The sequence below is a fragment of the Dama dama genome, chromosome 11 (genome assembly GCF_033118175.1).
Source record: "Dama dama isolate Ldn47 chromosome 11, ASM3311817v1, whole genome shotgun sequence".
NCBI lineage: Eukaryota > Metazoa > Chordata > Mammalia > Artiodactyla > Cervidae > Dama > Dama dama.
The window spans coordinates 44,846,821-44,990,999 of record NC_083691.1 but is presented as its reverse complement, the minus strand read 5'-3'; the positions used below and the strand labels follow the sequence as shown (position 1 = coordinate 44,990,999).

The 144,179-nt window shown below is 39.6% G+C and overlaps 3 protein-coding genes and 1 pseudogene across 6 annotated transcripts; 2 read left to right on the top strand and 2 right to left on the bottom strand.

Annotated features, from left to right (window-relative positions):
- The first annotated feature begins 61,063 nt into the window (after positions 1-61,063).
- Positions 61,064-61,426, top strand: LOC133065305 (multifunctional methyltransferase subunit TRM112-like protein). The gene has a single exon (XM_061156107.1). The coding sequence runs from the start codon at positions 61,064-61,066 to the stop codon at positions 61,424-61,426; it is 363 nt and encodes a 120-aa protein (XP_061012090.1).
- Positions 61,427-99,134: 37,708 nt separating this feature from the next.
- Positions 99,135-100,646, bottom strand: LOC133065304 (protein O-linked-mannose beta-1,2-N-acetylglucosaminyltransferase 1-like; annotated as a pseudogene).
- A 16,861-nt stretch (positions 100,647-117,507) lies between these two features.
- FAM161A (FAM161 centrosomal protein A) lies at positions 117,508-143,906 on the bottom strand. Of its 4 annotated transcripts, none has more exons than XM_061155219.1 (7): positions 143,654-143,906; positions 130,150-130,388; positions 127,757-128,923; positions 127,178-127,345; positions 125,429-125,528; positions 118,552-118,706; positions 117,508-118,122 (listed from the first exon to the last, which is right to left on the bottom strand). In XM_061155219.1, exons 1-7 carry the CDS (start codon positions 143,837-143,839, stop codon positions 117,984-117,986), a joined length of 2,154 nt encoding a protein of 717 aa, XP_061011202.1. In that variant the 5' UTR covers positions 143,840-143,906; the 3' UTR covers positions 117,508-117,983. The 4 variants fall into 4 exon arrangements, with proteins under 4 accessions (XP_061011202.1, XP_061011205.1, XP_061011203.1 ...); XM_061155222.1 differs by having other exon boundaries at positions 130,150-131,070; positions 143,654-143,790; XM_061155220.1 differs by lacking the exon at positions 143,654-143,906 and adding an exon at positions 143,532-143,596.
- Positions 138,078-143,513, top strand: LOC133064766 (cytochrome b-c1 complex subunit 7-like). The gene has a single exon (XM_061155223.1). The coding sequence runs from the start codon at positions 140,268-140,270 to the stop codon at positions 140,640-140,642; it is 375 nt and encodes a 124-aa protein (XP_061011206.1). The 5' UTR covers positions 138,078-140,267; the 3' UTR covers positions 140,643-143,513.
- Positions 143,907-144,179: the final 273 nt, after the last annotated feature.

Here is a 144,179-nt window from a genome sequence, read left to right as displayed (position 1 = left end):
CATCAATAGTGTATACATGGCAATCCCAATCTCCCAATTCATCCCACCTCATCCTTTTCCCCCTTGGTATTCGTATGTTTGTTCTCTACAAATTTCTTGTGTTTTAAATGATATTTACTTGAGTTGTAAAATTTAAATTTAGTCATTATTAATTATTTAAACACAAATCTCAAATTCATTTACAAATCTGTCAATTTCATGTTAAAATAAAACTAACTGTTCTTTGATTAATGCCCAGTGAGCATATTAATTTGATGTGTTAAATTTCCCATTTAAATGCATTTATCAATGGGATAGAATTTTCTTAGGCATTACATATTAACATCACAAAAGCATGCAAATCTAACAAATCAAATTCTCTTGCACATTTACACAGTTTATAAATCTCATTTATTAAGTTCCCTTAAATATGTCAAATTCACACTTTGCTGTACCTTATTGTCTCAGGTACTTCACACTCCTAACAAGGCAGATTTACACTCTCTAAATCGTCTCAACCCATTCTCTGCCCAGTTCTGAGCACTTACAGAGTATCTCTGTGAGTCTTCCTGAGCACTGAGGAAGGGCAATGGTTAGATTGCTGTGCTAATAACTGGCTGTGTGATCTTTGTTAAGCCACATAACTCTTTGTGCCTCTGTTTTATCATTTGAAAGTGGGAGTAGCAATAATAAAAAACTCATAGGGTTGTTATGAGCTTTACCTGAGTTAGTGCGTGCAAGGCACTTAATACAGTCCTGCTAAGTAATAAGCACTCAACAAATGTGTTATTATAAATCTAGCAAGTCATATTCTCTCAGGCATCTATACAGCATAAAAATCAAACCTATATATTTAATCAAATTCACAAGTGTTAAAATATTCACTGTATCCTTAGTTGGTCAAATCCTAAGTATTTCAATGAAAAATCACTTTAAAATGTCAGATTTTTAATACAAATTGCAAGATTCTTTAAAACATCTCAAATAACTTAAAAACAAAGAACACATACACAAACAGCACAGTGAGTTAAAAATCTGTTAATATATCTTGTAAATATATAATTCGAACTATATTATCAGTTCAGTTCAGTTCAGTCACTCAGTCTTGTCCAACTGTCTTCGACCCCATGGACTGCAGCATGCCAGGCTTTCCTGTCCATCACCAATTCCCGGAGCTTGCTCAAACTCACCTCCATTGAGTCAGTGATGCCATCCAACCATCTCATCCTCTGTTGTCCCCTTCTCCTCCCACTTTCAATCTTTCCCAGCATCAGAGTCTTTTCCAGTGAATCAGTTCTTTGCATCAGGTGGCCAAAGTATTGGAGTTTTAGCTTCAGCATCAGTCCTTCCAATGAATATTCAGGACTGATTTCCTTTAGGATGGCCTGGTTGGATCTCCTTGCAGTCCAAGGGACTCTCAAGAGTCTTCTCTAACACCATAGTTCAAAAGCATCAGCTCGTCGATGCTCAGCTTTATTTATGGTCCAGCTCTCACTTCCATACACAACTACTAGAAAAACCAAAGCTTTACTAGACAGACCTTTGTTGGCAGAGTAATGTCTCTACTTTTTAATATGCTGTCTATATTGGTCATAGTTTTTCTTCCAAGGAGCAAGCATCTTTTAATTTCATGGCTGCAGTCACAATCTGCAGTGATTTTGGAGCCCAAAAAGATAAAATCTGTCACTGTTTTCCCATTTATTTGCCATGAAGTGATGGGACCCGATGCCATGATCTTAGTTTTCTGAAGGTTGAGTTTTAAGCCAGCTTTTTCACTCTTCCCTTTCATCAAGAGGCTCTTTAGTTCTTCGCTTTCTGCCATAAGGGTGGTGTCATCTGCATACCTGAGCTTATTGATATTTCTCCCAGCAATCTTGATTCCAGCTTGCTTGCTTCATCCAGCCTGGCATTTTGCATGATGTACTCTGCATATAAGTTAAATAAGCAGGGTGACAATATACAGCCTTGACGAATTCCTTTCCCAATTTGGAACCAGTCTGTTGTTCCATGTCCAGTTCTAACTCTTGCCTCCTGACATGAATACAAATTTTTCAGGAGGCAGGTCAGGTGGTCTGGTATTCCCATCTCTTTCAGAATTTTCCACAGTTTGTTGTGATCCACACAGTCAAAGGCTTTGGCATAGTCAATACAGCAGATGTTTTTCTGGAACTCTATTGCTTTTTCGATGATCCAGTGGATGTTGACAATTTGATCTCTGATTCCTCTGCCTTTTCTAAATCCAGCTTGAACACCTGAAAGTTCACGATTCATATACTGTTGAAGCCTGGCTTGGAGAATTTTGAGCATTACTTTACTAGCATGTGAGATGAGTGCAGTTGTGAGGTATTTTGAGCATTCTTTGGCATTGCCTTTCTTTGGAATTGGAATGAAAACTGACCTTTTCCAGACCTGTGGCCACTGCTGGGTTTTCCAAATTTGCTGACATATTGAGACTTTCACAGCATCATCTTTTAGGATTTGAAAGAGCTCAACTGGAGTTGCATCACCTCCACTAGCTTTGTTCATAGTCATGCTTCCTAAGGCCCGCTTGACTTCACATTCCAGGATGTCTGGCTCTAGGTGAGTGATCACACCATCATGATTATCTGGGTCATGAAGATCTTTTTTGTATTGTTCTTCTGTGTATTCTTGCCACTTCTTAATATCTTCTGCTTCTGTTAGGTCCATACCATTTCTGTTCTTTACTGTGCCCATCTTTGCATGAAATATTCCCTTGGTATCTCTAATTTTCTTGAAGAGATCTCTAGTCTTTCCCATTCTATTGTTTACCTCTATTTCTTTGCATTGATCATTGAGGAAGGCTTTTTTATCTCTCCTGGCTATTCTTTGGAACTCTGAATTCAAATGGGTATATCCTTCCTTTTCTTCTTTGCCTTTAGCTTCATCATGTGTATATTATGTGGGACTGCAGTTATTATCCAATGACATTTTTATGGAGGGGAACAGATGTAGTTTGGGACTGGTAATATGATGTCAGGTATTCAGTCAAAGAAAAGATTGGGGTTATGAATTCAAAATTCATTTTTGCCTAATTTTTATAGTACATGCGTGTGCTAAATTGCTTCAGTGGTGTCTTTGACTCTTTGAGACCCTATGGATTACAGCCCACCAGGCTCGTCTGTCCATGGGATTCTCCAGGCAAGAATACCGGGGTGGGTTGCCATGCCCTCCTCTAGGGGATCTTCCTGACCAGGGATTCAACTCGCATCTCCTGCAGCTCCTGCATTGCAAGCGGACTCTTTACTGCTGAGCCAATGGGGAACCAGCTTTTACAGGAACTACCTTCAACTTTTCCCTGCTTGACTTGAGAGAATGGTATTCTACACCTCACCACAGGAGAGTTCAGCTAATTTCTTTGCTTATTAAATTCTTCACCTTTTTAATATTTGCTTTGTTAGCTAATAAATAGATTATAGTTCTACATCATAGCTTTGAATGAAATTATGTAAATCACAACATCTGGTATATAGTAAGTGCTCAATTGATGTTAACTATTACTATTATTATGTGGTTACTTTTTCAGATCTTTTTTCTTTTAAATATTTCACATTCTTTAAATACTTGATTAAAATGCAAAAAAAACAACAAACAACTGTCCTTCAGCCAAAACTCAAACTTACACTGCCTTCTGGTAAGACACTGTTAGCTTCCTATTGCTGTTATAACAAATTACCATAAATTTAGTGACTTACAAATTTATTATCTTACAGTTCTGGAGAAAATTCTAAAATTGTCTCTCTGGACTATGATCAAAGTGTCAGCAGTGGGCTGCTTTCCGTTCTGAAGACTCTAAGGCAGAATCTGTTTCCTGGCCTTTTCCAGCCTCTAGAGGCTACATACATTCTTTGGCTCATGCTTGTTCCTCAAACAATTGAATCACTCTGACCTCTGCTCTTGTCATATCTCCTTCTCTGACTCTCCTGCCTCCCTTTTTTACTTTTAAGGAGTTTTGTAATTACACTGGGCCCACCTGGATGAGCCAGGCTAATCTCACTATCATATCTGCAAAGTCCCTTTTGCCATGTAAGGTAACACACTCACAGATTTCAGGAATTATGATGTGGACATCTTTGGGCAGCGGTTACTCTGCCTGCCCCAGAAACTTCCTGAAATTACTTATGATAGACCAAAGTTGGCATTATATATCAGCAAAGGGAGGGAGAAAGGATTCTTATTTCTCTGTCCTTTAAATGGACCTCGGCCAAATGTTGATAGCAAATCAAAGACAAACCCTTCGACTATTTGTTTCCTTAGAATTGGGCAAATTTTTTAATCTAATAGGTTCTGGATACCTTCCTTAAGATTTCAGTCTTAGCAATATTTTATATACAGTTGACCTTTGAAAAATAGGGATTGAATTGTGCAGGTCCACCTATACACTGATTATTTTCAATAAATACTACTACAAAACTATATAATCTGAGGTTGGTAGTATCTGAAGATGCAGAACCACAGATTCCAAGGGCAGACTGTAAACTTATCCTCAGATTTTTGACTGTGAGGAGAGTCGATCAATGCCCCTAACTTCCGTGTTGTTCAAAGATCAACTGCATATGTGTGTGTGTATATATATACACACACACATATCTGTTTATTTACATATATAGAACCATCTCATCTATCCACAACATGGCAATATGTTCCTAAGCTAAAGCTTAGGAAATGCATATGTACACACACATACACATACATATAGTCACATACAAGCTGTCCTGAGTAGCCAAAATACTGACAAAAAATTATTAAGACTATTGTGTTTCACTCATAGGAAAATCTTAGACTCATTCTGAGATCCTATCACTTGATGTATAGTTCTAATAAACTTGGCTATCTTGTTTTCAAACCTTGGCCAACTTCAAGTAGAAAATTAGAAGAGCAAGAAGGAAAGCTCTAGGCAGGTAAATTGACAGAACTAAGAAGACCTGAAGAAATATATCTCAGTCAAGAATGTGCCTTGTTTATATTATATAGTCAAATGAAACAAAATATTAACAAATCTGTGCATTCAAGTCAAGAAAGGAAAGTGAGAAATATGAGGTGTTTTCAGGAGAATCTATTAATTCTCAAACCTTTGGGTAATCACTAATTTTCTGGGCTTTCACTTCTTCATATAAAAAAAAATGCAGACTATTTGATGTCTAAGTTCTTGTCTACTCTAGAATTCTATGATTTCAAATGATGATAATATCTTGTCACAGAGGAGAAAATCAGAAGTGCTATGTATTATGGTATATATTATTATTTTTTAGTGTATTTACAATATGAACCTATTTATGTTACCACACTTAAATACCTCAGTTGTCTGGGATGATTAACAGTGAGGCAGGCAGGGCAATGAACTTCAGTAGTGTCACAACCAGAACAATAAGTAATATTTATGATGCTTTAATCTAACTAGCAATTAACAGTTACTATGTGCCAGGCACTGTGCTTGCTGCTAAGTTTTCATGAGAAATTAATTTATTTTCATGTTTCCAGGAAACAGGTGGAGAGCAATTTGGTAATAACCAAATTAAAACTTTAGGGAATTCCTTGGCAGTCCAGTGGTTAGGACTTTTACTGCCAAAGCCACACTGTGCAGCCAAAAAACAAAGCAAAACAAAACAAAAATCTTCAAAAATATGTAAATGTTTTGATCCAGAAATTCTTCCCAGATACTGTTCAACAGAAACTTTCATGCAAGTGCTCAACATATCTGTTCAAAGATGCTTACTTATGCATTGTTTGTAATAGTAAAACAAAGGAAATGACCTAAATGTCCATCAATAGAATGAGACAGACCTATATATACCAACATGAAAACATGCTACAGACACAATATGAAATGACAAATAAATTTATGACAGTATGTTTTTCTGTTGTTGATATATAGATATAAGAGTATGCATTAAAAAAAGAATATGCATAAAAATAGCTGAAGGATACACAGCAAACAAGGGACAGGATTATGGAGATTTTTTCTTTCTACATTTTTTATAATATTCACTTAAAAATAATAAACACATTACATAGGAAAAACAATACAGATAAAACAAATGTAATAATACAAAATGAGAGGTAAGACAATAAATAAAATATTTTAGCAATATTTTCATGAGGGATTACTGAAACTTCATTTAAAACATGTTTTCCAAGAATTTGAAATAGATAAGTTGTTTCACCTGCAGTTCTCTAACCCAGTAGCTAGAAGCTGTGAACTTTGACTCAGTTTACCCCTTTCTTCATCCTGGTTGGTTCCAGCTTTAAGTAAAGCTTTTCACCTGAACTTGCTCTTTAAGAGCCCTGGATTCAGAACAGGGGAAAATAGTGAGCCTGTGCATGCCAATTTGTTTAAGGCGAGTCTCTCAGAGGAAATCATGTGCATGTCTGTTTACTTTTCCTTGGAACCTAGAAGGTCACCTCTAAAAATAACCTCGCTCAGTGTCAGAGCTTCCGTGACACAGAGGTACATGCCTCACATGCTCTCTGCAGTTAGCGCTCCATGCCAGGCCTATCAAGTTCCCCAAAGGACTCAGACTAGAGAGGAGGGGAAAACAGATGCCAGCTAAACCGTCCAGCTACCATTAACAATGGATAAGCTCTCCTAAAAAAATGGCCCATACTTATTCTCATGGCTGACATTCTAACTAATGACATTGAACTTTTAAATGTTTATTGGCTGTTTGCATTTATTCTTTTGTGAACTTCCAAAGGAAATATTAGGAGAATTTCTGAACCAGAGCACCTGGCTTTGCAATAGACACATCTGAGATGGTTAACCAGCCTTTACTTTTCCAGGGTCGCAAAGACTTGGACATGACTTAGCCACTGAACAACAACAACCTCTTCCAGAAGGGTTCTGAAGCTCATGTTAAATTGGTGGGCCTGAGAAACTATGCCTTACTTGGGAATATGTTCCATTTGCCTCCGACCTCCACTTCACTCCTAACTGATTGAATATTCCCTTAACTCATGTTGGGCGGAGATCACCTTGTGGAAGACTTTGAAAGCCAGACTATGCATTCTGAACAAGGGAGCAAGATGATGAGAGCTCTGCTTTAAGATTAATTGGCATTAATTAATGCCAACAGACTTGCAAGGGAAAAGTGAAGAGAAAGAGATCGGTTAGAGGTCTATTGTTTAAGTCAGAAATAATGAAAGTCTGAACTAAAGTCATGTGCAGGAGAGAAAAGGATAAAAAGATGGTAACTGAAGAAGCAGAATCTATGGAATTTTATGGCTGACTGGATCCGGGGTGCAAAGGAATTCCACATGTTCTAGAAGACTCCAAGGCTTCTATTAGGAAACTGGTGGTGCCATTACAGAGATGTCCCACACTGGGCTCTGAACTCATCTTCTCACACCAACAACTGTTTTGTTATCTATCTTCAATTGTTCACATTCATTTAAGCCTACTCAAGAGTCTCCTATATTTTAAAAACAAAATAAAGCAAACAGAAACAGACCTTTCCCCTTGAGAGGCGGAGAGAAAAGTAGGCTATTGACATCCTCACCTTAAATGTAAGGAGCCAACACAAGCTATCTATGATTAAAGGAATGAAAAATAGAGCATAAGTAGGTTGCGAAGGTTGCGAAGGCCAGCAGAGAAATAGAATGGTGATACAACCACTTTGGATGAGAGAGGTATAAGAGAAATAAATTTTTATTTAGCATAACAGGAAATTAATAGATAAGGTCTAAAGTAAATCAAGAAATAGTCATATTATGAGGTTAATTAGCAATATGGAGGTTACCACAACACAGAAGTAGTTCAAAGTAGTTGTCTCTGGGCTGGGGAGGGTAACTCAGAGGATTGTTGCTTTTTTGAACCAACTGCATGTAATTTTTTGATGTGGTTTTCTCTCTTTTCTTGAAATTTTTTGACCACACCATATGGCATGTGGGATCTTAGGTCCCTGACCAGGGATTGAAACTGCACCCCCTGTATTGGAAAGAGGAGTCTTAACCACTGGACTTGTGGGGATGACCTTGACATGGTTTTTGAAGTTTTTTTCTTTTTTTCTTCAATATGACAAAGATAGAAGTCTTTTAAAAATCCTCCATAAATTCACATTTTTTTGTAGTTACCATTAGTTCTTTTTGTCCTTAAAATATATTCCTTAATATGTAGTAATAAAAGCCAACATTTATTGAATCATTGTTATGTGCCATCATTGTTAGCACTGCTTTATTTTCATCATCTCATTTAATCTTCACAGGCAACTTGCTGTAACTAGACATCTTGAAAAAGTTGTCTGTGTTCACTATCCACATTTGCTTACCATCCAATCTCTCTTCAACCCACTCCAAACTGATTTTTGCCACCCAAACTCAGCTGAGACTGCTCTGGGTAAGTTCAGTTCAGTTGATCGGTCATGTCCGACTCTTTGCGACCCCATGGACTGCAGCACACCAGGCTTCCTCCCAGAGCTTGCTCAAACTCATGCCCATTGAGTCAGTGATGCCATCCAACCATCTCATCCTCTGTCGTCCCCTTCTCCTCCTGCCTTCCGTCCTTCCTAGCATCAAGGTCTTTTCCAGTGAGTCAGTTCTTCACATCAGGTAGTCAAAGTATTGGAGTTTCAGCTTCAGCATCATTCCTTCCAATGAACACTCAGGACTGATCTCCTCTAGGATGGACTGGTTGGATCTCCTTGCAGTCCAAGGGACTCTCAAGAGACTTCTCCAACACCACAGTTCAAAAACATCAATTCTTCGGCTTTCAGCTTTCTTTATAGTCCAGCTCTCACATCCATACATGACTACTGGAAAAGCCATAGCTTTGACTAGACGGACCTTTGTTGGTAAAGTAATGTCTCTGCTTTTTAATATGCTGTTCAGGTTGGTGATAGCTTTTCTTCATAGGATAGGAGCAAGTGTCTATTAATTTTATGGCTGCAGTCACCATCCGCAGCGATTTTGGAGTCCAAGAAAATAAAGTCTGTAACTATTTCCGTTGCTTCCCCATGTGTTTGCCATGAAGTAATAGGACTGGATGCCATGATCTTAGTTTTTTGAACGTTGAATTTTCAACCAGCTTTTTCACTCTCCTCTTTCACCTTTATCAAGAGGCTCTTAAGTTCCTCTTTGCTTTCTGCCATAAGGGTAGTATTGTCTGCATATCTGAGGTTATTGATATTTCTCCCGGCAATCTTGAATTCCAGCTTGGGCTTCATCCAATCCAGCATTTTGCATGATGTACTCTGCATATAAGTTAAATAAGCAAGGTGACAATATACAGCCTGATGTACTCTTTTCCCAATTTGGAAACAGTCCATTGTTCCATGTCTGGTTCCAACTGTTGCTTCTTGACCTGTATACAGATTTTTCAGGAGGCAGTTTAAGGTGGTCTGGTATTCCCACCTCTTTGAGAGTTCTCCAGTTTGTTGTGATCCACAGTCAAAGTTCTCAGTAAGGACACCCATGATTTCCCTATTGCTGAAACTGGTTACACTTTCAGTGTCTTAAATGCCACTCCTTTCCTCCTTTGCATCCACAAGATCACACTGTTTTGGTTTTCTTCCTGCTTCTCTGGTTTCTTGTCAGCCTCCTTTAAGGTACTTTCTTCTACTTAGCTCTTAAATGTTGGGTATGCCTCAGAGTTCTTTCTTCAGTCTGCTTTTCCTCTCACTTTACATTCCTTTGGAGTATTCATAGATTCATACTGCTTAAGTTACCACTGATGACACTCAAACCTCCATTTCTATCCCAACAGTTCTTTCTCCTGAACTACAAACCCACAGACCACTGTCTACCTGACATCCTGATTTGTGTGTCCCCCTAGGATTTCAACTCAACGTGTCCCAGGTGAAATACATCAACATTCCTCCATCTTGCCCCTTATTCTACCACTATCCACACAGTTGCCCACTTCTAAATGTGAACATCATCCTTGATTCCTTAGCTGCCCTCCACATCTAACAACATATAAGTATCCATTAAGTTCTATACAGTCTCCATTATGGATTTCTATTTATCCTCTTCTAGGGGGCCACTACCTTAGTTTGCTCCATGACATCTTTTATTTGGACTATGGCAATGGCCTGCTAATTGGTCTCTCTGCCCTCCAGAGGGATTCTTTTTCATATGCAAATCGGAACCAGCCTCTTCTCTGCTAAAAATGTTCAATGCACCCTCAACCTGGATTCTTGCTGGCTGCTCACCTCTATCTCAAGTCATTTCTCTCTGGCTCCTGCCACACTGAACGGCTCACAGACTCCCAACTCTTTCTCCCCTGTTTTCAGGCATTTGCAGCCACTGACCCCTCTGCCTGAGATCACCCCTCTTACCCGCTTCTCTTCTTTGTAGTTCCCATTAATACTTCTTGATTCAGCATACCTCCTTGATTCAGTTTCCTCCTTGGTAGAGGTGTTTTCTGACCACAAAGGCTGTGTTGGGTGCTCATTCTGTGTGTTTGCACAGGGCCCTATCATAGCACTTACCACACCACCACATCTACCTATATCTTCCCTGTTTCTCTCACTAAAATTGCAAACCTGTAGGGGGTAGATAATAGATTATTTTTCCTGGCTGACAGCATCCACCCATTGAATGAATTATGGGGGTGGTACTACTCATTAGAAAGAACATGGGGTCTGGATTCAGACAGACCTAGATTTTGGTTTCTTCCTCTTGTTTTTTCAGTTATAAGATGCAGATCACAGTTCTTTCCTCATAGAACTGTTGCGGAGATGAAATGAGGTGCCTAGCACATGATGTGGCACGTTGGAGCTTGGAGTCAAGTGTGTGTTCCTTACCCAATTCAGAGCAACCTGAGAACCTGGTGTGAGGGCAACAGGATGAATTCAGGGTAGGTCATGCAGGAGGAGAAGCCAGTGGGGAGCAGTGAGTTGCGCCTGAAGCTGAAGTGGGAGCTGGAGGTACAGGTTTAGGAGTCATCAGTGCTCAGTCCTGAGGCCTAGGAGTAAATGAGACTGTACACTGGGGAAGGCTTGGGCCTAGGTTTGCCTTCCCAAAAGAAGGAAGAAGAAATGTTTTGAGGAATGTTAGAGGAGAACAGGAATAATCAGAGAGAAGCAACAGTGTGACACATTGCAGAGAGGTTGAGGAGAATGTGTCTGTGGGCTTAAACTTAATGAGGTCACTGATGTCCTTGGAAAGACTGTCAGTGTCTGTTTTGTGTGGTTAATCATTTGTTCTAGTTCACAGCAGAATGAGGGGGGCCATGTGGGACTTGGAGTTCCATAGCAAAAGCCATCAAACTGATAAGCAGGGAAAAAAGAGCTGAAGACAGCAATAGCGCAAAAACTGTTCATAAAGGCTGAGTTGGGGCACAAGCCAATCCCCAGATACCAGGGATCTTCCCCACCTGTCTTACTCAATAGTCCTTTAAAATATCATCAGTCCATTAATATGAAAAACAAGGCTTAAAGAAGTTAATTAACTTTTTGGAAGTAAGTGATGAAATGACTCCACAGCCCTTGGCCTGCTGGGGGTGAGGCAGCTTGGGGGAGGGGACCTGGAGAAATCAGTCTGGGAGTCAATGGAGAGGTGTCGCAAGGCTTCTGGATAGTTAGGGGATGTTTTATGTACATAACATACTTCCCTGACACTGCTGGCCAAGTCGTGAGTGAAGTTTGCATGCATGCATGCTTGCCAAGTTGCTTACTGTACACCAAAGGCTACATCTAGAGCTGCACAGCCCCACAACATTTCTGCACTCAGAGAATGTTCACCATCTGTGCTGTTGAATACAGTAGCCATTAACCACATGTGGCTACTGAGCACTTGAAATGAGGCTACTGTGACCAAGGAATCGAACTTTTAATTGTATTTAGCTTATTAGCTAATTTTAATTAGTTTATTTTTTTAAATTTTTATTTATTTTCTATTTTTTAGCCACACCACGTGGCACGCAGGATCTTAGTTCCCTGACCAGGGATGGAACTGGCACCCCCTGCATAGGAAGTGCAGCTCCTAAACCACTGGACCACCATGGTAGCCCCTAATTTTAATTAAATTTAAATTTTAAAACTGATTCAGTTATTGAAAAATTTTAAGTATATTTTGAACAATAGTATTTGTTGCTGTTCAGTCACTAAGCTGTGTCCGACTCTTTGCAACCCCATGAACTGCAGCATGCCAGACTCCTTTCTCCTTCAATATCTCCCGGAGTTTGCTCAAATTCATGTCCATTGGGTTGATGATGCTATCTAACCAGCTCATCCTCTGCTGCCTTCTCCTTTTGCCTTCAATCTTTCCCAACATGAGGGTCTTTTTCACTGGGTTGGCTCTTCACATCAGGTGGCTAAAATACTGGAGCTTCAGCTTCAGCTTCAGTTTTCCCAATGAATATCCAGGGTTGACTTTCTTTAGAATGGACTGGTTTGATCTCTCTGCAGTCCAAGGGACTCTCAAGAGTCTTCTCCAGCACCACAGTTCAAAAACATCAATTCTTTGGATAAAACTACCTTTTCAATTAAAAATTTTGTTAGCATTCAAACTGATATTTGTTGTACATGTAATATACACTAGATTTCTAAGACATATGAAAGAAATGAATGTGAAATAGTTCATTCATAAATTTTAATTGGCTACATGTTGAAATGATAATATTCTCAATTGTGCTGTGCTTAGTCACTCAGTTGGGTCTGACTCTTTTCAACCCTTTGGACTGTAGCCCACCAGGCTCCTCTGTCCATGGGATTTTTCAGGCAAGAATACTGGAGTGGATTGCCATTTTCCTCCTCCAGAGGATCTTCCTGACCCAGGGATCAAACCTGCATCTCCTATATTTCCTGCATTGGCAGGTGGATTCTTCACCTGCTGAGCCATCAGGGAAGCCCCAATATTTTTGATATGTTTATTTAAATAAGTACAATATTAAAATTAATTTCACCTCATTATAGAAAAAAATTTAATGTGGCTACTAGAAAAATGTTAATTGAACCTGTGGTATGTATTATATTTCCATTGGACAGCTTTGCTCTGAAGGTGTAGGGTCCTGGTACTAACAGAAGCTTCAGTCAAGTGGTGGGGTTGGAAGGCCTTTCCCCACCTTTTACTACTCTAGTTGTCTCCATTCGTTTTTTCTCTCCATCCTTCTTACTTCTCACACCCTTGAGGTAGGGAAGGGATTAGGTACCTAATCATACCTCTACAGAGTATTTAATTTTAAAAGACAGCAGAGGTCATGTAGCTGCTTCACATAAAGAAGTGGCTCACTGTAACTGGATTTAAGGCCTCTGATAGGGGGTATTTGGCCTTCTACAAGTCTCTGTTGATAGGTGTTGGTGGCATCCTTCTTGGATTTCCAAGATTGTCCTGATTTACAGGTTCTGACCACATAAGTATTCACACTTGTCAAACTTTGAATCCCAGTTTAAAATTCCAAAATGCATATCTATGGGAAATTATATGTTCTGCTTATCTATAATACCACTTTATTATTTAAAATGAGCTTTTCTGAGGAGTTGGAGGATACATGTACTTGCAAACCTGTTTTGTTAAAGCCCCAAATCATAGCTGGCATTTCTGGGTGACAGAATAAAACACTGACAACTGTACATCTCCAAAGTTGGCTCTTTGGAGCCTCTATTAAAAGGACATGTAGTAAAAAAAAAAAAAAAAAGGACATGTAGTAGAATCTCTTATTTATTTTTGATTTTAAAACAATGTAGCCTTGGGGAAAACAATAGAGAGAGGGCATTTGGGTAGACTCACATTGTTGCTGAGAGGACTAAATGAATTCATATATGCAAGGTGCTTGGACCAGCGTTTGAAATATAATAAACCCTCAACTCAAAGTTAACTATTAATATAAAATAGGCACAGGATTCTTCTAGCACACACATACTGTGTGCTGGAACTTACGTGGTCATATGTGATCACATCTGATTCCAATTAGTTATTATTGCAAGCACACTAGACTATCTTACCCAACAGAAGGAAAAGGTTAGAACAGTCAGACCCCAGGGAGCTGCATACAGCTGGACCTCAAGAACTTTGAATGCTGCAGGCACTCTCTGTCTCTTGTCTGTGCCTCTGTATGTTCTGATTTCATTCTTGCTAACTGTAGATGAGCTTCCTCACACGGCCAGAAACCAACAACTCCCAAAACTATCTCTTACAATTTCTTCCACTGGAGAGAGCTTCTTCTGAGTTATAGTTGAAAAAAAATAATCCAAGGAAAGGGCTATAGGTGACTTAGCTTAGGTCAGGTCCCCATCCTTAGACCAGCCTACGTTGGTGCTGGGAGCGAGGACTTACAAGAGCCTGGTTGCTCTCATGGAAAACCAATGGTTGGAGTTTGGGTACAGAAATTCCCCAAAATAAAGGAGACTGTTGAGCACACCCTTGCCAGACTCAGACGTGTGCTGGGGACTTCCAGAGAAAAGCCTAGCCCCAGCTCAAAAACTGCAGCAAATTGAGCCTTTCATTTAACTGCTTCCATTGCAGCTCATCACTAAGTTTTCTTGAAGGGACATTCAAACAGCCTATCTATCCATGGTTGCCAAAGTTTACCCCTTGTGCCATGGATTTACCTCTATACACAACAGGGAGTAGCTCCTCCATGTTCCTCCATCCTGTAGGGTCTGAGCTTTTGTTAACCATACCCTTCTCGGGGTGGGATTACTTCACTTGTGCTGACCTTGGAACACCGGGTCGGGGTTAGATATGAATACTGCCTACACACTTGCTGATTGCTCCCGAGACTATCCCAGAAGGGAACGGCCTGGGGTGAAAACAAGGAGATCTGGCCTATGTCAATGTAGTGTCTTGGGAAAGATAGATCAAAGAAAGTTTTGTAGTCTGCAATAGAAATAAAAGCTGGACTCAGAGTGGACTCTGCACCTCAGCCCAATAGAGGCTGCAGGTGCCCTGACCCACTGCACCAGATTTCGTGTTCTGTTTCCATTCTTGTTGCTTGCTCCCAGACCTTTGAGGCAACAGTGGGCGCCCAACGTGGGGCTGGAGCGAAAGTGAAAATATAGCGACTCAAAGGAGAGGCCTCCGAAAATTCTGGCTGATAAGTCTTCAGCATTTAATCAGGGTTAAAATGGGAAAATGTTGAGAGTGCAGAACAACATTGCCCATATATTTGTTTATTAAGACAGCTCTTGAAAGCCGGAGGAGCTTCTTTTAGTGAAGGGCGATTATTAGAATTGTTACAAGCAGTGGATAAATATTGCTGCTGGTTCCTGTCAATAGGGATGTTAGATTCTAAAGTCTGCGAAAAAAATAAAATAAAATAAAGTCTGCGAAAAGATTGGAGCCCAGTTAAAGAAAGAACATACAAAAGGAACTCCGCTCCCTGTTTATATTTGGAGTACATGGGCATTAATTAAGTCAGTACTGGAACCTTCGCAGACTTCTGATTCTTTTGATGAAAGTGATGATGACTCTTTTGAAAAACCTCAAAATCAATATAGCGAGGCCAATCACCAAATTATGTTCAATCAAGGTTATATACCAAGATTGGGACTGGGCAAAAATCAACAAGCAAGAATTTATCCTTTGAATACTCAAGATCTCAAATCTCCCCACCCCCTTTTTAATTGGTGGCTCAGATGGTAAAGCGTCTGCCTGCAATGCAGGAGACCTAGGTTTGATCCCTGGGTGGGGAAGATCCCCTGGAGAAGGAAATAGCAATCCACTCCAGCATTCTTGCCTGGAAAATCCCATGGTCGGAGGAGCCTGATAGGTTACAGTCCATGGGGTCGCAAAGAATCCTACATGACTAAGGGACTTCGCTTTCACTTTCTTTCACTTTTCCTTTTCACTAGTGGCCACTGCTCCTATTAATCTTCCTCCACCCACACTTATACCTCTTAATTGTAAAACTGATCAACCTGTGTAGATAGAGCAGTGGCCTCTAAAACAAGAAAAATTGGAGGCTTTACATAAATTAATTAATGAACAGCTTAGCAAGGGACATATTATTGAGTCCTTTAGCCCTTGTAATTCTCCAGTGTTTGTTATATGAAAGAAATCTGGTAAATAGAAAATGCTTACTGATTTGAGAGCTGTTAATGCTGTTATTGTTCCAATGGGTGCTTTACAACCTGGTCTACCTAATCTTAGTATGATTCCAAGAAATTGGCATTTGTTTGTTATTGATCCCAAAGATTGTTTTTTTATTATTTCTTTATGCCCTGATGATCAACCTATATTTGCCTTTTCAATTCCTTCTATTAATTTAGAGGAGCCACATAAAAGATTTCAATAGACTGTGTTACCTCAAGGTATGCTTAACAGTCCCATTATTTGTCAAAATTTTGTAGCCAAGGCTTTACACCCAGTGTGACAGCAATTCCCTCATGCATATATCATTAATGATATACTGTGACTAAAAAAAAGAGAAATGACATTTTTGACACTGAATAGCCATGGTATTCTTTAGACTCTGGAGAAAACTGGTTAAAATAAAATCTTTTTTCGAAATTGCAAAACCAGTTCTTTTTACACGTGCAGTTAGGAAAAAGCTGACTTGTTAAAATACTTTTTTGGAGCTCCAATTATGCCTGGGAAACAAAAACAGGCCTGGGAAAAAACCTGAAGTTAACTCTTATCATGTCCTTGGGATGCACAGCCCACTCTATCTGGGACTCCAGCCATAAACAAATTGGTAGAACTCAAACCAAAAAAAGAAGATGGGGCAAAAAGATATTTTAAATTTCAAGCGGAAAACTATGTCTGTCTATCTAAATTTATCTGTGTCTTAGTGTGTGTCTTTGTTTTTGGATAATATGAAGTTAATTTATAAATGAGCTCTATTTAAATTCAGGTTCACATGAACTGAAAAATATTCAATATTAAATATCTAACATTGTTTATTTGCTAATCTAATTAAGACATGTCTTAAGTCATCAACATTGTGTAATACTTTTATTGTGCCTAGGTTTAAGGTAAACTAAATTAGTCAACAAAAAAGTAACTCTTTATATATGTAAACATATATAAATAAGATCAAAACATCTATATAAACTCTATTAAAAATAATTATATTTTAGAAATGTCTATCTAAAATAATCTCTTAGGATTGGGGTAACTTAAATTTCTAGAGTTGTACTAAACTAAATGATAAAAGTTTACTGAATAGCTAGGTCATTTCCAAATAAAGTAAGATTTTAAAACATTAATTACTGAACACTAACTTCCTCTTACAGAAGTTTTTCTTACAGAGAAACTAAAGAGATTTTGGACTATTTATAAATATGTTTGGTGCCTCCTGAGATGTTCTCTATTAAAAAAAAAAACAATAAAAAAGCAAATTTTTAAAAAAATTTAAACTGGTATTTATGTTCACCAATCTATAAAATGCTAATATATAAGACAGTTCATGGTTGCTAAAGAAAAGTAAGATGTGTGTTTTTAATAAAAAGGTATAAGGAATGGAATTACATTCTATTAAGGAAAAAGGAAGTACATCTAAACTTACAAGCTGTTCTCTGAATGGGCAAATAGAGTGATGAATACAAAAATGTAAAAAAGGTTTGTGGCAAGTGGAAGAGAGTTTTATGCATGATACAAGTTTCCTAAGACATTAAACTGCCTTTGAAATCTTTTACTGTTACTTTGATTAAGTTAATAGCTATTGTTTCACAATGAATATAACCTGGTACCAATCTGAAATTTGATTTTTCCTTCCTGTTAAAAAAAACAAAGTCTTCTTGGACTATGGCTTTTGATAATAGACTATATAAATTTCTTTGTCTTTAAGTGATTCCTACTTGCTTTTAAAATCTTTTGTTACTTTGATAAAATGAATGAGTTTTATTTCACGGTGCTCTTTGGAGACTATGACACACATAGACAAAACTCATACTGCTTCTGCAAAATTAGCTCCTCATCAGGAAATTTAAAATGGATAAATAATGGCTATAAACAAAACAGTCAGGGCTATGGAAAGTCTAAGATGGCCCCTTGGCTTTTCCTGGCTCCCTGACAACCCTCAGTTTTATTTGATAAGATAAAGCCTTTCCTGGCTGTAGGGTTAATATCTCACAATGAAAAAAACTGGTTAAAATACATTCTCCGTGATCTCCAGTGATTGGGACACCCACTTTGCTGGACAGGTCGTACAGACATTGACAAAAACTTCACAAACTTCTTGGAGACTATCGTTTTTACCTACATCCTCGGTCGTCAGGCAAGGACCTCAAAACAAAGGGATTGGTTACATGAGACTGAATAGATTGCTAAATATGACTACAATTTTCATGACTTTTTGTCTGACATATTACTGGCATATAATCTTTGTTTTCAGATATAAAAAAGCTCTTCTCCTCAAGTCACTGATGGTTTAAAACAAATTAGTGATTTACACCTGTGGATAAAATTAAAACATTTTTCTTTTCTCTCTGCCTCGTCCCTCCAGAAATTGGAAACAGCTGGGTTCTGAACAGCCTCATCAAAGTAAAAAAAAGAAAAAAAAAATATACATCCAAACATATACAAAAATCTCAAGAGTATACATCCAAATATATTACAAAAATCTCAAGAGTATACTGGGAAGCCCTAAAAGAAATATCCACCTAACTGATGTCAGGCCTATGACATCTAATGTTTCACTGAATCTTAAGTTCTAGTTTTGTTAATTAAGATCTGTATTTACTAAGACTCACTTCTTAGGTAATTCCTTATGGTTATGTTACATTGCTAAGAGGCCTCATTAAGTTAAATTAAAAAGGACATTCATTAAGTTAAATTTAAAAGGTCCTTCATTAAAAAAGACACTCTAAGTTTGTTTCTAAAACTTATCTCAGTAACCAGTCTTTAAATAAAGATCAGATGCTCCAGGATCTACAAGAAGGAAATTAACAACAAGCTATAGTCATTTAGAAAAGGCAGAGGAGTCTACGGCCATACCACCCTGAACGCGCCCGATCTCATCTGATCTCGGAAGCTAAGCAGGTCGGGCCTGGTTAGTGCTTGGATGGGAGAAAAGGCAGAGGAACAGAGATCAAATTGCCAATATCTGCTGGATCATCGAAAAAGCAAGAGAGTTCCAGAAAAACATCAATTTCTGCTTTATTGACTATGCCAAAGCCTTCGACTGTGTGAATCACAATAAACTGTGGAAAATTCTGAAAGAGATGGGAATACCAGACCACCTGACCTGCCTCTTGAGAAACCTGTATGCAGGTCAGGAAGCAACAGTTAGAACTGGACATGGAACAACAGACTGGTTCCAAATAGGAAAAGGAGTACATCAAGGCTATATATTGTCACCCTGCTTATTTAACTTATATGCAGAGTACATCATGAGAAATGCTGGGCTGGAAGAAGCACAAGTTGGAATCAAGATTGCTGGAGAAATATCAATAACTTCAGATATGCAGATGACACCACCCTTATATCAGAAAGTGAAGAGGAACTAAAAAGTCTCTTGATGAAAGTGAAAGAGGAGAGTGAAAAAGTTGGCTTAAAGCTTAACATTCAGAAAACTAAGATCATGGCATCTGGTCCCATCACCTCATGGGCAACAGATGGGGAAACAGCGGAAACAGTGTCAGACTTTATTTTTGGGGGCTCCAAAATCACTGGGGATGGTGACTGCAGCCATGAAATTAAAAGACGCTTACTCCTTGGAAGGAGAGTTATGACCAAACTAGACAGCATATTAAAAAACAGAGACATTACTTTGCCAACAAAGGTCCGTCCGGTCAAGGCTATGGTTTTTCCAGTGGTCATGTATGGATGTGAAAGTTGGACTGTGAAGAAAGCTGAGCACCGAAAAATTCATGCTTTTGAACTGTGGTGTTGGAGAAGACTCTTGAGAGTCCCTTAGACTGCAAGGAGATCCAGCCAGTCCATCCTAAAGGAGATCAGTCCTGGGTGTTCATAGGAAGGACTGATGTTGAAGCTGAAACTCCAATACTTCGGCCACCTGATGCAAAGAGTTGACTCATTGGAAAAGACCCTGATGCTGGGAGGGGTTGGGGGCAGGAGGAGAAGGGGATGACAGAGGATGAGATGGCTGGATGGCATCACCGATTCGATAGGCATGAGTTTGAGTAAACTCTGGGAGTTGGTGATGGACAGGGAGGCCTGGCATGCTGCAATTCATGGGGTCGCAAAGAGTCGGACATGACTGAGCGACTGAACTGAACTGAACTGATAGTCATTTAACAGACTAAGTCAGATGACTTAAAGATGTCACTGGGCTATAACAAATAAAAGTTCTTGACTTAAATTCTTACTTATAATTTTATTATTACTGTTAACTATATTGTTTTCTATATTGCCTGTTTCAAGAAATGTCCCTTACATTGTCAAATGTGTGATTGAGCCACTGATATAATGGTGGTATATAGTTCCATATAAAATCCATAGTTACAATGGATGTAACTCATATATCTTCCTTTGGTAAACTCTCTTATGTACATATGACTATTGATACATTTTCTCAATTAATATGGGCCACTGCTCACTCCAGCGAGACTACAAAACATATACAAAGACATTTATATGCTTGTCTTGCTGTTATAAAACAACCAAAAACTATAAAAACTGATAACGGCCCTGTTTATACCAGTAGAACATTCCAACAATTTCTTAAAATTTGATCTATAAAACATTCTACTGACATTCCCCATAACCCACAAAGACAGGCCATAATGGAGAGGGCTAATTAATCACTTAAACATATAATACAAAAACAAAAAGGGGGAAATGACATAGGACAATAAACAATATTGAATAAAGCTTTATTTACTCTCAATTTTTGAATATTTCAACACAAACTATGGAAACTGCAACTGAGCGACATTTTCAGTCTACATCCACAAATCCAATTAAGACTGTGATTTGATGGCAAGATCCACTAACAAATGCTTGGTCACCAGGAAAGTTAATTACATGGGAAAGAGGGTTTGCTTGTATCTTCCCAGGAGAAGGTCTAGAACCTGTGTGGATTCCAGCTCGTAGAGTAAAACTGAGCAGAAACAATCAGTGACTCCAGACAACCTCATCATGGTTGTTTGCCCTGATAACCATCGCAGTGAGTATACCCCTGGTTTCGGCAAAAGCAAAGAATTATACTTATTGGACATATATAATTAACCCCCATTACTAAAACCCATTGATTGGGGGCATTTTATGATCCCCATTTATGTTAATGATTCTATGATCCCCGTGTATGTTAATGATTCTTCCTGGATACCAGGACCTGAAGATACATGCCTTCCTCTTGTTTAAAAAGAGGAAGGGGTTCCCTTCAGTGTTACTTATGGGTATGAATCCTGGCTAATTTGTGTAGGACCAGCTACAGGATGTGTTAAATTATCTATGCAAGCCTGGCTGTCCACTAATTCTTTAAATCATAACTACAGTAAGGTTCAACTACATCTTCTCTCTGGTCTGAGTTTTGCTTACAACGACTTAGAACCCAATAATGACAGCAAATGAGACAGACCTTTATGTGAGCATCGCAAGCTGTGGACTGAAAAACAAGATCGTATTCAGTGGGATAATTGCCGTGGGACTGAGGGAGTAATTTTGATTATGGTTCCTATGGAATTGTATGGGACTGGTCCTCTAAGGGGTATGCAGTCTCTGATTGCTCTCATCAAAATCAGTCCTGCAATCCTCACAAAAGGCTGCATTAGCAGGTGCATAAACTCTTTGACCATATTACCATACTACCACTCATTCAGATCATCCAATTATATGGCATGGTAATGACATGTCACCCGACTTTTCCACAACTGGATCAAGGAAGAGGGCAAAGGGAGATTTGGAAACTGACTTTAAGTCTTAAGAAATTCCAAATTTGGGATGGACATTATTCCAATAAAACTAATTATTCATTGACATTTAATACCAGTACAAATTGGACATTTTCTATTCAGGCTTGTGTGAGAGATCCTTATGTGCTCTTGAAAGGAACAGTTTCTATCAATGAATGTGTACAAGAACTTTCTTACCAGGATTGCAAATTATATACTTGCTTAAATTCTTCACTTTATAATTCTAATCACTCATTAGTTATATTAAGAAGGAGATTGGGAATATGGCTTCCAGGAAATCAAACCAGACCTTGGGAAGGCTCCCCTGAAATACATGCTCTTTTAAAGGTTATAAAGAAAGTACTGCAACATTCCAAAAGGTTTATTGAACTCCTTATAGCAGCCACGGTGGGAATTATTGCTATAGCCACGACTGCAGCAGAGCCAGGGTGGCCCTGCATCAAACTGTACAAACGACTACATTTGTACAGCAGTGGCACCAACATGCAAGTTCTGCCTGCGGAAGTCAAACCCACAGAGACTAAAAAATTAACGGATGACTGATTGATTTAGAAATTACAGTTCTCCTACTAGGGGACAAAATGCAAAATTTAAAATTACAGATTCATCTTAAGTGTGATTGAAATATCTCATTTTGTGTCACACATAAGCAAAATCAAAGTACACATACTTGGGATCAATTATCTAAATATTTGAGAGGAAACATTTGTAATAATCTATCCTTAGATATTACAAGGCTACTATTTCTAATATGCAAAATGTTCACTTACAATTACTCCCAGAAACTGCTTTATTTAAGGAAATTGGGGAAAGCTTACATAAACTTAAGCCCATGATGTGGATTAAAACTTTAGGGGGAGGATTACTTGGTACTATAATATCAGGATGTATATTTTTAACTGTTTTGTGGTTAGTCCTCAGATGCACAAGAAAAACCATCCAAGAACTGATGAAGAAAAACGTTGCTCAGATAGCGTAAATACTCCTGTAAAAACAAGAAGGGGAAGATGTAGTGGGAATTCCTAATAATGTACTTTCATAGCCTTGAGAAATTTCACAGAAATAGCACCTAGAAAAACAGCATATGTTAATACTGTGTTGATGATTATTTTTCATGTTTTTCTTAGAATAATAGCCTTGTTACAAACCCAAAGGCCAGACCCAGAAGGAGTATGACTGGGATCATGAAAGCATGGACCTTGGAACACCGGGTCGGCATTAGGTATGAACACTGCCTACACACTTGCTGATTGTTCCTGAGACTATCCCAGAAGGGAAGAGCCTGGGGTAAAAACAAGGAGATCTGGACTATGTCAATGTAGTATCTTGGGAAAGATAGATCAAAGAAAGTTTTGTAGTCTGCAATCAGGAATAAAATTTGGACTTAGAGTGGACTCTGCACCTCAGTCCAATAGAGGCTGCAGAGACCCATCGCATCAGATTTGGTGTTCTGTTTCCATTCTTGTTGCTCGCTCCCGGACCTTAAGGGCAACACTTAAGGTTGCAGTTCAATGACAGATTGCCAAGAGGCACCCATGTGTGTCCCCTGATTTCCACACATAGTCCTCCTTTCTCCCATTGTATAGTGGCAGCCCTGCCTCCACCTGCTGATCAGGGACAATGACCACTCCCAAGATGGTGACTCTTCTTCCTGTCTGTTGCTCCTCAGACACAGGAATCCAAAGTGCCCAGGCAGCATCCATAGTCTGTCATTCGCTATGTTCAATGGCAATAGTACACTCCCTGACCAGGCCCTACAACACTGCAGAGTCCGGAGTTGCTGAAACGGGAAACAGAAAATCCTCCAGTGAGGTGAAGGTAAGTGGGGCTACTTCTGCTTCCACTTCTTGGTTCCTAGGCACAGATTTCCTTCCTACTGGGGACACAGCACTATACAGAGACCTCTGATTCAGTGCATATACTGCATCCAGGAGCAATGCCCAGTTCTTAAGAGTCTTGCCTCCAACATAGCATTTCAGCTATGTTTTCAGCAGGTCATTCCTTCACTCTACCAGTTCAGCAGCTTCTGATGCTGCCATGAATCACAAGGTCCTGGCCGAAACACCCACACCTCCTTTATTCAGAACAGGGTCCCCTGGTCATATCTTAGGTTGTGTGGGATTCTATGCTTGTGGATCAAATACTCTGTAAGCCCCTGGATACCTAAGCAGTGGTAATGGCTGCAATTCTGATGTTAGGAAAAGCAAATTCATATTCAAATAAATGTCCATATACATGAGAATGAACTTGTCTTCTGGGATGCAATGGGCCCGATCATCCTACTTATAACTGGTCAGCCTCCTTAAAGAAGAAAGCCATATGAGAGGCTGGGCTTTGGTCTCTGATGGGTTGGATATTCAGAGGCAGTAACTATGAGGCCGTCCTACGTGTGCGTGCTAAGTCACTTCAGTTGTGTCCAACTCTTTATGACCCCGTGGAATGTAGCCCACTAGGCCATCGGGTCCATATGTAGCTTCTGTCTCTGCCACCGTGGCCACTCTGTTCATGTGCCCATTGTGCCAATTCCAATGACAAAGCTTGCACCTATAATCGAGCTGACCCATCTGTAACAAGATTGGCCTTTTTCCTCCTCCTTTAGCTGATCATACTGGATGTTCCCTTGGCCGCAGAGGTGAGCTAAGGGAGGGACACTATTGCTCTTAGTAGGTCCAGGATGTCCCAGTCAAGTTACTTAACCACGACTATCAATTTGGCAGCCAGAAGAGGAGGTGGCACAGCACCAGAGGAGGTATCGGTTGCCTGTGCCATCCTGCACAGGGAAGTGCGGGCCACAGGAGGGGGCTCAGGAGACTCTGCAGAGCCACTGTCTTTGAGGGTATCCACTGAGATGTTATCATTCCATGTTTCAGGACTGCAGGTTTTTCTCAACCAGAGTATAATGGACCTGCGATGTCTGAGCATTCAACTGTTTGGGGGGCTCCGAACTATTGGATCCTGAGTTTACTCCTCAGTGTGCTGACTCTTCTACTTTCTAAGCTACCAAAGAGATCTTCTGGCTCTTGTATTTAGCTGTAACTGTTTGTTAATTGCCCTCCATTTCCAATTATTCCTCTGTAAGTTGTCAATGCAACTTGTTAATGCCCGACCAATTCCATTACCCTTATGCTTGATCACATGCATTTAAAAAGGCTTGAATCATCTCACAAGCCAGGGCATTCTGCACTGGGATGGCACTCTCTCAAGTCACTACTGGTGATATTTTTAGCAACTGGGCTACCACTTGTGGCTGAGACTATCCATGACCACATACCACTTGGACAGGGGAATCCTCCTTGACAGCAGGGAGGTATGTGATCTAGCCCTCAAACTGAGTTTGTCATTTTAGTCCGCTTCCAGAATCACTTGTGTTGGTGGGTCCTCTGGGCAGCAGATATCAAGGCAGGGTTAGAAACTCAAGAGGTTTATTGCTGATAACATCTATTAAAGGACAAAAGGGAAAAGGAGCAGTAGTCAGGATAAAAGTTTAAAGCGTGATACAGGTCTGACACCTGGAAAGGAGAAGGGAAAGGAAGAAGGACAGAATAGTAAGAGCCTTAAACTGAAGTATGGCTTTGACAAAATCTTGGCCAGCACACAGAGGGGGCCAACATCGGGCAGAAATGTCCAGGCACTCGTAGCTAAGCCATGCTTAGTCACCTATCTGAAATAGACTGGGAGCTTCCTGGAGATAGTGGCTCTGGTGCGTAGTAACTGGAGGACAGAAGAGGACTTCTGAGGTTTTGGTAATGATCTGTTTCTTAGTCTGGATTTCATGTGTGTGGTCATTTTATAAAATTTTATCAAGCCCAGCTTTTATTTGTGAACTTTCATGAATATATGCTGTATTCATATTTTTTAAAAGTATTTTTTCTTAGGAAACTTAAGTTTCCATCGGTGCAGGACCTGCTACATAAATTATAGGACAGTCATACAATGGAATAATAAAATGGTTTTAAAATGATGATGAAAATCTATATTTACTGGTACTAAAGTATGTTTGTGATATAGCATTTTTTAATTTAAAAAAGTGACACAAAAATATGTTCAATATGATGCCTTTTACCAAAAATGTAATAAGGCATGTTTTTATACTTAGAGAAAGGATTATGGGTATTTTATACCCATAATGGGAAGACAATGGGAAGACAAAAAATACCCATAATATTTTATTAACATAAAATATTAATAGTGGTTATCTTTGGACAGTATATTAATGATTATCATTTTATCTTTTTAATGTAGTTTCTAAATTTTTATAATGAAAATTTAATACTTTTCTAGTCAGATCACTTCCCCAAAAAGTATTTAAAAATAAATGAATTGGTCTATGTTTTAAAATAAGTAATGAATCTATCTTTCAAGGCTCACACTGAGCATCTACAATGAACAGAACTTTGTGCTAGGTTTTTACAGAGATTTAAAAAAAATTTTTTTTTAATTGTTTTATGAGGATAAACTTTGGGAGTTTATCCTCTTCTTAGAGACATGACAGACACACACATAATTAGAGAGTTAGTTTATAGTTGACAGCCAGGTTATGAGATCCTATCCTTTAGGGTAGGGAATCAAAACTTTTTTTTTATTGGGACTTCCCTAGTGGTCCAGTGGCTAAGAGCCCATGCTCTCAGTGCAGGGGGCTGGGTTTGATCCCTGGTCAGGGAACTAGATCCTACATGCCACAACTAAGACCCGATGCAGCCAAATAGATATGCTATTTTTTTTTTAAAGCTTATTTATCTATATGCACCCAGGGTCTTTTGCATCACCTGGAATATGATATAGAAGTTCCATATGTATTGAAGAAATTAGTTAATGAATAATAGATCAATTAAAAAAAAAGAATGTCAGATGAGTAAAAGGCATTTGGAACTAGGGAATTGTATGGGATGTCTACAGAACTGGCAATGTCATCCATGATCATGTTTCAGCCAGTCTATAATGTGATGACTCCTGAATCCTTACCTCCTACACTTACTTCTTTCATGAGTTTTAGACAAATATTTATAACAGCAAACCTGATGCTGACACCTGGCTATTCCAAAGGCACCTGCAATGTTCAAGGTTGAATTCATTTTTCCACTACTCCTGTTCTTCCTTCTCCTGCTGCTAATGCCACTCAGACCAGAATCATAGAAGTCATCTTGGACTTCATCTTCTCCCTCAGTTTTCACATTCAGTTTGTTATTAAAATGTTATTTCTACTTCTAGATCATTTTGGAATTTGGACTTTGCTCCCCTCTGGTTTCTTCCCTCTGGTCATTCTACCTTATTATCCGTTGTCTCTGTCATTGCTTAGTTGATTTTTCTATAATAAAATGCAAATTTAATCACAATTCTCTTCCTTAGGGTTGTCTAATAGCTCTTTGCTGTTGTCATAAAACCCACAGTCTTTGATTAGCTTGGCTTACATTGTCTTCCACAATTGGTCCTTTCTACCTTGTCCACCTCCCCGCAAGGCTGGGAGCTCCTGGTGTTGGGGATTATATTCTCTTCATCTTCATCATTCCAGTGCCTAACACAGTTTTAAGAACCCAATAAAGCTTTCCTAAATGAGTGGATAAAGAGGTAAGCCCTGAAGTAGGCTTTGAAGTTTGGGTTAAGTGGATAAAATATAGATAGAGGATCTAATCTGGATCCTTTACACAATTATTGAGTTCCTAAGGTGAGTTTATTGATGAAAGACATTCCTTGTCATTAATTTTTGTATCTCCATAACGTTGCAATGTTTAGCATATAATAGATGTTCAATACATATTTGATTAATTAATCAATAAGTTGATTAATGTTATTATGTATTAAGCCAATTGAGTATTTCTTTTGGGAAATGTAATGCTTAATTAGCTACAGAGCAACTTATTTGGGGAACAGATGAAAACTCCATTAATACTTTGTGACAAGGCTACTATGCTCGCCAGATACCTGAGCAAACAGAACAGCCCTGAAGGCAATTAAATAGGGCATATTTTCTATTGACCAGAATAGGGACCTGCTGTTGAAGAGGACATCTGTCTTCCTGAGGTCAGCAGCTCCAGCATTAGGTTTAATAACTGTAACCAGATCTGGCTACAGGTGCTGCCAGAACAGGGCTATCCCAAGGTGTCATTCAGTTCAGTTCAGTTCAGTTCAGTTGCTCAGTCGTGTCCGACTCTTTGCGACCCCGTGGACTGCAGCATGCCAGCCCTCCCTGTCCATCGTCAACTCTCAGAGTTTACTCAAACTCATGTCCATTGAGTTGGTGATGCCATCCAACCATCTCATCCTCTGTCATCCCCTTCTTCTCCTGCCTTCAATCTTTCCCAGCATCAGGGTCTTTTCAAATGGGTCAGTTCTTCGCATAAGGAGGCTAATTTTGGATAAATACCTCCTGGAGGCTTTTAGTATTTCAAAATGAAGACTGTATGCTCTAAGAAGTCATAAAAATTACTGGAGTTTCCATTTTCAGTAGAGAGTTAAACTCACATCTTTTATAGTTGGGACATGTAATGGACATGCTGACATTTTAATACTTATATTGAGGTTTAGAAGTAAAATATTTTACTAGGAACTTGTTAAGATCCTAGGAACTTGTTTGCAAAATAGCAGTGTTATAAAAAGTCACCCTGGTGCAATACGATCACTCCTTTCGGAGAACTTGCAAGTAAATTTAGTTAGTTAAAGCTTCTGCCAGCATGATTCTAGCCCAGGGAATAACAAGGATATCTTCAGTTGCCAGTTGATCTTATCTGCTGCTTCTCCTGCTGCCTAATTTGGAGAAACTCCGTTTTGCTGCAGGTTCAAGTCTCTGGATTATTGTACCCTTGGACTTTTTTTCTCCATCTATTTGTTTCTCTGGAGCTTTTGAGGAAACTTTGTTGTCTGTGATGTAGTGCCTTTTACTCAAAATACAACAGGGTAAGCTGGTTAAAATATCAACAGTCAAGACTTTGTAAAGCTTTTTTTTTTTTTCTCTTTGTAAAGCTTTTTGACAGGAAGGGTATTAACCAACTTATTAGTTAAATGAAGAGATTAAAACTTAATAACAACCTTGGCTAGTCTTCCATCATTAAGTTGGAATGTGGCTAAAGGCTTTCTACTGTCATGCCAAAACAAAATGCTTTTCTTGCTTCCGGTTTAACTAGCTAGTAACTTCAACAAATAAAGCTTAAATCTTAAATTGAGATGGTTTCCTTTTGACCCTCTAGAGCAGAAAATGCAGAAACAAAAAGGAAGAAGACCAATTTATTCATCCTGGTCACCAAGAGGCTTGGAGCTTTACGGAAATATTTCCCCAGAGATGAAACGATGTCATTTACAGTTCTCTAGAAAATTAATAAGGCAATTTGATATTTAATGCTTCTGCAGTCTTAGCATAGTGTCTTTTTTTTAATTTATTTTTTTTTATTGAAGGAAAACTGCTTTACAGAATTTTGCTGTTTTCTGTCAAACCTCAGCATGCATCAGCCATAAAGTGAGTGAAGTCTCTCAGTCGTGTCCGACTCTTTGCAACCCCATGGACTGTAGGCCACCAGGCTCCTCTGTCCATGGGATTTCCCAGGCAAGAATACTGGAGTGGGTTGCCATTCCTTCTCCAAGCATGGTGTCTTCTTATAGCCCTGAGCTATGTGTTTAAGTGCACATCAAAATGTCAAAGTGATGACTGTGGCTTTGTAGTAGAGTCTGAAGTCAGGAAGGTTGATTCCTCCAGTTCCATTCTTCTTTCTCAAGATTACTTTGGCTATTCGAGGTTTTTTGTATTTCCATACAAATTGTGAAATTCTTTGGTCTAGTTCTGTGAAAAATACCGTTGGTAGCTTGATAGGGATTGCATTGAATCTATAGACTGCTTTGGGTAGAATAGCCATTTTGACAATATTAATTCTTCCAATCCATGAACACGGTATGTTTCTCCATCTGTTTGTGTCCTCTTTGATTTCTTTCATCAGTGTTTTATAGTTTTCTATGTATAGGTCCTTTGTTTCTTTAGGTAGATATACTCCTAAGTATTTTATTCTTTTTGTTGCAATGGTGAATGGTATTGTTTCCTTAATTTCTCTGTCTGTTTTTTCATTGTTAGTATATAGGAATGCAAGGGATTTCTGTGTGTTAATTTTATATCCTGCAACTTTACTATATTCATTGATTAGCTCTAGTAATTTTCTGGTAGAATCTTTAGGGTTTTCTATGTAGAGGATCATGTCATCTGCAAACAGTGAGAGTTTCACTTCTTCTTTTCCTATCTGGATTCCTTTTACTTCTTTTTCTGCTCTGATTGCTGTGGCCAGCACTTCCAACACTATGTTGAATAGTAGTGGTGAGAGTGGGCACCCTTGTCTTGTTCCTGATTTCAGGGGAAATGCCTTCAATTTTTCACCATTGAGGGTGATGCTTGCTGTGGGTTTGTCATATATAGCTTTTATTATGTTGAGGTATGTTCCTTCTATTCCTGCTTTTTGGAGAGTTTTAATCGTAAATGAGTGTTGAATTTTGTCAAAGGCTTTCTCTGCATCTATTGAGATAATCATATGGTTTTTATCTTTCAATTTGTTAATGTGGTGTATTACATTGATTGATTTGCGGATATTAAAGAATCCTTGCATTCCTGGGATAAAGCCCACTTGGTCATGGTGTATGATTTTTTTAATATGTTGTTGGATTCTGTTTGCTAGAATTTTGTTAAGGATTTTTGCATCTATGTTCATCAGTGATATTGGCCTGTAGTTTTCTTTTTTTGTGGCATCTTTGTCTGGTTTTGGAATTAGGGTGATGGTGGCCTCATAGAATGAGTTTGGAAGCTTACCTTCTTCTGGAATTTTCTGGAAGAGTTTGAGTAAGATAGGTGTTAGCTCTTCTCTAAATTTTTGGTAGAATTCAGCTGTGAAGCCATCTGGTCCTGGGCTTTTGTTTGCTGGAAGATTTTTTATTACAGTTTCGATTTCCTTGCTTGTGATGGGTCTGTTAAGATCTTCTATTTCTTCCTGGTTCAGTTTTGGAAGGTTATACTTTTCTAAGAATTTGTCCATTTCATCCAAGTTGTCCATTTTATTGGCATAGAGCTGCTGGTAGTAGTCTCTTATGATCCTTTGTATTTCAGTGTTGTCTGTTGTGATCTCTCCATTTTCATTTCTAATTTTGTTAATTTGGTTTTTCTCTCTTTGTTTCTTAATGAGTCTTGCTAATGGTTTGTCAATTTTGTTTATTTTTTCAAAAAACCAGCTTTTAGCTTTGTTGATTTTTGCTATGGTCTCTTTAGTTTCTTTTGCATTTATTTCTGCCCTGATTTTTAAGATTTCTTTCCTTCTGCTAACTCTGGGGTTCTTCATTTCTTCCTTCTCTAATTGCTTTAGGTGTAGAGTTAGGTTATTTAATTGGTTTTTTTCCTGTTTCTTGATGTAAGCCTGTAATGCTATGAACCTTCCCCTTAGCACTGCTTTTACAGTGTCCCATAGGTTTTGGGTTGTTGTGTTTTCATTTTCATTCATTTCTATACATATTTTGATTTCTTTTTCAAGACAGTATGGTACTGGCACAAAGACAGAAATATAGATCAATGGAACAGAATAGAAAGCCCAGAGATAAATCCACGAACCTATGGACACCTTATCTTTGACAAAGGAGGCAAGGATATACAATGGAAAAAAGACAACCTCTTTAACAAGTGGTGCTGGGAAAACTGGTCAACCACTTGTAAAAGAATGAAACTAGAACACTTTCTAACACCATACACAAAAATAAACTCAAAATGGATTAAAGATCTAAATGTAAGACCAGAAACTATAAAACTCCTAGAGGAGAACATAGGCAAAACACTCTCTGACATAAATCAAAGCAAGATCCTCTATGACCCACCTCCCAGAATATTGGAAATAAAAGCAAAAATAAACAAATGGGACCTAATGAAACTTAAAAGCTTTTGCACTACAAAGGAAACTATAAGTAAGGTGAAAAGACAGCCCTCAGATTGGGAGAAAATAATAGCAAATGAAGAAACAGACAAAGGATTAATCTCAAAAATATACAAGCAACTCCTGCAGCTCAATTCCAGAAAAATAAATAACCCAATCAAAAAATGGGCCAAAGAACTAAACAGACACTTCTCCAAAGAAGACATACAGATGGCTAACAAACACATGAAAAGATGCTCAACATCACTCATTATTAGAGAAATGCAAATCAAAACCACAATGAGGTACCATTACACGCCAGCCAGGATGGCTGCTATCCAAAAGTCTACAAGCAATAAATGCTGGAGAGGGTGTGGAGAAAAGGGAACCCTCTTACACTGTTGGTGGGAATGCAAACTAGTACAGCCGCTATGGAAAACAGTGTGGAGATTTCTTAAAAAACTGGAAATAGAACTGCCATATGACCCAGCAATCCCACTTCTGGGCATACACACCGAGGAAACCAGATCTGAAAGAGACACGTGCACCCCAATGTTCATCGCAGCACTGTTTGTAATAGGCAGGACATGGAAGCAACCTAGATGCCCATCAGCAGATGAATGGATAAGGAAGCTGTGGTACATATACACCATGGAATATTACTCAGCCATTAAAAAGAATTCATTTGAACCAGTCCTAATGAGATGGATGAAGCTGGAGCCCATTATACAGAGTGAAGTAAGCCAGAAAGATAAAGAACATTACAGCATACTGACACATGTATATGGAATTTAGAAAGGTGATAACGATAACCCTATATGCAGAACAGAAAAAGAGACACAGAAATACAGAACAGACTTTTGAACTTTGTGGGAGAATGTGAGGGTGGGATATTTCAAAAGAACAGCATGTATACTATCTATGGTGAAACAGATCACCAGCCCAGGAGGGATGCACGAGACAAGTGCTCCGGCCTCGTGCACTGGGAAGACCCAGAGGAATCGGGTGGAGAGGGAGGTGGGAGGGGGGATCGGGATTGGGAATACATGTAAATCCATGGCTGATTCATATCAATGTATGACAAAACCCACTGGAAAAAAATAATAATAATAATAAAAAAAAAATTAAAAAAAAAAAAAAACTAAAAAAAACAAAATGTCAAAGTGAACCTCTACACATCACCCCTTTCTGCTGTTTTAAAAATGGTTTCTTTCTTAATTATTTTCAGACTAACAACTTTATTTGAAAACAATTTGAAATGTCTCTGAGTAATTATGAGCAAGGGTTTCCCAGTGGTAAAGGGGTTCAGTGGTAAAGAATCTGTCAGTTCAAGGAGATGCAAGAGATGCGAGTTGATCCTTAGGTTGGGAAGATCCCCTGGAGGAGGAAATGGCAATCCACTCCAGTATTCTTGCCTGGAAAATCCCAAGGACAGAGGAGTCTGGTGGGCTACAGTCCCTGGGGTCACAAAGAGTTGGTCATGACTGAGTGAGGATGCAGACATGCAATTATGAGCAAAGCTGGTCATCTGGTACTCGCTCAACATTCAGTTCAGTTCAGTCACTCAGTCGTGTCCGACTCTCTGTGACCCTATGAATTGCAGCACGCCAGGCCTCCCTGGCCATCACCAACTCCCAGAGTTTACTCAAACTCATGTCCATCGAGTCGGTGATGCCATCCAGCCATCTCATCCTCTGTCATCCCCTTCTCTTCCTGCCCCCAGTCCCTCCCAGCATCAGGGTCTTTTCCAATGAGTCAACTCTTCACATGAGGTGGCCAAAGTATTGGAGTTTCAGCTTCCGCACCAGTCCTTCCAATGAACACCCAGGACTGATCTCCTTTAGGATGGACTGGTTGGATCTCCTTGCAGTCCAAGGGACTCTCAAGAGTCTTCTCCAACACCACAGTTCAAAAGCATCACTTTATATGGCTGATTCATATCAATGTATGACAAAACCCACTGAAATGTTGTGAAGTAATTAGCCTCCAACTAATAAAAAAAAAAAAAAAAAGCATCAATTTAGGAGCAAATGCAGCCTTCTTGGAGTTTGGTACTTATGAATATTCATGAGGGGCAAGGTATCCTAGTGGTTAAAGGCACCAGTTCTGAAATCTGATGTACTGGGTTTGAGTCCTGGGTCCACTGCTCACTAGTTATGACTTGTGCAAGTTAATTAAAATCTCATTGGTTAAGTAGTGAAAGTTGTTCAGTTGTGTCTGACTCTTTGCAACCCCACGGACTATACAGTCCATCGAATTCTCCAGGCCAGAATACTGGAGTGGGTAGCCTTTCCCTTCTCCAGGGGATCTTCCCAACCCAGGGATTGAACCCATGTTGGTGGATTCTTTACCAGATGAGCCACAAGGAAAGCCCAAGAATACTGGAGTGGGTAGCCTATCCCTTCTTCCCAACCCAGGAACCAAACCAGGTCTCCTGCATTGCAGGCAGATTCTTTACCAACTGAGCTATCAGCGAAGCCCATTGTGTTAAAAGGGAACAATAAGAGGATCTACTAGCCTAACACAGTGCCTTGCACAATAGCAAGTGCTTGGTAAATCTAATTAGCAATAATAATAATAACAAGCAACAGCAGAAAAACCTTTTACCTACAAGATTTTGCATTAAGTTTTGAGAATACGAAAGTATGTAAGATATGTGTTCCATCCTTCTCAGGCTGATTGGAGAGAAAGGATACATATACACATATGTTTATTAGACATATATATTAATAATAAGTTGAGCCTCACAGCTGTGAGTGGGTGAAGGGAAGGTTTGTTGAAGAAGAAAGACAGGAGCTTGACCTTGGAGGAAAGGCAGGATTCAGATATGTTGACTACAAGACTGGGTGTATTCTCAGGGCTGTCAAAATTGCATAACTGACTTTTCTTGTCAATCTTCTTGAGCATCTCAGGCACTTCAAAGGCTAAGACTTCGACGCCTATGTACTTCCCAAGTTGTATGTGAAACTACATTACTGCGTAAGTTGTGCCACTCACAGGAAGGCAGTCAGGAATCGCTCTCGGGAAAGCCCAGAAGGACCGAACACCTCCACCCGGATTTAGACCTGCGGGTGCTGCTCCACGTCCTCCACCAAAGCTCATGTAAGGATCCAAGTCCTTAAAGACTGAGGAAATATTGGTTTCTCTGAAAAGACAATAAAATGGAAATTATACACTATGTAGCATGTTGAATATATGTTGCCAGATGGAGTGGGGGTTGTGTACATCTTATTTCTGTCTTTGGTCTCCCTAGTTTGCATAGCTTAGGGGTGGGGGCGAGGAATTAGGACATCTGTGTTTGATTAATTCAGCCTGGCAAACGGCTTAAGTTGGTGTCTTAAAAATGGGGAGGAAACTAGCAGAGTGAGGAGTGCATCAGGAAGTGACTTACACTAAGGTGTGCATTTCTCTTGTGGCAACATGAAGACTTTAATAAAAGTCCACAGCTTGAAGAGCATAAGGGATCTGTACTCAGGTCCTTAACCTTGTCAAGTTTACTTGCCTACCTTGATCTGCTGCTAAGCCAATCACCCAACCTTCATCTTTCTGTGGTACATTGCTCTATGGGGTGACAATGCCCTGAATGCCAGGTGTTGGTAGAAATTTGTGGAAGTCCCACAAGAGGGGAAAGAGGGGAGTTTGTGCAAAAAGTCTGGGAAAAGGCTGTAGTCTGTGTGGCAAAGGCTCATTTGTTCCAGAATTCAGAAATTAGAGGGTTCCCAGTTAGGAATACACAGATGACCCTTTAACAACATGGGTTTAACTGCAGGGGGCGGGGGTTGTTTTGTTTTCAGTAAATACATACTACGGGATCCACAGTTGGTTGAATCCTCAAGTGCGAAAGTACAGATACAAAAAGCTAACTCCATAATTATATAAGGATTTTGAAGAGATGGTACCCCTAACCAATGCTTTGTTCAAGGGTCAAATGTACATGTATATTTGAAAAATTAATATGTGAATGGTTTGCTAAGGACTTTGCTGGTTAGGTTATATGATTTTTCCTTAAGCTAAACTAGTAGCTTGGAAGTTTTGATTAAATTAACACATTGTTCTGGGACAAAAAAAAAATTGTGCTATATTTTACAGTAAAAGTATATACATGCCTACCTTTTTTTGAGATAACATAAACAGATATATCCCTGGTCCTGAGATATAATAAAACCTCTGGACTATTCAAGTTTATGGACAGCTTAATAAATCATGCTTAAGGAAAAGTGTGTGGTCCAATTTAGTCCATGGGAAATATGATAGTGAGTTTGATGAGGGTGACAGCAGTGAAGAGGGAGAGAAGTGTATAGATTCATGATCTTTACAGACAGCCTACTTTAGACATGATATATTGAAGTTAATAATAATATTTTCCAAAAAGACTCTTCTCTAGAGACAATAAAGATATTTGGTGCTCTATCATAACTAGAAACTTAATCAAAAGATAGTAAAAAAAACAAAACAAAACAAAACCAAACAATGACATGCTGCTGGTGGAGCTACTAAAATATCTATCTTGAAACCATACTCATTCATTTATTCTTTTATTCATTAAAACTTAAGATATTATGTTTCCTTCTATGTGCCATGCAGTATATGTTAGGTATTGCATATCCAATTGTGAATGAAATAGATGTTTCCTTCTCTCATGGAGCTAGAAGAACACAGACAATAAAATATCACTATATAATTGTATATTCATCCATTTACTCCAAGAACTAATTCTTTTAAGACTTTTTCTGATGTGGATCATTTTTAAAGTCTTTGTTGAACTTGTTACAATATTACTTCTGTTTTCTATTTTTTGGTTTTTTGGCCCCAAGGCATGTGAGATCTTAGTTCCCTGACCAGGGATCAAACCTGCATCCCCTGCATCGGAAGTCGAAGTCTTAACCCCTGGACCACCAGGGAAGTACCAAGAACTAATTCTTGAGCACATATTCTGTGTTGGGGAATATTTAGGGTTCTGAACACATAATGATGAGCAAAAATAGACTGGTTTCTGCCATCATGGGGCCTACATTCTGAAGAGAAAGGCAACTTAGAGTTAAACTAAGATAGTAAAGTTATAACTATGTAAGAGCTATGAAGGAATACAGAATAAGGAAATTTGACCTCACAAAGAGGTCAAGGGAGGCCTTCCTGAAAAAGTGAAGATGGATGGAGAACTGAAAGATGAGGAAGAGTTAGCTGGCAAGAGGGGGAAGGGGAGAACATTTCAGATAGAGGGAAAAGCATGTTGCTGAGGCCATGATATGTTATAGAGGCTGAAAGACGTTAAATTTGGCTAGAAGATGAAGATTAATCCATGCAAGAGACAGAGAGGGAAGTTAGAGGTGAAGAAACTAACCCACAGAAGCTGTGAGAAGACAGTGTTTCAAAAAGGAAATCATGGACAACAGAGTCAAATGTTGCTGAGAGGTTAAGTAATATGAGAACTGAGAATGTCCCCTGGATTTCACAACTTGCAGGTCATTGGTCAGTCCAGTGGAATGATGGGCCAGAAGCCAGAATGGAATGGTTTGAGAGTGAGTCAAAGGTCAGTGAGGAAATGTAGGGAGCAAGAGTATAGATTAGGAATCACATTTGGTCACATGTAATGGAACCTGATGACAGTAGCTTAACTAAATAGAGTTATTTTTCTCACATAGCAAGAATGACAGAGGGTGACATTCAGGCTGGTGCAGTAGTTCCATGATATCATTAATGTCCTAGAACCTTTCTTTCTGTTCTGTCATCCTCAGTGTGTGGCTTTTTCTGTTTTGTTTTGTTTTTTTTTCCAATCAGGAATTCAAAATGGCTACTCACTATCAAGCCATTGCTACAGACAGAAGGAAGAAAGAAACATCAGGGGAAAGGTCTGATACCTATACCAGGAAAGCAAACATCGTCTAAATCCACAGCTGACTTCACATCACCTGTCAGAGCTGTGCCATGTGGACATTCCTAGCTGCAAGGGAGGCTAGGAAATGAAACTCTTTAGTTTGACCCATGTACTTATACATACATATATTCAGAGTACATCATGAGAAATGCTGAGCTGGCTATAGCAAAAACTGGAATCAAGATTGCCAGGAGAAATATTAATAACCTCAGATATACAGATGACACCACCCTTTATGGCAGAAAGTGAAGAACTAAAGAGCCTCTTGATGAAAGTGAAAGAGAGTGAAAAATTTGGCTTAAAACTCAACATTCAGAAAACTAAGATCACATCCGGTCCCATCACTTCATGGCAAATAAGATGGGAAAACAGTGGAAACAGTGGCAGACTTTATTTTGGGGGGCTCCAAAATCACTGCAGATGGTGACTGCAGCCATGAAATTAAAACATGCTTACTCCTTGGAAGAAAAGTTATGACCAACCTAGACAACATATTAAAAAGCAGAGACATTACTTTGCCAACAAAGGTCCATCTAGTCAAGGCTATGGTTTTTCCAGTAGTCATGTGAGAGCTGGACTATAAAGGAAGCTGAGTGCCAAAGAATTGATGCTCTTGAATAATGGTGGTGGAGAAGAGTCTTGAGAGTACCTTAGACTGCAAGGAGATCCAACCAGTCCATCCTAAAGGAAATCAGTCCTGAATATTCATTGGAAGGACTGATGCTGAAGCTGAAACTCCGATACTTTGGCCACCTGATGCAAAGATCTGACTCATTGGAAAAGACCCTGATGCTGGGAAACATTGAAGGCAGGAGGAGAAGGGGACGACAGAGGATGACATGGTTGGATGGCATCACCAACTCAATGGACATGAGTTTGAGTAAACTCCGGGAGTTGGTGATGGACAGGGAGGCCTGGCGTGCTGCAGTCCATGGGGTCACAAAGAGTTGGACACGACTGAGCGACTGAACTGAGCTGAGTTTGACCCATTGCTTCCGTGAGAGAATCAGCTTCTGTGGGAAACATGGGAGAAGGATGTTGAGAAGGCGACCACTGCAGCTGCACAGCATGCATAAATCACATGTTCAAAAAGTGTGTCACAAAGGGAAGGAGATAATAAGATCATAGGATGATAGTTGGAGGGGGGATGTGGAATTGAGTGACTTTTTTTTTTTTAATGGGAATGACTGGAATGTATTTCAAACTTGATAAGAAGGATCTAATCAAGAAAGAGAAAGCTTAAACATACAAGAACAAAAAACTATAACTGACAGTGTAATGTTCCTTAGAAGGAGGGAATGGAATCTAAATGAGAAGTGCTGTGCTGTGCTTAATCGCTCAGTCATGTCCCAATGGACTGTAGCCCACCAGGCTTCTCTGTCCATGGGGATTCTCCATGCAAGAATACTGCCATGCCCTCCTCCAGGGGGTCTTCCCAACCCAGGGATCAAACCCAGGTCTCCTGCATTGTAGGCAGATTCTTTACTGCCTGAACCACCAGGGAAGGACAGGCTCTCAGTTTTAACAACAGGAAGGAGGAAAGTAGGTTTATATGCTTTATATTCAGAAATGGTGCTTCTCTTTCCTCTATAATGTTGGAGATGAGGTTTGCTACTGCCAATGAGAAGACAGAAAGAAGTGATCAGGGTTTTGAGAAATTTGAGATGTTAAAGTTTGAAATACCTGTTTTAGAGTAAAACTGTCTCAAGTACAAAGGGCACGAATAAACTGCAATCAGGGAAATGTTGTTCCCATGTGACTTTCCTGAGAAGTATGTTACAGAATGAGCTTCCAACAATCAGAATGAATAGAAAGACATCAACAAAAGGCCCAGCGTTGAGTATTAAATATACAGTGATTTACAGAACTACCCACACCCATGCCTATGCTTAGCTGACTATAGTCCCATTTCCATGATTAATGTAAACATCATTTATTCAAGAAAATATTGAGTGAACATCCTCTACACACTAGATACTTATGCATGTTATGCAGCAAGCTAGGACAAGTTGGGGTGGATGAGAAAGAGAGCCAGGGAGAGGGCAGCAGTGAGAAAGCAACTGCTTAAAAGGGTGGACAAACTCTTAACTGGGGAGGTGCATGGAAGTCTTAACATTCAGGCCTAGGGGGAGTGGCTAAACTCCACCCAGGCAATGGCATGCAAGGGGCAGTCTGATCTGAGGATAAGATAGGCAATTGTCATGGTGCCAGGGTGCCAGGCAGGTGTCATGGTGCCAGGTGCCATAGAGCCATGGTGCCTAGAGTCAGATCAATAAGGCACCTGGAAGAGAGGTCTAGCTGTGAAGACAGTGGGTGCAAAGTCAGAGGGTGAAATAGGTTTCAGCAGGCCTGCTTTCTTCTTGGTTGATTCTTCAAAATATCAGCTTTGAGAGGTGGCAAGAAACCTAGATGTTAGATCCCCTAAAGTAAAGGAGCCTGAGAGACTGATACAAGAAAATTTCATCTGAAAAATGTTGCCCATATCAAGAGCTAGGCTACCCTGCATATGTGTCTATTTTACACTGCATAGTGCAATAAGATATTTCTACCTCTATATTCTACTTACCACTAAGGATATTTCTATTAATATATTCTACTATCACTATGGAGAGACTATATCATACTCAACAGAGCAGACAGTAATAATAACAACCACTGTTTACTGTACATACATCAGACACTGTTCTAGATACATAATGGGTTATATTTCATCTTGTCCTTAAAACAGCCCTCTCAGTTAGCTATTATTGTTCCTATTTACAGAGAAGAGGATGCTGAACCTGGTCCAGTAAGTTTAAATTATTTTGCCCAGCGTCTCATGGCTGTAAATGGTCAAACAAGGATTCCAGCCCATGTGTGACTCCAAACCTACCACTATGCCATAACTCTTACATCACGCTGTTCTGGTACAGTGCTGAACACTTCATGTCACTTAATGATGTTAATGCTTAATGACTTAATTGGTCTACTTCTTTAGTAAGCAAAACTGGGATCTTAGCCCATTTCTCTGTTGCTAAAAATCACAAGACCATGCTGCCCTCTATCAGCTTCAGTGACATTGGCCACTGGTAATTTTCAGAATGAATTTGACTTACAAAAATACTTACAAAAAACATTTTACTCAACGTTACCACATATATTGGGCTTTGCTGGTGGCTCAGCTGGTAAAGAATCAGCCTGCAAGGTCTCTGAGGCCTGGGTTTGATCCCTGGGTTGGGAAGATCCCCTGGATCTTCCCACTCCAGTATTCTGGCTACCTACTCCAGTAGTCTGGTCGCAAAGAGTTGGACATAACTGAGTGACTTTCACTTTCACTTTTACCACATATATTATGAGCACTGAAGCCGACACATTTTTACACACAAAAATCAATGCAAAATTTTTAATAACTATTAATTCAATTTGTGGTTCACTTCAGTTCAGTTCAGTCGCTCAGTCATGTCCAACTCTTTGCGACCCTGTGAACCACAGCACGCCAGGCCTCCCTGTCCATCACCAACTCCTGGAGTTTACCCAAACTCATGTCCATTGAGTCAGTGATACCATCCAACCATCTAATCCTCTGTCATCCCCTCTCCTCCTGCCCTCAATCTTTCCCAGCATCAGTTCAGTTCAATTTAGCCACTCAGTCGTGTCCAACTCTGTGACTCCACGGACTGCAGCATGCCAGGCCTCCCTGTCCATTACCAACTCCCAGAGTCCACCCAAACGCATATCCATTGAGTTGGTGATGCCATCCAATCATCTTATCCTCTGTTGTCCCCTTCTCCTCCTGTCCTCAATCTTTCCCAGCATCAGGGTCTTTTCCAATGAGTCAGCTCTTCACATCAGGTGGCCAAAGTATTGGAGTTTCAGCTTCAACATCAGTCCTTCCAATGAATACCCAGGACTGATCTCCTTTAGGATGGACTGATTTGATCTCCTTTCAGTCCAAAAGACTCTCGAGTCTTCTCCAACACCACAGTTCAAAAGCATCAATTCTTCAGCGCTCAGCTTTCTTTATAGTTCAACTCTCACAACCATACATGACCACTGGAAAAACCATAGCTTTGATTAGACAGACTTTTGTTGGCAAAGTAATGTCTCTGCTTTTTAATATGCTGTCTAGGTTGGTCATAACTTTCCTTCCAAGGACTAAGCGTCTTTTAATTTCATGACTGCAATCACCATCTGCAGTGATTTTGGAAACCAGAAAAATAAAGTCAGCCACTGTTTCCACTGTTTCCCCATCTATCTGCCATGAAGGGATGGGACCGGATGCCATGATCTTAGTTTTCTGAGTATTGAGCTTTAAGCCAACTTTTTCACTTTCCTCTTTCAATTTCATCAAGAGGCTCTTTGGTGGTTCTTCACTTTCTGCCATAAGGGTGGTGTCATCTGCATATCTGAAGTTATTGATAATTCTCCTGGCAATCTTGATTCCAGCTTGTGCTTCCTCCAGCCCAGCGTTTCTCATGATGTACTCTGCATATAAGTTAAATAAGCAGGGTGACAATATACTGCCTTGACGTACTCCTTTTCTTATTTGGAACATATCTGTTGGTCCATGTCCAGTTCTAACTGTTGCTTCCTGACCTGCATATAGGTTTCTCATGAGGCAGGTCAGGTGGTCTGGTCTTTTCAAAGCCCTTCAATTTGTGGTAAGGTCTAGTTATACTCATTGCAGCATTCACTTTTTCCATAACCTGTCACTTAAAACTTTATTTTCACTTCTAGAGGAGTAAAAAAAAGTGACTTAGGTTCTTTTACACGTTTGTTTCCTTATCACTTATTTAATGGAAATCTTCAAAGATATACAAAAGTAGAGAAAATAGAACCTCCAAGTATAACTTAGTTTCAACAATGATTATTTTTCCAATAAGTTTGATAACATGATTTCCAATAAGAGTTATCTTTTTAATCCTTTCTAATCTAATTACTACTTCATTCAGATAGTATCTCAGTGTTTCCACATTAATAGTATAATTGCTGCCTCATACTAATTAACTATGGCTGATGTATGGGAGCTTTGATACATTGTCAAATGCTGTTGTTGAAATTAACTAACTATAATCCACAGGGTATTTCTTTTACCTGAGAAAATGATTGTTTTAAGTTTTAGCTTAGCTTGGCAGTGAAACTGATTCTGCTTGATATCTGTTGGCCCTGTTGGATTAGTCCATGTTTACCGCACTAACCATCCAATCTTAACCCTCTTTCTGTTAACACAGAAACTGAGAAAAAATTTATCCTATGCAAAGATAATCAGAACGGAAAATGTAGCCACCTGAATAATGGCAGCATGCATAATGTATTTCACAGCTATTTGTAGTAGGTCCACTCAGAGAGTTATCAGATGCTCATAATCCTGAAAGTTTGATGCCAGTGTGGGCAGGTTGACTTTCCTGGTTCTGATCCTTTGCCAGTCTTCTTTATGACATAACAAAGTAAATCAGGTAAGACAGCACAAACATTTTAACCAAAACCTATCCTGCTACTGGATAACATAAATGAAAACAATAACAATACTATACTCAACTCCTGGAATTCTTGACAGTGGAGCCATTATACTGTATTTTTATATAAATATAATAAACACGGTTCAAGTATTTTTCTCAGGAATTTTAAGACTAAAGTATTTTTTACTCTTCTAGCTAGAAGACAAATATCTTGTTAAGATGTAGATTTATTGATATTAGAGATTTTTCCTTATATAAAAATTTCAAGCTAAATTCTGACCTTTTCCCAAAGCCTCAAATGACTTTTAAAATAGATTAAGCACATATCTTTCTTAAAATCATTGTTTAATTTCCACAATAGCTGTATGTCAAATCCCAAATAATCTGGAATTCGTCAATATGATCTGATAGTACTATATGCTCCCACCTCTCTTTTTCTTCTGGTCACTTACTCTAAAGTCATCACAATTTTACAGATTCAGATTTAGTGAGCTGTATTTCAAGCTACTTGGTGAACTATTTGTTTTAACCCATCCAGTCATATAGTTAATATTTTTTAGTACTTCTTATAATTGCTTCTTTAACATATTAGAATCTTGACAGTTACTCATCTTCCTAGTCAAAACACTGTTTTACATTTTGATATGTTTTCTCAAATCAAAATAACTATTTTCTATTTACAAGAGACACACTTAAAACAACTTGTCAAAGTTAAAAATAAAGGAATGGGAAAAGATTCAGTAGGGAAATGCTAATAAAAAGGTGGATGTAACACTTTTATACTCATTATTCTACTTGGATATTATTTCGTATAGCATTTCAGTATTATAAATATTTAACTTTTGTGTATAAGGAGTCAGAATTAAATAGGCAATAGTGATGACATCTTAGTCCTATTGTATAGTTCTGGCCTGCCCCACCCACTGCCTCTAGGGTCCCCCACAATTCAGTAGGTGCCTAGTGTGCCAGATTCTCCAGTGTTTTTACACTTACTCCCAATAAACTCTAGGTATAGCCTTTCATACCTTCAAAATCTAGGACTGTAGTCAATTGACTACAAAGTCAACAGTCTTGAAATTCTCCCAAGCCCAGTGATCTCTGCTTCAACTTGGCCTCTTGTAAGCTTGTCCACATCAGATTCTATCACAGGTTCAAGCTTACTCCGAATCTCCATTCAATGAGAGACTTCTCAGGATCCTGGGTCTCCCACCCATTCTGTAGAGACTTCCAGGCCTCAACTTCTGGCATTACAACACAGGCTCTGAGCTTTTCTTCCTCTGTGCATCATGTAAAGGCTGGCCCAACTGTGGTAGTCCTCCTCTTTCCTTTTCCCCTCAACCGAAAACAATTACATTTCTGTCCCTAGGTTTATTTCCTCTAAATACATACTATGCTGAATGTTTTATTCTGTTCTAGGCACTTGGTCACCAACCCTAGTGTAAAGAAAAAAAATCCTAGGGGGAGGGACAATATAGGGGTAGAGCATTAAGAGGTACAAGCTATTAGGTATAAAATAAACAACAAGGATATATCGTACAACACAGGGAATACAGTCAAGGTTTTACATTAATTATAAACAGAGTATGACCTTTAAAAATTGTGAATCACTATATTATACACCTATAACTTAAATAATACTGTGTATCAACTATACTTTAATTAAAAATATAATTAATTAATTTAAAAAATTCTGACCACAATCCACCTTAAAAAATATAGATATTATGACAAGGTCTATCAAAATTTTACCTAAGCAATACTTAGTTCCCTTATCATGTGGCAACACAATATGATATTTTCTATTTTATTATTCAGCCACTAAATTGATTTCACTATTCACTAATGGGTCAACACTCTCAGTTTGAAAACCCTTGATCTAAACAGTCTCTCTGGGGTTCCCTGGTGGCTCACTGGTAAAGAATCCATCTGCCAATGCAGTCAAGACACAGGTTTAATCCCTGGGTTGGAGAGATCCCCTGGAGAAGGAAATGGCAATGCATTCTAGTATTCTTCCCTGGGGAATCCTATGGACAGAGGAGTCTGGTGGGCTATAGTACGTGGAATCGCAAAGAGTTGGACATTCCTGCCTGCTAAGTCGCTTTAGTTGTGTACAACTCTTTGTGATCCTATGGACTGTAGCCCACCAGGCTCCTCTGTCCAAGGGATTCTCCAGTTAAGAATACTGGAGTGGGTTGCCATGCCCTTCTCCAGGGGATCTTCCCGACCCAGGGACTGAACCCACATCTCTTACGTCTCCAGTAGTTGGACATGACTTAGCGATTAAACAAGAACAGAGAATCTCCCATCCCTGACTCCCCACCTCATCCCACCTCTGCCAGACTCTTCTGGCATCTTGTCTATCAGAACCAGGTCAGATAACATGAAGTCATATTTAAAACAATCACTGCCTTATTTCCTTGATATTCTAAAAAGGAATTCTTTTCCACAGGACAGCAGTCTCTAGACTATAAAGGAGGTGCTTTTAGTGGTTAGAAATGGTGAAGATTTATTTAAAGCCTTCTAGAAAACATCCATGATCTGAAATCTTACTAAAGAGCACATGATTGAAAGTTAGGCAATCTGAGTCCTTGCTTCACTCTACCATTGAGTGTTGTGTGTGTTTGCACAGTCGCTCAGTTGTGTCTGACCTTTGTGACCTCATGAACTATAGCCCGCTAGGCTCCTTTGCCCATGGGATTTTCCAGGCAAAAATACTGAAGCAGGTTGCCATTTCCTACTCCAGGGGATCTTCCTGACCCCTGGAATCAAACCAGTGTCTCTTGTATCTCCTGCATTGGCAGGCAGATTCTTTACCACTAGCAGCACCACTTGGGAAGCCATTGAGTGTGAGGAGGTACATCACTCAGCCTCTCTCAACCAAGGGATCGCAATCTAGAGAATAATATGTAAATCTGATAATATATAAACCTTATAAATCTAATGATTCATGCACACACTCATTTGCTCATTCATTGACAAATGCTTCATTGATTATGTCCCAGGTAGATCTCTCACTGCTCATCTGACAACTCAAGCTGGGAGGGCCAATGTTATAAATTTATCACACACCACATGTGATCATATGCCAGGGCTCTTTCTCATCAAATTTATGCTTCATCAGGTACCACAGGGGAATGAGTTGCTTCATACAAGCACATTATTGAGAAAAAATGATGAACATTCATATAAACCACTTAATAAAATGTCTCCAAAATGCATTAGAGATTATACTATACCTAATTTCATTAATGGTTTAATTAGCTAATTCTAATAGGAGTTTTAAGATTTTTGAATTCTTAAACAAGTTTAATTTAAAATGTCAAAAATGTAATATTTGCTCTAATCCCCTCTCTGTTCTTCTTCCTTCCCACCACCTTTTAACTCTTGGTTTAACTGTCATAACACCTGGTGAGTTGGCACAATCAGTGGTAAGAGAATTACTAAAAGCCATTCCTATACCAACATAGATAGCAGTTGCTTAACTGTACACAAAAGTGACTGTAAACTACATAAAATATCACATAGAACTCAAACTAAATATATCCTCCAACTCCCAATTCATCATGATCCCAAAAATGTCCATAGCCACTCCAATGCCCTATGATGTGAGGAGGAATTGGACTGAGAGACAGCAGTTTTAACTGACTGTTCATTTTACAAAGACATATCTTTGGAAGGTGCTCATACAAATGAAAAGGCCTGAAAGCTAAGCTTCACTAGATCATGGTAAATCTGCTTCCATCAAGTACCAATCACTGAGTGAAAATGTGAATATGGTGAGCCAGTTACGAGCCTGACAGTGGGGTTAAATGGTTTGGCATTTGATTTTTAACTTCACTGTTTACTAGTTTGTGACTGTGAGTGGGTTACTTAATTTCTCTTTGCCTCTGGTTTTCAATATTGGAAAGGGGATAATATCTAACACATAGGACTATTCTGAGATATTGAAAGATATTACGTACAAAGCATGTGGTTTGGTGCCTGGCAGATGGCTAATGCTAATAATTAAGACTCAACATTCCTAACTATGAACTCAACATTCAAAAAACTAAGATCATGACATCCAGTCCCATCATTTCATGGCAAATAGATGGGGAAACAATGGAAACAGTGACAGACTTTATTTTTTTGGGCTCCAAAATCACTGTAGATAATGATGCAGCCATGAAATTAAAAGACGTTTGCTCCTTGGAAGAAAAGCTGTCACCAACCTGGACAGCATATTAAAAAGCAGACACATTACTTTACTGACGAAGGTCCATCTACTCAAAGCTATGGTTTTCCCAGTAGCCATGTATGGATGTGAGAGCTGGACCATAAAGAAAGCTGAGTGCCGAAGAATTGATGCTTTTGAACTGTGGTGTTGGAGAAGACTCTTGAGAGTCCCTTGGACTACAAGGAGATCCAACCAGTCCATCCTAAAGGAAATCAGTCCTGAATAATCATTAGAAGGACTGATGCTGAAGCTGAAGCTCCAACACTTTGGCCACCTATTGTGAAGAACTGACCCACTGGAAAAGACCCTGATGCTGGGAAAGGTTGAAGGCCAGGTGAGGGGGACAACAGAAGGTGAAATGGTTGGAAGGCATCACCAACTCGATGGACATGGGTTTGAACAAGCTCTGGGAGTTGGTGATGGATAGGGAACCCTGGTGTGCTGCAGTCCATGGGGTTGCAAAGAGTCCAACATGACTGAGCAACTGAACTGAACTGAATAATTAAGACAATAGTTATGTGAAGATGATGATGATGACTACATTGACTATGATAAGGTGGTCAGAGGATGTTGAGGGGTATAATGCTTTTTGATCTCATAATAAATGCTTTCCAAACAACTGTGATTTAAAAAAAATTCCTTTGGTTGACTTGGCTTTAGTTTCCAAAATTTTGCAAGATTCTGCAATAAAATCTGATTAAAGATGACTTAAGGAATTTTCTCATTTAAACCAAGAAGCAGCACAAACAAAAAGGGAGATAAGGTAGAAAAATGGTAAAACTTTGGGAAATATTTTCATATTCCTGGTATCCAGAAATACAACCAATTTTAATACTACTGCCAATTTTTCCCAAGACTCCTGACTTCCCTCAGCTCCTTTTCTGCTCTGTGGCTTCCAATCAGTTTTAGCGACCTACAGCTGTTTTTTGCACAATTTTAGCTCTAATTTCCATGAGGTTTACTATTCCATGCCCCTCTATAAAATCTTTGTTTGTTTTTGTATAACTAAAGGTTATAGTAGCAGGGAAAAGTTCTTGGCTCCATCTAGGGTCACACTCTCACTCTTCTATCAGTTTTACCAGTGTATGGAAATGACTAGATGCTAGGCTTACACATTTGGGAGCATTAGAAACCTCCAAAATGCTTATTCATTGATCCAGAGACTCCTCACCCCCCACCATAATAGAAGTTCTGTAGAAGGGAGAGTTGCTTTGTGGAAAAGCTGTCAAAATGGAAATGACAAGCAGGAATCCATCAATTGTTCTTAGAGATGCTGTGAAGACAAACTGCTTGCAATTGTAAAGCATGTGAAAGCTTAAAATGTTAAGTCTGTCATTCAGGGATACAAATGTTAGCAGGACTATATGCTTTCCAGTAAAAGAACTGGTTTTATTTTTTGTTTTTCTAATTACAGCAACTGACGATTCTTTTGTATTTTGTTAAAGCATTTGCTTTCAGGAGATTGTAAGGCTAGACCACAGGCAGGTTACTGTGAAGGTTTGAACTTGTCTTCTCATGCTAGAAAAAGAGCCGTGAAAAGAACTCAGAGTGCGTGAAATAATAGAAGATGTATTTATTGGTCTCTGCCCCTGGTTCCCTGCACAAAGCTCCTAAAACTCTTGCAATTTTCTAAGTGATAGGAGTGTCTATGTTCTGAGACAGTGACTGGTGGGCTTCTGGATGGGGGCTGGTCATCAGAAAGACCAAAGCATGATTCAGTTCAGTTCAGTTCACTCACTCAGTCGTGTCCAACTCTTTGCGACCTCATGAATCACAGCACCCCAGGCCTCCCTGTCCATCACCAACTGCTGGAGTTTACTCAAGTCCATCGAGTTGGTGATGCCATCCAACCATCTCATCCTCTGTCATCCTCTTCTCCTCCTGCCCCCAATCCCTCCCAGCATCAGGGTCTTTTCCAATGAGTCAACTCTTCACATGAGGTGGTCAAAGTACTGGAGTTTCAGCTTCAGCATCAGTCCTTCCAATGAACACCCAGGACTGATCTCCTTTAGGATGGACTGGTTGGATCTCCCTGCAGTCCAAGGGACTCTCAAGAGTCTTCTCCAACACCACAGTTCAAAAGCATCAATTTTTCGGCGCTCAGCTTTCTTCACTGTCCAACTCTCACATCCATACATGACCTCTGGAAAAACCATAGCCTTGACCACACAGACCTTTGCTGGCAAAGTAATGTCTCTTCTTTTTAATATGCTGTCTAGGTTGGTCATAACTTTCCTTCCAAGGAGTAAGCATCTTTTAATTTCATGGCTGCAATCACCATCTGCAGTGATTTTGGAGCCCAAAAAATTAACGTCTGACACTGTTTCCATTGTCTCCCCATCTATTTCCCATGAAGTGATGGGACCAGATGCCATGATCTTAGTTTTCTGAATGTTAAGCTTTAAGCCAACTTTTTCACTCTCCTCTTTCACTTTCATCAAGAAGCTTTTTAGTTCATCTTCACTTTCTGCCATATGGGTGGAGTCATCTGCATATCTGAGATTATTGATATTTCTCCTGGCAATCTTGATTCCAGCTTGTGCTTCATCCAGCCCAGCATTTCTCATGATGCACTCTGCATATAAGTTAAATAAGCAGGGTGACAATATACAGCCTTGACATATCCCTTTTCCTATTGGGAACTGGTCTGTTGTTCCATGTCCAGTTCTAACTGTTGCTTCTTGACCTGCATACAGGTTTCTCAAGAGGCAGGTCAGGTGGTCTGGTATTCCCATCTCTTTCAGAATTTTCCACAGTTTGTTGTGGTCCACACAGTCAAAGGCTTTGGCATAGTCAATAAAGCAGAAATAGATGTTTTTCTGGAACTCTCTTGCTTTTTTAATGATCCAGTGGATGTTGGCAATTTGATCTCTGGTTCCTCTGCCTTTTCTAAAACCAGCTTGAACATCTGGAAGTTCACGGTTCACGTATTGCTGAAGCCTGGCTTGGAGAATTTTGAGCATTACTTTGCTAGCGTGTGAGATGAGTGCAATTGTGCGGTAGTTTGAGCATTCTTTGGGATTGCCTTTCCTTGGGATTGGAATGAAAAGTGACCTTTTCCAGTCCTGTGGCCACTGCTGAGTTTTCCACATTTGCTGGCATATTGAGTGCAGCACTTTCACAGCATTATCTTTCAGGATTTGAAATAGTTCAATGGGAATTCGTAGTGATGCTTTCTAAGGCCCACCTGACTTCATATTCCGGATGTCTGGCTCTAGGTGAGTGATCACACCATCGTGATTATCTGGGTCATGAAGATCCTTTTTGTACAGTCCTTCTGTGTATTCTTGCCACCTCTTCTTAATATCTTCTGCTTCCGTTAGGTCCATACCATTTCTGTCCTTTATCGAACCCATCTTTCCATGAAATGTTCCCTTGGTATCTCTAATTTTCTTGAAGAGATCTCTAGTCTTTCCCATTCTGTTGTTTTTCTCTATTTCTTTGCATTGATCGCTGAGGAAGGCTTTCTTATCTCTCCTGGCTATTCTTTGGAACTCTGCATTCAGATGGGAATATCTTTCCTTTTCTCCTTTGCTTTTGGCTTCTCTTCTTTTCACAGCTATTTGTAAGGCCTCTTCAGACATTTTGCCTTTTTGCATTTCTTTTCCATGGCGATGGTCTTGATCCCTGTCTCCTGTACAATGTCACGAACCTCCGTCCATAGTTCATCAGGCTCTCTGTCTATCAGATCTAGTCCCTTAAATCTATTTCTCACTTCCACTGTATAGTCATAAGGGATTTGATTTAGGTCATACCTGAATGGTCTAGTGGTTTTCCCTACTTTCTTCAATTTCAGTCTGAATTTGGCAATAAGGAGTTCGTGATCTGAGCCACAGTCAGCTTCCAGTCTTGTTTTTGCTGACTGTATAGAGCTTCTCCATCTTCAGCTGCAAAGAATATAAGCAGTCTGATTTTGGTGTTGACCATCTGGTGATGATTAGAAACTTGGAACTTTCAGCTCCACCCCCTAACCCTTCAGGAAGGAGAGAGAGGCTAGAAAATGAGTTAATGATCAGTCTTCACTATGTAATGAAGCCGCCATAGAAATCCCCAAAGTACTGGCAACTTCCAGATTGTCAACACATGGAGGATGGAGGTACCAGGAGGGTGGCATGCCTGACAAGGACACGGAAACTCTGCCCTTCCCCCCATACATTGCCTTATATATCTCTACCATATGGATATTCATCTGTATCCTTCATCATATTCTTTTATAATAATTGGTAAACATGAGTTAAATGTCTCCTTTAGTTCTGAGAACCATTCTAGCAAATAATAAAACCTAAGGAGTAGGCTATAAGTTTTATATCTGATCAGTCAGAACCACAGATGACAATCTGGCATCTGAAGGTATGCGTGTTGGGGGTGGGGAGATGTCTTGTGGGACTGAGCCCTTAACCTATGATATATGATACTATCTCCAAACAGATCGTGTCAGAATTGAGTTAAATTATGGGACACCCAGCTGGTGTCAAAGAACTGTTAGATGTGTGGAAAAGCTACACACCTGGTGGCAGAAGTGAAGTGTGGCACTAGTGTGACAGGAAAGGAGACACAGCAAATGTTTTTCCCCTACAGAGTGGTTGGGCCCAGTACTGTAAAGACTACATTGCAGGGTGGAATAGAATGTCCCACATGTGACATTATTTAAGATTCAATAATCAGCTTGGGAAATATTCTCTCATCCATAGTGATTGGTTTGTCCTGGTTATATGGAACCAGACCACATCTGAAACTATCTAGAATCTATAAAGACTCTCTCAAAACTCAATAATAAGAAGACAACAAATATTTAAACAAACAAATATTTAAAAATGGGCAAAAGACTTGAAAAGATACTTCATAGAGAAGCTATAAAGATGGCAAATAAGCACATAAAAAGATACTTACATCATTAGCTATTAAAGTAAATCATAGTGAGATTCCACTATCCTTATTAGAATGGCTAAAATAAAAGGCTGATCATAGTAAGTATTAGCAAGGATATAGATCAACTGGAACTTTCATACATTGCTAGCGGGAATGTAAAATGATACAACCACTTGGGAAGACTTGGCAATTTCTTAAAAATTAAATATTTACCTACCATCTGACACAGTCATTCTATTCTCAGGTATTCAGCCAAGAAAAATGAAAGCATATGTTCATACAAAGACTTATACGTAAATGTTCGGTGCAGCTTTGTAACACCCCTAAACTGGAAACAATCCAAATGTCTCTCAACAGTAGAATGGATAAGAGAATTGCAGCATATCCATAAAATTGAGTACTATTTTATTTATACACACAACATGGATGAATCCCAAAATAACTGGGTTGAGTGAAAAAAGCCAGACAAAAAGTACATACTGTATGATTCCACTTATAGAAAAATTACAGAAAATGCAAACTAATTTATACTGACAGAAGGCAGATCAGTGGTTTCCTGGGGATGGGAGTGAAGGCAGGAGGGAGGAATTACAAAGAGGCATGAGGAAACATTTAAAGGTGATGGGTTTATCCATTATCTTGATTTGGTGATCATTTTTCAGGCTATCCATAAGTCAAAACTTACCAAACTGTACACTTTAAAAATGTGCCTTTATTGTATGTCAATAATATCTGACATTAAATCTGCTAAAAATAGCATATTTCCAATTTATCTTTCTTTTTAAAAACTGTTTTTGAAGACCATATATGTATAATATAGTATTTAGCCTCCTCTTAGCCAGATCCTATAAAAAGACCCACAGCTACTCTAGTACCACCATAAACAGGAGAATGTAAAGGAATGGAAACAGTAGAAAGAGACAGAAGTCAAATGGCTGCTATAAAAATATTTACAAATTTTATAAAAACATACATCCATTTTGAAAACACTGCCAGGGCTTCTCCCAGGGGCCTGGAGGAAACTCATGCAAGTGAGGGACTGAAGGAGATGAAAAGTAACTCTTAAGTACTCCTTGGATTTGTGGGGAGGAGGGGAGGAACATGTGGATCCAGCAGAAGAACAGACTTCCCAACTTCAGGGGCTCATATCTGCAGTCTGGATATTAAGCTGTGTGACCTTGTTCTGAGGTCACAAGCTGGTAAGGCCTGAGGACATATCAATTACTAAAGGAATGTGGCAAGTTTTGCAAGGTCAATGGCACTATCCTCAGGAGCTTCTGCATGATCACCCAGCACAGACCTGCATAACTGCCCAAGAGATATATACCAGTGTGCTTAGACACAGAAGTGTAGGACAAGACTTGGGGATTCTATTAGTATGCTGCTGTGGCTATTATCTGCTGATTTGTGACTTGAGGGAGTCATATAATATCTGGGTGTTGATTTCAACACTAGTAAAACAGAACAACAGGAATTACCTACTTGTGAAGTATACTGAGATCTTTCCATGGAAGTAATTTTTACCCTTGTTCTGAAATCTGGCTGCTCTCTTCTAATATCTAAAATAGCCTTTGTAATGGGAAGAAAGAGAAATAAAGAGGTGAAAGAGAATTAGATAGCCTAGGCAGGTGACTTCAGGTAAGGCAGCATTCCTGCACTGGGCTGGGGCTGCTAACATCCTCCCCTCACTCTAAGTAGCCTAACTGAGCCTTTAGCAGCCTTGTCACTGAAGGTCCTAAAATTTAAGCCTTATTTGCTTGAAGCTAAGTCCACCTCTATCTAGAACTTTTCTGTTACATCTCCCCCCACCCAATTTTTTGAAGTTACTATTTATTGGGTATTTATAGCCAACAAAATTTATGATTATATTTCTTTAAGAGAAGCCTGTTGGTGATGAAAATCTGAAGTACCATCTAGAATTGGAGTGAGTTCTATTTGGTGTGGTGTTGGAGGTCTAGGATACAAGATCATTAGTAGTAGTCCAGAATACACTGTACCCCAAGCCTACCCAGTCTACCCCTCACTTTAGTTACTAAATCCTACATTTTCCTTTTTCTTGGATTATTGTTCATTTTGCTAGAGTACATACCCAGATGTTTATCTCAATAATGATCTGGGGGGCAAGGGGTAAAATTTCTGAATTTTTGGGTATGAAAAAATATTCTATACTCTCACTCAAAACCTAGTTTGTCTTAGTTTTTTCTCAGATCGTAGAAGACACTGTTATATCTTCCAGCAGTGTTGCCAATGAGGAATCTGATGCCACACTGATTCTCATTCCTTTGAGCTTAACCTGTTTATCCCTTTGGAAGCTTTTAGGACTTTACCTTTATCCCTAGTGTTCTAAAATTTCACCATGACAAGTCTAAGTTTTGGTTTTATTTCGTTCAGCTTGGCTAATATTTTCAATTTAAAGACTTGCATCTTTCTTAAACTCCAAAAAATACACTTTTACCACTATTTTTTCCTCTGCATTCTCTTTTTCTCTCTTCTTAAACTGAAAAAAGTAGGGAAACCACTAGACCATTCAAGTATGACCTAAATCAAATCCCTTATGATTATACAGTGGAAGTGACAAATAGATTCAAGGGATTAGATCTGATAGAGTGCCTGAAGAACTATGGACAGAGGTTCATGACATTGTACAGGAGGCAGTGATCAAGACCATCCTCAAGAAAAAGAAATGCAAAAAGGCAAAGTGGTGGTTGGAGGAGGCCTTACAAATGGCTATAAAAAGAAGAGAAAGAAAGGCAAAGGAGAAAAGGAAAGATATACCCATTTGAATAGAGTTCCAAAGAATAGCAAGGAGAGATAAGAAAGCCATCCTCAGCGATCAGTGCGAAGAAACAGAGGAAAACAATAGAATGGGAAAGACTAGAGATCTCTTCAAGAAAATTAGAGCTACCAAAGGAAATTTACATGCAAAGATAGGCACAATAAAGGAAAGAAATGGTATGGACCTAACAGAAGCAGAAGATATTAAGAAGAGGTGGCAAGAATACACAGAAGAATTATATAAAAAAGATCTTCATGACCCAAGTAATCACAATGGTGTGATCACTCACCTAGAGTCAGACATCCTAGAATGTGAAGTCCTTGACATCCTGAATGTCAAGTGTGTTTTAGGAAGCATGACTACAAACAAAGCTAGTGGAGGTGATGGAATTTCAGTTGAGCTATTTCAAATCCGAAAAGATGATGCTGTGAAAGTGCTGCCCTCAATATGCCAGCAAATTTGGAAAACTCAGCAGTGGCCACAGGTCTGGAAAAGGTCAGTTTTCATTCCAATCCCAAGGAAAGGCAATGCCAAAGAATGCTCAAACTACTGCACAATTGCATTCATCTCACACGTTAGCAAAGTAATGCTCAAAATTCTCCAAGCCAGGCTTCAACAGTATGTGATCGTGAACTTTCAGATGTTTAAGCTAGTTTTAGAAAAGGCAGAGGAACCAGAGATCAAATTGCCAACATCCAATGGATCATCAAAAAAGCAAGAGAGTTCCAGAAAAACATCTATTTCTGCTTTATTGACTATGCCAAAGTCTTTGACTGTGTGGATCACAACAAACTGGAAAATTCTGAAAGAGATGGGACTACCAGACCACCTGACCTGCCTCCTGAGAAAATTGTATGCAGGTCAAGAAGCAACAGTTAGAACTGGACATGGAACAATAGACTGGTTCCAAATCAGGAAAGGAGTACGTCAAGGATGTATAGTATATTGTCACCTTGTTTATTTAATTTATATGCAGAGTACATCATGAGAAATGCTGGGCTGGATGAAGCACAAGCTGGAATCAAGATTGCCGGGAGAAATTTCAATAACCTCATATATGCAGATGACACCATCCTTATGGCAGAAAGCGAAAACTAAAGAGTCTCTTGATGAAAGTGAAAGAGGAGAGTGAAAAAGTTGGCTTAAAGCTCAACATTTAGAAAACTAAGGTCATTGCATCTGGTCCCATCACTTCATGGGAAATAGATGGAGAAACAGTGTACACAGTGATAGACTTTATTTTTCTGGTTTCCAAAATCACTGCAGATGGTGACTACAGCCATGAAATTAAAAGACACTTGCTCCTTGGAAGAAAAGTTATGAACAACCTGGACAGCATATTAAAAAGCAGAGACATTACTTTGCCAACAAAGGTCCAGCTAGTCAAAGCTATGGTTTTTCCAGTAGTCATGTATGGATGTGAGAGTTGGACTATAAAGAAAGCTGAGCACCAAAGAATTGATGCTTTTGAACTGTGGTGTTGGAGAAGACTGTTGAGTGTCCCTTGGACAGCAAGGAGATCTAACCAGTCAATCCTAAAGGAAATCAGTCCTGAATATTCATTGGAAGGACTGATGTTGAAGCTGAAACTCCAATACTTTGGCCACCTGATGTGAAGAACTGACTTATTTGAAAAGACTCTGATGCTGGGAAAGATTGAAGGCGGGAGGAGAAGGGGATGAGACTGTTTGATGGCATCACTGACTCAATGGACCTGAGTTTGAATAAACTCTGGGAGTAGGTGACGGACAGGGAAGCCTGGCATGCTGGTAGTCCATGGGGTCGCAAAGAGTCAGACATGACTGAGCAACTGAACTTAACTGGACATGTATATTGAATCTTGTAGATCTTTTAGCTATTGTCTTTAGAAATGAAAAAGGGAAAATTTCTCAGCCTCTATCTTCCACTCACTAATTTATCCTTCAACTACCTCTTTTCTTTTAACAGATCATCAATAAACTCTTTCCTTGAATGTTTAGCTCTTCTCTTTGTTGAGATCAGTGGTTTTCTTACACAGAATTGATTTTCTACAAAATTTTGATGACTTTTATATGTTTATCTTGTACCTGTTAATCCTTAGTTTCCTGCTCGATATATGTAATAATAACTTGCCCTCTTTTAACTAAAGGGAAGGGATATGCTACTAGGAAGAATGCCTTAATGACTTCTCTTTTGAGGAATTTCCTGTCTCTCTTGGGGGTCAGGAACTGGCTCAGAGAGCATCACTCCCTATCTTAAGCTTCAGTGTCCATACTTCTTTAGCCAATAAACAAGCATTGCTGCCACTTGCTGTTTAGTGGAGGAGGGGGAGACAGGTTGATGGTCAACCAGCCTAGTTACGTTATTTATTTGGCTCTGCAGGGTCTCAGTTGCAGCACTTGGGATCTTTAGTTATAGCCTGAGACCTCCCAGTTGCAGTGTAATGGATCTAGTTCCCTGACTAGGGATGGAAACAGGACTCCCTGTATTGATAGTGCAGAGTCTTAGTCACTGGACCACCAGGGAAGCCCCAGTCTAGTTAACTCTTATACATCCCCTCAATTAATCACTTTAATGAATGTCCAGGGCTTGTCCATCTCACTTGTTTTATCCATTGAGTCCAGAGTTGGTATGACACCAAAGTCCTATTTCTATAACCCTCCTCTCCTGCAAGTTTCTGGGTCATGGTTTCATTTAGTTTTGTTCCTAGATATATCTGATTCTGTCTTAGATCTCGTAGGGATTTCCCAATGTTTCTGATAAAACTCTTTCTTGTTTTTCCAAGCTGTTATAAGTTGACATGCACGTGTGTGTGTGTGTGTGTGTGTGTGTGTAGCATGTAGAAATGAAAAACAGTCCAGTGGAAATAGTAGGTATCTAATAAATACTGTATATTTTGAATGCATTAAAGAATGAATGCATGTACGTGTTCGGTGTGTTTAACACACACACATACAACTTTCTGAATTTTAGGTGAGAGGCAATAAGATGAATGTTCTCAGACTACTATCCATAACTGTGAATTACTTTAAGACTTGAGGTGTGTGGAGAAGAAGTAAGTTATTTCTTTTTTGTGTTTAAATGAAAAAAAAAAAGTAGAATTGAGAAGGGAATAATTCTTTAGTTAGCCAAAGTAACTAATTTATCTAGACCAATCGCAAATTTTATTTTACTTATTACACATTTGTTTCATAATTATATTTTGAGTGCTTATGGGTAAGACGTGGGTTTGACACTGTGGACAGGTTCAGTTGTATTTTTCTCTTTTTCTTCTACTCTAGCTTACCTTGCCTCCAATATACACAGCAGCCAGAATAAGGTCATTTCACATAGAAAGATATGTGTTAAAATCCTTTCTCTGTCACTTACTAGTTATAGAGCAAGTTTGTCTAAGCCTCAGCTTCTTTAAACAATATAAACATATCAGCCACATAGACTTGTATTAAATGTAATGATACACAAAATGCCTCATATAGTGGATAATAAATAAATAAAATGCATAGTACATGGGCACAAAAAACATTAGTAACCTTTCTACTCCTCTACCCTTCTCTCCAAGAAGTTTATTTTCAAACATTTCTAATTGCAGACTTTTAAGCTAATGTTCTATCATTCAGTTTCTTATGAGTTTGCTTAACATGAGTTTATAAAACATGTACTTTTGTATATTAAAAAATGATAGAAAGCAGCTTCATCATATATCTGAGACTAAATTTTTCAATTTATTCATAAATCTATTTGTTTTGCAAACATTTATTGAGCACTTACTTTGAGGCAGACACCATGTTAACCTCTGAAGTAAGTTGACTCCTCGTAAGAGGGTCAAGACTAAGGTCAGGAGGCCAGGCGAGTGAGACATCTGCCTTTAATGCAAAATTTAAGGGATGCCAAAAAACTGAAAAATCAAGATAAATAGTATTTTAATGAAATATTTTAAAAATAAAAATTAATACAAAAAATCCATGATGAACCCACCAAGATTTTAAATAAGGACAGAATCTATTTTAATGAATTCCTTCTCTTGTCTCAGGCTACAATATGATTTACTGATATTATTGTTTTTGTCTTACATCATCCCTACTTCCTTTGAGGAATGTAGCCTTCTTTGCTCCAACATGTTCTTCTGGTGGGATTATCAAGTAAACTCAGACCCTGAAGGCCACACAGATGGACAAATAAACCAAGCTGAACTAAACAAGACTATCTCATTCTCTTGACCATATTGATTGATACAAAACAGGATAGGTAACCCATCATGGTAGTATCTTTATCTAGGAATGAATGAGGTCAACACACAGAGCTAAGTAAAGCCAAGAGTTGTGGAGGGGGAGGGATACAGGTAAAAAAAGAAATCTGGAGGATGATTTCATTTGAGTGAAAATACGAGAAGCTATATCTATCTCTTAACTTGCCAGGGACATGAGTCAAGAAATTTCCATTGTGCTTACATTTATTTGAGTTGGGACTGTCCACACTTACAAACAGAGGAAACCTGACTAACACAATGTCTAAATAAAGAGTATTTCAAACCTTGAGGAGAATTGGTCATCACTGTAAGTTTAGAAAACATCTTAAAAGCAGTATGCCTTCAGTATTGTACAGGGAAATGGTTGCCACAGACAAAATCTTATGGTGCAAATGGAATCAGAAGGTCCTTAAGATCAACCAGGTAAATCCCCTTGATCTGATTCCAAGCAAGCCAACAAGCCTTTGATTGTAAATTGCCTTCCTAGGTAGAACTGCCTAGAAAGAGCATAATAAACAGAACAAGTGTATCCAGTCTCCTTGATAGTTACATTGTTCATTGTTAAGCAATAAGATGGCACCTAAAGGGTCAAAGCCCTAGAATCAGATCACTTTGGTGGATGCTAACATTAATTTTTCTGAGCTAGAAAGGTTTAGAGGCAATGAAGTCTGGTGATGGAAATATAAACTCTTGAGCTAGACGTCTTGAATTTGAATCCTAGCATTGCCAGTTACAAGTGTGTGACTTTGGATAAATTATTTAACCTACCTGTACCTTATTTTCTCACCTGTAAAATGGGAATATAATAGTGACTACCTCATAACATTATTAAATGAGAATTATGAGTTAATCTTTATAAAGAAAGTAAAACTTACAAATACTATAAAATAAAATAATAGGGTTTCCCTAGTGGCTCAGATGGTAAATCTGCCTGCAATGCAGGAGACCAAGGTTCAATTCTTGGGTCAGGAAGATCCTCTGGAGAAGGGCATGGCAACCCACTCCAATATTCTTGCCTGGATAATCCCATGGACAGAGGAGCCTGGCGGGCTACAGCCTACGGGATCACAAAGAGTCAGACACAACTGAGCGACTAATACTTCTTCTTCTTCAGACTAAAAAAGAGACCTGGGATATGACATCTACCTTATGCTGCAGCTACTCCAGGAGACTGGATAAGTCTCTAGTACACAGAGATAGAACTTACTTCAACTATCTGTTTACATTTCTAACTGACCTGTTGGCTTCTAAGCTTCTAGAGGGCAGGGACTGTGCCTCACTCATCTTTGTATTTCTTTGTATGGGGACTGCCTGGGACTGGGCAAGCACAAGGAGACAGTACCCCATTCACAGAATCCAAAGACATGGGTTTGAATCTTCACTGTACTACCTACTACATATCCTGGAACAATTTACTTAACTTCCCAGACACTCAGTTCCTGCAGTAGTAAATGTGGACTGCACACAAAAACTACTAGAGCTGATAAACAAATTCAGCAAAAACATGATACAAGATTAACATACAGAAACCTATTGCATTTATTTACACTAACAATGAAATATCAGAAAGGGAAAGAAAAAAAATCCCTTTTAAAATCACATCAAAAGATAAACTAGGAACAAATTTGACCAAGGAGGTAAAAGGCTTATATGATGAGAACTACAAAACATGGATAAAGGAAACTGAAGATGATTCAAACAAACAGAAAGATCCTATACTTTTGGATTGGAAAAACTAACATTTTTTAAATGGCTATACTACCCAAAGCAATCTATAGATTTAATGTGATCTCTATCAAATTACCCATGACATTTTTCACAGAACTAGAACAAATAACTCAAAATTTTATGTGGAGCCAGAATTGCTCAAACAATAATGAGGAAAAACAACAAAGCTGGAGGCATAAATCTCTCAGACGTCAGACAATGCTACAAAGCTACAGAAATCAAAACGGTGTGGTATTGGCATAAAAATATACATCTGAATCAATGGAACAGAATAGAGAGCCCAGAGATAAACCCAAACCCCTTTGGTCAACTAATCTTCAACATAGGAGGGAAGGATATATAATGGCGCTTCTGGTTCCAGCTTTGCAAGAGCATGTAACAAACATGAAGCTGCTCACCCACAATCTGCTGAGCTTGCATGTGTGGGGAGTCAGGTCCTGTGGCTTCCCTCTGCATCTCCAGGCCACTGAGGTCCATATCAACCCTGTGGAGTTCAACCCAAACTTCGTAGCATGTATGATACACAAACTGGAGTGGGAAGTGCTTCTGGAGGCTGCCAACAGCCTGCATCTGATTGAGGTGCACAAAGAGATAATTCAGGGATATAAGCATGACAAGAAATTTCTGAGAAAGAGGCACCATATGCTGCTGGAGGTGAATGTGTTGGAGGGCATCCTGCAATGCCCAGAGTCAGGATGTCTATTCCCCATCAGCCACGGGATCCCCAAAATGTTGGCTGTGTGGTGAGGAAAGTGTGTTAGTTTCTCAGTCATGTTTGACTCTTTGTGACCCCCTGGACAGTAGCCTGCCAGGCTCCTCTTTCCATGGAATTCTCCAGGAAAGAATATTGGTGTGGGTTACCATTCCCCTCTCCAGGGGATCTTCCCAACCCAGGGATGGAACTTGGGTCTCCCATGTTACAAGCAGATTCTTTACCAATTGAGCCACCAGAGAAGCCTGTGATGAGGAAACTGAGACTTAAAATTGTGCCAGGCACCAGTTTTTCACTCTATGATCATGTGTATCTTTGTTTACATGTATCTTGTTTGCTACTCTTATCCTGTGTATCCCTAATCCTTGGCCTATTGACACAACAAACATACTATGTTTTTGAGCTCGATATTATATTTTTCTCTCATTAAAGGTTCAAAACCAAAAAAAAAAAAAAGAATGTACAATGGAGAAAACACAGTGTCTACAGCAAGTGGTATTGGGAAAACTGGGCAGACATATAAATCAATGAATTTAGAACATATCCTCACATCACACACAAAAAATAAGCTAAAAATGACTTAAAGACTTAAATGTAAGATATGATACCATAAAACTCCTAGGAAAAAAAATAGGCAAGCATTCTCTGACATAAATTGCACAAATGTTCTGTTAAGTTAGTCTCCCAAGGCAATACAAATAAAAGCAAAAATAAGCAAATAAGGTCTAACCAAACTTAAAAGCTATTACGCAGCAAATGAAACCATAAAAGAAAATGAAAAGACAGCCTATGGAATGGGAAAAAAAAACTTGGAAAAGATGTGACCAGGGAAAGCTTAATTTCCAAAATATACAAACAGCTCATATAACTCAAGAACAACAACAATAAACCCAATAAAAAAAAAAATGGAGAGAAGACCTAAATAGCTGGGCTTCCCTGATAGCTCAGTTGGTAAAGACTCCGCCTGCAATGCAGGAGACCCTGGTTTGATTCCTGGGTCAGGAAGATCCACTAGAGAAGGGATAGGCTATCCACTCCAGTATTCTTGGGCTTCCCTTGTGGCTCAGCTGGTAAAGAATCTGCCTGCAATGCAGGAGACCTGGGTTCGATCCCTGGGTTGGGAAGATCCTCTGGAGAAGGGAAAGGCGACCTACTCCAGTATTCTGGCCTGGAAAATTCCAAGGACTGCATAATCCACGGGGTCTCTAAGAGCTGGACACAACTGAGCAACTCTTACTTTCACTTTCTGAAGAAGACACACAGATGGCCAACAGGCACATGAAAAGATGCTCAACATTGCTAATTGTTCAGTGCAGTTCAGTTCGGTTCAGTCGCTCAGTCATGTCCGACTCTTTGCGACCCCATGAATCGCAGCACGCCAGGCCTCCCTGTCCATCACAAACTCCTGGAGTTTACCCAAACACATGTCCATCGAGTTGGTGATGCCATCCAACCATCTCATCCTATGTCATCCCCTTCTCCTCCTGCCTCCAATCCCTCCCAGCATCAGAGTCTTTTCAAATAAGTCAGTTCTTCACATCAGGTGGCCAAAGTATTGGAGTTTCAGCTTCAACATCAGTCCTTCCAATGAATATTCAGGACTGATTTCCTTTAGGATTGACTGGTTAGATCTCCTTGCAGTCTAAGGGACTCTCAAGAGTCTTCTCCAACACCACAGTTCAAAAGCATCAATTTTTCGGCACTCAGCTTTCTTCACAGTCCAACTCTCACATCCATACATGACTACTGGAAAAACCAAAGCCTTGACTAGATGGACCATTGTTGGCAAAGTAAAGTCTCTGCTTTTTAATATGCTGTCTAGGTTGGTCATAACTTTCCTTCCAAGGAGTAAGCGTCTTTTAATTTCATGGCTGCAGTCAACATCTGCAGTGATGTTGGAGCCCAAAAAAATAAAGTCTGACATTGTTTCCACTGTTTCCTCATCTATTTCCCATGAAGTGATGGGACCAGATGCCATGATCTTAGTTTTCTGAATGTTAAGCTTTAAGCCAACTTTTTCACTCTCCTCTTTCACTTTCATCAAGAGGCTTTTTAGTTCATCTTCACTTTCTGCCATAAGGGTGGTATCATCTGCTTATCTGAGATTATTGATATTTCTCCTGGCAATCTTGATTCCAGCTTGTGCTTCACCTAGCCCAGGGTTTCTCGTGATGTACTCTGATTGTTAGAGAAATGCAAATCAAAACTACAATGAGGTACCATCTTAGACTGCTTAGAATGGCCATCAATAAAAAGTTTACAAATTACAAATGCCGGAGAGGGTGTGGAGAAAAGGGAACTCTCTTGCATTGTTGATAATAATATAAATTGGCACAGCTACTATGGAAAACAGTATGCAGGTTCCTTAAAAAGCTAATAGTAGAGATGCCATATGATTTCACTCCTGGGCATATATCTGCAGAAAACTCTAATTTGAAGGATACATACACCTCAAAGTTCATTGCAGCAGCTATTTACAATAGCCAAGCCATGGGAACAACCTAAATGCCCATTGACAGGTGAAAAGATAAAGATGTGCTATGTAGACATAATGAAATACTACTCAACCATGGAAAATAAGGAAGTAATGCCATTTGCAGCATTATTATTCATGAATGGCTCTAGAGATTTTCATACTAAGTGAAGTAAGTCAGAAAGAAAGACAAATACCATATTATTGTTACTTATATGCAGAATTTAAAACATGACACAAAAGAACTTACTTATGAAATATAAACAGATTCATGGACATAGAAAACAAACTTTTGGTTGGCAAAGGGGAAAGGTGGTGGGGGAAGGATAAATTATGAGTTTGGGATTAGCAAATACAAACTACTATATATAAAATAGATAAATAACAATGTTCTATGTATAGCATAGAGAACTGTATTCAATATCATGAAATAAACCATAATGGAAAAGAAAAAGTATATACATATATATAACTAAATAACTTTACTCTACACCAGAAACTAACACAACATAGTAAATCAACTATACTTCAAAAAAAAGAGTAAACAACTTTGAGGTATAAATTGCACATTTAAAGTGTACACTGTTTTGACATATGTACATACCTGTGAAACCAACACTCCCACCAAGATACAAAACATATCAAGCGTACTCCATTACTCCTCAAAGTTTTCATGAACATTTATGTTCCATGAACGTTTATGAACAAAAACCAAATCTTCAGACTCCTAGGCTGCTGCTGCTTCTCTTATACCTGAAGGAAATTTGTGCTTTTGTGTTACTGACCCATATTATATGCTACTGCACATTTATGGAAAAGAACATAATTGAAAATAAGATTTTATTTATAGAAGTCCCAACATATACTACAGACACCATATAAAGTCTACCATTCAGTGAGACATCCTGCCTGCTTCCTGATGAATCATCCAAAGTCCTTCCAGAGAACTTGCCCTTGGATTCTGGGAGGTAACCAGGTTTATTGTGTCTTCATAATAGCTTCCCTTTTTGCTCTCTGCTTATGCAACTTTAAGCAGAACTCTTGCCATTTGTTATCTCAATTTCTTCCTCTTTATCTCAATTTTCTTCCTTTTTTTCTGTGAGGGTGGTGATGAAGTTCCTGTGCTTCATCAGTGTAAACTGTCTGTGTTCAAAACCCACTTCTCTCACTTACAAACTACAGAGCTTTGGGCAGGTTATCTCTCTGCAAAGCCTGGTAGTTTGACAGTAAATTCTTGGTGAATGTTACATACAACTTTTTCCCTTGTAAACTGGCTTATATACTATTCAGCCCACATGGCAGAGATGTCCAAATCTCCTGTCTCATAGGGTCATCCCCTCCCCCATCTCTAGTTTTTACATCTGTATCTTTAAGAGACTAGTTTATTAAAAGCAGAATCCCAGCCAACACAATGTTCTAAATTGGAAAACAATTACTAAAACTGATTTTACTTCTATATTTCTTTCTGGAACTAAGTAATATTTTCATGTAAATCTATATTAAAGCTTTTCTTTTTGAGATATATACATATATGGGAACATTGGATGTGAACTAGTTAGTTGCTACGGAGAAGGCAATGGTAACCCACTCCAGTACTCTTGCCTGGAAAATCCCATGGACGGAGGAGCCTGGTAGGCTGCAGTCCATGGGGTCGTGAAGAGTCAGACACGACTGAGCAACTTCACTTTCACTTTTCACTTACATGCATTGGAGAAGGAAATGGTAACCCACTCCAGTGTCCTTGCCTGGAGAATCCCAGGGACGGCGGAGCCTGGTGGGCTGCCGTCTATGGGGTCGCACAGAGTCGGACACGACTGAAGCGGCTTAGCAGCAGCAGCAGCAGTTAGTTGCTAAAAAGCCTCTTGATGAAAGTGAAAGAGGAGAGTGAAAAAGTTGGCTTAAAGCTCAGCATTCAGAAAACTAAGATCATGGCATCTGGTCCCATCACTTCATGGCAAATAGATGGGGAAACAGTGGAAACAGTGTCAGACTTTATTTTTTTGGGCTCCAACATCACGGCAGATGGTGATTGCAGCCATGAAATTAAAAGACGCTTACTCATTGGAAGGAAAATTATGACCAACCTAGATAGCATATTAAAAAGCAGAGACATTACTTTGCCAACAATGGTCCATCTAGTCAAGGCTTTGGTTTTTCCAGTAGTCATGTATGGATGTGAGAGTTGGACTGTGAAGAAAGCTGAGTGCCGAAAAATTGATGCTTTTGAACTGTGGTGTTGGAGAAGACTCTTGAGAGTCCGTTAGACTGCAAGGAGATCCAACCAGTCCATCCTAAAGGAGATCAGTCCTGGGGTTTCACTGGAAGGACTGATGTTGAAGCTGAAACTCCAACATTTTGGCCACCTCATGCGAAGAGTTGACTCATTGGAAAGGACCCTGATGCTGGGAAGGATTGAGGGCGGGAGGAGAAGAGGACGACAGAGGATGAGATGGCTGGATGGCGTCACCGACTCAATGGGCATGAGTTTGGGTAAATTCTGGGAGTTTGTGATGGACAGGGAGGCCTGGCGTGCTGCGATTCATGGGGTCGAAAAGAGTTGGACACGACTGAGCGACTGAACTGAACTGAGCTAGTTGCGACAGAATTAGTAGTTTTGCTTTTAAAAAGTCAAATCAGATGTACCTTTTGTTACTGCTCTATAATAAACCCTTAATGTACATTATTACATTTAATCCTCACGTCTCCACACTGAGTAAGCTGAGGAGGAAGAGGATGCGTTGGTCTTGCTGTCTTATGTGGCAGAGGTGGATGAGGTAGAAGGGGAGGCAGGAGAGGCAGGAATACTCAGTGCAACACAAAGGAAATACACCAGTTTCTGTCTGACTTTTTTGTTTTTTCTTTCTCTAAAAATGTTCATGTACCACAAACCACATGATATTCTGTAAAATGAACACTTAGGCAATAATGATGGAGACACAAAAAAAGTCTCAGACAGTTCTTGCCCCAGTTTTTAGATTTTCACACATAGAAACATACATAAGTTTACTACTTCAATGATGATTTACTATTAGCATGATGATTTACCACTCACTAAGTGAGAGAGAATCATAAAGATCTTCATCCTCGCCTTCACATTGAGTAATCTGGGAAGGAGCAGGAGGAGGGGTTGCTCTTGTTGTCTTAGGGGTGGAAGAGGTGGAGAAAATGGAAGGGGAAGCAAGAGAGACAGGCACGCTCAGTGTAACTTTAAGGAATTACTATAATTTCTGAATGACTTTTTTGCTTTTTCATTTCTCTAAAAATGTTTCTATACGGTAGCCCCACGATTTGCTTTAGTTTCAGTGCCCATATCATGGAAGTGCCGAGGCCATAAAAAAAGTTGAAAGTAGTCTTAAATAATTGGAAACTTTCTGCCAGATTGTCTTATGTCAATTTGTCTTCTGGCTCCACTTCTTCTACATCTTCTTCATTTTCTGGTCTTGGTTCAGAAGCACTCTTTTCCACCAAGTCATCTGCTGTTAATTCCTCTGATATGATGTCTACTAGCTCTTGAATTTCTCCAAGATCTAGATCTTGAAACTCTTCACTCTCCCTCGATACCTTTGTTGCCATATCCATAATCTCTTTCATGATCACCTTGACTGGTTCTGTTGTAAATTCTGTGAAGTCATGTACGTAGACACAGTTTTCTCCAGCAGGAATTTATCCTTTCAGGTTTTATGGCTTTCAGGGCTTTTTCTACAACAGTGATGGCATATATTTAATGGTCTAATCCTTCCAGACTTTTATGATGTTCTATCAGATTTCTCTTCCATAGCACTGACCATCTTTTCCATAAAGTACCATACATAATGAGGTTTAAAGGTCCTTGTGACTGGGCTTCCCTGGTGGCTCAATGGTCAAGAATCTGCCTGCAATGCAGGAGACATGGGTTTGGTCCATGGGTCAGGAAGATCCATTGGAGAAAGGAATGGCTACCCACTCCAGTATTCTTGCCTGGAGAATTCAATGGACAGAGGAGCCTAGCATGCTCCATGACAGTCCATGGAGTCACAAGAAGTCAAGACACGATGGAGCAACTAACACTTTCACATGACCCCCTGATCTAGAGGCTGAATTACAGACATTGTGTCTAGGGGCAAGTGACCACTTCAACACCTTTGGTGTTGAACTCATGAGGTCTGAAGTGGCCAGAGGCATTGTCCAGTATCAAAAGAAATTTAAAAGGCAATTACTTACTGGCAAAGGTACTTCCTGACTTTAGAGACAAAACATTGATGGAACCAATCAAGAAAAAGTGTTCTGGTAATATAGACCTTCTTATTGCAAAACCAAAAGACTGGTGTTTATCTTTTCCCTTTATGGTTTAGGAGTTAGCAGCTTCATAGATAAGGGCAGTCCTGATCATAAACTGGACTGCATTTGCACAAAATAATAAAGTTATCTCATCCTTGCCTTAAATGCTGGTGCTCACTTCTCTTCCTTACTAATAAATGTCTTTTGTGGCATGCCCCTCCCCCTGCCAGAACAGAATACTTTTGTCTGCATTAAAAACTTGTTCAGGTAGACATCCTTCCTCCTCAACGATTCTTTTAATGACAACTTTTCTGCTGTCTGTTGCTGAGCAGAAGCTTCTTCTCCTATTACCTTGACATTTTAAAGCCAAACTTCTTTTTTAAATTATCAAACTATTCTTCGCTGACATTAACTTTTCCAGCTTTAGGTCTTTCACCTTCCTTTTAAGTTGTCATATGACTTCATTTTTTCTGGAATCATATTAGACTCCATAGATAAGTCTTTCTTATAGCAATACTTCACCCACACAAAAGGGTTACATTTTCAATATGAGATAAAAAGGCATTTCATCAACAGTGCAAAGTTTTGCAACAGTTACAAGTTTCTATAGTGCAGCAATGGTTTCATGATTTTCCTTTTCTAACAATGGTCTTTACACTGGATTTATGTATCTTGAAATGGTGGGTAACCACAGCTGCAGATCAAACAGATCAATTTATGCTTCATATCAAACAGTTCAAATTTTTCTTGTAATATAATAACTCTGCTTCTTGGAAGAACTTCCAGGATCATTAGCACCACTTGTATGGGTCTCTGGTGTTATTCAAAGTTTATGGCATTGCACTAAACACGATGAAAAATCTTCAAAAACCATATAAGAGATTGTTTTTTACTGCAATATAGAATTTACTAGAGACACAACTGCTCACATGGAGATGTTTAGTGTCACATAGCATTTTACTTGCAACACGAAACACTAGAGTTCATCGTTATAGCAACAGGAGGTAGCTATGAAATTATTAAAGTAGTACACTAACTATGTGTATTTTGAACTTTTTATAATAGATTTGCATATATACAAATTTGTATTTGTTTTATAGTTGTTGTATGTTCAGCCACTAAGTCAAGTGTGACTCTTTGCAACTCCATGAACTGCAGCATGCCAGGCCTACCTGTCCTTCACTATCTTCCAGAGTTTGCTCAAACTCATGTCCATGAGTCAGTGATATCACTCAGCCATCTCATCCTCCGTCACCCCCTTCTCCTGCCATCAATCTTTCCCAGCATCAGGGTCTTTTCCAATGAGTTGGCTCTTCACATCAGGTGGCCAAAGTACTACAGCTTCAGCTTCAGCATCAATACTTCCAACGAATATTCAGAGTTGATTTCCTTTAGCTTTGACTGGATGATCTCCTTGCTGCTCAAGGAACTCCTTAGAGTGTTCTCTGGCACCACAATTCAAAAGCATCAATTCTTCGGTGCTCAGCCTTTTTTATGGTCCAACCCCCACATCCATACATGACTACTGGAAAAACCACTTTTTACTACAGACCTTTGTCAGCAAAGTGATGTCCCTGCTTTCTAATACGCTGTCTTATGTTTGTCAAAGCTTTTCTTCCAAAGAGCAAGTGTCCTTTAATTTCATGGCTACAGTCACCATCCACAATGATTTTGGAGCCCAAGAAAATAGTCTGTCACGGTTCCCACTGTTTCCCCATCTATTTGTCATGAAGTGATGGGACCAAATAGCATGATCTTCATTTTTGAATGCTGAGTTTTAAACCAGCTTATTCACTCTCCTCTTTTACCCTCATTAAAGGGCTCTTTAGTTCCTCTTTGCTTTCTGCCATTAGAGTGGTTTCATCTGCATATCTGAGGTTGTTGGTATTTCGCCCAGAAATCTTAATTCCAGCCTGTGATTCATCCAGCCTGACATTTCTCTTGATGTTCTCTGAATAGAAGTTAAATAAGTAAGGTGACAGTATATAGCCTTGACGTACTCCTTTCCCAATTTTGAACCAGTCTGTTGTTCCATGTCCAGTTCTAACTGTTGCTTCTTAACATGCATACAGGTTTCTCAGATAAGGTGGTCCGGTATTCCCATCTCTCTAAGAATTTTCTACAGTTTGTTGTGATCCACACAGTCAAAGGCTTTAGCATAGTCAATGAAGCATATGTTCTTTTGGAATTGTCTTGCTTTTTCTATGATCCAGTGGATGTTGGCAATTTGATCTCTGGTTACTCTGCCTTTTCTAAATCCAGCTTCAACATCTTGAATTTCTTGGTTCATTTACTGTTGAAGCCTAGTTTGAAGGATTTTTTTTTAAGCATTACCTTGAAAGCATGTGTAATGAGCAGAGTTGTATGGTAGTCTGAACATTCTTTGGCATTGCTTTTGGGGACTGGAATGAAAACTGACCTTCTCCTGTCCTATGGCCACTGTTGAGTTTTCCAAATTTGCTGGCATACTGAGTGCAGCCCTTTCACGGCATTATCTTTTAGGATTTGAAATAGCTCAGCTAGAATTCTACTACCTCCACTAGCTTTGTTCATAGTGATGTTTCCTAAGGCCCACTTGACTTCACATTCCAGGATGTTTGGCTCTAGGTGAGTGATCACACCATCGTGATTATCTAGGTCATTAAGACCTTTTTTTGTACAGTTCTTCTGTGTAGTCTTGCCACCTCTTCTTTAAGTCTTATGCTTCTGTTAGGTCCTTGCTGTTTCTGTCCTTTATTGTGCCTATCTTTGCATGAAATATTCCCTTGGTATCTCTACTTTTCTTGAAGAGATCTCTAGTCTTTCCCATTCTATTGTTTTCCTCTATTTCTCTGCATTGTTTACTTAAGAAGACTTTTTAATATCTCCTTGCTATTCTCTGGAATTCCACATTCAGTTAGGTATATCTTTCCCTTTTTCCTTCGCCTTTTGCTTTTCTTCTTCTCTCAGCTATTTGTAATACCTTCTCAGACAACCACTTTACCTTCTTACATTTCTTTTTCTCGGGAATGGTTTTGGTCACCGCCTCCTGCACAATGTTATGAACTACCATCCAGTAAATGATACTTCAGCAAATGATAAAATACACTAGTACCTATGTATATTTTATGCATTCATGACATACCTTACTTCTTTTTGATATTAATAGGCTACACAATTTTTGAGTTATTTTCAAACTGTCACAAATCTAAAAAAAAGTTTCAAATATATTTTTGGAAAAAATATGTGTTTAAATTGCCTTCATAGTTCAGTCCCAAGTTGTTCAAGGATCATCTGTATATATACAGTTGCACATGCACACACACACACACACACAGAGGCATAGAACAAATCTCTTATTACTTAAAGCAGACAATCCAAACCTGATATCCAATATTCTTTAAAAAGCTGAGTTATTAACTTTCAATGGCATTGTTCCATAGGACATAAAATTAAGATGTTAGCTAACATAATCACTTTTTCTTGCATGTAATAACTAATGAAAACACATTAACTAAGCAGTCATGTCAAGTATTTTAAATTGTCCTTGAAAGGGTAGACACCAAGAGTTCTCCATAGACTCCCCAATGTTCTTAGGGTAGAGTTTCTGCCTCTTCTCTTTGCACCTTCTCATCCCTGATCAAAGCACTTCCAAAGAATTGTCTATACTTAATTTTTACTGACTCTCCTTTCTCTCTTGAGCCTACTCCAATCAGATTTTCCTCCCACTGTGTCATAAAAACTGCACTTATCAGAATCAACAATGACCTCCATGCAGTCAAATCTCAAGGACAAATCTCAGTTCATATCTCATACCACCTAACACTAGCATTTGATTTATTGGTTGGTTTCTTCTTCTTGAAATAGTTTTTTCACTAGATCTTCAAGTCATCTCCCTCTTCGGTTCTTCTTCTACCTCAGTGGCCATTCTTTCTCGGCATTCTTTGCTGAATTCACCTTTATCTTCCTAACCTCTAAAAATTCGAGTGTCCAGGACTCACTGCATAAACCTCTTCTCTTCCTTATCTACACACTCACTCATTGAAGTTTTCATCTAGTCCATGACTTTAAATGCCATTTACATGCTACTGCCTCCCAAATCCATATATCGAGCCCAACTCCTATGCAAACTACATATCCCACAGGCTATTTCCCATCTCCATTTGGATGTCTACAGGCATTTCAACAAGCCCAAAACTAAACTGCGAATCTTCTGCCCTAGAGTGCTCTTCCTTCAAATTCTCCGCTTCATAAAACAGTAACACCAGTCTTCCACTCGCTCAGGCCCAAACCTTGGAATCATGCTTAACTCCTCTCCTTCTCACACATCCCATATCCTATTCATTAGAACACCCAGTCAAGTGTACTACAAAACTTATTCACACTACCAGTCTCACTACTTCTCACTACCCTCCTCCTCTGCCACCTTGAACCAAACCTCGATAATCTCATGTTCCCTTCACTTGGTCAATTTTTCATCCTGTTAAGCAAAGCATTTAAAAGGTTAAGTTGGATTGTTACTTTTCCTGCTTAAACTTTCCTATGGCTTCCCATTTTACTAAGAATGAAAAGTATTTAATTGTGACTATAACCCCCATATGATGTTTCCACCATCACCACCAACTCTGATCTCATTTCCTACTGCTCTCCCTCTTGCTCACCTATCGTATCCACAATGCTGTCCCTGCTATTCCTCACAGACACTGAGCACACTCTATCTCAGGGTCTTTGTATTTCTAACATTCTCCAAGTATTCCTATGTAATGCTCTACCTTCCTTTATCACCTAGGCCTTTCCTAACTATCCCATATAAAATAAATCCCCTCATCTTTTTGATACTCTATCTTGATTTATTATTCATAAAACCTTTTTTATTTTGAAATAATTGTAGATTCATAAGCACTTGCAAGAAATAATAGAGATCCTGTGTACCCTTTACTCAGTTTCCCCAGTGGTCACATTTTACAAAACTACAGTGCAATATTGCCACTAAGATATTGACGTTGATACAGCCAAGATACAGGACATTTCCAGTTCTATCAAGGATTCATGGTGCTCTTTTACAGCCACACCCACAACCCTCTAACCTCTACTCCCTTCTAACCCTCAGCAACCACTAACCTGTTCATTTTTAGTTGTTTTTATTTCGAGAATGTTATATAAATGTAACCATACATATTAACTTTTTGGGATTGGCCTCTTCCACATAACATTATTCCTTGGAGATTCATCCATGTTGTTGTGTCATAGCATTTTTTTACCACCTGATATACAAACATGTATTTTTATTTGCTTATTAGGCTAAGTGAAAGACAGGGAAGCCTGGCATGCTGTAGTCCATGGGGTTGCAAAGAATTGGACACGACTGAGTGACTGAACAACAGAGCTAAGTTTCCTGAGAGCAGAGAAGCTATTTTGTACACTGTATTACGGTGTAGATATAAAATAAATATTTGTTGAATAAATTAAGTCCAGACTCTTTAACATGACTGATAAGATCCAAATGAAGCATGCCTATCTTTTCCAACCTTATCTTTCATTTCCATGACTCCTCCATGCTGCCACACCACTCCCATCCAGACACACTGAATAGTGAATAATGCCATTCAATTACACTAAACATCTTGCCATTTATAGCAGACTGCTTACGTGCTCTGATTTTTTTCACACTTACTGTTTAGAACAGTGGGTCTCAAACTTTAGTGTACCTCAGAATCACGGGGATGATCAGGTTTATTAAAACATACTGCTAGGCTCCAACTTCAGAGTTTTAAATTCAGGAAGTCTGAAATAAGTCCTGAGAATCTGTATTTCTGACAAGTTCCCAGGTGATGTTGATTCAGCTGGTCGATGAACTGTATGTGGAAAATCACTGTGTTAAAACATTTTTAAATTTCCCTCCCCATTTCACGTGCCTAATTTCTTGGTTAACTTTTAGTCCTTCTCTTACCCTAGAACATGGTGTTCATGGTACACTGTACTTACCCTATCACATCACTTATCACAGGATAGTATAATGTCCTATTTATGTATGCTTCTCTTCTGCCAAACTATATCCTCAGCACTTAGTACAGTCTGATACAGACTAAGCACTCAGACTAATGTATGTGATGACTGAATAGGTTCCTTAATTTTGATACCTTAAAAGACTCAACTGAAACAGTATCTTTACAGTCATAGGATATTTAGAAGGAAGTGCTTCTATATGCTAGAAATAAAAGATGAAAATACCAAGGACCCTTTAAGGCAGTTTTTAACATTAAGATTTTATAGAAAGTATTATTGCTTATTGCAGTTCTTTTCAACCAAAAAAATACACCACACATTGAAATAATGACTGATGACAAAGGTTAAGAATGCAAGTTAAGATACTTTAAACATTATTTTTTCAATAATTACTTCAAAGTCTGTATTTTGTTCTTCTAAAAGTGTACTCTCTTGCGTTCAGACTAAACACCCAAACCGCAAGACTATCTAACCCAGCCAGGCCTTCAAAGAACACTGTAATTGACCCCCAGTGCTCACCAGATGTTGAAATCAGAACATATTCACTTGTACAGATCTATAGACTATTACTAAAATTCAAAAATCCAAAAAAATCTCTAGAAACCTAAAATTTTTCACAAGTTTGAGTCAAAATCATTTAGCAGCAAAATCTTACCTGAACAGATGTGTGGTTACTATACAGGTTATATGACTTTATCCAAATTAGTGTTAATACTAATGCATTTTTTGTGGCATGTTTGATTATGTTTAAGATGCTACTCTAGACCCCACTGAAATGTTACAGAAAATATGGGATATACACTATATTCCTGTCTAAAATCCCAACAATTTTGAGTTCTGAAACACACTTGGCCCAGAGGGTTTGGATAAACTTACATGCCTGTATTAAGAATGAGATATCAATTTCTCTAACCCTTATATTTTTGTCTACTATATTTGAAACATTTATCCAAATAATGTCCCCTATTGTTTTATCCAATTTTCTGTTGATTGGTAGGGCTGTGTTCCTTCCCTGTTATTTACCTGGGGCCAAACTATGGTGGAGGTAATGAAGATGATGGCAATGGCAACCTCCTTCAAAAGGTCCCATGAACGCGCTGCTCATGATGGTGTGATCACTCACCTAGAACCAGACAACCTGGAATGTGAAGTCAAGTGGGCCTTAGAAAACATCACTACAAATAAAGCTAGTGGAGGTGATGGAATTCCAGTTGAGCTATTTCAAATCCTAAATGATGATGCTGTGAAAGTGCTGCACTCAATATGCCAGCAAATTTGGAAAACTCAGCAGTGGCCACAGGACTGGAAAAGGTCACTTTTCACTCCAACCCCAAAGAATGCTCAAACTACCGCACAACTGCACTCATCTCACACGCTAGTAATGTTCAAAATTCTCCAAGCCAGGCTTCAACAGGACGTGAACCGTGAACTTCCAGATGTTCAAGCTGGATTTACAAAAGGCAGAGGAACCAGAGATCAAATTGCCAACATCTGCTGGATTATTGAAAAAGCAGGAGAGTTCCAAAAAAACATCTATGCCAAAGCCTTTGACTGTGTGGATCACAACAAACTGTGGAAAATTCTGAAAGAGATGGCAATACCAGACCACATGACCTGCCTCCTGAGAAACCTATGTGCAGGTCAGGAAGCAACAGTTAGAACTGGACATGGAACAACAGACTGGTTCCCAATAGGAAAAGGAGTACGTCAAGGCTGTATATTGTCACCCTGCTTATTTAACTTATATGCAGAGTACATCATGAGAAATGCTGGGCTGGATGAAGCACAAGCTAGAATCAAGATTGCCAGGAGAAATATCAATAACCTCAGGTATGCAGATGACACTGCCCTTATGGCAAAAAGCAAAGAAGAACTAAAGAGCCTCTTGATTAACGTGAAAAAGGAGACTGAAAAGTTGACTTAAAGCTCAACATTCAGAAAACTAAGATCATGGAATCTGTCCCATCACTTCATGGCAAATAGATGGAGAAACAGTGGACACAGTGATAGACTTTTTTTTTTTTTGAGCTCCAAAATCACTGCAGATGGTGACTGCAGCCATGAAATTAAAAGACGCTTACTCCTTGGAAGAAAAGTTGTGACCAACCTAGACAGCATATTAAAAAGCAGAGACATTACTTTGTCAACAAAGGTCCATCTAGTAAAGGCTATGGTTTTTCTAGTAGTCATGTATGGATGTGAGAGTTGGACTATAAAGAAAGCTGAGTGGCCAAGAATTGATGCTTTTGAACTGTGGTGCTGGAGAAGACTCTTGAGAGTCCCTTGGACAGCAAGGAGATCCAACCAGTCAATCCTAAAGGAAATCAGTCCTGAATATTCACTGGAAGGACTGATGCTGAAGCTGAAACTCCAATACTTTGGCCACCTGATGTAAAAAACTGATTAATTTGAAAAGACCCTGATGCTAAGAAAGATTGAAGATGGGAGGAGAAGGGGACGACAGGGGATGAGATGGTTGGATGGCATCACCAACTCAATGGACATGAGTTTCAGTAAACTCTGCGAGTTGCTGATGGACAGGGAGGCCTGGCATGCTGCAGTCAATGGGATCTCAAAAAGTCAAGCATGACTGAGTGACTGAACTGATTGTTTTATCATTTTGTATCTGAAAGACTGGTCTTTTTTTTTTTTTTTTTTAATCTTTATTATTATTATTATTTTTTTTTTCCAGTGGGTTTTGTCATACATTGATATGAATCAGCCATGGATTTACATGTATTCCCATTCCCGATCCCCCCTCCCACCTCCCTCTCCACCCGATTCCTCTGGGTCTTCCCAGTGCACCAGGCCGGAGCACTTGTCTCGTGCATCCCACCTGGGCTGGTGATTGAAAGACTGGTCTTAATAAAAATAGTTTTTAGAGCTGTGGTACATATACACAATGGAATATTACTCAGCTATTAAAAGGAATGCATTTGAATCAGTTCTAATGAGGTGGATGAAACTGGAGCCTATTATAGAGAGTGAAGTAAGTCAGAAAGAAAAATACCAATACAGTATATCAACGCGAATATATGGAATTTAGAAAGATGGTAACGATGACACTATATGCAAGACAGCAAAAGAGATACAGATGTAAAAAAACAGACTTTTAGACTCTGTGGGAGAAGGCTAGGGTGGGATGATTTGAGACAATAGCATTGAAACATGTATATTATCATATGTGAAATAGATCGCCAGTCTAGGTTTGATGCATGAGACAGGGTGCTCAGGGATGGTGTACTGGGATGACCCTGAGGGATGGGATGGGGAGGGAGGTGGGCGGGAAGGTCAGGATGGGGGGGACATGTACACCCATGGCTGATTCATATGAATGTATGGCAAAACCCACCACAATATTGTAAAGTAATTAGCCTCCAATTAAAATAAATTAAAAAAAAAAGAAAAATAGTTTTCAGGAATTCGCTGGTAGTCCAGCAGTTAGGACTCTGAATCTCACTGCTGAGGGCCTATGTTCAATCGCTGGTCAGGGAACTAAGATCCCACAAGCTGCATGGCACAGCCAAAGAAAGTTTCTTCATTTTATCTAACATTAGCTAAATACTGTTGGGAACTCAATGTTTCTATTCATATATGATACTTTCTTTTTAAATCAAGGAAACTCTATACTTCTTTGGGATCCTTGTGGCTCACTACCATCAGATGAATCATCATCATCCTCAAATGAATCATCACCAGCACAAATGAAAGTATAGAACTAAAAAAAAATGTCTTGTAGGAACATATCATTTTGAAATGCATCTCAAAGGCTAATGTCACATTTACAAGTCATTGACATTTGGCAGACTCAACTGATGAAAGTAGAATTTTTGTAGATTAAAATGTAAAGGGGACAACAATAACAGATTTATCACTGTAAAGAGGAAAAACACCTTAAATATATTTAGGAATGAACTGAACAAAAAACATATAGGATCTATGAAGAAAATGCCACTGGGAAACATTAAAAGAAAACTTGGGTAAACAGACGGCCACATACTTCTATTCAGCGTATTTGGTTTCAAAAGGGAGGAATCATTTAGGTGACGTTAAACTGAAAGAGAAGTTTATTTGAAGAGTAGTACCTTGTGTAGAACTTGTGTAGATAGGCTTAGTAGCGCAAACCAGGACCCGGAAACTTCCAGAACCCCAGGCAACTAACTTCCCTACCACTCACTTCTGGGAACCCAGAGCTTTCTAACTCTTCTGCTCTCTATCTGTCGCTCTCTGTCTATCTGTCACTCTCTGCAGGCCTATTTGGTCTATACACTTGCATGTGGGTCAGACATCTCTCCCTCCCTTATGCACTAGTGTCATCACTTTCTAGGTCAAGACACCAGGTAAGACTAATTGCAAATTTCTCAAGAGAGAATCTGATTGGACCAGTCTGAATCATACTCCCGGTCCAATCAGCTATTGTAGGGGAGGGAAGAGGGTTAAGTTGGGTACCTGCTCACTAACAAAAGATAAGGATGCAGACTGGAACATGAGGAAGTGGTGCAGGCAAATTGAACGGCATGTCCCTTATAGATGAGCAGACTGCATGCTGTGGAGAGGCAATACAACATAAGAGGTTAATAGCACAGGCTCTGGGACCAAACCGCCTGCATTTGACTTTACTAAGTCGAATTAGTTGCTTGACCTTCAACAAGTTATTCAATCTCTTTATGCTTCAGTCTCCTATCTGTAAAATGAGGATGATGATAATAGGGTTGCTGTGGGGACTGAATGAATGAACACAAAGGAAGCACTCAGTAAAAACTATACTTATTTATTATCTTTATAAAGATGCCCATCTCCCCTAAATTAATCTATAAAATTAATGCAAGTCCAATCAAAATCACAACTCTTTAAATTTGACAAAGTAATTTTAAAGTTACTATGGAAGAAGTATCTATAGAGAGGATGGCATAAGTAGAATGGGAAGAATATACAGAATCATGCAAGTTCATGTCATAGATCTTACGATGGTTTCACATTATATTTTTTAATGTACGTATATGACAAAATTTTCTTTTATATACATCAAATATATTTTTAAAAAACAATTCTTTAAAAATATACTCCAAAAAAGATGACTATTAAGCATGGATTTACCCTACCAGCAGTTTAATTTAAAAGTATATTAAAACAATAATATTATTATCCAATAACAAGTCAATGGAATAGAAAATAAAGTATATATGGAAATTTAGTACAGTATAAAGGTAGAATTTTAAATCAGAGAGAAGACTGGGTGGTGTTCAATAAATAGTGTAGGGCAATCAAGTCATTTAGGGGGAAAAAAAATCATGCTAGATTCTTCCCTTCCTCCTCCTAAATAAACTTCAGAAGGACTAAATATTGAACTATTTTTAAGAAGATATCTAAAAATGTTAAAAGAAAACACACAGGTAAGCATGACATTAAAGCTGGAAACAGGAAAATACCTACCTAAAAATGTCTTTCTTCACAACCACCCCATCACCTTTAACTTCTACTCATTTGCACTTATTTATGGATTCTGATTCTGATTAATTCTATATAAAGTTTTCACATAATACAAAATTGAACACATACAATTTGTTATATATTTTATATAATCTTATCACATACTTTTCTTGTACCTCCATTGTCTTTCTACTTAGCCCACACATCATTGGCATAGTCCATTCTTCACTCTGCTTCTCTCTCCTCTCTTAAAATAACTTTCTTTTAAAGTTATAAACATGTAGTTTTTCTGAAGTAAATTTTAGTATTGTTTTCTTGAGCTCTATCTATAAAGTATCTTTCTTGCATTTTAATTGAAATTGATAATATACAAATAGTTTAGAAATGAATTATATTCTTTGCTGTTTTAGTTCATCTGGCATCATATGTTCTTTTCCCTAGACTGCCTTTTTTCCTTCAATAAAAGTTTTATTGGGGGGGCGGTGGAAGCCATACATAGAAAAAGAAGACAAGAAAACCTTCTTTCAGCAAATGAACACCACAAGTTATATTATAAAAGATAATTTTCAAAAGGTAAAAATATTAGTGATTACATTTCAGACAAAAGTTAATATTCCTAATTTACAAAAAGCTCTTATAATTAAAAAAAAACGTGAATATTCCAGATAGGCAGAAATCATGAACTGGCGATTCACAAAAATAGAGCCAATAAATACATGGAAGATGCTCAGTTTTACACTTGATCAACGAGATGTAAATTAAAACAAGATGATAAAAGATATTTTTTAAGGTGATAAAGATCACAAAGATTAACAATACTCAAGATCTGCAAGGAGAAGACCTAGCTATCGTTCACCCACTATGTTGGTGGAAAACTATTACTTTTCAAGGGAAGAGTCTGGTAACAACATATAGAACTCTACAAATGCGCATTTCCTTTGATCAATAAATGTATTTCTATGAATTTATGTTAAGGAAAATCAGGGATATGTACAGGTTTATGTATAATAATCATCTAGTATTGTTCGCACAACTGAAAAACTGTAAATACCCTAAAAGTCCAACAATCTAGAAACTGATTGAACATATTAATACTATATCCATATAGCCATTAAATCCATACAGTCATTAAAAACGCTAAAGTAACCTACTTTATCTGGAAAGATATGAGGCATTATTTGGAAAACAGAACATGCTCATATTTTCCTGTCAAGAAAAAAAAAGTTTATGTGTATGTATGAAAACTCTCTTAAGTTTATACAGAACTAAGTTAATACGTTATTTCTGGGTGACGAGATTGTGAGTTTTTCTTTTACATACGTTTATGTACTTACTATTGGACAGTTTTGCAAGGAGCAGGCATTAAAAAAAAAAAACAAAACAGTATTCTTACAATCACAGAATGCAAGGAAACTTAATTTGCGGAGGTAAATAGGCCTCGGTTGAGGAATCTGCTACAGCGGGAGCTGAGCGAAAAGTTGCCGGACCGCCGAGCCTCGCCCTACTTTTCAGGCGGGAGCACAGCGACCGGAAACAGGCCACGCGAGATCTCTGGGATTCTGGGTACCGACGTACCCGCATTACCTCACAAGGAAGAAAGCGTTACCACTTGAAACTATCTCTTTCCTTTAACACAACACCGACTATCAGCGCAGTCAAAGGACGTTTCTATCCTGAGAAGAGTGCGGGGGAGGTCGGTAGGGTGAAAGTTTTTCCTGAAAATGAAAGTCTCCCCCTCTCCCATCCACCCGCCTCTTCCAGTCATTCTGGAGGCGCTTAGAGGCCGCCGCGGGGGAAGGCCGTTTCTATGGGTGACGATTTACAAGAACGCCGCGAGCGTAAAGAATGCTAGCAGACTATTGTGTGCTGCTGCTGCCTAGAAAAGTGGACTGAGCGCAGCTCAGCGTGGGACGTGGAGACGAGGTACACACTGATTGGCCCGCGGCTGCCCAGGCCGCTGGCGGAGGCGGGGCGGGTGCGAGGAGGGGTGGCGCGCGTGCGCAAAGGCGTCCCCTCGAGGCGAACTGTTTCCCGGGTGCCAATGTGGGTGTTCCAGTCGCGGAACTGGGCGGAGCGAGAGGTTTGATTATGGCCTGGCCGCGGGTGTGGGGGCCGTTAATATTTCACACACACATAACCAGCAGGGCGCATAAATCAGCGAGGCTTTCCTTTGAGGCCCGGCCCACTGCAGGCGAAGAACTGCGGAGGGATGAGAGGCGAGGCCCAGGCCAAAAGATCGGATCATGTGCGGGCCACTGCCTGCGTAGCGTAGGGCAGGGAAACCCTGCGGAAAAGCCAGAGTGGAGGGACAGGCAGCCCGAATACTACCACTCCCTTTGGCTAGATACCTAACTTTATGGTGATAAATTAGTAGCTTTGCTATAGAAGTCTAACGTTTCAAGTTTCAGAGAGTGGACAAGAATCACATACTGTTTTGAGAGAGTAATACCTCCATGGGAGACCTCGAAGCCCAGTAAGGCTTCCAGATTTCCTGACCATTTGGTGAATAATGTTCAAAGGAAAAATTAAGATATGCCCATCTATGTAACTCTTCAGGCTTAAATACCTGTTTATCTTAAATTACAAAATTAAGTGATGGAAACTTTGTAGTAGGTTATAGTGACCTATTAGCTACTATTCATTATCATTTTAAATTTTTCTTAATTTGTAGGTATCAGAGAGCCTTTTGCTATTTTATTCTTGGGGTATTGTTGTAAGTGAAAAATTTTATATCAGAAAACTGCAAGAAAAAAAGAGCTTAAATATAATTACATATATATTAATAAAACTCCTAGAGGACAATGTAGGCAGACCACTCTATGACATAAATCACAGCAACATCGTTCTCAATCCATCTCCCAGAATAGTGGAAATAAAAGCAAAAATAAACAAATGCAACCTACCTTAACTGAAAAGCTTTTGCACAGCAAAGGAAACGATATTCTTACTGCCTGAGCCACCAGGGCATCCCAATAAGCAGAGAAAGTACGGGAAATCACATGTGATTTGTTTATTTCTTTCCCCAATTCTCTAGCACCCAAGCCCTCATGTAAGACTATAATAGAGGTAAGCTGTGCATGTGTGAATCTGACCTTCCACATCATAGCAAATGCTTTGGGAACTAATTTTACAAGATAGATTACTGCCCAGGAATTTGACTGGCCACTGTGTGGCAAACATAACAGGACAGATGCAAATAACACTGTAATGTGTTTGCAAACACAACTGATATTGAAATCAAGACCTAGAAATTTTGGTTGAAATTTACAGTCTAATCCCAGCCAGATGAATTGACTACTAAAACAAAACAAACAAAATCAACATTTTTCTAGGATTTAGGTAAGACTCAATGGGGAATACATGTAAATCCATGGCTGATTCATGTCAATGTGTGGCAAAAACCACTACAATATTGTAAAGTAATTAGCCTCCACCTAAAAAAAAAAAAGAAAAAAGAAAATGGATATATTCTAGAAAAAAAAAAAGTTATTGATAAAAAAAAAAAAAAAAAGAGTATTTCTTAGCACAGTTTTCAAAATATCCAAGCTATGACCTAAAATCTAGCATTCCAAAAACCAGGAAAATCTAAATTGAGAAAAGACAATCAAGAGACACCAGTGCCAAAAGGACACAGATTTTGGAATTATCCAACAAAGATTTTAAAGTAGATATTGGAAAAATATTCCAGACACTCTTGAAATGAATGGAAAGATAGAAAGTCTCAGCAATGAAATAGACGAATTTCACTTGTGGAAATTGGAGAAAAACACAATAACCAAAAACCTGAAAAATACAATAACCAAATTTAAAAGTTGGAGCCTAGTAGGCTGCAGTCCATGGGGTCGCTAAGAGTTTGACACGACTGAGTGACTTCACTTTCACTTCTCACTTTCACACATTGGAGAAGGAAATGGCAACCCACTCCAGTGTTCTTGCCTGGAGAATCCCAGGGACGGGGGAGCCTGGTGGGCTGCCGTCTATGGGATCACACAGAGTCGGACACGACTGAAGTGACTTAGCAGCAGCAGCAGCAGATGGCTTCAAGGACATAGTAGAGAAAGCAGAAGAAAGAGTTAATGAGCTTGAAAGTAGATCAATAAAAATTAATGATCTACAAGATCTAAAATGATCTAAAATAAAAAGGATAAACCCAAAGAACACCCAGACACATCATAATCAAACTGCTTAAAACTAAAGGCAAAAAGAAGTTCTCAAAAGAGATTTTTGTCCGGAAGTCCAGAGAAGGGGAGGGAAACATGTATTATATAGGGGAACAGTTATTCAAATGAAGATGAATTTTTCATTAAAAAAACATAAAGGCCAGGAAACAGAACATTTTGAAATGCTGAAAAAACAATGCAACTCAGAATTCTATATCCAGCAAGAAAAATCCTTTAGGATTAAAGTGGAAAAAACAAACATTCTCGGGTAAATGAAAATGAAGAGAATTTGTTTCTAGCAGACTTGCTTTAAAAGAATTGCTAAAGGAAGTTTTTCAGGCAAAAGGGAAATGATACTAAAGGGAAACTTAGAACATTGGGAATGAAGAAAGAGCAACAGAAATGGTAAATATAAAATTATTCTTCTCCTCTTGTGTTCTATAAAACATCTTTCATTGTTGAAAGCAAAAATAATAATATCTGAAGGGATTTTCATTGTATAGAGGTGTTATACATAGGACAACTACAACACCCTACTAAAGTGTGGCTATATGGTGGTATTCTTTTTATAATCCACTTACAGTAGTAATATGTTGATTTTATCTAGGCAGTGAAAAGTTAAGTATGTATATTACAATCCCTAGAGCAACCACTAAAAATCTGGACAAAGAATTATAGTAAAAAAAAAATCTCAAAACATTAAAATGGAGCACTAAAAAATGTACAAATAAAGAGCAAAAGAGGCAGGACAAGGAAAACAAAGGAACAAAAAACGAAATCAAACAGAAAGCAAATAATAAAATGGTTAACATAAACTTAAACATATCAGTAATTACATTACATGTAAAGGACCTATATGTGCTTGTGTGCTAAATCATGCTAAATTGCTTCAGTTGTGGCCTACTCTTTGCAACTCACGGACTGTGTAGCCTGCCAGGCTCCTCTGTCCATATACTACCTAAAAAACAGAGATTGTCAAAATCGACCAAAAAAATTCATGACCCAACATGTGCCGTATATTAGAAACACACTTCAAGTATGATTTAGAGATTAAATAGTAAATTTTAAAAGATATATTTTAAAAACTCTAATAAAAAGAAAATTGGAATGGCTATATTGCTATCAGACAAGGTGGCAGAGAATGAGATAGTTAGATAGCATCACCAACTCAGTGGACATGAACTTGAGCAAACTCTGGGTGATAGTGAAGAACAGGGAAGCCTGGCGTGCTGCATTCCATAGGGTCACAAAGAGTTGGACATGACTTAGTGACTAAACAACAACAAAAACATAAAGGTAGGCTTCAGAGCAAAGGAAGTGACCAGGCTAAAGATTATTTCACAACAATAAAGAAGTCAGTTAATTAAGCAGACATTGTTTATGCACCTAGCCACAAAGCTTCAAAATACATGAAGCAAAGCCTGTCAGAAGTAAAAGAAGAAATACACATATCAACAATCATAGTTGGGGACTTCAATACTTCTCTCTTGGTAATATACAAACTAGTGAACAGAAAATCAACAAGAACATAGAAGATATAGATATAAAAGAACTTAACACCAGAGCTTATAAATTTATCATTCCCAAACTACTGTAATTCAAATAGGATTTGGAAGGATTTGCCTAATCATCACTGTAATCAAGAACCCAAGAAATAAAGATGCAATATAATAGTGCTAATGAATTTTTTTTTAAAAAGAATATCAATTAGATCTAATTGACATTTATACAACACTCCACCCAACAACCCAATACACACTGTTTGCAGGTGCCCAGGGAAGATTTACCAAGATTGACTATATCCTAGGTCATAAGTCATAATAAATTAAAAGAATTAGAAATAATGCAAAGTATGTTCTCTGACATAATAGAATCAATAGCAGAAAGATAAGAAGCTCTCAAAACACTTGGAAATTAAGCAATATACTTTTAAATAATCCCTGGGACAAAGAGAACATCTTAAAGGAAATTAGAAAATGTTTTGAAGTTTAAAAAAAAGGAAAATACAATCCAACAAAATTTGTGAGATGCAGCTAAACCAGTGCTTAGAAGAAATTTTACAGCATTAAAATGCTTATTATTAGAAAAGAAGGAGGGTCTCAAATCTTTGGCTTCAGTTTTAATTTTAAGAAAACTATAAAAAGAAAAGCAAAATAAGCCCAAAGCAAGAAGAAGGAAGGAAAAAATAAAGATAGGGGCATAAAAATTAAGTTGAAAACAGAAAGGTAGAGAAAATCTATAATCAAAAAGCCGTTTCTTTGGAAGAATCAATAAAATTGATAAAACTTTATCAAGACTGACCAAAAAAGAGAGATGACACAAGTTACCAATATCCAGACTGAAAGAATGGATATTACTAGACTCTACACACATTAGAAAGATAATAAGAGAATGATATGAACAAATCTGTACAAACTTAGATGGAATGTACCAATTCCTCAAAAACCAAATACTACCAAAACTCATCCAAGATAAAACAGAGAGGCATGAAGAAAGAAAAAGAACTCATTTTATGAGGCCATCGTTACCCTGATTTAAAAACAAAGATATTACGAGAAAAGGAAACCAGCTCAGTGTCCCTCATGATCATAGAAAAATCTTCAACAAAATATTTACAATTGAATTCAGTAATATAAAAAAAGAATAATACATCATGACCAAACAAGATTCATTCTTGGAATGGAGGGGTTGTTCAGTATTGACAATTTAATCTGCCAACTTACTAAAGAAGAAAAACCACATGACCGTTTAATTGATGCAGAAAAATAATTTGAGAAAGTTAAATTCCAATTCATGGTTTAAAAAAAAAAACTTTCAGCAACCTAGGGATAGAAGGGACTTTTCTCAACATGATAAAGGGCATCCTCAAAAAAATGTACAGCTGACATACTCAGCAATGAATGGCTGACTGCTTCCCGTTAAGATCAAGGCAAGGCTGTCTCTCTCATTGCTCTTATTCAACATTGTTGTGGAAGACCTAGGCACTGGAAACAAGAAAAATCAATAAAAGGTATATGGATTGTAACAGAAGAAATTTGAAGATGACTTGATTATCTACAAAGAATACTCCAAGGAATCTATCCCCTCCACCCCAAAAAATCTAGAACTAGCAAGTTTAGCAAGGTTATAAGGTCAAGACACACAAAAACTCAGTTGTATTTTTTTGTAATGAAATGAAAAATCAAAAGTTTTAAAATAATATTTATAACAATTCCACAAAGTGAAATATTTAGGTATAAATTTATCAATATATATGCTCTAAAATGGCAACTATTTTAATTTGTCTCAATCCCCTCTCATAAATGATTTTAGGATCATTGAATATTTATGTTTTTATATTATCTTTCATTTACATTTTTCTTTTTCATTTACATTACATTTTGCTTCATTATCCATTTTCTTCAAAATGGATAGAGTCATCATGTTTATTATTTTAAGGGTTGCCTGATATTTTATCATATTGCTATAGCAATATAATATAGAAAGAAGAATGTGAGCTTTTTAAACAAGTCTGAATTCAGATTCTAGTTTCTAAAAAACTAGCAGTGACTAGAGGTGGGTGACCTTTCTCAGCTCAGTCATGATAAAATGCCAACTTTTCAGGAGTGTTCAGTTCAGTTCAGTCGCTCAGTCGTGTCCGACTCTTTGTGACCCCATGAATCACAGCACGCCAGGCCTCCCTGGCCATCACCAACTCCCGGAGTTTACTCAGACTCATGCCCATCGAGTCTGTGATGCCATCCAGCCATCTCATCCTCTGTCGTCCCCTTCTCCTCCTGCCCCCAATCCCTCCTGTCATCAGGGTCTTTTCCAATGAGTCAACTCTTTGTATGAGGTGGCCAAAGTATTGGAGCTTCAGCTTCAGCATCAGTCCTTTCAATGAACACCCAGAACTGACCTCCTTTAGGATGGACTAGGAGTTAAACATAGTGATATGTGTAAAATACCTGATACATGATAGGTTCCCAACAAAGTAGTCATTATTAATATCTTAATCTTTCTCCTATGTTTCAACATTTAAGATTGTTTCTTGGCAGAGTCTTTATTCTGGAGTCCAAGAACCATTATTACTCCCTTTTTCAGGATCTTGGTTTTCAGGTTTTTAAATCCTCAAACATTATGCCAGTTTATTAATAAACTGAGCAATGCTTGTAAGCATGTTTGCCTGTAGTTTAGTTGAAGATATAGGCAGCCCTCCAAAGACAGGTGAGGAAACAGAAGCATAGACCTAGGAGGCAGCCCTTCCCCAAGTGGAGAAAGTTAGCATACAGCAAACCCATGGAGGGCGGGGGGGGGGGGGGAGGTGGGTGTGTGTGTGAGGGGCTGTTTATCACTCAGCCTTATTCTGCCCAACTAGATAGAGGCTACATTCAAATTCAAACTGGAGTGTAGCTATCAGAAGATAATTAAAATAATCAAAATGGAAGTGATAGTCTATTGGCAGCTTTCTCCTGTTGTTTTGTTTTGTTTTGGTTTTTAATTTTACTTTCTTGCATTTTAACACTTTTTGACCCTGGCAGAGTAAATGATACTCTTTTTTTGTAAGGTAAATTTTGGTATAAATTTTGAACAAGCTAAGTATGGTACTGGGCTTCCCTGGTGGCTCAGACGGTAAAGAATCTGCCTGCAATGCAGGAGTCACAGGTTTGGTCCCTGGATTGGGAAGATCCCCTGGAGAAAGAAATGGCAATCCACTCCAGTATTCTTGCCTGGGAAATTCCATGGACAGAGGAGCCTGATGGACTACAGTTCATGGGGTCACAAAAGAGTCAGACAGGACTTAGCAACTAAACAACAACAAAGTATGTTTCTAATACATTAAAATTGCCTTTAGCAATGCTTTCATAAGCTATTAATATAAAAAAGTTACATCACACTATTATTATTTGTTCTACAACCATAACAATTAATTGGTTTTTATTAAAAACTTCTTTATATTAATAGCCTATATGCACATTTTCAATGAGCACAATATACAACTTTTGTAATTCTTTTCATCTTTTCTATGTTATATTTGCTCTGGTTACATTTATTGAAATGTAGAAATAAAGGTACAGCTGATGCATTTTACATGAGAATTTGAAGAAAATTGTAAGGTGTTTCTGATACCTCGTGAACATTTTGAGTTGTATGAAACAATGTCTAAGAATTTTAATTTACAAAGGTAGATTAATTTTACAAAGACAGATTAGAAAAAGATAACGTTTAAGATATAGTCTTTCTAGTGGTTTTAAGTAGTTTTAACTAAGGCTAAGTTTTTATGCTGCTGCTGCTGCTAAGTCGCTTCAGTCGTGTCCAACTGTGCGACCCCATAGACGGCAGCCCACCAGGCTCCACCATCCCTGGGATTCTCCAAGCAAGAATACTGGAGTCGGTTGCCATTTTTATAGTGCTTAGGAAAAAATACATTTCTCAAATCAGAAATCAGAAAGATTTATAGCACTATTTAGAATAGTGAGTAAAAAAATATTTTAATATTTGAGTTTCTCTCCATATGTTTTAAGCAAACTGTCCTTATTTGATTAGTCATATTTCAAATCAAAATTGTTAGATATCTAATTGCCAGAGAATGAATCTAGTCTAGAGGGTTTTTTTATACAAATAGCTGAATGATATCCAGAAGAAATCATTTTTTCTAGGGGACAAAAACAGCATGATCCCCCTTTCCGTGATGAGCATTTAATTTCTTTCCCTTTTATGGACTAGCAAAGAGGCAAAGGGGCATTTTACATGCTGATACTAATATATGAGTCAAGAAATATTTGAACTTTATATTACCCTCATGTATTAAAAAAATTTTTAAAACTCACAGCAGATATTGTCATTTTTACAAGCATTAAATATTATGTCTTTACTTAAGTGGTTTTCAATTATACTTTCCCTGTACACTCAAATATTTAGCAGAAATAGCTCCATGGAGATGACAAAATGCAGCTCAAACACAATTCAGTTCTTTCTTCTCCAGTGTGTGTGATCTGTTTCCATGGAAATTTCATGTTGACCAGGAATTGTAGAATACTATATGCAAACATATCTCAGAAGCAAACCTTTTCAGAGAATATTTGTGATTTAATTTGAATCACTCCATTAAAATTGTTCAAATAAAAGAAGACTTTTTTTCTTTAGCATAGACCATTTTACAATTTCCCTTAGCTTTAATACATTAGTCTAATAGATTTGGAGACTACAAGGACTTTAATAAGTTTTCTGATGAGAGTAAAGTCAAATCTTAATGATTTAGGTAAATGTATTCATTTGAAAAAGATGATGGACTTATATGAACAAGGTATTGTTGGGATGCTGAAAGGAATACAAAGATGTACATAATACAGTATAAAATGAGGTGTCTGCAGTAAAGTTGACAATGTGCTTTGGTGTGTAGAGGAGGAAGGGAATGTTTCTGGTTGGGAAGATCAAGAACTCTTCTTGGATAATATGGCATTTGAACTGGGTCTTGACCAATTGAGAAAGTAAGGAGAGTCTTTCTGGTGAGGGAAACCACCTGAGCAAAGGCACAAAGGTGGGAAAGCAGAGGGTACAAGTGGGGAATGATCAATCCAACTGGCTGAAGTGTAAATGAAACAGGGAGGTAAAATGAAAAGGAATGTTGCAGGTAACTTTGGTAGGGCCTTGAATGCTGTGATAATTTGGATATTGTGTTTAATAGCAGTAGTGTTCATGCAGGTGCTAATAACTTGGACTATCAACAATAGTTGAATACTGGGTAATGAGAAACTAAGGAACGGAGTAGATCACTATTTAGAGAACCACGGTACTGAAAGGAGTGAGAACAGCAAAGTAGCTTGAAGAACTAGCAGGCTAAAAAGTGGTTTGAGATGACATCCTTGGTGGTCCAGTGCTTAACCCTCCCAAGTTTCTACCACAAGGGGCACAGATTTGATCTCTGGTCAGGGAAATTCCAAATGCCATGCAGAACAGCCAAAAACAAAACAAAACAAAAACAAATGGTTTGAGAGATATAGTAGCTTTAAAACATGTTCACAAGTTTTTTTCAAAATTCCTTTCTTTTAAAGATGGACACTCCCGAGGAAATGGAAATAAAAAACTAAAACAAACAAATGGGACCTAATCAAACTTATAAGTTTTGCACAACAAAGGAAACTATAAAGAAAACATGAAGACAAACAACAGACTGGGAGAAAATATTTGCAAATGATGCAACTGACAAGAGCTTCATTTCTAAAATACAGTTCATACAACTTAATAACAACAAGAAAACAAAAAACCCAATCAAAAACTGGGCAGAAGATCTAAATATACATTTCTCCAAATAAGACATACAAATGGCCAAGAGGGACATGAAAAAATGCCCAACATCAGTAATTGTTGGAGAAATGCAAATCAAAACTACAATGATTCACATTGTTGTACAGCAGAGACTAACACAATACTATGAAGCAATTATACTCCAGTGAAAAATTAAAATTTTATTTAATTGCAAAAAATAGTGTCTGGACATAAAGTCTAAAGCAGGTAAAAGGGCATGTGAAACTATAAGGGGGTTAATGAACTAAGAATCTGAAACTGGGGCTTCTACAGCAACCATAATCTATATCACACATTTCACATTTTATTCATAAACTACTTAAAGTATCATGTAACTTTTTTTAGGGTGTGAGCCTAGTTGCCCTGACAATATCACAAACCCTGAGTAGTGATCATGGTTTATACTTTTTGTACTCTCTTAGCAACTAGCACATGGCTGTATTCTATATTTGTTGAATCAATGAATAAAATCATTCCAGTATTCTGTGTATTTTCTACTGAGTTTTTTTCCCTCCTTCACAATAAGCCTCTGATTGAGGCTAAAGATCTGCTCCTTTTAGAGAGTTGAATGTGTTCCAGCCTTGTCTCTAAAAGCCAGGATTTATGGATGTTTTTAAGAAGCATTACATAGTGATGAAAAGGGGGACAATACCTAGTTGGTTAAAAATAATAAGCCTAATTATGCCTATGTGAATTAACTTGAAATAAATCTTGGATGATTTCTCTTCAATCTGACAGAAATCACAATAAAAGTGAAAAGGTTTAGGGGAAAAACACATAGATGAGCATTCTTCTGGAAAACCAGGGGAGGTAGAAGACCCCGTTAGAAGAATCTCACAGAAGCTAGGATTTGAAGTGGCTCCCCAGCCGAATGGGACATTTCTATAATTCTTTACCTGGTGCACTCTTCTTTCAATTGTTTTCCTGGAAGTAATAAGCTTGTTAAAGTCTGATAAAACTATTGCAAATAGGCCAGAAGAAAAAAATGCAAGTAGCCTTCTAAATCACTGAATAGAGTCAGTGAGTGCAATGATATTAATACAGAGGTGGTTCTTCAGATCTTTACCACCTGCCTTTCTGCTCACACTCCAACTCACCTTTCCCTCAGTTCGCATTTTTCTCTATTAGTGAATTAACATTTTGAAATACGTGATGATAGAACCAAGAGGTTCAGTTTTGGAAGTTACTACCTTTGTTGATGAGTTTATGTAATTATTTGAAGGTTTTATTCAAATGTTGAATATTTAAAATCAAATATTTGAATATTTATTTTTATTAAAATGAAGAGAACTTGGACTTCCCTGGTGGTCCAGTGGCTGGGAATCTACCTGACAATGCAGAGGACATGGGTTCAATCCTTGGTCCAGGAGAATTCCACGTGCCGCAGGGCAACAAAGCCCGAGTGCCACAACTACTGAAACCCGCACATCTCAGATCCCCTGCTCCACCACAATGAGAAGCTCAAACACCAGAAGCAGAAAGTAGCCCCCACTCACGGCAACTAGAGAAAGCCTGTGTGCAGCAATGAAGACCCAACGCAGCCAAATAAATAAATTGAAAAAATTAAAAAATAAAGTGTGGAGAACCCAAAAATGAATGCGCTGATTCCAGTGAGAGCAAATTTAGGATTCATACATTCAGTACAATTTAGACAAAGGTATAAATTATATGACTGTCTAAAAGGACCTGAACTTTGCCACAATCAGATGCTCATTGTAAAGAAAAAGAAACCAATGAAAGAACACGTAAAAAATGCTGGGACTGAATTACTAAAACTTGTGTCTGAAATTGAAGTATAATTAGGGATTGTATAATTTTTAAGTCTTCTATCATGTTAGTCCTACTTTCAGCCAAATATTATTTGAGGACAAAGAAAGAACTGTCTGTATGTGTTGTTCTGTGTTCCAGGAGGTCACACTGGAAGTACCACAGAGACGGGTAAGCAGAGCTGCAGGCCTCCCACCTCTGTTTGAGCTTCTGCCAAAACAAAGCTCAGTTTCTGATTTACATTCTGGATTCTGAAAAAGATTTCTTGCAAAGAAAGAGTTTCCATGCAACAAAACTGAAAATTATGGCCCTATCCTGATACAGTGTTTATACAAGAACATATAGTGGTTCAGTTTTTTGGAGGGACTACGTAGCAATATCTGTTAAAATCTAAGCCATCACATTGTTTGACTCAGCAATTTTACCTCTAGCAGTTGTTGTTGTTCAGTCGCAAAGTCTTTGTGACCCCATGTACTACAGGCTTCCCTGCCCTTCACTATCTCCCTGAGTTTGCTCAAATTCATGTCCGTTGAGTCAGTGATGCCATCCAACCATCTCATCGTCTGTTGCCCCCTTCTCCTGCCCTCAATCTTTCCCAGCACCAGGGTCTTTTCCAATGAGTCGGCTCTTCGCATCAGGTGGCCAAATTATTGGAGCTTCAGCTTCAGCATCAGTCCTTCCAATGAATATTCAGGGTTGATTTCCTTTAGGTTTGACTGGTTTGATTGCCTTGCTGTCCAAGGAACTCTCAAGAGTCTTCTCCAGCACCACAGTTCGAAAGCATCAATTCTTCGGCATTCAGCCTTCTTACCATCCAGCTCTCACATCTGTACATGACTACTGGAAAAACGAAGCTCTGACTATATGGACCTTTGTTGGCAGAGTGATGCCTCTGCTTTTTAATATGCTGTCTAGGTTTGTCATAGCTTTCCTTCCAAGGAGCAAGCATGTTTTAATTTCATGTATTTCATACAAATAATCATTCAAGGATAAAAAGATATATGTAGGATTTTTATTGCAGCATTCATAATAGCAAAAGTTTGAAAAATTGCAAGTATTTATACATATGGAATTGGTTATCATAATGATATTCATGTATTGGGATATTACATATTCTTTTGAAAGAATGACATGGAAAGATGTCCAAGATATATTAAGCCTAAAAAGCAAGTTATAAAACATTATGTTTCCATTTGTAAGTCAAATAATGTCAACAAATAAAACCATTGCCTTAACATGTGCAGATGGGTAGGTGTTACTCTACTTCTGGCTGTCTTTTTTTGTTTGGCCATGCCCAGTAGCTTCTGGGATCTTAGTTTCCTGACCAGGAATCAAATCCAGGCTCCTTGCAATGGAAGTACAGAGCCTGCCAGAGGGAATTCCATTTACTCCTTAAAATTACGGAAAATCGTAGGTTTACTTGTTTTAGTATCTTTATCATTGGGCTTCCCGGGTAGCTCAACTGGTAAAGAATCCGCCTACAATGCAGGAGACCCTGGTTCTAGTCTTGGGTTGGGAAGTTCCCCTGGAAAAAAGGGATAGGCTACCTACTCCAGTATTCTTGGACTTCCCTGGTGATGTAGATGATAAAGAATCTGCCTGTAGTGCAGGTGGGTTGGAAAGATCCCTTGAAGGAGGGCATGGTAACCCACTACAGTATTCCTGCCTGGACAATCCCTATGGACAGAGGAGACTTGTGGGCTACAGTCCATGGGATTGCAAAGAATCGGACATGATTGAACAACCAAGCACAGCATATCTTTATCATTGGAAAGATACTTTTTTAAGCACAAGATTGTGCATGCGTGCTAAGTCATTTCAGTTGTGTCCGACTCTTTGAAACCCTTAGGAATGTAGCCTACCAGGCTCCTTTGTCCATGGGATTCTCCAGGCAAAAATACTGGAGTGGGTTACCATGCCTTCCTCCAAGGAATCTTCCCAACCCAGGGATCTGAACCTGTGTCTCTTAGGTCTCCTGTGTTGACAGGTAGGTTCCTTACCACTAGTGCCACCTGGAAAGCCCAAATACAAGATTATCTTTATTCAACTTTGGAACCGTGTTGGGGTTTTCCATAACCGCTCTGTCTGAAAGTCTAATTTCTTGTTATGAAAAAGTGATTAATTAAACTTATAGTATTGTGGGTTTTAGAGAGTGAGAAAAATAACTTGTAAAGAGTTTTTGTAATTCTACAGGTTAAGATTATCAACATCAACTTATGGAATTTAGTGACATGGTGTAACAAAAAATAAGTTGACCCCTCAAGCCCTCACAAACACAATATCATAGTCACATTCAAGAGAATAGTAATTTTTGCAAATTGGTACAAAAGGGATTTCCATAATTTAACCTTAGAGAGCTGTTCTGTCTTTGTTTTTCAGTCATTAACTGGGTTGACCAAAGATAACAGATTTTGTATCATATCGCAAGGAACTGTGAAATCATGAGACTTTGTTGTTGTATGTGTGATCAAGTCTTTCATGGCTTAATTTCACATTGGAAGATTTCCTTTTCTCTGCCTCAGTACCTCCATCACAGAAAAACACGGGAAAAAGGGGTGTTCAGAACACTGGATGTTTCCACAGACATGTGGGGCAGAATTGTTAGGGTAAATTTTACAAATCAATTAAACCAACACTGTCAAAAGTAATAACAGAGAAATGAAAAGTATAAATTCTTTGTCTCATTCCAAATCCTAACAGTGCATTGTGAGTGCTTTAAAGACAGTCCATTAGAAAACAGACCATGGTTTTACTTGCCTTATTCTAACTAGGAAGATTGCTATCTCACTCTATACTTTTTGCTCCCTGGAGAGATCACAATGGTGAGACCATGAAAGGCATAAGGAACGCTTATCATCTGGAAAGCAACTTAAAGCATAGGTTGTTGTACAACAGAGCTCAGGCAAATTCACAACATTGTAGACACAGGAACAGGCTTAAGAAGGAACTTTACCAACCAAGAATCTGCAAGAGAAGGTACAGACAGGTCACACAGGAGCAAGGTGCTCTGTGGGACATGTCATAAGTGAGCATTCCGATGAAGGGACATCCTCTCTTCTTAAAGACATGTCATAAGTGAGCATTCCGATGAAGGGACATCCTCTCTTCTTAAAGACCAAAACTGTAAACATTCTTGTCAGTGGGGTTCATGCAGACTACTTGCTATCAGACTGTGTAGATGTCAACTGTCAAGAATTATCTGAGAGAGCCAGATGCTTGTGTCTGAACTCCTTGGGTGTCCATGGGAAGCTGTGACCCCTCCTGCAGGGAGGGAGGAAGCCACCTGTACCAAGGAAAGGGGAATTTGGAAGAAATAGGGAGACTACTGGTCACAGCTGTTCTGTTATCCAGACAACCCAGAGTGGTCTCCTGAGGTCATCTGCAGACTATTCTGTCTCACCACTGGGACTGGTCAGACATCTCTTTACATTAAAAGACACAGAATTTAGAATTCTATTAAAAATTTTAAATGCTCATTTCTGCCACAATTGTTTGTAATCTTGAGAACCTTTTTAGGAGCTTATGTTTTATGCCAATTTAAACAACATTTAAATATTTTTAAAGCTGGCCTTTAATTAACAATTTTAAAGATTCTTAAAGATTCAATGCCCTTCTGGCTTTGGCTCTCAATGTTTCTCCTTGGTTTTGTCACTTACTCATTGCCACCTGCTGGATAAAAAAAGAAGTGCAGCTGAACATTTGCCTTTTCCTTAACAGACCTGTCAGCCCTTATCAGCTTGGAGATCAGAACTTGTCCTCCAAGGAGTGGCACCTTATTGCCCCAGGTGAAGGCAGAGGACTATAGTGTGGACTCAGGAAGAAAGAGGTTCTCTGACCTTTCCACTCCTGAGTGTTCTGCACCCTTCATTCATCCCTTCACCCCGGGGGTTGGGGGTGGGTAGCTTGATGAACAGGGTAGCAGCAGGTAAGTTCACTGACTGCTCTGGAGAGCCAAGAGAAGTGCCCATGGTGATAATACTGGCTGCTCCCATACATCCATTGTTGAGATCAGAGCAGCTCTGATAGGTTTCTGTACCCTGTGGACAGGTTAGGTTTACTTATTTAGGCTAATGTCAGATGACCTTAGGAATAAAAATTAAAGAAAGCTATTTTCAAGGCTGTTCTTAAGATATAAAATTAGACTTAAACAAGAGATTTGAAAACTTGTTCACCACAGACTACTAAAAGTTTTCACGGCTCCATGAACACGTCTAACTTTTTGTTTCAAGAATATTGTTGTTGTTGTTCAGTCACCAGGTTGTGTCAGAGTCTGTGATCCCATGAACTGCATCACGACTGTCTTCCTTGTCCTTCACTATTGGAAATTATTGTTCAAATCTGTCACCTTTCCTATTGAGCTCCAGTTCAGGTAACCACAGTGTGTCCCCTGGACCTCTCTCATCCCAGGCTGACAGGTCTCTGCTTCTGTCTTAGCAACCGCCAATCCATTTTCTCACTGCAACCAAAACAATCATTATAAAATGCAGATGTAAGCATACCATTGCCATTTTTGAAGTTACAACTTTAATGAGCTTGGTGTGGGGAATGGGGGTGCTTCCCTGGTCACTCACTGGTAAAGAATCCACCAGCCAATGCAGGAGATACGGGTGCAATGCCTGATCCGGGAAGATCCCACATGCCTCAGAGCAACTAAGCCTGTGTGCCACAACTAGTAAGCCTATGCTGTAGAATCCGAGAACAGCAAATACTGAAGCCCACATTCCCTAGAGCCCAGGCTCTGCAACAAAAGAAGCCACTGCAATGAGAAGTTCACGAACCATAGCTAGAGAGTAGCCCCCACTCGCCGCAACCAGAATAAAGCCCGATCAGCAATGAAGACCCAGCACAGCCAAAAATAAATAAATAAATAAATAAAAAACTTTGGGGGCCACTCAGGGGCTGTCCTAGTCTCCCTCTCTCTTTAATTTTAACCTTTTCCTATCATTTTCAATTCTTGCCATGTTAACCCACTTCCATTTCCCAAGCACTAGCCTCTCTCTCATTTCTGGGCCTTCACATGCACATACTCATACACACTGCAGACTCTCTGAGCAACTGGCTGACTTGTACTCACTCTTTAGGCCTCAGATTCCTTTCACAAGAGGTGTCTGGTCTCCCAAGGCTGGTGGGGCTCTGCTCCCAGTCCACGCCCTGGCCAGCAGGAAAGCACCCTTTTCACACTGTCTGTGAGGAACCATGCCCTTGTCACCACTGCATTTACACCGCACAGTTCTGGAGGGCAGGGAATGAGTCTTGTTTACTTTTGTATTCCCAGCGCCTAGTACTGTGCCTGGCAATAGTAGGTGTTCAAAAAACAAATGTTGCATGAATACATGAAATAGCATATTTGAGACACTTTTAATTTCCAAGAAAAAAAAAAGGTATGCTGTCAATTTTACAGAGTAAATCAGAATCAATGCCTTTCTTTAAAACTCGGTTTTCTGATTAAAGAGAAAGTTATAACTTACTTTGATAATTTTACTTTAAAAATACTGAGGCAAGAAATAAAAATGTACCCTGAGTCCACCATAAATGAAATGACTCATGAGACTCATTTAAATTTTTATTTCCCAAGACTTAACTTAATCAACAGAATATATTACTTAAGAATGAGATTTTCACAAGACCAAATACTATTATGAAAAATAAGTGTGATTTTACACATTGATTAAAACTGGCCATATTTATCTAACCCATAATACTCTTTCCCACTAAAGAAACTGTCAAAATACTTTGTTTGAATAAAGTTGTAGAATACTTGTTTCTTTCTTTCTTTTTTTTTTTGAGCTTTTCTCCTTTTTTAATCAATGACCACCTTATACAGCTTTGGAAATCTGGACAAGGAAGAGGCTGAGAAGAGGCCTGGTTCCATGTCTGAGGGTCTCTGAGTGAGTCTGCTTCAGCCGGTGGGCCCCAACTGCCTATCCATGCTTTGGGCACAGCACTTTCCTGAGTAAGAGCTTGCCCCACCCTCAGGGTAGCACCCCAGTCAAAAAAAAAAAAAAAAAAGTCAAGGCCCTTCAGGCTTCACCCTCTTTCCAAGGCCCTCAGGAAATAGGTTAGATTCTGAGCCCGGCCTAGGAGGAGGGAGTATACAAAGGGCAGACAGGATCAAGTACCCAGGGATCCCAGTGATTCCCAGGCACTCTCCTGCCCTTTCCTGACAAGGGAGCAAATAAATAGACCTCCAACTCAGGAACAGGGGTGTTGGAGCAGGGGCACCCTCCCCTAAGAGTAATTAAGTCTCATGTTAAAAACAAACCACCCCCAGCCCCTGCCAGTGTCTACAAAATCCAGTGTCTACAAAATCCTAAAGGATTGGGTGAAGGGCTAGCCTGCCTGGGGGTATACAGCATCCAGCCCTGCAGGCTCCCGGAGGAGCTCTCATGTCTGTTCTGCAGCTCCTGGGGCTCCCTCCTCTTTGGGGATGGCTCCAAGAAGACTGATGGTGGCTTCTTCATTGAATAGGGAGAGGCTGGGACACCCACCTCCAAGAAGTGGTTCTTTTTTCTGAAACAATCTCCACAGGCCCCGGTGGTTGCCACGCACATCCAGGTCCCAGACAAGGGAGGCATTTGACAAGCTGTTTCCAGGTGATGAAGTCATCATCTTTCTCAATTCAGATAAAGGCTTCTGAGCCTGGCAGGGAAAGAGTCTTCACAAGGGTTCTTGCTGTGGTCAAGAACCTCAGCTTCATTAAGCAGCCTGTGAACTTCCACTTCATAAGTGTGCTTCTTCAGACTGTCCATGTTCCTGAGCTACAACTGTGTTGAATTTGTGATTCTGGAAGTAAACCTCATGGAAGCAACCATTCATGTTGAGGCCAATGATGCCCAAGTGGTAGGATCAGGACACGTAAGGGATGTTGCACTCTGTACCTTGGCATTGTTCCAGCATCAGCATCCACCCATCCCAAGCCCAGAGCTTTTCCAGTGTGGACCACTGGGGCTCAAGCTTCTCCTTGTACAAGGACTTGTGAGCACCCAGCCCAGCCTAGGCACAGTCTCCAGATGGTACAGCAGTGCTGGGTCCTCAGCTGTGTGCTCACAGCCCTGGTCATTTCAGGGAGAGATCCACTACAAGCTGTCGTCCTCCTCTAGCAGTTGGATGGTTTGCCTCAGGAAACTGAAAATAGCCACAGCGTGTCCAGGTCCTCCTTCCAGAACCACAGCAAACCTGGCTTCCGGAAACAGGTTGAAAGTGGCAGCGAGGCTGGCCTTGTTGTGCTGAGACACACGGGTATTCTTGACACCGATGGAAGAGTGCTGGATGCCCCTTGGACCAAACAGCAGCCACCACAGCGGTCGGTTCCTCATAGTAGCCGTCAATGAAAACTGTTATCATCTGGAAAGACAACCCCTGGGCTGAGGGCAGAGAGCACAGCGTACTGTACCGGTAACTGGGCCAGTTCCCCGCAATGACTGCCACAGGCACACTGAGGACCTTGTTGTCTGGGCGTGGGTCAGGGCTGAACTGGGAAGGTGTGGGGTCCTTGCAGCTGTACACGCTCCCATCACCCTTGATTTTGCTGTAGAAGCCGCGGCTGTGACAGTTCAGCTCTGTGTCTGCCCAGTGGCACGTCTTCATCTCTGCCTCTTCAGCTGAGCTTCGTGGCACATCTGTCTTCAGCAGAACTGAACCCCCGCAGGAGGAGAGGGCAGGTGAGTCAGAATGTTTCTCCCCAAGGATAGGACCTCCTTTTCATTCCACGAAGGCCCAGGTATCTCTCCAGCCCAGGGCAGGGCCAGCCTGGCTGTTGCACCTCCTCAGCAGAGCCTAGGCTGTGTCCTTGAGATGGAAGGAGCCCTTGTCCTTGATGATGCAGATGAACCCTTGGCCAGGTGCCACCATGTTGAGGAACAGCACCATGGCCTCATCTATATGAGGAGCGCGCATGCCTGCTAAGTTGCTTCACTCGTGTCCTACTCTTTGTGACCCCATAGACTGTAGCCCACCAGGCTCCTCTGTCCATGGGATTCTCCAGGTAAGAGAGTGGGTTGCCATGCCTTCTTCCAGGGGAATCTTCCCAACCTAGGGATCGAACTCAGGTCTCCCACATTGCAGGCAGATTCTTCACCATCTGAGCCACCAGGGAAGCCCCGGTCAGTTTCTACTTCCAGGTAAGATACCGCTCCACTTTTTCCACACCCCAAAGGGCTTGATGAGGGGGCTGGGCTCCCAGTCATCCATGCCATATTGGGGGGCGGTGGGACAAAGGTGGGGGGACAGGGGTGCGGGGACGGCCACCACTGTCCTGACCAACCCAGGCCTGCAGGAATTGCTCAGGGAGCCCAGGCCCTGCTGAGGCCCGCACAGCTCTGCCCAGCACACCGCAGCTTCCACCTACTCCACGCCTCTGATGGCCCCACCCTGGCCCACACTTGTTTTTAAGAGGCCAAAAAGCAGGACAAGTTTAAATTCTGGGCCTCCAAATCAAATTTTGGAAAGACTTAACAGCATCAAAATTACATTATTGTTAGTCATGCCTATTCTTCTCTTATCGTGGGGGCCCCCAAATACCCCCAAAGGCTGTAGGACTCCAGCTCTAACTGTGAAACTGATACAGTTCTGTGCCCTGGCAAGGACTCTGAAGTCACAACCTGGTTTCACGATGAGGAGTAACGACTGTAAGTGATGAATGGTAAGGGTTTTATGTTCTGTCTGCAAATCATGATGGGAATCTCATGGTACAAGATATAAAACAACTTGTTCTCAAATATTGCTTTGCCATCTCCACTGCTCATTAACTTAATTTTGTGGGAGTTTCTGGATGGAAGACAAACACTTCTATGAATGAGTCAGAAATGTTATTATACAAGTCTTTGGAAAATGCAATTCTATTGTTATATTTGAAAATAGTCATTGCCTTTCTTTGTTTTGCAGAGATAAATATGTTTTCCAAGGACAGCAAAGGAAAAATGCAAAAAAATACCTCCTGGTATTCTCCTTGTGGAAACTTCCCTTCAGCTATTAATACAAAAATGTCAGTGTAATAGGCTAGGTGATGGCCCTGGAGATATCAGGTCAAATACCCGGAACCTGTAAATGCTGCTTTATCTGGATAAAGGGTCTTTGCAGATGTGTGTTTTTTTTTCTTCCAGATTTCTTTTCAGATGGGGAGATGATCCTGGATTATCGGTTGTCCTAAATGCCATCGCATACATTTTTGTAAAAGAGAGGGAGACAGATATTTGACAGAGACAGAGTGAAGGTGATGTGAAGATGGAGGCAGAGATTGGAGTGATGTCACCACAAGCAAGGAAGGTCAGCAGCCACCAGGAGTTGGAAGAGACAAGGAACAAATCTTTCCCTAAAACCACCAGAGCAAGAAGGCCCTGTGACACCTTGATTTTGACCCAGTGACATTGATTTTACACTTCTGGCCTCCAAAACTATGAGAGACTGTTTGTAGTGATACGTGACACAGCCACAGGAAACTGATACAACTTGGGTTACCGAGGGGCTAAATGGGCTTCCCTGGTGGCTCAGTGGTAAAGAATCCGTCTGCAATGCAGGTGACATGGGTTCAATCTCTGGATCGGGAAGATCCCCTGGAGAAGGCAATGGCAACCCACTCCAGTATTCTTGCCTGGAAAATCTCATGGGCAGAGGAGCCTTGCTGGCTACTGTCCGTGGGAGCTCAAAAAAGTCAAACACGACTTAGCGACTAAAGAAGAACAACATAGAGCTAAATGTTTATTTTAGTGGATTTTGATTATAATCCTGAGGATTCATTCAACAAATACCGATCAAACACTCACTATGTGTCACTAGATTATAAGCTCCTTTGGGCAAAGATGATGTTTAGTTCACTACTATATGCTCAGCATCTGGAACAGTGCTTGGCACATAGCAGATGCTCATAAATATTTTGGAGTGACATTTGCTTGCCACTCTTCTCGGCCCAAGGACACAGCAGTGAACAATGTAGATGACATCTCTGCATTTGGGGTGCTTACATGTTAGTGGAGAAGAGACAATAAATACACAAATAAATATATTCCATCATGCCTAGTAATGATCAATGCTCTGTGGGAAAAGCAGAGTAAAAGAGACTGGGAATGTGAAGTGGTGCCTTTTTAGGTATAGAAGTTAGAAAAGGCTTCTCAGAGGTGACATTTGAACAGAGGCCTGAATGAGGTGAGAGAGCAAGTCCAGTGACAATCTGGGGAAAGTGCTATAGGTATAAGGAAAGGCATGTGCAAAGGTCCTGTGGTGGTTAAAGGTTTGGTGTGTTGGAGGAAGAGAAGGACCAGCAAGACAGTCAGTGTGGCTTTGGAGTGGAATGTCTAACAGTGGGACTCCAGGAAATTAGATCAGAGAGGCGGGCACGGCAGGATCCAGATCATAAGGGACCTTTTTTTGGTTGGGACTTGAAGTAGGAGGGGATAAAAATCTATATCTAATTCTCTACCAAGAATTTATTTGTTGTTCAGTTGCTAAGTTTTGTCCGACTCTTTCCAACCCCATGGACTGCAGCATGTCAGGCTTCCCTGACCTTCACTATCTCTTGGAGTTTGTTCAGACTCATGTCCATTGAGTTGATGATGTCATCCAACCATCTCATCCTCCATCACCCCCTTCTTCTCTTGCTCTCAATCTTCCCTAGCATCAGGGTCTTTTCCAACGAGTTGGCTCTTTTTATCAGGTGACCAAAGTTTGGAGTTTCAGCTTCAGCATCAGTCCTTCCAATGAATATTCAGGGTTGATTTCCTTTAGGATTGACTGGTTTGATCTCCTTCCAGTCCAAAGGACTCTCAAGAGTGTTCTCCAGCACCACAATTCAAAAGCATCAATTCTTCAGCATTCAGCCTTCTTACGGTCCAACTCTCACATCTGTACATGACTACTGGAAAAACCATAGTTTTGACTTTTGTTGGCAAAGTGATGTATCTGTTTTTTAATACTAGTTTAATGACTAGTTTGTCATAGTTTTTCTTCCAAGGAGCAAACGTCTTTTAATATCATGGCTGTAGTCACCATCCACAGTGATTTTGGAATACAAGAAAATAAAATCTGTCACTGTTTCCACTTTTCCCCCATCTATGCCATGAAGTGATGAGACCAGATGCCATGATCTTCATTTTTTGAATGTTGAATTTTAAATCAGCCTTTCCACTCTCCTCTTTCAGCCTCATCAAGAGGCTCTTTAGTTCCTTTTCGCTTTCTAACATTAGAGTGGTATCATTTGCATACCTGAGGTTGTTGCTACTTCTCCCAGAAATCTTGATTCCAGGTTGGAATTCATCCAGCCTGGCATTTCATATGATGTACTTTGCATGTAAGTTAAATAAGTAGGGTGACAATACACAGCCTTGACGTACTCCTTTCCCAATTTTGAACCAGCCCATCGTTCCATGTCAGATTCTGTTGCATCTTGACCCGCATACAGATCTCTCAAGGATAGGTAAGGTGGTCTGGTATTTCCATCTCTTTAAGAATTTTCTTCCACCAAGAATTTATAAGTGATCACAGATTTTCTGACTAACTAGTTAAGAGAAATGTTTTCACGTATCTACCTTTCTCCTCACCCTTTTCTCCTTCCAGGCTGTAAGTTTTAAGTTTGTTGTTTGGCTTTATGGATGGATGGTGAGTTTAGGTTGTCTGTTTTAGTGGGAGCAGAGACTGGATTTACACAGGCTGTTAATAGTATTGTGTTTGAATGAGTAGCACTGTTGTTCATCATGACACATTAAAGGTATATGAAAGATTCTGCTTGGACCCTGCTTGGTGAGAGGAATTAGAAAAGACTTGCTCTGTGTGATAAATTGTTTCCAGAATTCATTTCAAACAGAACATATGATTACTTGCAAAAGTTAAAATGACTTCCCTCACACAGAAGACAGTACAATGAACAGGACTTTTCTCTGTAGCTAGGTCATTTATGTGATAGTATTATTTTCATTACTCACTACTCAATCCCCTCCCCTTTACCAGTGGTTTCGGTCAGAAATGGACATTAGTCATATAAGTTAGGATGATTTGCATTATTACTGGCCAAAAATATTCTAATGACTAACACTAATGTTGGGAAAATTACTTAACAGTCCAGCATCGAGTGCTCTAATCTGTAAAACAGAAGTGATTCTGTTTGCCCTATCTACTCAATATACTCACTGAAAAAGTGCTCTTTTTATTTTGCAAAATGGACTATATCCAGAAGATGGTATTATGTCGAAAGAAAATTAAGTTGAGTAGCTTGGGGCATTTCCTATAAACCATTAGAGTACTGTCAAATTTGCAAATAACAGAAACTATTTTCTTTTTTAAACAACTATTTCAAATACATGCATTCAATGAGTATCACAGAATTAGCACCATTGTCAATTTTTGCCTTTATTCAGTCATTCAACCAATATTTATTGAGCACCCACAATGCACCAGGTACAGTAACTGGCAAAATGGTCACAGGCCCTGCCCTTGGGGAGCTTCAGAGCCCAACACTTACGGATCCATCTCAGAGGTGACTTCTGAGCAAGGTGAGAACACCAGTCTGGTTATTTTGCTGTTAGAGTTTTTTAGAAACGAGTGTCACTAGTTTGACTACTTATGTTATTCACTGCTACTGCTGCTGCTGCTAAGTCTCTTCAGTCGTGTCCGACTCTGTGCGACCCCATAGACGGCAGCCTACCAGGCTCCCCCATCCCTGGGATTCTCCAGGCAAGAACACTGGAGTGGGTTGTCATTTCCTTCTCCAATGCATGAAAGTGAAAAGTGAAAGTGAAGTTGCTCAGTTGTGTCCGACTCTTCATGACCCCATGGACTGCAGCCTACCAGGCTCCTCCGTCCATGGGATTTTCCAGGCAAAAGTCCTGGAGTGGAGTGCCATTGCCTTCTCCGATCTTGTTCACTAGTCTTGTCAAATTACTTTTGTCAGTGTTTTAAAAAAAATTAACTTGTTCTCGAAGAAGAAATATTTGGCACCACTGAGATATTCAAAAGAATACACCCTAAGCTCAGAAATCAATTTCAAACCAGAAGGAGTGTTCTAAGTATGTTCTTATCCACAGTGGCTCAAAATATACTGAGAACTATTCCTCTGAAGGAGCCATCACTTCTTAAATAAATTCATGTTGAGGTTCTATTTTAAAACTCATGTTACTATTTCTAGCCCCTGCTTAAGAATCTGGCATTACTTTACATGGAGCAGGCTTCAGATATGGCAGTAACTGCAGTTGCTCCCTATTATTCTGTCAGTGTCATTGTGAAATCTTCACATTAAACATCTGGGGAATGGCAACATGAACCGTGTCTTAAAATCAGAGGAAAGACTAATGGTCTTGAAATTTTAATAATAGTTCTCAGTTTTTATTTAGAAGCAAATCTCTAGGGAAAGTGTTATGAGTAATTGATTTGAAAAAATTTAAATCGTGTATTTTTCACATGAAGGCAATTTTGCTTTCCACATCTTTATTTGAAAGAATCAAACCTCACATTTGTCAGATGAAATTGGTGCTTAAATTATCTGAGATGATTTTCACATTCTTTTATGGAAATCAGATTTTGTGAGGTTGTAGAATTACTTTAGAAATGACAGTGGAGTGTTCACTCTTCCAGGAGAGCTTGCTAATTGGAGTTGAAGCATTATTAATAAACATTCTCCTGAAAGCATGCAAGCTAACCCAAAGCCCAGACAAAAATTAAGCAAAGTTAGTTCTTGAAATGAAACTCTTGAAACCCCAACTTGAGAAAATAAAGAACCAGGAAAAAAACATATAGAAAAAAGAAAAAAATGACAGAGTATGAAAATGACAGAATACTTATTAAAGGAAGTATTTCTTAACTACATATTTAGTTTTTCAATTACATATATGGCATAAATTACACTATAGTTTTGAAGTACATCTGTTCATTGTGTCTCTTCTCTAACTGCTTGAAAATGTAAGACAAAAAGGAGATTTCCACATGCCTGTACCTCACATGTGCAGAGCTCCAAACTGAGATGCCTGCTCGGCCACTTCCAGGGAGGGCTGTCCAAAGTGGGGGACACATGGCCATGAAAGAATCAGCTGCCTCTGACATCACCCTTTGTTGCCAGGTGAAGTGCAGGCCCAATGCTGCTAGACATTCCAGATGTTCAGAAGACCACTGTCTTGGTTTGGGCTTTCCCCAAAGCCGACCCTGGGATGAAGATTTGGGTACAGGTATTTATTTGGAAGGTGATCCCAGGATACTCAGTGAAGGAGAGGGGCAGCTGCCATCTGACAACCACTGAAAGGAGGGAGAGCAAAAATTGCCTTGTTTTCAAAGGAAGTATTTTGAGATTTTTGTTATTAACAGTAAACATATTTAAAGCTTCTTAGTAACTGTTTACAGACAATGGAAAACATTTTCTAATTATGAGCTGAACCCAGGATTTAAGGTAGGCTCTTTTTTTCTTTTAGGCATAGAATGTGCTACCCAGGAAACTACAGCATTACTGTATCTGGGATGCATGTTAAGAATAAGTTCAGGTAGGCTTAGAGGGGAAAGGTAAGTTGTTACTCCTGGAGGAGGAGAAGGGACTACATCATTAAAACAAATTCCCTGGCCGTTCAGTGGTTAGGACTTGGTGCTTTCAATTCCCAGGCCCAGGTTCAATTCCTGGTCAGGACACTAAGATCCTGCAAGCCACAAGGCACAGCCAAAAAAAAAAAAAAGGTGTGAAAAGCACAACAGGATAGATGGGTGTATGGGGTGGGGTGGGATGGATGATGCCTGATCACAAGGTAATTGTAAAAAGATAACATCTTGACTTCCTTTTAAATAAGAATTTTCAAATGGCTTGATCCTCTAGTTCCTTTTTAAGAACCATGGTAACTCCATATCTGGCCTAAAAGGTATACAAATCATGAAAAGGTCCCCAGGGCTGCAGAGACTGGTTAAACTTGTTAGTGTGCTGAATTTGAGGGTTGTTGCCTCTCCTTGGCTCCCTTCTCAGCATTTTCCTTGTTAACAGATGCCCCGCTTCCCACCACCAGTAAATGTTTTACTTACCTCTGCCTTTGAGTTGTAAAATAATTCTTGTGTGCTAAGTCACTTCAGTCATGTCTAACTCTTTGCAGCCCTATGGACTGTAGCCTGCTAGGCTCCTCTATCCATGGGATTCTCCAGGCAAGAATACTGGAGTGGGTTGCCATGCTCTCCTCCAGGGGATCTTCCCGACCCAGAGACTGAACATGCATCTCTTGCATCTCCTGCACTGGCAGATGAATTCTTTACCACTAGTGCCAACTGGGAAGCCCACCTCCCTAACCTGTTTCATCCCAAATCTTTCCCATTTCAGCAAGTGGCAAATCCATCTTCTAGTGGCTCAATCTAGAAACTTCATCCGTGAACTCATCAATTTCTTTCACATTCCACCTTAAATTCCTTTTAATGTCACCTTTAAAATGATCCAGAATCTGAATATTTCTCATTATTGCCTCTATTACTACACTGGTCCAAGCCATCATCATCTCTCACTTGGATGATTGGATCATTGAAACCACCTTTACTGGTCTCCTATGCACCAGCCGGAGTGACCATTTCAAACTCAAGTCCCTTTTCAGTTCTCAGCACTCGCAGAGCACTCCCATCTCATTTAAAACAAAATGCAAAGGTCTTACTGTGGCGTAGAAGGCTCCAGAGAATCTGGGCCCCACTGTTTTCCTAACCTCGCATCTTACAACTCTCTGTCCCTCATTGCTCTGGCCTCACAGGTTTCCTTGTAGTTCTTCAAAACCCCAGGCTCACTCCCACCTCAGGGCCACTGTATTTGTTGTTCCTTTATCTTAGATGCCCTTTGCAGTTATCCACACACCTTATGACCAACCTAGACAGCATATTAAAAAGCAGAGACATTACTTTGCCAACAAAGGTCCATCTAGTCAAGGCTATGGTTTTTCCAGTAGTCATGTATGGATGTGAGATTTGGACTATAAATAAAGCTGAGTGCTAAAGAATTGATGCTTTTGAAATGTGGTGTTGGAAAAGACTCTTGAGAGTTCATTGGACAGCAAGGAGATCCAACCAGTCCATCCTAGAGGGGATCAGTCCTGGGTGTTCATTGGAAGGACTGAAGCTGAAGTTGAAACTCCAGTACTTTGGCCACCTGATGCGAAGAGCTGACTCACATGAAAAGATCCTGATGCTGGGAAAGATTGAAGGCAGGAGAAGGGAACAACAGAGGATGAGATGGTTGGATGGCATCACTGACTCAATGGATATGGGTTTGGGTAAACTCCGGGAGTTGGTGATGGACAAGGAGGCCTGTCGTGCTGCAGTCCATTGGGTCGCAAAGAGTTGGACACAACTGAGTGACTGAACTGAACTGATAACAGTGCTTACTTTCTTCATGTTTTTGCTCAAGTGCCGCCTTATTGGAAAAGCCTTCCTTGACTCTAATTAGACAAATTCTCTCCAGTCACTTTTTACCCTTTACCTTGCTTTATTTTTCTTTATTTGAATAATCAGCTGACATAATGTTTTAATATACATTATTAAAATTTACTTTTCATTGAAGGATAATTGATTTACAGAATTGTGTTGGTTTGTGCCAAACATCAACATGAATCAGCTATCGGTATACATGTCTCCTCCCTCTTGAACCTCGCTCCCCATCCCACCCCTTCCACCCCACCTGCTTATCACCCCCAACTAGGATGTAAATTCCATGAGAGTAGGGATTCCTTTTTGTTGTTGTTTACTGATGTGTTCTCAGTACCTAGATTTAAGCTCTTATTGACTGAATAAAGGAGTATGTATTATGGAGCATTTTGATTATCTTATATAGATTATTTATAGGCTAGCTCTCTGGTTAAAATAAAAGAATCAGAAGCCTTCAGTAAAACACAGCCTGCTTTAAAAGCAGCAGCTCAGGGGCTTCCCTGCTGGTCCAGTGGTTAAGAATCCTCCATGCAAAGCAGGGGACACCAGTTCGATCCCTGGTCTGGTAAGATCCCACATGCCACAGAGCCAACTATGCCTGTGTGCCACAACTAATAAAGCCTGAGCGCCTAGAGCCTGTGCTCTGTAACAAGAGAAGCTACTGCAATGAGAAGCCCATGACCCACAACGAAGAGTAGCCCCGACTTACCACAACTAGAGAAAGCCCACGTGCAACAATGAAGACCCGCCACAGCAAAAAAGAAAAAAGAAACTAAACTAAAATAATTAATTTTTAAAAAATGCTTAAATTCCACACTTCAAGAACAAGTTGGTAGTGAAAACCCTTGTGTTATGCTCAAATAAAGATTAGTGTAACAATTTTAGAAAAAAAGTTATTCTTAGAGTCATACTATTGAAATTGTTTATTGAAACATATTGTGCTTTATATGTTTATTGAAATATGTTTATTCAATGTTTATTGAAACATATTTTAGATTTATTCATTAATCAGTCACTCAAAAACACAGACTGAGCCCTTCCTGTATGAAGGGTGATGGGCCAGTCCTGGGGATTGAAAGTTGAAAGAAAAGTTTGGCCCTCAAGGACTGACCATCACTATCAATTACAACAGAACAAGGGGAGGTTCTGAGTTGGCAGGTGTGTATGATGCTTGAGAGTCAGAACTGCTACATGTCAAGGTAATGTTAAAGGCACCAGAAAGACCCCTGGAAAAAGTGACAGGAGTAAAGATGCACAGACCCCTGGGGAGTCAGGCAGGGGAAGAAAGCAGAGCTCCAGATAGGGTAAGCAGAATGCAGCCAGAGAGACAAGTGGGGCAAGGTTTGTTGAGGCTGTGAAGTGGCTCAGAATGGCTGGAGGGTCACCTGCCAGTGAGAAAATGACTGCTTTAAAGATGTGTTGGGATGTGGACTACTGAACTGAAACTGTTGGTTTTAAGTCTAAACAATTTCTGTTACAGGAGATGTAATGAGGTAGCACAACTCTTTGGGAAACTTTCTGGTTTCTTTTGGAGACATAATTGAATTGTGGTACCCAGTGTTTGAGATTCAGAGGTTTGTTCATTGGTTTTTCAACCGGAAAGCACCTAAGGTTCATCCAGAATTTATCTCCATTTTCTCTGAGTTCCTAGGTTCCTGATAGTTTGCACTTTGAACTCTTTGGCCACTTATTATCAGTTCTGTTAGATTTCAACTGCTTTTTACAGAATGCCTTGATCAATGCATTCACCTCCATGTCTTGTCTTCTCTCCTTCCTCCCTCTCTTCTATCATCTCTGTCGCTCATCTTTGTAAGACTTGGATTCTCCTAGTTAGTTGTGATGTCAGTTCCAAATGGTAATTAAACCATTGTCTATTTTAAGGAAAACTTTGAGTAACTGAAATGCTTACTGTAACATGAATTGAAATGCATGCAATAGTAGATATTTTAAAGGATACGATTAGAATTAGAATATAACATTAAAGCAATTTTTAAAAATGCCTTCTCTCATGTCAGGGAGGGGTTGAGACAAGTCTCTGTCACCCCCCCCAGGTGGTTCCACCTGCCCGTGCACAGTGGAATTGGGAGTGCTGTTCTATGTCTGGCTCTCATTGGCGGGCACCGTGCAGACATTGCAGACTGTCGTGCCCACAGTACATGTCACCATCCAGGCAGTCGGGTACCTTGGCCTCTCAGCTCCTTCTGCACGTTCCCAAGCCCTACATGGAGCCCCTGCTTGGGGCTGGTACCCTTTACTTTAAAAAAAAAAAAAAAAAAAAAGCCTTCTCTATACAAAATATATTACATAATGTTCAGTTGTTACCTCCTGTTGTCACCCTCTGCAGTAAGATCTTCTTATCTTCAAGTGTCTGAGCAGATTAATTTCCTCACCTTTGCACATGCTCACCTTTCAGAGGGCGGGTGTAGCACACACTAGGCTTCTGACCCTTTGTGTGTGCCCTCCTGGGGCAGAACCATGGGCCACCAGGACATTCGTCATAACCCGTCCCCTCCTTGAGGCTGATTCAATCGGCAGGTTCCTTTCAGCTCTCCAGGGGTGCTGTGAAGCATGCTGGCATGGTTTTTTAAAGTTTTCCACAGGGCCTTGCAATTATATATCACTGGACGTGGGGGCAGTGGTGGACTGGGGAGTTCTGGTTGACCCTGCCTCCACCCAACTCACTGCAAAGTGCATTCATCAGCAAGTCTAATGATATGTGTTGTGTGTATTCCTTGACTTTGAACAACCGACTCTTTATTTTCTGCCCTACTTGCCTTGGTGACCCCATCTCTACAATCACTCTTGGATGGAGCCACACTGACTGACCTCAGCAAGAGGAAGCAGGGAGCCAGGGCAGTATTTCTGAAGTGGGATGAACACACAGGAGCAGGAGGGAGCAAGATGCCCCATCTGGTGTGGAAAGAAGCAACTACTAGAACATTTCTGCTCATTTTGTTTGAAAAAAGAAATAAAAGTTTTACCAAATTGACTGTGCTGATTGTCCGTGGCTATTCACATGGTCTGGTCCTCACACAGCCAAGTGCCAGTCCAGGACACAGCCTCTACTTTTGTTCCTGTGACTATTGTGGCTATGCAACTCAGGCAGTGTGTGCCCTGGCAGGTAGCTTCACAGATTGTATCAGCAGCTTTCCAAAACCAATCCTCACAAAACAGACAAGCGGCTTTAAAAGAAAATCCTGCAAAGACACCTCTGACTGAGGCTAATACTCTCAACACAAGCACAAGGGACAGGAAAATATAAGAGCGCTTCTCCCATACCTGGTATGAGCTCAATCAGCTACACAAGGAGGCAAAAACAATGACGGTCTAACCAGTCTTGTTTGGAGTAAGTAAAAAAATTCAAAGTTACAGCAGATGATTGAAATAAGCATTTATGTCCACTGTGATCAATAGCAAACCTCATCATATGTGGATACTGAATACTAAGCATTCAGTCTTGTGCAGTATCTTTCTCAGCATGACGGGCATTCAAGCCCATTGCTGGGATACACTCAGCTTCAATTCAGTTCAGTCGCTCAGGCATGTCCGACTCTTTGCGACCCCATGAATCGCAGCACGACAGGCCTCCCTGTCCATCACCAACTCCCGCAGTTTACTCAAACTCATCTCCATCAAGTCGGTGATGCCATCCAGCCATCTCATCCTCTGTCGTCCCCTTCTCCTCCTGCACCCAATCCCTCCCAGCATCACAGTCTTTTCCAATGAGTCAACGCTTCGCATGAGGTGGCCAAAGTACTGGAGTTTCAGCTTCAGCATCAGACCTTCCAATGAACACTCAGGACTGATCTCCTTTAGGATGGACTGGTTGGATCTCCTTGCAGTTCAAGGGACTTGCAAGAGTCTTCTCCAACACCACAGTTCAAAAGCATCAATTTTTCGGTGCTCAGCTTTCTTCACAGTCCAACGCTCACATCCATACATGACCACTGGAAAAACCATAGCCTTGACTAGACGAACCTGTGTTGATAAAGTAATGTCTCTGCTTTTTAATATGCTGTCTAGGTTGGTCATAACTCTCCTTCCAAGGAGTAAGCATCTTTTAATTTCATGGCTGGAGTCACCATCTGCAGTGATTTTGGAGCCCAAAATAATAAAGTCTGACACTGCTTCCACTGTTTCCCCATCTATTTCCCATGAAGTGATGGGACCAGATGCCATGATCTTAAGTTTTCTGAATGTTGAGCTTTAAGCCAACTTTTTCACTCTCCTCTTTCACTTTCATCAAGAGGCTCTTTAGTTCCTCTTCACTTTCTGATATAAGGGTGGTGTCATCTTCATATCTGAGGTTATTGATATTTCTCCCAGCAATCTTGATTCCAGCTTGTGCTTCTTCCAGCCCAGCGTTTCTCATGATGTACTCTGCATATAAGTTAAATAAGCAGGGTGACAATATACTGCCTTGACGTACTCCTTTTCTTATTTGGAACATGTCTGTTGGTCCATGTCCAGTTCTAACTGTTGCTTCCTGACCTGCATACAGGTTTCTCAAGAGGCAGGTCAGGTGGTCTGGTATTCCCATCTCCTTCAGAATTTTCCACAGTTTATTGTGATCCACAAAATCAAAGGCTTTGGCATAGTCAATAAAGTAGAAATAGATGTTTTTCTGGAACTCTCTTGCTTTTTTAATGATCCAGTGGATGTTGGCAATTTGATCTCTGGTTCCTCTGCCTTTTCTAAAACCAGCTCGAACATCTGGAAGTTCACAGTTCATGTATTGTTGAAGCTTGGCTTGGAGAATTTTGAGCATAACTTTGCTAGTGTGTGAGATGAGTGCAATTGTGCAGCAGTTTGAGCATTCTTTGGGATTGCCTTTCTTAGGGATTGGAATGAAAAGTGACCTTTTCCAGTCCTGTGGCCACTGCTGAGTTTTCCAAATTTGCTGGCATATTGAGTGCAGCACTTTCACAGCATCATCTTTTAGGATTTGAAATAGCTCAACTGGAATTCCATCACCTCCATTAGCTTTGTTCGTAGTGATGCTTTCTAAGGCCCACCTGACTTCATATTCCGGATGTCTGGCTCTAGGTGAGTGATCACACCATCGTGATTATCTGGGTCATGAAGATCCTTTTTGTACAGTCCTTCTGTGTATTCTTGCCACCTCTTCTTAATATCTTCTGCTTCCGTTAGGTCCATACCATTTCTGTCCTTTATCGAACCCATCTTTCCATGAAATGTTCCCTTGGTATCTCTAATTTTCTTGAAGAGATCTCTAGTCTTTCCCATTCTGTTGTTAACCTCTATTTCTTTGCATTGATCGCTGAGGAAGGCTTTCTTATCTCTCCTGGCTATTCTTTGGAACTCTGCATTCAAATGGGAATATCTTTCCTTTTCTCCTTTGCTTTTCGCTTCTCTTCAAATTTCAAATGGAGTATAATCCATAAAAATACTGAATCATTACACTGTATACTGAAATGAATATAATAGTGTAAACCAACTATACATCAATTTCTTAAGAAAAAAACAGTACGTGGTTCAAACATCAGTTCAGTTCAGAAGCTCAGTTGTGTCTGACTTTGCGACCCCATGAACCACAGCACACCAGGCCTCCCTGTCCATCACCAACTCCTGGAGTCTACCCAAACCCATGTCCATTGAGTCAGTGATGCCATCCAACCATCTCATCCTCTGTCATCCCCTTCTCCTGCTGCCCTCAATCTTTCCCAGTATCAGGGTCTTTTAAAGTGAGTCAGCTCTTAACATCAGGTGGCCAAAATACTGGAGTTTCAGCTTCAACATCAGTCCTTCCTATGAACACCCAGGACTGATCTTTAGGATGGACTGGTTGGATCTCTTTGCAGTCCAAGGAACTCTCAAGAGTCTTCTCCAACACTACAGTTCAAAAGCATCAATTCTTCAGTGCTCAGCTTTCTTTACAGTCCAACTCTCACATCCATACATGACTACTGGAAAAACAACAGCCTTGACTAGACAGACCTTTGTTGGCAAAGTAATGTCTCTGCTTTTTAATATGCTGTCTAGGTTGGCCATAACTTTCCTTCCAAGAGTAAGTGTCTTTTAATTTTATAGCTGCAATCACCATCTGCAGTGATTTTGGAGCCCCAAAATAATAAAGTCAGGCACTGTTTCCACTGTTTCCCCATCTATTTCCCATGAAGTGATGGGACCAGATGCCATGATCTTAAGTTTTCTGAATGTTGAGCTTTAAGCCAACTTTTTCACTCTCCTCTTTCACTTTCATCAAGAGGCTCTTTAGTTCCTCTTCACTTTCTGATATAAGGGTGGTGTCATCTGCATATCTGAGGTTATTGCTAATTCTCCTGGCAATCCTGATTCCAACTTGTGCTTCCTCCAGTCCACTGTTTCTCATGATGTACTCTGCATATAAGTTAAATAAGCAGGGTGACAGTGTACTGCCTTGACGTACTCCTTTTCCTATTTGGAACATGTCTGTTGGTCCATGTCCAGTTCTGACTGTTGCTTCCTGACCTGCATACAGGTTTCTCAAGAGGCAGGTCAGGTGGTCTGGTATGCCCATCTCGTTCAGAATTTTCCACAGTTTATTGTGATCCACAGTCAAAGGTTTTGGCATAGTCAATAAAGCAGAAATAGATGTTTTTCTGGAGCTCTCTTGCTTTTTTGATGATCCAGCAGATGTTGGCAATTTGATCTCTGGTTCCTCTGCCTTTTCTAAAACCAGCTTGAACATCTGGAAATTCACGGTTCATGTATTGTTGAAGCCTGGCTTGGAGAATTTTGAGCATTACTTTACTAGCTTGTGAGATCAATGCAATTGTGTGGTAGTTTGAGCATTCTTTGGCATTGCCCTTCTTTGGGATTACAGTGAAAACTTACCTTTACAGTGCTGTGGCCACTGCTGAGTTTTCCAAATTTGCTGACCTATTGAGTGCAGCACTTTCACAAGATCATCTTTTAGGCTTTGTAATAGCTCAACTGGAATTCCATTACCTCCACTAGCTTTGTTCATAGTGATTCTTCCTAAGGCCCACTTGACTTCACATTCCAGGATATCTGGCTCTAGGTGAGTGTGAGTGATCACATCATCATGATTATCTGTGTCGATTCAAATAAAATTTCTAACAAAATAATATCTAAATAATTTTGTAACTCATTTAAATAAAAGAATGTCTAGTTAAAGTTAAAAGTTTCTTGAGGACTATTCTGTCCTCTGACACTATCACTTGAATACCCTAGCTTAAAAAGAACTTTTCCGTATATTATGCCAGTCTTTCCCACAGCCACCCAAGATAGGTAAAGTGGAGAAAAGTGGAAGTTGCTCAGTCATGTCTGATTCTTTGCAACCCCACAGACTATACAATTCCCATTTTTAAAGAAAACAAGTTTGATTCTGAAACCAAGTCCTAAACACTGCCCAAAAAACTGAGAAGAAATAGAATGCGGAGTAAATCCTTAGGAAACAAGTTATGTTTTAAGTGTTACAATTTGTGGATTGTGTTTTAACAGGTTCTCAATAAATTGAAAGGGAAATGTTTTCAATCTATGTGTACTCATTTTGAAGTAATTATAAGTAAAATTTAAAACTATATTCATCTATTTATTCAAGCCTTTATTAAGTACCTACTATATCGACAATCCTGTGCAAAATATTCAAGGAACAGAAAGATGCATTTTTAACCAGTGCTAACTCTCAAGGAGAGTTTTCAATCTAATGATAATGAATTTAACACAAAATGTAGGAAAGTAATTAGGAGTAAGCATTTGCCCATAATTGAGAAAAATCACCTCATTTTTGTAGGTTAAGGCATAAACTGACAGTTGATAAACAGTGCTATTATACACACCTTTATTAGTTCATCATCTTTAAAGGAGGTAGATATTCCTCTTCTAAAAACATCTTACCCAATCACATCTTTATGACTGGTTTGAATTTTTAAAGTAAAAGTTTGCTCAAAGAGCAAAATAAGATTCATAAAATCAAATTGGCATTATGCACAGAAAGATAAGTATCTACAACAGTATGTATTAAAGGGTTAAATCTGAATTACTTTGGAGACTTATCCTGAATAAGTTATTATGTTCAACTTCATCATCTATAAAACAGGGGTGATATTTAATTCTAATTAAGATTATAACTCAGATGCTACAATTATTTCCACCTGTCATAATAAACAGAGTTAAAAAACTAGTATAAAAATATTTCTAATAATTTATGTTTCAAAAATAAACTGGAATGAAAGTAGGTAAAAGAAAAAGTGACAATGGTGTGGATAATTTAACAGTAACTCTCAGTGCATAAATGAATGTAAATGTGCAAGTTATCGGTTTTTTCCTATGTCTTATCACTTTTTAAAAAATGGCTCAGATAAGAAACTTAAAATACCTAGTAAAATACCTTTGAGGATTCATTTTGTGAGACGTATTGAAGAGAAAAAGAAGGAGCAAACAGTACAATTTAAAAATATTTATTTTTCAATTCATGCTTTCCAGAACACTTTTTCCAAACAAATCACCAAAGGTCAATACGTCTATCTACTCTCAATGTTAAGCAATTTTTCTACCCTAAATAATGAAGTGATGTATACTTTTATATCTAATCAGTTTGTGACAGCTGTGATTCTCAAACATTTTTTAAAAACAGAAGATCAAAGTTGCAAACAGACCATATATAGTGATTTTAAAAACTGGAGGGCAAAAAATAAATAAATAAATAAAAACTGGAGGGCAAAAGCTGACTCTAAACAATCAAATGACCCATTAGCTGGATTTGACCTTTTCAGGCCAAATGAGGACTTCGCTCAAGAGTCCTGCACATAATGATGGATTCTCATGGATGTCCTTAACACCACAAGCACAGCTTCTGATGCCCAATGCTGCCAACAACAGCAGGGGCACAGAAAGGCGACCCTGCCAATTGACTCAGTTTTATTCTTCAACACATTTCTCTTCTCCATTCTCTTCATTGACTTCATCTGTTTCCTTGCAAGAATCTTGACTGTTGGTATCAGTAAGATAATTTTCTTCCCCATTCTCTCTTTCTTCTATTTTTTCTTCTTCATTAAAGCTAGAGGAAGAAATTTATCAATCTTTCAAAGGAAAAATGATTTGGTTTAAAGGTAAACAAACCCTCTGCAATGTATGCCATCCTGCAGCCAGTCTTCCTCAAGTGTATAAGCTCCAATTTATCAAGAAAAGTCTATACAAGTACCAGTTGGGAAAATAAAGATTGACTCTTCAAACTTCATTTGAAAGCATGTTATTGTTTTCATTATCTATGTCAGAAATTTACATGATTTGACTTTAAAAAATATTTCATCACCATGTAATATTTTGAAGTGTCAAACATGTTAAAATGTCAGTATGTTTTACATAGTTCACATGTGTTCCATTAGATAAAACACCTTTTAAAATCTTATAGAACAGATTTTTATGCTTTCCTGCAAGTAAAGAATTTTTTCAAAGGTTAACCATTCAGACATCTTATATATGTTACCTTTCTTTATCTTCTGTGAAATTTTTCATCTCTTGATCGCTGAAGTACTCAAATATTTTTCCACTTTGGCCTTTCTTTGAAACAAACTCATCAGATAGTCCTAGTGCTTTTAAAGTGTTAGAATAATGCTTTTCTGCTGACGTTCTTGCATTTTTCTACAGGAAAGACAAACCTTTTTAGAGGAGGACAAAAGACTTCAAGTTTCCATTAAAAATGTTAAAAGCTTCAGTGAAAGTTAAATTCAATCATCACAGCTGGTTGAAAAATATGCATACCCTCTGACCAGCAATTCCACTCCTAGGTATGTGCCTAGAGGAACTCCAACCTATGTGCCCAAAGAGACACACCAAAATGCTACGAACAGTACTGTTTGTAACAACCCCAAACTGGAAACAACCTAGGTATCTATCAACACTAGACGGATAAATAAATTCTGGTGCATTCATATAACAGACTAAAATAAAGCAGAAAATGAACTCGAGCTGTATGTTACAACATGGATGGACCTCACAAACACTGAACAAAAGCAGCATACCACAAAAGAGCACACATAGTATAAAAGACCCAAAACAGGCAAAACTAAACTATGCTGCTTAGGGATTGGTCCATCGCTGGTAAAACCGTAAAGAAAAACAAGGAAATGCTTATCTCAAAAGTTAAAACGGTGGTTACCTCTAGGTGAAAGAGTTTTGATCTGGGCAGGGCACACAGTGTTTCTGGGGTACTGGCAAAGCTCTAATGCTATATTTGTTAACATGGGTAATGGTCACATGAGTTTTGAACTATAATTATTCTTTCAACTGTACTGTTTCATGACTGTTCAAGGATAACTGAAAAAAAAAAAAATCAGTAAGAAAATAAGATCATGTGATAGTTGTCAGAGGGTTCTTTATGTGCCTACTATAAATTTTACTCTTTACAAGCCATGTCTCTAATCCACTGCAGAGTATAAAATCATCAGTGTTGTTATCTTTACTCTGTGGGGGAAGCAATGCATACAGCAGGAAAAACATGAATTTAGAACTGGGTTCAAATCTCCAGAATGTTACTTCCTGGCTTTGGGGCCTGTGAAAGTCATGATGACCCTCTCATACCTAAAGCAAATCAATTATCACAGTTCCTGAGATCACAGGCTTCACAGAGACAAAAGATAACTGAGGTTCACATGAGTGCCTTGGCTCCTGATACCACAGGCTTTACAGATTCACAAGATGACTGAGGTTCACACGAGTGCCTTGACTTTAGTCCACTTTTACCTCCTATGAGTGGGTGTGAACTAGCACAGGGCCAAAAATCACTATCTGAACCTGGAACTAAAGGAAAGAGATGAGGAATGGCCCAGTCCCAAAGCACCAATGGCATCCCATCCTGAAAAGAGTGTGGAAGAGCACTCAGTCTCACCCCAAAATTTAACACAGAAGAGGAAACCAAGATACTTGGTCCACCCTTCCTGAGGTTAAGTGCTTCGCTTAAAGTCACAGAATATACTGAGAGGGAAACGCTAGTCTCCTAATCCTTTCCTGCATCTTCTTCTCTGCTTCCTCTAAGTGGTAGTGGTCATTCAAGGTGGCCTGAAGCCTGACTTCAGTAAAGCAGTGGCAGATATTTTCCTAACCCAAGGATTCCAGGATAAGGAAGGACCCTGGAGTCTAGTGTTCCATTGGAGAAACCAAAATGGCAAAGGCTGATTACAATGGATAAAACTATCACTAGCGCATTTTCTGACACTCTAGAAAACTCAAAAAGAAGCACTAAAACTGCTCAAAATGCACCCACTGTGAATGATGATTTTTAGACAAATAAGTAAAAATGCAACCAGAGGCTATGAATACCAATAGACAAGCCTTGGGCAACTGAAAGGCATAGGAAAGTGACCTGAGAAGAATGCCCCCAAAGACTGTAAAGCAGGATAAAGAAACCCCAGACCTAACTCAATGTGCTAAAAAGAATATATTCTGATTTAAGCAAACGAAGTATAAAAGATTTAAATGATACTAGTCAATGTTACTGCTCTTAAGCCTTCGTCTGAATTTGATTTAACGCTTTAATGTTTGGTTTGAAAGTGAAAGTTGCTCAGTCATGTCCGACTCTTTGCGACCCCATGGACTATACAGCCCATGGAGTTCTCCAGGCCAGAATACTGGAGTGGGTAGCCATTCCCTTCTCCAGGGGATCGTCCCAACCCAGGGATCAAACCCAGGTCTCCCGCAGTGCAGGCAGATTTTTTACCAGCTGAGCCACCAGGGAAGCCCCAATATTTGGTTTAAAATCTGATTTAACATATTCAGTTAATAAATCCTGTGATTTTTAAGAAATAGGAAAACATGGTTTGTTCTGTCCTGGATCACAGGGTAACTCTGCTAGCAGGATAACTCAACAGCAGCATGACCATAATTAACACTTATAAATGGGAAATGCATACCATTGTAAGTGAATTTATTAATTAACAGCTAGCTGTTAATTAGCAGTAATAGTAACTGCAAGAAAAGAAGTACCAATATATGTTAACAAAACCAAAACAATGGTGAGTCACTGCCAGTCACTCTGTATATAGAACTTATTATCTTCTAATATTTCATATCAAGGTGAATAGTGTGTAACTGTTCTTTTTTAAAACAAACATGTCCCCCTCAAATTTCACCATGCAAAAGAACTGTAAAGACTATGAAATAAAAGTGGTTAAAATAACTGAATGATTATTTCGCTTTTGTATCTAAGATACTGCAAAAAACAAATTATCTTTGTTTCTTCAGGCAATTTGTCTACAATCACTACTCTAGTTTGAAGAGGAAAAAAATACTTAGTTTTATAAGCCTAAGTTTACTTTATAGCAATTCTTTCCTTTATATAATAATTACTGACTACTTATTTTGTGACAAGCCCTCATGGGAGGTAGAGGTATACGGGGAGAGGACAGCATATGTGTTGGCTGAAGTTGGTTGAAGAAAATATCAGCTATGAAACTAACCTACACTTTCAATATTTAACACTTCTTTACGGGTTTAATTTCACACACACCACTATTTTGCCACATTTTCTCTGGTGATTAGAAAGACTGGGAATTCACAGCATTGCAGAACTGCTTCTTACTGCTGAGACTCATCACTACTATGTCAGGGTAGTGTTCTAGGCCTGGTACAATCCCAGGGAGAAATAGTCCAGTTCGGGTTCAACAAATGTTTATGAACATGTCCTCTGTGCCGTATGCTGTCTTAGGAGCTAGCAACACAAAGATTTTAAAAGTAACTAGCTGAAAGAGAAGGGAGAGCATTAAACAGATAATTTGCACACAATATATAGGAAAAAAGACAGAAATGCACAAAGGGTAATAAAAGAACACAGAACAAATAGCATGCAACTCAACCTGGGGACACAGTGCAAGAAGTGATTTTACACTAAGCCTTGAAAGAGTCAGAGGAAAGATATGAAGAAGTTATATGGGTGTTGAGAAACAGCCTGAATAAAGATTTCAAGTTTGAGGGACTTCCCTGGTGGGTCCAGTGGCTAAGACTCTGCACTCCCAATACGGGGGGCCCGGGCTCAAATCCTGGTCAGGGAACTAGATCCCACATGCTGCAACTTAAGAGTTTACATGCCGTAACTAAAGGGTTTGCACACCACAGCTAAAAAGATCCCACACACCACAACAAAGATCAAAGATCCCGAGTGCTGCAACTAAGACCTGGCACAGCCAAATATATAAATAAATATTTTAAAAAGATGTCACCACCCCCCCCCCCAAAAAAAAAAGATGTCCAGTTTGAAACTAGTGGTGTGGTACAGTCTGCAAGTAAAGGGTGTACACAGAAGGGAGTGGAGGCATGCAGTGGTCAATGAACTAAAGAGGTCAACAGGGATCAGGTAAGACAGGATTCGGTACACCATGTTAAGACTTGTGGACTTATCTTCTGGGGGGTAGCAGGACAGCTTAGTGCTAAGCATTTGGAAGCAGGCTGACTTGGGTTCCTAGTTCTATTACTTACTAACTATCGACCTTAAAAGTTATTTACTTTCTTTCAACTTCAGTTTCTTCCTCTGCAATACAAGAATACCCATCTTGCGGCACTGTTTGGAGAAGCCGATGTCAAGCTCCCTTGATACCATTTACGGAAAACGAGAACAAATGGCATCAGTGAAATGGATGATTGTCACTGTTACTGGGGTGAACACTGTGGCAAGGGAATGGGAATGGCAAAGAGAAGACAGAGCGAGTGGCTTTGCAAAGAACAAGGCAAGAAAACCAGTCAAACCATAATAACAACTCAGACGGAAAATAACAGCGGCTTCACCTAGCATTTCCCCATCAGGAATGGAGAAAGGCAGATCCAAAAGCTGTCTAGAAAGGAACTTCTCAGGTCTCAGGGACAGCTGAGAAAAAGTGGGGGGAAAAGTGGTTTCCAGTCATCTAAATTGCAGCCCAACAAAAACACGAACCCAGAGAGGAAGGTCTACTTTGTGTCAAGATGAATATAAGATGCCTGTGAGAAATCTGGGTAGGTATATCCAGACGAGTGGATGTAAAACCTGCAGTAGAGAGCCGGAGAAAACTATGTGAGGCAAAAATCAATCACTTTATGCTGAGTAACGTAGAACAGCTTATGATCATTTTTCTCCCCTAAAGTTGAAACTGGGATGTGAGAAAAAAAATCCCTTAAAGTGAAAAGCGTTACATAAAATTATATCCAAATCAATAAGTAAAGGGTTCCCATAACTTTGAGAGACTGTAATATGCCACAACGAATGTCCCTTGTCCTCAGTGAGACTCTGACAAGGACAGTCCTATAGGACACTCATCTGTCCCAGACACTTGCTGGCAGCAAGCTCCAAACGTAACAGCTTGAAATTCACAACACAGCACCTGTAACCTCTAGTGATTTTGTCTATTTTTAAATTACGTAGCCCATGGGAGCTTTTCCCTTATGGATACAAAAAAGATCACCTGAAATCGACAAATTTCTCTTAAGGGAAAGACTGTAAAACTGAGTATTAATCTAGTAAAATCATGATTCCTTGTTCGTAGCACCAAGCTTTTTTTTCCCCAATAAAAAGGGAGTCCTTCTCACAGACACAGAAAACAAATTTATGGTTACCAAAGGGGAAAGGGGAGGGGGATAAATTAGGAGGTGGGATTAACAGATATACACTACTTTACATAAAATAGACAAATAACAAGGTCCTACTGTAAAGCACAGGGAACTATTTTAATGTCTTGTAATAAACCATAATGGAAAAGAATCTGAAAAAGAATATATATATATGTGTATGTATACATATATACAAAACAACTGAATCAGTTTGCTGTATACCAGAAACTAATACAACATGGTAAATCAACTATACTTCAATTTTTAGAAAAAGGAAGTAATTTCACTAATTATAGCTAAAACTAAAAATTATAGACTCACTTAAAAAAAACTGATCAACAAAACAAAAAGGCAGCCTACTGAATGGGAGAAAATATTTGCAAATCATCTATTTGATAAGAGGTTAATATCCAAAATATATTAAAAAAACTCATGAAAGTCATTAGCAAAAAATAAAATTTAAAAATGGGCTAAATATATGAAAAGACATTTTTCAAAGAGGATATTCAAATGGCTACAGGCATACGAAAAGGTGCTCACCATCACCATCATTAGGGAAATACAAATCAAAATCACAATGAGATACCACCTCACACTTGTTACAATGGCTGGTCTCAAAAAAACAAAACATAACAAATGCTGGTGAGGATGTAGAGAAAAAGGGAACCCTTGTGCACTGTTCATGGGAAAGTAAATTGGCACAGCCATTATGGAAAACAGTATGGAGTTTCCTCAAAAAATTAAAAATAGAACCACTACACAATCCAGCAATTCCACTCCTGGATATTTATTAAAAGGAAATGAAATCATTATGTCAATTCACTGCAGCATTATTTACAATAGTCAAGACATGGAAAAAATCCAAATGACCATCAAAAGATGAATGGATAAAGAAAATGTGGTAGATATGGAATACTATTTGGCCACAAAAAAAGAAATCCTGCCATTTGTAACAATACAGATGAACCTTGAGGGCATAGAGCTAAAAGAAATTAGTCAGACAGAGAAGGACAAATACTGTATGATCTCATTTATGTGTGGAATCCAAACACACACACACAAACAAATTCATAGAAAAAGAGATCATATTTGTGATTACTGGAGGAATTGTATGCAGGTGTCAAAAGGTAGAAACTTCCACTTATAAGATATGAAAGTACTGAAAGTGTAGTGTACACCAGGATGATGACAGTTAGCACTGCAGTGTGGAATATGTGGACGTTGCTAAGCGAGTAAATCCTAAGACTTCTCATCACAAGGAAAACAATTTTTTTGGTAACAATGAGGTTGATAGGTGTTAACTAACTGTCATAATCATTTCCTAATATATGAATGTCAAGTTATTATACTGTACATCTTAAACTTATACCTGCCAAATGTCAATTTTATCCCAATAAAACTGGAAAAAGAAACTGGCAGAAATAAATCTGATTCAGTTAGCCATTTTGTTTCATTTTTTAATTCTTCAAAGTCTTCCAATTCAACCTCAATATTTGGCCAAGTTGGTACTGAAAAAAGACTAGCCATTAAAAACAGGTTGTGAAACTATTATTTTGAAAATGAATGGATTAGTAGCATGTTCTTTATCAAGCTCAACAACCTCATCAAGATTCAGTGCTCAGATTTAAGCAAATTACTTACTGGATTGATGTGGTGAAGCTGTCACAGAAATAATAATGTCTCAGTAAATTACATAACACATAAGAAAAATGGATTATGAAAATTAGGAGATAGAGATGTTAAAAAAAAAAAAAAAAGGCTGACAATAGCTCTCAAATTCCAACAAACACAACCTGAGCAACTCTTTCAAATAGCAGCGGCCTGTTTTTTAATTTTTCTTCTCTTTCTTCTAGTTCTCGTCGGTATTCTCTCATCCTTTCCTTTTCACTCTTTCTAAAATCAAATAAAAGGAATGGAATTTTTAAAAGAAACAAGAACTTGCACATATAACATTTAGCTTAGATGACAAGTCAGAAATTAAATCATGAGCACAGTTTATCACAATTTGTTTTCTAGACTGGTAAACTTTTTTTTCCCATTAGACTGGTAAATTTTTAAGGGATGCAGAATACAAATTCTAGGTTTTGAGAGCACACATTTTACATTGTGGGGACAGTCTGGGTATGCTGAGATTCCTGAAATCTTCAAAACAAGAATAGATTAAGGGGCTTCAAACTGGCCTCGGGAGATTAATCGATGCCCTCTCATCTCATTTATAAACCAAAAAATTTGGTCCAAATTATGTATCTTCTCTTTGAGGAATTTCTTCTGAAAATTAGATGGTGTTCTTCTTTTTTCCCTAGATGAGATCTCCTATAGGCTGGTGGCACAGTTAATTAAATGGGAGTAGGGTAAGGGAGAAACAAGGAGTATGGAAATAGCACATATAGAGAAACAGGAACCAAAACACAAAAACTCACAGTAAGTATACTCACTGTTTGAACCCAGATCCTATAATGAATTAAACTATGCTATTTTCTCTATGTAAAATACACTCATTCTACCAAGATCATGACTTCCTGGATTAGAAAAAATAATTATACCATAAAATAATAATTATGCTTAAATATACACAATTTAGCATTATGGAAAATCCAGTTTACTTTCTAAAGATGAACAGTATATTTCTAGAGAATATTTTGCTCAAGTTCATCAAATCAAGCTCCTTCTATCAATGAGTTACACTGATATGCATTATAAGGTATATATACATAATATACATTATAAAGGAATATAATAATTATTATATATAATATACATATTTAAAGGAATAATCACAAAAGCAAATATAGATTTGGGGGTACTTATAAATCAGATTAAAAGTTAATAAATCATATTACTTACCCAGCTGTGAGGGAGATAATTTACTACTTAAATATGAACATTTTTTACATGACTATTGGGAAAACCATAGCTATAAAAAAAAAAAAATGAACATTTTTATGTTGCAACATAAAAATATTCCTCTGAAACACTGATTTTCAAACTTCATGCTGTAGAATTCCAGTGTCACATACCACTAACCCTTAACACACATGTTAACTGACACATCACATAACTGATGCTAACATCAATGTGCTAATCTGTGCTATCAGATTTTGTGTAGACCTTAGAACAAAGGTCTTGGACATATTTCTTTGCTGAAGAACATTTTGAGATTACACAGCAAGCTGTTAAAAAAGAGCTTTGTGTGAATCAAGATTTTTCTCAATATCACACTGTACAAAAAAAAAGTAATATAAATAAAAAGTTTAGGGATTATAACTGTGAACAATGGCCACAGTATAAAATGCTTCTGTCCATCAATACGGCATCATGGTCTTCACTGTGGGGTGAGGATGCATGTTGGTTCTTACCATGAAGTGAGTGAGTGTTAGAGTGTGTGTGCCTAAGTTAACTGTAAGTAATTGATAGTAACTTGAATCCACAAACTGAAACACTAACACTATTCTTCATTCATTCATATATTTGGGGGGTCCACTGATGAAAAAAAAAAAGTTTGAAAACCAGTGATCTGGAGGGTCAAGGTTCTCTCGTGATACCTGAGAGCTTTTATTCTGGATTTAGACATCTGAGCTAAACTCTCGTGTGAGTCATAAGCCTTAGCCCGGATTGTCAGGAGTTTCTGCAATTCTTTCATTCTTTGCTTCTGCTTAGTTAAGATCCGATGTCTCTCTTCTTCCAACATTTTCTTTTCCTCAAGTGATCTCCTGAGGGCAACAAACTAAGGCTTAATTCACTTTAAGCCAGTGAGCATGTTGTTTAGTAAAAATTTAGCACAGGGTAATTCAATGGTTGAAAAAAAAAGGGCAACCTTTTGAGAAGGATCTGAGTTGTAACTAGAAATCGGTAGGCTGACCGTAACCTTTTCTAGCCCCAAAGATTCATAAAATGGAAAATATATTTAGTTCTTGGATCTTCCTGACCCAGGGATCGAACCCCAGTCTCCTGCATTGCAGGCAGATTCTTTACCATCAAAGCCACCATAGCACACGTGGCAAAATGTTCTATATTTTATAGTAAAATATGTTACCAGATAACTTAGCATCGTATTCTCAAATCCCCCAACACAAAATCACTAGGGCGACCATGAGTCGGCCATCATTGTGTTGGTTATTTACCTTGTGGCTTGCTCTCTTCCTCGGGAGGACACTGTGGGCGTTGGAGGGTTGCAGCTACAGGGTGCAGGCTTTGTGTTTGTATCCCTTACTGGTGACTTGCGCCTTGGAGACAGATAAGGCCAACGTGTTTCTTTTAAATTCTCTTCATCTGCTTCAATGTCTGCCAAAATTTTCTCTCTTTTAGTGGATGAATGTGAGGCTGCCTGAAGGTCAGATGGTTCACAGACTGTCAGGAATTTGGGACACTTCTGTTCTGAGTGGTGTTTCTGATACCTCTCAGGTAGGCCTTCAGAATCAGCAGTCTGGCACCTAACCCTGTGTTTATACTTGGACTTCTCAGCCTGTTCAGGACCCCTGGACTTCCTTGTAGCAAAACTCCTGCGAGCCGGACTGTAAGGCAGAGGGGATGGATTCTGTAAAAAGTCTTGAGTTCTCTGCTGCGCCCTAATGTTTTTATAGAGTGCTTCTTCTGTTAACTTGTCATTGAGTGTTGAACCATAAGTAGAGCGAGGTATAGGTCTGGCTTTAAAACGATTTGTTTTCTTTTTAGACTTAAAAAAGTCTTTCAGCTGCTTTTCCCGAACTGCTTGCTTCTGTTCCTCCCTTGCAACAAACTTAAAGGGCTTCTGAGAGGCCAAAAGAGCTTCTTTGTTTCTCTCCTTCATAGCCTTCCTCCGCATCTCATTTTGCTTGACTATATCATGATAAAGGGGGAGAAAGACAAACGCAGGAACTGGGTTGGCTCGGAATTTTTTCTTACACTCTGACTCCTCTTCTTGCTTCTTGAGCAGCTTGTGTACCATTTCAATATCTGATTTCGATTTCATGTTCTCTTCTTTTTTCTTCTGCTCTCTAACTGTCATTTGAAAAGGCTCGGGTACTGTAATCCTTGGCACCCATTCTTTCGGTTTCTTTCTTTGTTTTTCAAGTGCTGGCAGGCTGACATCTTCAAACTGGATATAATCTTCTACACTGAAGTTTGTCCACATGTTGCTGATGAGCTCCTTAGCATAGGTCATCATACTGCTTTTCTCAGAATACTTTTTTTCTAAGCTGGGCAACTCTTCTTCAGAGGAAGACACAATCAAGGAGGAAGACTGACTTAGATCAGGTTCTGAAATTGATGTCATTAATGAGACAGGGTGATAGGAGTTCTCTGATACAGACCTAAGCAAGTGAGGAGAATAATCAGGTTAACTTTTCAGTTGTATGTGACCAAATAGAAAAATTAAAAACTACATAATTTCTAAGATCAAGGTAAAATCAGTTAAAATAGGAACTGGACAGGGCTGATGAAAACTATCAAATTCTTTTATAACAGAGCCTGGGAGATGCCTGAAATTGATCTAAGTTGACTCCCTCATTTTACAGGAGAGGAACCTGAGACAGCAGAGTTTCCTTATATCTAACCACTATTGAATTCTCCACATGTTTTCCAGAGTCACCATCCTAAAATATACATCTGATCACATCACTTTCTTTCCTGAAACTTTCCCACGACTTGCCATTGTTACCAAGCTTAGATTATAAAGCCCCTCAAGACTAGCTCCTGCCTACTTTCCAGTTTCACCTCTTGCCTCTCCCTATCCAGGTCACCATTCTTAAGTCAGATCCAATCATAGGAAGTTTCTCCCACACTGTGGTGATTTCTCAAGGCACCATGCCTTTGCACACATGGTTCCTGGTGCCTAGAAGGCCACTCCTTGCTTCCTACATCTGCTTCAGCTATTTCTCCTTTCAGACTGAACTCCAATATGATACTTCACTTGCCTGTATCCCTCCACTGACACCCTGACATGTTCAACTGCTCTTCCTCTCTCTCCATGATACTCTGTTACACCATGTTGTATTTTTGGATCTCAGATTATCTTTGATCTCCTTGAGGGCATCTTGATTTTGAGTCCTCAGTGCCTAGGCAACATCTGGGACACAGGAGATGCACCATCAGTGCTGAATAACTGGATGAGTGGCCTCAAGTTTCAAAAGAAGCAGGTTTATGGCAAAAATGACTATTTTGGAAACAAATCAGATTTATGTCTTAGTTCTGAACAATCTGTGTTATATCTGCAATGAGCTCATGTTAATCCACATATTACAAAAACTGAATTTTAATATTCAACATTTGAAAATGGCCCACACTAAATATTTTGATACATGTCTAAGAGTGGTGCATCAGAGAGAAAAGACTAAAGTGGCCACCAAATAACCCTCAAAGCAAGAAGCTACCTCGTAGGTTGATAAGCCATCAAACAATCTGAATAAAAACCCACCTCTGTATATCATTAAAAGCACAAAGGGATATTTGAGAGAAAGTATTCTGAAATAATTTGTTTTGCAGTTTTAAGTATACATTTTACCTTACAGTTCACAAATAACAATATGGGCAAACTTACCTGGAAGAGACACTAGCAGTTTCTTCTCTGGTGACTGCTGGCTGAATTTCCTTTAAATTTAATTTATTCTGGTACAATTTCTCTAACTTTGCCATAGTTTCTATGTGGGCTGCCTTCAGCTCTTCTAGTTTCCTGAAATACTCTTCATTAGAGTGGTAAATATCAGAAAAGTCCACAAAATCCTCATGGCTTATATGTTTTTGTTCATTCACCCTAGACATGCTGGTGTTAAAATCAGCCTGGTAGGATGAAAAAAACCTGTTATATGATGTCTGGAGTTGAAAGACAAATTAAGTTGACACTTATTCCCAATGCTACTTTTTTAAAAGTCCACTTAAGGAGGTTATATGTTTACTTGTGGACTATGTACATATAACATATTATAAGTTACTTGTGGGCTATATATGTTTTCTCCTAATAAATATTTTATTAAGAATAAGTGAGAGAGAGAGGGAGATAGAGAGACCAAGTTGCCAGAAAATAAGTACTATTTAATCCATCTTTTAAAGGGTGGTTAGATTCTCAAATTATGTACTAAGAAACACTACGGCAGGATCAAACCAAAGCACCCTTTATAAAGAGCCTTCTTCTCAGTGCAGGTTTATCTGAGATGAAGAACACAGTTTCTCCTGCTGCAGACCAAGCAACCATAGCCCAGTGCCCTCTCTGAGCTGGGCTTTGCAGTGTGGGCCCCAAGGGTGTTTCGGAAGAGAGGAAAACCGAATGAGAATTCCGGGGAATGTGGGATTGGAGGGAACAAAATTCTCGGGGGCTCATCAAGAAGCCAGAGAGAAACTTTCCTTCATGTGCATGGGGTGGGGGTTGGGAGGAACCTCAGGAACAGTAGGAGGTGAAGGTAGGAGGGACTTCCAGTATAGCCATTCCTGTAGGCAATAAGAACAGCTCCCATGGTGACAAGGACTGTGGGGGTGACAAGAGAACAAGAACACATAGGGTGGTTATGCTATATACATGTCTACAAGGGTATGACTGATCCTTTCCCCCCACTCCCTTCAAATACTTTTCAATTTCTTTTAACTGAAGGAACTCTAAAGAGGTAAAACCCCATATCCTTCACAAGCATATAAAAATTTCATATTTTCTCAGGTGAGAAACAACTGAAATTGTTTATGATACTATGCATAAAAGGTTACTATGGATCTAAATTTAGCTTACTGCCTGAAATAGACTCAAAATGAAAAAAGTATATTTGCCAAAGAAAATTAGAGATCCAACCTGATAAGACTCTAGAAAATAAACCTGAGTAGTGTCTCCCAACAGAAAATTCAGAAGATTCAGTTGTCCATAATACTTATAGATATAACACTTTAATGGACTCAGAAACAGTGTAGATGAGGCCAGTGTTGTACCACTTGGGACAACTTAAGAGAAAACAAATGAAAGAAAACAAGTTTCCTTCAGTAGAACATGTGTGCAGAAATTTATTACCAAATAAATTAGAGAATTGCTTTATGAGTCATGATGCTGTTGCTGTTCAGTCGCCCAGTCGTATCTCTTTGTGACCCCATGGACTACGGCACACCAGGCCTCCCTGCCCCTCAGCATCTCCTGGAGTTTGCCCAAGTTCATGTTCATTGCTTCAGTGATGCCATCCAGCCATCTCATCCTCTGATGCCCTCTTCTCCTTCTGCCCTCAATCTTTCCCAGCATCAGGGATTTTAAGATGAGTTGTCTGTTTGAATCAGATGACCAAAATACTGGAGCTTCAGCTTCAGCATCAGTCCTTCCAGTGCATATTCAGGGTTGATCTCCCTTAAGATTGACTGGTTTGATCTCCTTGCTGTCCAAAGGACTTTCAGGAGTCTTCTCTAGCACCACAGTTTCACGGCATCAATTCTTTGGCATTCTGCCTTCTTTACAGTCCAGCTCTCACAACTGTATGAGACAACTGGGAAGATCACAGCCTTGACAATATGGACCTGTGTCAGCAGAGTAATGTCTCTGCTTTTCAACATACTGTTTAGGTTTGTCATAACTTTCCTGCCGAGAAGCAACTGTCTTCTGGTTTCATGGCTACAGTCACTGACCACAGTGACTTTGGAGCCCAAGAAGAGGAAATCTGTCGCTATGTCCACTTTTTTCCCTTCTATTTGCCATGCAGTAATGGGGCTGGGTGCCATAATCTTAGTTTTTGTAATATTTAGTCTTAAGCTGGCTCTTTCACTCGCCTCCTCATACTCATCAAGAGGTTCTTTAGTTCCTCCTTGCTTTCTGCCATTAGAGTAGTTATCATCCACATATCTGAGGTTGTTGATGTTTCTCCCACCTATTTAGATTTCAGCTTGTAACTCATTCAGCCCGGCATTTCTCAAGATGTGCTCAGTGTATAGGTTAAACAAACAGGATGACAGCAGACAGCCCTGTCACACTTCTTTCTCCATCTTGAACCAATCAGCTGTTCCATATAGGGCTCTAACTGTTGCTTCTTGACCCACATACAGGATTCTCAGAAGACAGGTAAAATGGTCTGGTATTCTCATCTCTCTAAGAGCTTCCCACAGTTCGTCATGAGCCACACAATCAAAGGCTTTAGCACAGTTGATGAAACAGGTTTTTCTGAAATTCCCTTGCTTTCTCTATAATCCAGTGAATGGTGGCAATTTGATCTCTAGTTCCTCTTCCTTTTCTAAACCCAGCTTGGACATCCTCAAGTTCTTGGTTCACATAATGCTGAAGCCTAGCATGCAAGATTTTAAGCATGACCTTACAAGCATAAGAAATGAGTGCAATTGTCCGATGGTCAGCACATTCTTTGGTGCTAGCCTTCTTGGGAACTGGGATGAGGATTGACTTTTTCCAGTCCTATGGCCACTGCTCGGTCTTTCAGATTTGCTGACATAATGAATGCAAAACCTTGATGGCAACATCCTTTAGGGTTTGAATAGTTCTGCTGGAATTTCATCACATCCACTAGCTTTATTAACAGCAGTGCTTCTTAAGGCCCACTTGAGTCATACAACTCAATTAAGAGAATTTTCTGATATCCTCTGCTGTTTTTTGTATGTGCTCCTCACCATTACCATCTTAGCTGTGGGAATGAGTACTTTTTTAATTTCCTCACTCATTCAATATTTAGAGACATTCAGTATTTAGCTAGCTGCTAAAAGATACAAATCAGGTAAAAACTCTACCTTCCAGAAATGGCAACCCATTTTAGTATTCTTCCCTGGAAAATTCCATGGACAGAGGAGCCTGGTGGGCTATAGTCCATGGGGTCGCAAAGAGCTGGACACGACTGAGTGACTGAGCACATCATCATTTAGTTCACATACTGTGAACTAAAATGGTTGTTTCCTTTTGTATTCCTACCAGAAGAGTTTCAGACTTCTGGTTCTTCCATATTCCTGCCAATATGTTTAGTCTTTTTAAATTTCTGACCTTTTGAATAAATGTGTAGCATTAAAAAAAAAAAAAGACAACCCCACCTTCCAGAAGTTTCCAGTTAGTTTAGAAGAGGACATGCAGATAAATAATCAATAGCAGACTCTGAATGAGACAGAACTCCTGATTCCTGTCCACGATTTGCTCCAAGCTGAGCAGGGAGACAGAGAAGTGACCATGTATGTCACGACATCAGGGACCTTTGAGAGCTCACAGAAAGAGCGTCTAATTCTGACAGGGGGAAAGAAGAGGCAAAATTTGCAGATATCAGAAAGACTGGATACACAAGGCTAGATAAGGACAAGGTTTGTGAAAAACAAAGAAACTGAGGCCGAGGGCTTGAACATTCACCATGTTACTTCATGATGATGCAACTGGCAGGTACTCTGTCCTTGGTGAGGAACCTGAGGCTCAGAGGAGTCAGGTGACCTGTCTATGGTCACACAGCTAGTAAGCAGCAGAGCTGGGCTCCAATACCATACCTGTTAGACTTCAAAGACACACCACACTCCTCCCAAGTGCAGGAGGGTTTTTTAGCTGCAAGTGGAAGTAACAAGCATGCTGTGCTCCGAGGAAGGTATACAGTCTGAGAGGGGGTGGGGAAGAGCATATATGGAGCACAGCGGAGGAAGGAAAACAAGGTGAAAAAGGCAAGTGAAGAGCCCCAACCAAAAGCCCAGTGGGCCAAGCCACAGGCACCAGGAGCCCTGAAGGATGTGAGCAGAATGTGACAGTCAGTAACACTCAGAAGGACTCTCTGGTAGCAAGTGAAGTGGAGGGAAGGAAAGGAAGGTTGGTGGCGGTTAATGGGCTATTGGGAGATTTAAGAGGCTGAGTCATCAACCTGACAATGGTCTGGACTGTGGGCAAGAAACTGAAAAAGTTTTCTGTTTGGAATGCTGCATGTCTAGGTAAATGACGGTCTGCCATTTATCAGTAGAGGGGCTACAGGCAAGAGGAGTATTTTTAGGGACAGGATATTAATCTCTGTCTTAGACACACTAAGTGTGAGGGGATAGTAGGGCAGCCCAATATCCAGGAAACACAGGGGTAAATATATCTGGAGACTCGGTAAGAAGGCTGGGCTGGAGATGGAAATACAGGAGCCAGCAATGCACACAGAAATGCAGGTGAAGCCCTGGGTGTAGATAAGGCTTCCTGTGGGCAGTGAGAGGCAAGAACTTGAGGATGGAAATGTTGGCAAACACTAGCATCCAAATAAGCAGTGATAGGACTTCCCTGGCGGTCCACTGGTTGAGAATCCAGCTGTCAATGCAGGGGACACGGGTTCAATCCCTCGTCTGGAATGATTCCACACGGCACGGAGCAACTCAGCCCGTGCACCACAACTACTGAACCCGCACTCCAGAGCCCTCGAGCTGCAACTACTGAGACCCATGAGCCTAGAACCTGTTCTCCACAACAGGAGAAGCCCCCGCAATGAGAAGCCCATGCACTGCAATGAAGAGTAGCTCCCACTCGCCACAACTAGAGAAAGCCTGCAAGCAGCAACAAAGACCCAGTGCCACCAAAAATACAATAAATAACTAATTTTTAAAAATAGTGTACAAAAAAGTATGAAACGGTCACAAAAGATCACAAAGATCAGGTTGAAACTGAACAGAATCCTGTGAGGCCCTCCAGGACACAAAAGTCTTTCCATGTCCTTGTTTCAAAGAGCAGATGCAAACAGTTACTAATTAGAGGAGTGAGGGACTGCAGGAAAAAAAAAAAAAGGAGAGGCAGTCAAGAAATAGTGTGGGGAAGGAGCAGGGTCCTGGTTCCTCCAAAGGGAAACACAAAAACAATCTGATACAGAAACTAAGGCACCCACCCAGGTGGAGGATGGTAACTTCAGGCTGAGCAGAAGTACATAGATCCCAGAATGGTTGGAACTGGAAGGCTGATGATGGAGCTTCCTTGACCACCACCCTGTTACCTCCCATCAACCAATCAGAGAAAAGGTCACATACCCTTGAAGCCCACCCCCTAAATTTTGCTTATAAAACCTCTTCCCCAACAGAGTAGTTGGGCTTTTTGAGGACAAGCTGCCCATTGTCCTTGATTGGCTCTGCAATAAACCTTTCTCTGCTCCAAGCTCTAATGTGTCAGTTTGTTTGGCTTCACTGTGCACTGGGCAAACGAACTTGGATTCAGCAAGAAAGTGATACCGTATTTAAAGGAAGGGAGCTTTGGTTTTGTTTGAGTTTGGAAGATACAGAAAGACTTCCTGGAGGAGGTGATATTTGAGCTGAGCCAAAGAATGGAAAAACTGGAGGATCAGAGAAAGTATATGGGGAAAGAGGGAAAAGGTACTCTAGAAAGAGGAAATGACAGTAAAAGCAGTGGAGATGGGGTTGTGGGTGGATGGGTGGACATGGTGGAAAGTACACAGCTGCAGGCTATAAGGAAAGTTAAAATGCACAAAGCAATTTAAGGCAGAAAGCCTGGAAAGGGAGGTTAGAGCAACTGAGGCGGTCTCTGTTTCTGTATATAGCTGGCTCCCGACCCCTCCCTGGTCACCTGGTTTTAGCCCCCTTAAAACCCTTCAAAGCTGAAAGGGTCGGACACTTTGCAGTTTGGAACGTTCATGTGGCTTGGGGGAAAGAGTACAGACATGGTGTCAGAATTCTCATTCAAGCCTAGGTTCTGCACTTCTTAGTCATGTGGTGAGGCTAAGAACTTTGGAACTTCAGCTTTAAGAAACATAAAGTATGTGAGCCAGTTGTTAAACTATTGTCTCACAGCTCCAAAGCCACCCTTCTCTACCCTGCTATGTGATGCTGGGGATGGGACTCTGCAAAGCACATTTCTGCTTTGCCAGAGGCTTCCTGCTAGATTCTGCCAAAAGTGGGGCTAGAGAGAGACTGCAAGGCTGGAGGAGGAAGAAGGGACTATTCCTTCCTGTTCGTTCTCCATCCATCTGTCTGCTTGTATCACCCCAGCTTCCCTGGTGGCTCAGACAGTAAAGAATCCGCCTGTAATGTGGGAGACCTGGTTTCAATCCCTGGGTTGGGAAGATCCTCTGGAGGAGGGCATGGAGACCCACTCCAGTATTCTGGCCTGGAGAATCCCCATGGACAGAGGAGCCTGGCAGACTACAGTCTAAGGGGTCGCAAAGAGTTGGACATGACTGAGCGACTAAGCACAACAACACAACATCACCCCAGCAGTGTTCTTCCTCTGGGCAGCAGCAGCTCACTCTAGCAGCAGGGGCTGATTCCAGTCTGCAGGTTCTCTAGTGCTCACAGAATCAGCAGAATCACCTCAAGGGCTTACTGTTCCCTCCCCCTTAGATGCTCTGCCTCCAGATATCTGCACGGCCCACCTGCTCGCTCCTTCAGAGCTTTACTCAAAATGTCATCCTCTCCACAAGGTCTTCATTGACTACCGGTTTTTGAAATGACAACCTCTCCTCTGACTCACTGTCACCCTTTTTTTCTGCTTTATTTGTCTCATAAGTACTCACCCCCAACTGACATTCTACTCATATTTGCTGATGTAGTTGTGTATTACATGCCTGTCCCTACCAAAAAGTAAGCGTCGCGAAAGCAAGCATTTGCTTTGCTGTGTCCCCAGTGCCTAGAAGAGTGTATGGTCATTGAAAGACCCTCAATCAGTGTTTACTAAATAAACAAATGTCCAGCTAAAACAATATTAAGTCCTCCCAAGAGGAATGGACAGGTATTCCCTCACAAAAGACTGAATCAAAGAAATACTGGCTGCTCTAAACAGCTATATTCTACTGAGTATTAAGGAAAGGCCTTATCTTCCAAAAGCTATCATTAAAATCAGGTGGATATTCCAAAGAATCGTTTTTTAGGCAAAAGCATCCACAGACTCACCATTCATTCTTTTAGACCATTCCTTAAAAGAAGGTCTTATAACAATCATTTTCACAAAAAGGATGAAATTTATTTGAACCTGGAAAAGATGTTTGAAAACGATATAGAAGGATGCATAACTTCTAAACAGATGCGACAGGCCTGATGATTATACTTAAGCACCGACTGCACAGTAGTCACTCCACTTCAGCTTAATGCTGGGAACACTGAACTGAACTTTTCAGATAAACTGATCTCACAGTGTTTTACCCAAAACAGATAAATGGTTAATAAGTGACTTTCAACTCTAATTTCATCTTTCATTGTCTTCTCCACATAGAAGCAAACAGTAGTTCAGATAACCTAGGCCAAGGACATTATTTTCCAAGAGCATAAGATTGCACCCTTTCCCTTTAACTGTTGAGCTTTCTGTGGAATGTTGTACACACAGCCATGAGATTAGAGGATAATCTTTCCTAGATTGGCTTGACCCATTTAGATGATGACTCCTTCCAACACAGGTTGCTTCATTAGCAATCAGCATTCATCATTATCTGGGTTAAAGTTATCATCTACAATTCTGGAATTTTTATTAAAAATTTTTTTTTGCATTAAAGATATTTGTAAGGAATGAGGCAGATCTACATGTAAATGATAAGAGGAAAAAAGCAAGTGGCAGGACAATATATATCTATCCAATGCTACCATATATTAAAATATTATGTACACAGGAGATAGGAAAAGGCCTAGAGTATATATCTGATTCAAAACAGTGACTACTAGGACTTCCCTGGTGGTCCAGTGGGCTCCCGATGCACAGGGCCTGGGTTCAATCCCTGGTTCAAGGAACTAGATCCCACATGCTGCAGCTAAAGATCCTGCATGCTGCAACTAAGACCAGGTGCAGCCAAATAAAACAAACAAATACTTAAAAAACAAAACAAAATAAAACCCAGTGGTTATTAATGGGGAGGAAGGGGGGAGCCAGACTCTCTTTTTGCAGGGAGAAGTAGTAAAGGGCCTTAGTCTTATTTATAACATTTGAAATTTTAAAAGGAGAATGTGTTTATTAATTACTTCTATAGTTAAAATGTAACAACAACAAAAAATGTTTTGTGAACAGTAATACTAAATTAAAAACTGAACAATTTCTAATGGCTACTTGGTGAGCCTGGCACCTCCTGTACTCCTGGAAGTGGCTCTCACACTGCCCCCACGATCCTGCCTATCTGTTCCTTGTTCATCTGCTCCCATCCCCACCCCCCAACTGCAAATGATAACTCCTTTATTTCTTCAGGAAAAAAGAAACCATCACAGGGAAGTTCCCTCATCTTTCCACCTACAAAACTGCCCACTTTTGTGCCCCTTTTTGCCTTCCCTCCTGCTTCAGAGATGAAATGTCCCTTCTCTTAGCATCATCTGACCCTTTCCCTCATCACTGAAACCAATGAATTGGAAACTTCCACGCTTCAGCAATAATTCTACCACAGGAGCTGATCTTAACCTCTTTTGCTCCATTTTCTCTACCTGACTGTTGTTGAGGATTTTAAGAGCTCTATACTAGGCCTCTTCTCTTCTTTCTCTGCACTCTGCCCCTAAATGACTTCATTGTTTCAAAAATGCTGAAAACTCCCAGATAGAAATATCCAACCCATGCCCCACAGTTCTACAGTTTCATAGGCCCAACTGCTTCCTACATCTTTCCACTTGCTAGTTTCACAGATATCTCAAATTTACCTGTTTAAAACTGAAACCTTGATTCCCTCCTGGCCTCTGAATCTATTCCTCTCCAAGTTACTCCCAGTTCAGTAAATGGCTTTATCTTCCATGCAGCTGGTCAAATCAGAAATCTGGGAATAAGCACTCTTGGCTTCTTCCTTGGCCTCACATAAGTCCTATGCAATCTGTGTCCACTTCTTGCCTGGACTCTAGGTCCAAGCCACTGCCTCTGGCCCCTTAATCACTGCAACAGCCTCCTACCCAATCTCCTTTCTTTGTCAAACCCTCCAATCATTCTCTACAAAGCCATCAGAGTCATCTTTAAAAAATGTAAACAGAAACATGCTAGATCTCTTAACAGTCTTCAAAGACTTCTCACTACACCGGCAATAAACACTAAACCCCTTACCTTGGTCTATAAGGACCTCCTTTCCTCTCCGACCTCATCTTCTGCACTCTTCCCCTCTCCCTTTTCCAGTCCTGTTGGCTTTCTTTCAGATTCTTAATCATACAAAACTCTTTCTCTTTCTATCTTTAGGCCTCTGCATATGCTGCTCCCTCTGCCTGGAATGCTTTTCCCACCCCCACCCCCGTCTTAAAAAATGGTTGCTCCTTCTCATCTATCAGGCATTAGCTTAAATGTTAACTCATTGAAGTAGGTCCCCGCCTATTGCATTTTTAATTATAGTAGCCTGCTCACCTCCTTCCCAACATTTCCTGTCTTATAATCATTTGACTGCTCATTTTTTATTGTCCAACTTCCCCATCAGACTGGAAGCACTGTGACAACATGAGCTACGTCTGCTAGCACTCACTTCTGAACAGTCCATTACTGGCACTTAATAAATGCTCAAAATTGGCTTGAAAAAGAGAAGGCCAATCCATTAGGAAAATCCATGAAATTTTAACTGTGAATTATAGAATATTGCTTTACCTATATCATCATCAACCACAAAGCAAGACCTGTGAACTGATATCTCCAACTGAGGCTAGATTCAAGGAATATGCCTTAATGCCCTTATATGGGCACAGAGTCCTGCAAGGGGTGTATATGGAGCCTTGGGGACTTGGGGGGAGTGGCTTTGGCAAGCCAAAGGATTTAAAGGGGCCTACTATGTCAGTAGATGGGGAAACAGTGGCAGACTTTATTTTTGGGCTCCAAAATCACTGCAGATGGTGACTGCAGTCAAGAAATTAAAAGATGCAATGTTTCTGTGTCAGGTCAACATGGCAGGCTGGCCAGCTGTTGCATCAAGCAGGTGGCTGGAGGGTATTCGAAAATGGTATTACAATGCTGCCGGGTTCAATAAACTGGGCTTAATGCAAGATGACACAATATATGAGAATGACGATGTAAAAGAAGCCATAAGAAGGCTTCCTGAGAACCTTTATAACGACAAAGTGTTTCACATTAAGAGAGCACTGGACCTCAGCATGAGGCAGCAGATCCTGCCTAAAGAGCAGTGGACAAAACACGAGGAGGATAAATTCTACCTTGAACCGTATCTGAAAGAGGTTATTCGGGAAAGAAAAGAGAGAGAAGAATAGGCAAAGAAATAATATAGTAGTCTAAATCTGTGGGTACAGCTGTTCTCAAGTATTTTTATGAAGTTGGTTAAACCTGAAATGTACAATGTAGAACTATTTGGGCTGTAAATGTATTACTTTAAAGAAATATCATAATTATTGTTGGGAAAAAAAAAGAAATTAAAAGATGCTTACTCCTTGGAAGGAACATTATGACCAATCTAGACAGCATATTAAAAAGCAGAGACATTAATTTGCCAACAAAGATCCGTCTAGTCAAGGCTATGGTTTTTCCAGTAGTCATGTATGGCTGTGAGAATTGGACTACAAAGAAAGCTGAGTGCCAAAGAACTGATGCTTTTGAGCTGTGGTGTTGGACAAGACTTTTGAAAGTCCCTTGGACTGCAAGGAGATTCAACCAGTCCATTCTAGAGGAGATTAGTCCTGAGTGTTCATTGGAAGGATTGACGTTGAAATTCCAATACTTTGGCCACCTGATGTGAAAGAACGGACTCATTGGAAAAGACCCTGATGCTGGGAAAGATTGAAGGTGGGAGAAGAAAGGGACGACAGAGGATGGGATGGTTGGATGGCATCACCAACTCAATGGACATGAGTTTAGGTAGACTACAGGAGTTGGTGATGGACAGGGAGGCCTGGCGTGCTGCAGTCCATGGGATTGGAAAGAGTCGGACATGACTGAGCAACTGAACTTAACTGAACTATGACAGTTCTCCATAATCAATTTTGTGTGATGGCTATGGTAAGCTGAGTTAACTCCATTTTATAGACGACAAAGTTGAGAGAAACTAGCGTTTAAAAATCAAGATGAGATCAAGCCAAACTGTGAGGAAGGTAAAGCTTGGCTGCTGCACTCTCTTTCTTGCGTTTCCAGTGCTTTGTCTGCCAACACTTGTGTCTCCATCAGGTCTACTACTACGTGCTGCATGTTAGGTCACTTCAGTTGTGTCAAACTCTTTGTGACCCTATGGACTGTAGCCTGCCAGGCTCCTCTGTCCATGGGATTTTCCTGGAGAGAACACTGGAATGGGTTCCATTCCCTTCTTCAAGGGATCTTCCTGACTCAGGGATCAAATCCACGTCTCTTACACCTCTTGCATTGGCAGGCAGGGGGTTCTTTACCACTACTACAGTGGCAGCTGATCCAGATTTGCTTTTGGTTCCTTCAAGTACCATGGTCTCAGAATAGAGTTACACTCAAAACTTAGCTTCCCTTTTTCTTTTTTAGTGAGATACTGTCCCTTAGAAACTAGCTCATTAGATAAACTGATCTCTCCTAAGGTAATGTTTCTAATACAAATTTGCAATTTTATAGGATACTCTGGAAGTATACCTGCAACCACAGAAATGACTGACTTTTCCACCACAGCAAGCCAGAAGAGAACTTAATCTCTTGTTCTCTTTGGAATAGGTGTTCAAATAACAGCCTCACTGGCAGCTGTTATTATTAGTAGTAATTTATACAAACTGTCCTTTAGCTATGACATATTCTCTCATTTGGTTCTCATAATAGCCCAGTGAGACAAGAAAGACAGTTATTTTAAAGCTCTTTTATAGATAAGGAAACAGACTGAAAGAAGTTACATCTTAATATTAACTAGCAAATGAACAGATCCTAACCCAGGGCTCCAAATCCTTCTCTTCATTCAAATCATTTTTCAACATCAGTCCACCTCCTTCATTGGCTATTGAAATTTGAAGCTTCATCATGAATGAATTTGGCTGTAGGTCACTCATTCTGGTTCAAGTTCAGGGTCTCAATCTGTTTTACTCTGGATAACCTCAAGTAGTTTATCTGTTGGTAAAATACTGCCCATAAAAGGTGTTACTACAGATTTACTCATTAACAGTTTTAGTGCAGATTAAAGAGATTAGAATTCCAAAATATCCAGTGATTTCTAATAGCCCTAGACCACAAGATCCCCTGGAGAAGGGAAAGGCTGCCCACTCCAGTATTCTGGCCTAGAGAATTCCATGGACTCTATAGTCCATGGGGGTCACAAAGAGTCGGACACGACTGAGTGACTTTCACTAGACCACATGTTTTGAATCTAAGATGCTTTCAGCAAACAGTATTAAGAATTTTGGGGGACTTCTCTGCTGGTTAAGATTCTGCACTCCCAGCGCAAGAGCCTTGGGTTCCGTCCCTGGTCAGGGAAGTAGATTCCGCGTGCCACAACTAAAGAATCCACACAAAGGTCGCATGGAGGCAACTGAGTCTCAGCACAGCCAAATAAATAAATATTAAAAACAACAAAAGAATCTTTACCTGAGGTTAAGAAGGTTTATATCTGCAGATGGCTGGTTAAAATTCAAAGTTCTCATCTTTTAAGTGAACAGAGCAGATGGCAGACTTGGCCCCCTACCTTGTAGACAGGTGTTCACAAAACACTTGACACTGAAACCTGATCCGTGAAAAAGCTGTTTCTCCCCACTCTGAAGAGCCGTGTGGCAACACTGGAGCCTCAGTAATTTGCTTCTCTGGAGGCTTAACTGTTTCCCACCTACCCACTGAACCCCTGCTGGTTTTAAACATCATCTCTCATGTATTGTATTAAGATGCACTAATAACCAAGACATCGAAGTGACAACAAAACACACCTGACAACACAGCTGATTCACTTGCATTTTTGGATTACTCTCTGTAGGACAGCACAGTTTTCCTCACGTTGAAAAGAAAAAAAAAGAAAAGCACGTATCTACTCCCAACAGTTGCTGGAGCATAAGGAATAAAGTTCTGTACTTTTCACTCTCTAGAAACAGCGTAACGTAAATGCCCTCCAAGAAATTTTTACAACAATCTCTTTGGTTAAAATTAAAAGACTTTTCAACGCCTCGGTTTTGAGTATTTTCCGTGAGGGCCCAGAGGACGTGGTGGGCCAGGCTCACCTGTACGGAGGGTCGGGACAGGGTGCGCATTTCCCAGCCCGCGCTTCACCAGCGGGGGTCGCCGATCAGCCTCCAACTGCACCCGGCGCCCAGCCCCACCCCACTTCCCGCCCCTGCATTACCGGCGCCCGCGCCAGCCGAGCCGCCGCCTCTTTCTCTTCTTCTTCCTCCTCTTCCTCCATGGCCGCCGCCGCCGCCGACAGGAAATTCAAGGGGTCTTTGCGTTCGTACTGGGCGACCCGCGCTCCGGTGTTGGGACTGACCGGGGTTTGGAGACTGCTGGCCGCCAACTTCGCCGCTCGATGCATAGCGGCCGTCACCGCGCCGCCGAGGCCTGAGCGCCCGCGCTGGCCCGGGGCGGGGAAGCCGGCGTGGCCGCAGGCGCCGGATTGCTCTTTGCTTAGGGTGGTGGTTACTAGGGCCCCGGTAACTAGGGACGCTACAGGGGCCGCGAGGGGCCAAAAATCATTTAAAACCTGCGCCCGCCGCGGGGCCTCTTGGATAGTGGAAGTTAGTATTGAGTCTTTGCTGGTTTAGAGGATTGGTCGGCGGAATAGGGCACCTGGTCCCTCTTCTTTGCATTTCACCCCCTAAACGCAGACTTCTCATATTACACTAATGAAACGACTTGTGGTGGTAGTGGTGGGG

What these genes read in the sequence shown, in the direction of transcription:
- LOC133065305 (XM_061156107.1), top strand. Translation starts at nt 61,064, where the DNA reads ATGAAGCTGCTCACCCACAATCTGCTGAGCTTGCATGTGTGGGGAGTC.
- LOC133064766 (XM_061155223.1), top strand. Translation starts at nt 140,268, where the DNA reads ATGGTGACTGCAGTCAAGAAATTAAAAGATGCAATGTTTCTGTGTCAG.
- FAM161A (XM_061155219.1), bottom strand. Translation starts at nt 143,839, where the DNA reads ATGCATCGAGCGGCGAAGTTGGCGGCCAGCAGTCTCCAAACCCCGGTC. An exon ending in ACTGCTAGTGTCTCTTCCAG is followed by an intron (nt 128,924 to 130,149) that starts GTAAGTTTGCCC and finishes TCACTTGCTTAG; the next exon opens with GTCTGTATCAGAGAACTCCT. An exon ending in TATTTGAAAGAGTTGCTCAG is followed by an intron (nt 118,707 to 125,428) that starts GTTGTGTTTGTT and finishes TCTTTCCTGTAG; the next exon opens with AAAAATGCAAGAACGTCAGC.